This window comes from Rhinolophus sinicus, chromosome 5 (genome assembly GCF_057876585.1).
Source record: "Rhinolophus sinicus isolate RSI-liver-muscle chromosome 5, RSI-T2T, whole genome shotgun sequence".
Taxonomy (NCBI): domain Eukaryota; kingdom Metazoa; phylum Chordata; class Mammalia; order Chiroptera; family Rhinolophidae; genus Rhinolophus; species Rhinolophus sinicus.
The window spans coordinates 44,528,899-44,673,077 of NC_142505.1; the positions used below are offsets into that span (position 1 = coordinate 44,528,899).

The 144,179-nt window shown below is 44.6% G+C and overlaps 1 protein-coding gene across 1 annotated transcript; it reads right to left on the reverse strand.

Moving 5' to 3' along the window:
• Positions 1-43,736: 43,736 nt before the first annotated feature.
• On the reverse strand, positions 43,737-101,122 carry LMCD1 (LIM and cysteine rich domains 1). Its single transcript, XM_019748313.2, has 6 exons — positions 100,964-101,122; positions 73,690-73,778; positions 67,747-68,002; positions 60,862-61,191; positions 46,080-46,295; positions 43,737-44,395 (listed from the first exon to the last, which is right to left on the reverse strand). Exons 1-6 carry the CDS (start codon positions 101,003-101,005, stop codon positions 44,237-44,239), a joined length of 1,092 nt encoding a protein of 363 aa, XP_019603872.1. The 5' UTR covers positions 101,006-101,122; the 3' UTR covers positions 43,737-44,236.
• Positions 101,123-144,179: the final 43,057 nt, after the last annotated feature.

The window sequence follows — 144,179 nt, forward strand, 5'->3', positions numbered from 1 at the left end:
CTGGGTTGTGAGTGCCAGAAGCCCCGCTCACCCTGGCTGATATACTTCGTTGGCATGCAGAACTGACTCCTGGGGCCTGGGTTCTGCCCAGAGGTTCAAACAGTCTTTGGGAACATGTTTCTCTCCACCTCTTGTCTTATTGGTGGCAAGCTGTCCACCTTAGGTCCAGGCTTACCCAGATTCTCTCAGCCACTCCTATAGCCAAGAGGACACAGCTTTCCTGGTTGCTCCAGAAAAGGTTCCAGAACTGAGACTCACTGGGCCAAATGGTCTGCCCTGAGCCAGCCTAGAGCCAGTCCTCATGGCCTGGGTGATGAAATGGGATCCAGGGAATGAGATCAGCCTCATGAAAACCCCCTGGATCCAGAAGGGGAGAAGGCTGGTTCCCTTAGGAAAATCTGGGTTCCACTCCCAGAAGGGAAGGGGGACCTAGGCAGCAAAACAACTAAGGACCAGGGCAGCATTTGTGTGTATTCTGGACACGGGACATCCTGCAACCAGCCTCTTTCACCGTGAGACAGTAAGCTTGGACCTGTCTGGTCTCATACATGAACTTGAGAAACACTGGGTGGGATGTTTCCTCTGAGGATGCAGGGGCTGGGCTGGAGACTCTCTGTCTACACTGGCTTGAGTTCAGTCTGGAGCTGGGCAGGGACGTCAGGCTCCTAACTTTCCTTCTTTCCTGCAGCCCACACTCTCCACTGATAATTGCCCTGCCTCAAAGCAGAGAGATGGTTCTGGAAGACAAAAGGCCAATTGCTTCAGGTGGTGCAGAATGTAGCCTCTTCCCTTAGAGAAAGTGAATGAAGACTGGCCGGGCTGCAGAAGGCAGCGTGGTCTGGCTCTGGGCAGTGACAGGCAGAGGTGGGCAGCAGGCTGTGAGTCTGTGGTTGTTGCGGAGCACAAGGGAATCTAGACTCTTGCAGGGGAACAGACCAGATCTGATTATCCAAACACAAAACCCCTCCTGGTTAGAAGCATCTGCTTGTTTTTCTCATTCCCCTGGCTTGACTCAGACAGAGTATTCTCAAAGAGAAATCTACTCAGTGGCTGCTCATACAGCTGAGGAAAAGCCTCCTTAGCCTTGCCCTGGAGCATGTAGCTGTCAATGCAGCAAATGATCCATGAAGAGATGGAGTTTGTATTGACAGACACATGTTTATCCGGATCAATTAGGGGGAAATATATATATATATATTTTTTTTCTTTCTTTTTTTTTTTCTTTCTTTCTTTGCAACACTCCCCAAACAAGGCTTTGCAGCTAATAATTAATTTGATCTGTGCAACACAAATGACAAAATGTGAAATGAGATGAGAAAATGATTTGTCAGATTTCCTCTCAGGGAGGGCACTGTATGGTCTGTTGGGAGGAAATGCTGTGATGACCCCTTGCAACACAGGGCAGAATGCTATCTAAATTGCTCCGCATAATTAAGGAGGGAGAAATTGGAAGATGGGGAAGTAGTGACTGGTTTTCAAAGGCTGACCACATGCGGAGGAGCTCAGGAGAGAAGGAAAAGAATAACCCTGCTGAGAAAGCCTAAGGAGTGCTGACATGTCAGGTGGGGAATTTGTCCAGGGAAATTCAGGGTGCTAGGTGATGTGGAACTTCCCTATAAATGTACGCATTTATTGTCTGTGGAAATTATTAAGAAATCCCAAGATGCATGGTGGGCTGAATCTCTTCTATTTGTTTCACTAACCCTGGGAGGCTATCCTGCAAGGGCTCTCTCTCTTTTTAAACATTTTTATTAAAAATATAGCTAACATACGATATTATATTAGTTTCAGGGGTACACCATAATTATTCAACATTTATATACCTAAAGAAGTGATCACTATGGTAAGTCCAGTAACCACCTGACACCGTACCACGCTGTCACAATATTATTGACTATATTCCCTATGTTGTATATTACGTCACCATGACTTATTTGTTTTATACCTGGAAATTTGGACCTATTTTTCCCCTGTACATTTCCCCATGGCCTAGGTGATGAAATGAGCTGAGTAGCAGGCCTGGATCCAGGGAATGGTACCAGCTCTATGAAATCCTCCTGGACCCAGAAGGGGAGAGGCTGGTTTTTCACTTTCAATTACAGTTGACATTCAATATTATTTTATATTGATTTCAGGTATACATCGTAGTAGTTAGACATTTACATAATTTAAGAATTGATCCCCCTGACTAGTACCCACCTTGCACTACACATAGTTATTACCATATCATTGACTATATTCCTTATGCTTTACTTTAATCCCCATGACTACTTTGTAACAACCAATTTGTACTACTGAATCCATTCCCCTTTTTTCACCCATTTCCAATGCCTCTCCCATCTAGTAACCATTAAAATGTTCTCTGTATCTATGAGTTTGTTTCTGTTTTGTTTGTTTGTTTATTTTGTTCTTTAGATTCCACATACAAGCGAAACCACATTGCATCTGTCTTTCTCTCTCTGACACTCCACTCAGCGCAACACCCTCCAGGCCCATCCATGCTGCTGCAGATGGCAAGAACCCATTCCCTTCCCTGGCTGAGCAATATTCTGTTGTATATATGTACCACCTCCTCTTTATCCATTCTTCCATCGACGGACACCCAGGCTGCCTCCACATCTTGACTTTTGTAAACAATACTGCAATGAACGTATAGATACAGAGGTCCTCTGGAAGTAGTATTTTCGATATCCTTGGATAAATACCCAGAAGTGGGATTACTGGGTTCTTCTTTGTCTCTTGTTATTGCTTTTGTTTTAAAGTCTATTTTGTCTGGTATAGTATTGCTACCCCAGCTTTTTCTTGTGTGTTTTGTTGTTGTTGTTGTTTGTTTTCATTTTATGAAGTAACTTTTTTCATCCCTTTACTTTCCATCTGTGTGTCTTTCAATCTGAAGTGAGTCTCTTGTAGATAGCATATGAAGGGTTTTGTTTTCTTATCCATTTATCTCTCCTATGTCTTTTGATTGGAACATTTAATCCATTTACATTGAAAGTAATTATTGTTAGATATGTAGCTATTGCCATTTTATTATTCATAATTTTTATTTTCTTTTTCCGTCTAAAAAAGACCCTGTAACATTCCTTTTACTACTGGTTTGGTGATGATAAACTCCTTTAGCTTTTTCTTGTCTGGGAAGGTCTTTATCTGTCCTTTGATTCTAAATAATATCTTTGCTGGATAGGGCAATCTTGATTGTAGGTCCTTGCTTTTTATCATGTTGAATATTTTGTGCCAATCCCTTCTGTCCTGCAAAGTTTCTGTTGAGAAATCAGCTAAGAGTCATATGGGAAAACCCTTATAAGTTACTAGTTGTCTTTCTCTTGCTGCTTTTAGAGTTCTCGCTTTGTCTTTAATCTTTGCCATTTTAATTATAATGTGTCTTGGTGTGGGCCTTTTTGGTTCATCTTTTTTAGGACTCTCTGTGCTTCCTGCACTTGTATGTCTATTTCCTTTGCCAGGTTAAGACAGTTTTCAGTCATTATTTATTCAAATAGGTTCCGAATCCCTTGCTTTCTCTCTTCTCCTTCTGGTTACCCTTATAATGCGAATGCTGTTACATTTGATGTTGTCCCAGAGGTGTCTTAAACTATCCTCATTTGTTTTTGGATTCTATTTTCTTTTTGCGGCTCTGTTTAGGTGTTTTCTGCTACCTTGTCGTCCAATTGATTCGATCCTCTGCTTCATCTAGTCTGCTGGTGATTCGTTCTAGTACATTCTTCATTTCAGTTATTGAATTCTTCTCTTCTGACTGGTTTTCTTTTCTTTTCTTTTTTTTTTTTTTTTTTGGTTTCTATGTCCTTTTTTATGCTCGCTGTCTCTGTGTTGAAGTTCTCACTAAGTTCTTTGTCCAGGTGGGACAAGCTGGACATTGTTTTGAACAATGTCCATTGTTTTGAACTCACTAAGTTCCTTGGGCAATCTTATAACCATCGTCTCCATTTCATTTAATTCTTTTTCTGGGCTTTTCTCCTGTTATTTCATTCGGAACATATTTCTTTGTTTCCTTATTTTGGCTGTCTCTCTGTTTCTATGTATTATTAGGTAGGGCTGCTATGTCTCTCAGTCTTGGCCTGGTGGCCTTATGTAGTAGGTGTCCGGTTGGGCCCTGGCACAGTCTCCCTGGTCACCTGCTCCAGGTGCTCCAGGAGTGTCCCTTGTGTGGGTGGTGTGTGCCCTCCTGTTATAATTGAGCCTTGATTGCTATTCAAGGGTGTCGTGTCAGTGGGTGGGATTGACTCTCGGTATTTGGCTGTGGGGTTTGGCCACATCCATAGTTTATAGGCTGCTGTGTGGGGGGCTTATCCCACTGAATGGGATTCACCCCAGTGGTCTCTGGTGCCTCTTGAGACTGCCCTTTGGGTGGGTTGCTTGTGGGGCTCATTTGGCGGTGCTTTGCTGTGATCTGAAGCCCACCTCCAAGTACATTGATTCTGGGGCCTCTTGGGAGGGGCTCCAGTGCAGACCCAGGTCACCCATTGCCTGTTTCCAGCCGGGGACTACCTGGTAGGAGCTATAAAGTTGCCCATGTTTGTTTGCTGCCTTTGGGAGAGGCCACACTGCTACCTGGGCACAGCTGCCACCAATACTGGGCCTGGGGTAGCTCTGCAAAAAACCAGGAGACACGATGCCTACTGCCACCTGCTGGCTCTCTTAAGGTTCAGCCATGAAAACGTTGTGTGGTACACAAATCAGGTGAATCAGAGTCTCAGGAAATCACTAGAGAGGGAAGACTTGTGGTCACCGAGTTAATGTAGACTTTGGTTTGGTGCCAGTGCTGAGTCTGGAGCTACTCAGCAAATGTCTCAGAGCACACAGAGGCCAGTCACTGCCCACCTGGGGCTTGCGGACTCTGATAGTTTTCCAAGAAAGAGTGCAATGCCGGCTGGCGGGCCCGGGTTCTCGCGAGAAAATGCCTCCAGCACTGGGGGAGTTGTGTGGGGTGGGGTCACAGCTGAGTCAGCAGGGTGGAGCAGCAGAGCTCACCAGCCAATCAGACTCAGATTTGTCTGTGTGGGGGTGGGCTCAACACAAGAAAGATGGAGCCCATCTGATGGCTGCAAGGGAGGAGGACTTCTCATAGGGAAAATGGTGACTGTCCCCCAGCCCCGACCCCCGAATGCCTCCGACGCCTCCTGAGTCACTGTTCCTCCTCTGGAGCCCAGGGTGAGTGACTGGGGGTGAGAGTGTCTGTGCACAGGCTGTTTAAGAGGATGTCTGGGTTTCTGGCAGCTTGTCCCACCTGGATGGTCAGAATTCCCACTACTGTTTTCACAGCCAGATGTTATGGGGGCTCCTCTCCCTGGCACCAGTACTGTGGGCTGGGGAGGCTGGTGTGGGACTGAGGTCCCTCTCTCCTCTGAGGGAAACCTCCATGCCTGAGATACCCCTCACAGTCCAGAACCCCACAAAGAGGTGTGGAGACAGCCTGCTTCTTGTCTCCACTCCTCCTACCAGTCTTTATATCTTTAGTTATAAAACTTCTGTTCAGCCAGACTTCAGATGGTTCTCCAAGTGGATTGTGCCACAATTTAGTTGTAATTTTAATATGTTCATGAAAGGAAGCAGCCACAGTGTTTATCTACTCTGCCCTCTTGGATCTTTGTCCTGCAGGGGCTCTCTTGCCTTCTGGCTTCCATTGAGTTTGGCCAATGGGGAGCTTAATTTGGGTTTGGCCAACAAAGAGCTTTGGATTTGGCTAATGAGGAGCTTCCCTTTGGACTTGGCAAACAGGGAGCTTTGGGTTTAGCCAATGAGGAGCTTTCATTTCTGTCTGGTCAGGGCATCAGAGGAAAGAAAAGAGTGATGTTGGGGATATTCATTTCCCTGCTTCTCACTTCCGCCTTGCCTTGGCTTGGCTGTTGGTAGTTCTGTGGAACCACATGACCCTTTGTGGGTTCTTTACACACTGCTCATACCTTTGTAAAATTTCCTCTATTAAACACCTCTTAAATGATCCTAATTTGAGTGTGCCATTTCCTGCCAGGACTTTGGCTGATCTGATTGGTGTGAGTGCATTCTCATGCAAACCTATAAAGGGGTGAGGTTCTGTCTCCTGGGTGAGGATTGAAGCAGCAGTTCACACAGACAAAGGAAGAGCTGCCTTCCAATTACAGCACACGCATTCAGGAGCTCTCTAGGGATCTCCTGGAAGCCTGGCTGCTCCTTGCAGCCACAGTCAGTTGGAAGTGAAAAAATTTCAGTCTCAAAGTATCAGACTGCTCTAGGAACTCACCCAGGCTGGGGCCCATTGGGCCATCAGAGAGCATTGCTACTATGACTGAGGCCGGGAGCAACCAGAATCTTGAGACATACAGGATGGGGAACTGAGAATTGCTGGATGTGACCATTTCACTGATGTGGAAACTGAGGCTGCCAGAGGTTCAAGTCACATGTCAGGTAGATAGCAGCATTGAGAATGCTGTAGGAAAGTGAAAACACGGCTTGGTCTAAGAACAGATATCATGTCAACCAGAGGAGATGTCAGACAAATAAACACAGAATTGGCGTTGGCTGATGGCAGGGCATTTACAGAGCACTCTAGGCAAGTCAGCTGGGAGGGTTCTGTGGTGCTGAGGTTGAAAAGCTTCTCCTCCATTTTTCTGATTATAAAAGCAATTCAGATTAATTAAAGAACACTTGAAAACCATGGCATAAAGTAGAAATCACCCAGGATCTTACAATTTAGACTAACTCAGTTACTACTTTAGTATTTTTCTTTCCAGGGTTTTCTCTTCAATATTGCTGTAGTCCTTCAGTTCTTATAATTTTGTATTCTACTTCTTGGCATTGTGAGTCAACATTATGAATAAACATGATATTTTACACTTTCTATGTTTCCTATCATATAGATTGCTATAATTTGTTTATATAACTATTCCCACAATAATAGACATTTAATATTTTTCTTTTATAATTTTTGTTTTGTGTTGTAGCTAATAGTACATATGCAGAGGGTGCCAAAAACTGTATATATGTTTTAAGAAAGGAAAATACTGTATTAAAATTGTAATGCTCAGTATGTACCGATAACAAAAGATGAATACAAGTCATGTGTGTACATTTTTTTGGCATCCCCGGGCGTATAATGATATATATTATATTAATGTTATATATATACATAATCTTGTACACAGACTTTATGGTCTCATTTTTGTGTTTATCTCTCATTATTTCCTTTATTCAGAATTTAAAAAGTGGAATTATCAAAGGACATGAACATTTTAAAAACTTTTGGTACATAAATTGCCTTCCAGAGAAGTACCAGTCCCATTTCTCTTGCCAGTCACCTAAGAGAGTGCAAATCTCAAAGCAGCTTTTCCTTTATGGAGTTTGGTAGGGCCTCACTTCAAGGCCTGGCCCTGCCCTCCAGGTTATGGCTCCGCCCCCAGATGCTGGCCCTGCTCCCAGGTCCCACCTGCATGTGTCTTAAAGGTGAATCCAATGCCTGTTAGTGAACACGTGCAGTGGGTGAGGGTTGCTCTGGTTCCAAGAATAATATGTATCTGTTTTCGACTTTCCAGATGTTTCTTCCCTCTGGGGCCAGTTCCATGGCTCCCTGGAAAGTGATATGATGACCTTGGGCTTGAGTCCAAAGAGCATGGGAGATTTTTGGCAGGTTGATGGTTGGTTGGTGCCAACCCACTTACAGCAAAAACACTGTATGTTGGACTCACATAGAAGAACGTGTGTGCATCTGCCTCCAATGGGCTCAGAAGCACCACGGCCTCCCCCAGGAGACTGCCCGGGCAGCTGGATCCCTTTGGAGCAAAAGTAGGAAGGATGTGTTTTAGAAAGGATGTGTGTATGGGGAGGTGATGGGAGAGGAGGTACACATTAGGTATGGAATCAGGAGATCTGAGCCTATAGAGACCATCGGTACAAAAGCAACAGCAGTGTGAAAAGTGGGATATTTACCCTGACTCTCAGTTTCCTCATCTGTGTGGGTTAGTGTTGGGAAGTTTTCTAGGGCCTTTTTCAATGAGTGTACATACCCTCATGTGTGCACACACTCACCGATAGATGTCCAAAATATATGTTCTATTGGTTAATCCACTTGCTGGATGGTGGATAAATTCCAACTCTGATCCAATCTTAATTTTCAACTTCCTCTTGCTTACCCTGATGCCGGGAATGCATTTAGTGGATTATTAGTAGTAACTATTGAAACCCAGGGCCATTTTCCCCCCAAACAATGACCTCTTCCTGTCATTACCCGTAGGTCCCCACCACTTCCTGTGACTGAGTCAAATTCATTTTAATATTAACTCAAAAAACATGATTAAGAAAGTCGACCTACAGAGCTTGTATTTGGACTTATTCAGTGTTTATGCAATCACCCTGCATCACTATTCTCCCTGAGTACAGGAAACTTTGAATTGCTGGATGTGACCATCTTACAGATGTGGAAACTGAGGCTGAGAGAGGGGGCATGTTTAGCCCAAGAACACCGACCTGGTGAGTGGTGGAGCCAGGAGCTAGAATGCAAATCTCCAGATTCCAGGCTGGTGCTTTATTTATTTTACCAGTGGTTTTTAAAACGTAGAACCCCTTAAAAATGAGTCTTACGTGTATCCTCTCAACTCAAAAACCAGAAAGATGGAATTAGTAGGAAGAGGTTATGTGTGGCCCAGACCCTTATCCACTAGGGGCTTCTGAAGCAATTCCATGGATCTGTATACTTCTGCTTAGAAACTGCTGATGTTCACCAAGGAGCCTGACCCATTCATTCACTTACTCTGTTATTCAATTTTCTCTTCAGCAAACACATGATGAATACTTATTATATCCTAGGCTCCATCCTTAGCTTAAGTGAGCTACCTAGTGTTCTTCCAATAAATTCTCTGCCCTTGCCTTTTCCCCTTTCTTAAACTATTCAGAGTCATTTCTGTTGCTTTCCATCAAGGAGCCTTAACACTGGTAGGTGCAAAGAGTTTATACTAACTATCTTGGTGATGGAGCCCCTTTGGGAGGATTTGAGCAGGGGAGTCTCTGGGACAGATTTGAGTGTGAGATTGATCATGCTGGTGGCTGAGGAAAGGATGGTTTGGTTCCCATGGGAGTTGGGGCTTGGGGGAGATAAGCAGGGAAATTGGTTAGGTAGTACTGAAGACCAGGAAAGAAATCACTGGCCTAAGCTCGGTCAGTGATTGCAACAAAGGCAGGGAAGTGCAGTGATTAAGAGCTTGGACTCTGCTCACAGATCTGGGCTTGAGTCCTGCCTCTGCCACTTACTTGGTATGTAAACATGAGCAAGTCTCTTAATCTCTCCAAGTCTATTTCGTTATCTGTAAGATAGGCTGGATAAAAATATCTCTGCTTGTGGGGGTGTTGGGAGGATTCACTGCGGTAACTAAAGTGGAGGCTAAGCACGGTGCCTGGCTCGCAAGAAGCAGTCAATAAATGCTGTTATCCACTGATGATGATGGTAGTGACGAGGATGATAAGGATGGTGATGATGATGGTGATAGTGATGATGGTGGTGATATGATGGTGATAGTGGTGATGATGAGGAGGGTGATGATAGCGATAGCGACGATGATAACAGTGATCGTGGTGATGATGGTGATGGTGGTGATGATGGTCCTGGTGGTGATGATGGTGATGGTGGGGATGATGGTGATGGTGGGGATGATGGTCATGGTGGTGATGATGGTCATGGTGGGGATGATGGTGATGGTGCTAACTGTCAGGGATGGAAATGATGAGTGGGATTTGAAGGAAAAGTCAGGGATGACTCCTGACGTTCTAGGCCAGGTGACAGAGGGAGTCCTTTTTAAGAAAAAACCAAAAAAATACACATATATTCATAGGGTTCTATGCTTTTTGTAGAATTTGAAAAGTTGAATATTGGATATCCGAACCTCAGTTGGTTAAGATCACCTTCTCTCCTGACTCTGCCCCCGCTCCTGCGTGCCGTGCGGTCTCTTATGTCAGGTGGTGCTGGGGCCACTTCAGGGAGGACATGTGCCAACTTCATTAGCTCTGTGTAAAGTCTGTCTGTTTACTCACAGTTTGCGGAACACCTGAACTATATTTACTAACATTTCTTTACAATGTCTTATGGGAGGACACAGGAAGCTAGCATCATTTCCATAAATGAAAAATGGCTACAGATTCAAATACAATGAAAATTAAAGTTATTCAGTTTTAGCCAGATGACCTAACGGTGGCCTGCAAAGACTCCAAACCTGAGGCTTGCTGTCTTTTTATTCAAAAGAGATTTTAACTAGCACTAGAAAGGTGTGGAAGACGTGGCTCCAAACTGAGACTCTCCTTGCAGTAACCAGCAAGATTTGAAGAGAACTGCTGGTGGAACGTGGCAAATTTCTCACTGTGTGAGTCCATGTTATTTAATGCTGGGTCTGTGGACCACCCAAAGCCATGTCCCAAACTTCCAGTGGAACTCACCCTACACCGTGGATAGTCCTGCCCCAAAGATAGGCTGTCATAGCACCATGCCATGTGGCTGCACTATTCAGGACCTGTGGAAATTGACATCGACAGGTGGAAACAGGTAAAAATTAGCTCAGGATTAATCAGCTTGGCCTCTCAGCCTGGCTTCCTCAGGCAGGCAGAAAGGAGGCATCACCACACAAGGCTTCTATTTAGAGAAGGCATCTGAGCAACTGGGTTTGGGATGGGCCAGGCTCTGCAGAGGGGTTGCTTCAGACTCCAAAGCAGGCTTGCTGGTGGCATCACTGGAGCCAGGGCACAGCTGAGAGACCACCATGAAGCAATTAAAGGGACAAGAACCCCCCCCCCCACACACACACACACACCGTCTAGGAGTTTCCACAGAGATGCCTCTTTTCACAAAAGAGGCGGAAACCAGCAAATTCGTCCCCTGCCAATGAGAAGTGAGGATGAGCAACTTTTCTGATATGTTTTAATGAGTGCGCTTTTCTCAATCCCTGCCTTGCTCAATAGCAATTTGCTCAGATGACTTCCAGAAAGACTAAAAACCACTAACGTAATCATGGACACCGAAATTGACCTTTGCAAAATATTAGCATCCTTTTAAAATTCTGTTTCTAGGCTGTGACATTAGCCACAATGTTCAAAATATTGGCAACATCTCCATTTTAAATCTTTAATTACAGAAAATGTCAAACATACACAAGAGTGCAGAGAATAGTTAAGAATAATGAGCCCCTTGTACCCAGCACCCAGTTTTAGCAGTTATTAACTCATGGCCAGTCTTATTTCACCTATTACCACCTCCCTCTTCTATTACCTAGTGAGGTTATTTTGAAGAAATCCTGGAATCATGTGACTTCATCCCCGGTTGCATACTCTGTAGACAACTGCTGATAAACACATGTTTATTTCAAGGGGGTTTATTTGGCTGAGGATTCAGTACAGTCCACCCATTTTTGGAGCATCTTCCTGCTCCTTCTCCTCCCTCCATGTGTCTCCATCTTTCTTCTCATATCCCCCATGTTTATAGTCATCCCCAAAGGGGAATTTGGGAAGAAGGTAAATCTGTTTTCAGAACTTCCAAGCTCTTCTGGGGGTTGTCTGCTCTCTGGGGTTCCCGTTGACCTCCTCTAGGCACTCGGAGATTGTATATTTTCTACTTATTGAGGAATTTTTATTCTGAACAAATTCTGGTTCCCTGAAAAAAAAAAAAAAAAAGGTTTCCATGAAAGGACCCATGGGAAAAAGCCAGTATATTGGAGAGTGGAAGGGGGCTCCTTGGTGCATCTGTGCCAGTGGGGCTGACATTTTTGTTTAAGAATGAACTGAGGCCTGGTCACTGCTTTGTGGCCCTGGCCAAATCACTCGACCTCTCTGGGCTCCCATTTCTTCGTGTGCCACACAAGAGAATGTTTGTTCACTTATAATTCCTTTTCTTTCCCACCGTTGGAATTGAGTGTTCCCTATTATTGCTGTAGCAAAATGCCTAGCATGTAGCAAGCGCTCATCCGTCTGCTGAGTGCGTGGATGAAATACTCTCAGGAGCCCCTTCGGCTCTGAAGCCCCGCTGTTCCAAGACTCACTGGTCTTCCTCACCTCGAGGTGTCTCACTTCCTCCTCCTGGCTGGGGGGTCATCTCCCATCCCCGACTGTGTTTGGCTGACTGAGAAGAAACCGACTGCAGACACCCATGGAGGGAGAAGTGGACAGGGAGGTTGGAGGCCACTTCCGCAGTGTCCTTGACTGAATGTTCTCTTCCTGGGTGACAGCCTGGGTCCCAGTGCTCAGCTCTATTTCAGTTGCCATTTGGCATGTGTCACCTTGCAGAGGCCCGGGCCCTCAGGGACAAAAGGCCAAAATCTGCTACAAGAATGGTAATTTGAGGAAACTTGGCTCCCTGCCCCTGGGGCTTCGGTGTTCTTTGGGACAAGTGGAGTGATGATATCATGGACGTAATTACTTTCTGGACTATGTAGGGTCCTTGTGTCTGGGCTCCAGCCGGTGTGAGGCCCCAGGGAGCCTAATTTAGGAAAAGGAATCAGCAGGATGACAGCTGTTGAAAGTGCTTGGCTCCACCTTCAGCCAGAGAATTTAAGAAAAAGGCCCTTAGAAACACCTAACTCTGAAGGTAGGTCTTTCCTTCTGATGACTCTCAGGAAAAGGCCTAGTTCTTGGGGATGAAAGGGCCCACAGAGGTCATCTTGGCCAGCAAATACCCTTCCCAACACCCCTAAGAGGCGGTGTGCTTGATTACCTCCAGTGATTCTGTGTGATTCTGGCTGTGCTTGATTACCTCCAGTGATGGTGAGCTCAGCCTCTCTGGAGACAACCTGTTTCATTATTGGAGAACTGTAACTGCTAGACTGTGCTCCAACGCGACTTCTCCATTACCCCCAAATGTATTGATGCCACTTCCATTGCCCTGGTTTCACCCTTGGAGCCACATAGAACATGTTTAAATTCCTCTTCCTTGTGACAGCCCTTCAGATATTTGAAAGCAGCTCTTATGTCCCCCCTGGAGCGTCTTCTCCAGGCTAAACATAGCTCTTGCAGCCATTGCTCATATGACATGGCTTCAGTTCGCACCACTGTCCTCATCATTTTCCACTGGATGGATACCAGCTTTTCACTGTCCTTCTTAAAATGTGGGGCCCTGGAGGCGCTGAGCGAGCGGAGTCCGACACTCACTTTATTCCTACCCTCACACGTCTACTATCATAGCGCTGTTTGGCACACACCCCATACTGTACACCGCAAAGTCCCCTCCGTCGTTCTCACAGAAGCTGCTGCTAAGCCGCATTACCCTCTCTGGGATTTGGGCAGCTGTGCTTTAGGGCCCAGGCACAGGCCTTCCAACCATCTGTCCCTATTGCAGTTTCGCTCTGTAGGATTCATACAATTGTTCCAGGCTGTCTGGATATTTTAGGGTCCTAGTTCTCTCATTTGACACTTGAAGCCCCTCTCCGCTCTGCACTGCCTGTGTTTGCCTGCTCACTGAAACACGACCTATGGGACTGGGCAAACACGTCCCTTTCAGGCTCATGTGCTCTTCTGGGGGTGGTCATTCAACACACTACATGTAGCTCCCGTTTCTTCACCTGCTCACAGGGTGCCTGGGGAAGCCGGGTTGCAATCCAGATATTCTGTGTCTACACACAATCCCTCTGTACTGATAAAGGCAGTGAGGTGGGTCTGCGGGGTCCCATACCGTTAGCCCAGGCTGCTCCTGCTGACCTCTGCTCTCTCTTTGGAGGGCCACCCAGTCTCCAGATTGCCCTGGGAACCAGGGGGACGCATGCCCTGAGGCAGGAATTTGGCAGGGCAATGCCTGCTGGAGTCCTGGGGGCTGATCCCCAGTGGTGAAGACTCTAGGTTTCTGGTTAAAGTTGATAGGAAGAGCTGGGCCCTGGGTGACAGATGCAGGCTAAAGAAAACCCCCTACCTTGTCCAGGTCCACTCACCTGCGGAACCTTTTCCAGAGGCGGGACTCAGTGGTTGTATAACTGAATGACTGTATCTCTCACTTTTCTCTGACTTCTTTTCCTTCCTCCTTTCCACTTTCCCTTTCTTCCTTTCTTTTTCTCCTTCCTTTCACAGGTGTCTTTTATTTGCTACTTGAGCACTGTCTGTCTCTGTACTCACTATTGTTTAGGGTGCCTCTGTCCTCCAGGTCACAGGCCACTGGGTGAGACACCTGTCAATCACCAACATCCATGCCTGCCCATGGTGAGAGGCGGGCCCAAGGTGCACCCAGAGCAGGTATGCTATGGGAATAGGAGTTTCTGGATAGTCCCAAGGCCTGAGGTTCTACCTTGTGGTCTTCATAAGCCATTGAATGATCCCTGAAATAATCACACTTGAGTGTCCAAATGACAACTTCTCAGATTGACTTTCCCACCTGAAGGAGATAAAATTCTTTTGTTAAACTCTGGACTTGTTTTTTGGTCTAGAAAATATGTCCCCATAATAAGTGACATTCAAGTTAGCCCAGGTCATTTTAGGATTTAGAATGCTACTAAATTTGGGGACAAATCCCAAAAGGGAGCTGCTATTCATAGGTCAGTATGATATACTGGACCAGGGCCATTTATGGGCCAGGAACCTGAGGTGGCCAGCAACTCTTAGGACCTTCTGGAGATAGTGTGGACTCCGACATTAGTTTTGGGTTTGTAAAGTGGCTCTTTCTTTCTCTGGCTGTGTGACCTTTAGCATCCTAACCTCTCTGGACCTCAGTTTTCCACATCTGTAAAATGGGGGTAATACTTTGCTGATCATTGTGAAGATTTATTGAACTAGTACAGTTCCTGGTACATAGCAGACATTGTATTTATTACTTCACAGCTCTGCCTCTAATAGCATTATGAGCTCTTTTTAAAAATCTGTGACTCTTCTAAAACAGGAAAAGAATGGTGGAGAACATGAATAATGTAGATTCCATAGGATGCTTGAATTAGTTTCAAAATAATTTCTAATTTGTGTTTTCTTCGCTTTTCTTCTGTTAGGTTTTGTTAGAAAATCTTTTCAGAGGAGAAAGTGCAGTTACATTTCAAAGGTGAAAACCTCCCAGGCCTTGCAGGGCTCCACAGTCTAGGAGTTTGTCCTGTTGAACAATGACAGGTGGGCCAGCGCCTGTCTTGCCCTGTGCAGAGAAATGCGGTGTAAATCAGGGAGCCCCCAGGGTGCTGAGCTGGAAGTGCTTTTGTATGCCAGGACAAGAGGATGGGACCGTGCCATGGAGAGCCCACAGGAGGCATAGGAGGCTTTGACCCTCACTTCTCCTGGGTTCCTGGCCAGGATTGGGGATAGAAGAATATCCAAGTATTCCTTGTGCTCCTGTGACCTTCACCTCCCCTCTCCCATTTTCGAGGCCAAGATCTGAGTTCCAGGTTTTCCATCCCTGACACTGTCCCCACCTAGCTACTGGCAGGACTCTGACCAGCCTGGCTGCCAACTCCCTGCAGGTCAAGCTGACCCTTGTCTGATGATCATTTCTCTCCTGGACTTGTCTCCCACCTTCACCTTCCTCCTGAGTCCCAGAAGTGCACCATTTCATTAGGATTTCCCAACTCCAAATCCTGTGATATGGCCAGCACATGCCATTTGCACTAAGTCCGCAGATTTCATTCTATTTATAGGATGGTGTGGCAATTCTGACCTGGCGCCTTGTCTGTCGTCCTGGAAGCCACAATAGACTTTGTTTTCTTTGCTCTTTTTTCTTTATTCTCTAAATTTTAAAGATAATTATTCTCACAATAATATGCAAACATATTCTTGCTGGAAGAGATCTTAAAAATAGAGAAATATAGAAAGAACACAAAGAGAAAAATGTTTAGGTGCCACTTCCATTCTATTCTGTTAACATTTTGGTATGTTTCCTTCCAGTATTTCTTCTATGCATTTACATGCTTATCCATGTAAATACAAATGCAAATATATGTGTGTGTGCCATAGAGAGTTTAACCTTGCCCCAAAGGAGTCTGGCCTTTGCTCTAGGCACCTGGGAGGTGATCTTTGTTTGCCTGGGGGCCTTGGGCTAGCCAGATGGCAACAAGGTGATTGAAGGTAGGGCTGGTCAAGCCAGAAAGACCAACAATGTGACTTAGGGTGGTGGCTTTGGGTCAGGCGATATCAGTTGACTAGACCAACCGTATGGGCAATCGATCAGTCAATCAATCAATCAAGCAGATGTAACGGCACCCCAGTAAACGCCCTGAACACTGGGCTCTGGTGAGCTTCCCTTGTTAGTGACGCTCTGTGCGTGTTGTCACACAGCCAGGCCAGGAGGGTAACCTGTCCGTGACCCCAGGGGGAGAAGACAACGGAAGCTCCATGTTTGGCACTTCTCATGGACTCCACCCTGCCCACCTCTACTCTTGGCTGATTTTAGTCTGGGTCTTTACCCTGTAACAAACCATAACTGTGACTATAAGGGCTTTCACTAGTTCTGTGGGTCCTTCCAACAAATTATTGAAATTGAGAGTTTTGGGAACCCTCCTTAACTTGCAGTTGGTATGAGAAATGAAGGTGGTCTTAGGGAGAGTGCCCTCTAACTTTGTAGTTGGCCTGAACTCATAATTGTGTGTGAATGTGTGTGTGTGTGTGTGTGTGTGTGTGTATTAAAATATTGCATAATTGGGAATTACATTCATGGCTCTGGGAATTGAATTATTTCACCTTTCATAGGCTTGGAGACCTTCTTTAAAGCTTCTGTGCCTCAGTTTACTTATGTGTAAAATGGGGTTAATAACAACATCTGCGTCCATAGAGCTGTTAAGAGGAGTAAATGGATGATATTTGTAAAGCTTTTAGGACAGCACCTGCCATGAGGTTAGGGCTCCATAAGAGATGATGATGATGATGATTTCCAGACCATTGAAGTCTAGCTTATTGCTTTCAGTAGCTGATTAATGGATATTAATTACTTCTATTAGTTCTCTCTGGGTTTCTAACAAAGAGAATTGCTGGCTGGAGTGCTTTATGAGAAATGATTCTTTTGCTGAACTACAAGGTCAGGTGAATTAGCCAACTGGTCTAGAATAAGTATTTATTGAGCACCAACTATTTATTGTACAAACATTAATTTTGCACAGACTATGTGCAGGGGCCCTGTCCTGATAGCTGTGGGATTATAGAGACAAGTGTATTAGGGGAAGAAAAAGAAGGGAATCCATTAGACTGTCTACTAAGTGTCAGACACTGTGAATTTGTTATTTCAGTTAATCCGCATGGCACCCCTCGGAGGAAAATATTATGACCCCATTTTCCAGAAAAGAAAACAGAGACTCAGTTTATGAAAATGCCCAACTTGACATGGACAGAATGTGTTGGGAATAAGATTGAAGTCCAGTTGTGCCTCATTTCAAAGCCTGTTCATTTTGAGCTGCGTGTCACTGCTGGACAAGACAGGAAACTTGCCCTGGGAGAGCTCATTGTTTCTTTGGAGAAGGGATGGTAGAGGTGGTGCATATGAGACATAGGACAACTGAAGAAAGCTCGGACTCTTATACACACTTCCCCATTTCTTAAGTTGCTTTGTCGCTCGACATGTCATTGGACTTTTCAGAACAACTCTGATGTAGGCAGGCATCATTATTCCCATTTACAGATGAGAAAACTGAGGCTCAGAGGGGCTAAGCACTTTGTCCAGCTTAAGCATCTAATAAGGGGCAGACCTTGTAGTTGAATCTGCATGCTTCAGTGAGTGAGTGACCTCCATTGTGACCAGGAAAGTCTCACTCCTGTTGGCAGCCTCAAGACCTCTCCACCAGTCCCTGGAAGGTGGGCTGCATTTTCTTTGACACCCAGATTCTTTTTCTTCTGGTCTAGCTGCCCAAGTCCTTGGGACACTGTAAGCATATTCCTTTGGGCTCTTGGCAATGGAGCATTTCAAAACCGAACCTAAATTAAAACGAAAAGCTTTAATCAGTTTTCTTTGCAGCTTTATCTGCAAACAAATTGATGGCTGCCTCTGGAAGGTTCTCTCCATTTTTTCCAGGCATGATTCATCATCAGATACATGCTTCCTTCAGGATCCAGTGGAAAACTAATGAGAACTTAATCTCTGATGAGCAGCGCAGGAAAAACCCAAGTTGAGTACAAGTTGAGTACAGGAATGGTCACAGGGCAGTCAGCGAGTGACTTAGAATGCTTTTCTTTATGACCTCAGTGTGGGCTTCAAAAGACAGGCTGAGCTCTGAGCTACCAAAACAAGGTCATGAATAAAATTTATTTTTTTGCATAAAGTTCAGTTTCTGAGACACCCCGTGGATGATGCCCTCCCCATGGAGGGGGCTATGTGGGCAGAACCTGGCAGCCTTTGCAAAGACACCAGCCATTCCTCTCTCTGGCACAGCTGCTATGGCCTAATGGTGTCCCTATCTTTCCTGGAACTCGGGATCGTTTTCTTTTTGGAATCATAAATAAACTTGGGACAAATATTGTGACCATCCTCTCAGGCTCTTGTTCTGAGGCCCACAGGATTGCTGGGATTTGGGGGAATTATTCAGGAAACTTCTGCTCTGACAAACCTTTGCTCAGTGGAAGCAATAGCTATTAATTTGCCCATTCATCCAGCTAGTTTTAATTGAGCCCCTACTATGTCAATGTACTAGGAACTGGAGGGACCATAAGGAATGGACAAGATGTGGATTCCCCAGGAAGCTTGAATACTCTTTAATCACGATAAAGTGTTTTCACAGCCACAGCTGCAGCTGGTGCCCACAGCAAATATGTAGGGAGGGCAGGAGCTGGTTATACCCATCTTCCAGATGAGGAAACTGAGGTTGGAGAAGATAAAGTGAATTGCTGATAATCCACAAACCAGTGATTTTTTGAGGAACCAGGTCTTCAAAATCACAGCTTTTTTTTGTTTGTTTGTTTAAACCTTGGACTTCAAAACACATAAACTGTGCATATTTTGGGGGGGAAGTGACTTAATATTTAGAGCCTCTGTTTCACCTCCTATAAGATGAAGGTAAGAGAAACTGTTCAGCAGAGTTGCCAAAATTGTTGAGTTAGACAATGTAGATGGATATTAATTGATAGATGTCTATTTGTAGAAAAAGACAAAATAGATAATAATATGATTAAAGCACCTGATATATTGCCAAGAACATAAGAATAATCACCATGACAATAATAAATTGGCTAATACATACCGAGTCCTTACTATGTTCCAGACAAGTTCTATTATTATCTCCATTTTACAGCTGAGAAAATCTCAGCATGAGGAAGGGAGGTAACTCACACAGTTTATTGATAAAAACGATAAAGTGAGTATTCAAAGCTTATAATATACAGGTATGTATTTTATATGACTATCGTCCATGTCCCCCTTTTATTTCATCAGGGGAAAGAAACGGAGATTATTATTTTCGTTTAATTTTTTTATAGTTTTGCAATGGCAATTGACATATAATATCATATTAGTTTCAGGTGTACACCATAGTGATTAGACATTTATATAACTTACAGAGTGATCACCCCAATAAGTCTAGTACCCATCTGACACCATACATAGTTATTACAATATAATTGACTACAGTCCCTATGCTGTACTTTACATCCTCATGACTAATTTTATAACTGGCAATTTGTACTTCTTAATTCCTTCATCTTTTTCACTCATCTCTCCAACTCCCATACCATTTGGTGACCATCAATTTGTTCTCTGTATCTATGAGTTTGTTTCTGTTTTGTGTGCTCATTTATTTTGTTTTTTAGATTCCACATGTAAGTGAAATCATATGGCATTTGTCTTTCTATAATTTATTTCACTTAGCATAATACCCTCTAGTTCCATCCATGTTGTTGTAAATGGTGGTATTTCATTCTTTTTTATGGCTGAGTAATATTCCATTGTATATATGTACCACTTTTTTGTCCATTCATTTTATCAATGGACACATATGTTGCTTCCATATCTTGGCCATTGTAAATAATGCTGCAGTGAACATAGGGGTTTATATATCTTTTCGAATTAGTGTTTTGGATTTCTTAGGATAAATACCCAGGAATGGAATTGCTGAGTCATATGGTAGTTCTATTTTTAATTTTTTGAGGAACCTCTACTCTGTTTTTCATAGTGGCTGCTCCAATTTACAATCCCCGACAGTGCATGAAGTTTCCCTTTTCACCACATCTTTGCCAGCACTGTTGTTTATTGATTTATTGATGATGGCCATTCTGACAAGTGTAGGTGATATCTCATTGTAGTTTTAATTTTCATTTCCTTGATGATTAATGATGTTGAGCATCTTTTCATATGTCCTCTTTGTTCATCTGTATGTCCTCTTTGGAGAAATGTCCATTCAGGTCCTCTCTCTAGTTTTTAAATTGGATTGTTTGTTTGTTTTGTGTTGAGCTGTATGAGTTCCTTATATATTTTGGATATTAACCCCTAATCAGATGTATCATTGGTGAATATCTTCTCTCATTCAGTAGGTTGTCCTTTGTTTTGTTGATGGTTTTCTTTGCTGGGCAAACACTTTTTCGTTTGATGTAGTCCCTTTGTCTTTGTTTGTTTGTTTGTTTCCCTTGCCTGAGGAGACATATACAAAAAAAATTACTAAGAGCAATGTCAAAGAGTTTACTGCCGATGTTTTCTTCTAGAAGTTTTATGGTTTCAGGTTGTACACTTAAGTCTTTAATCCATTTCGAGTTTCTTCCTGTGTATGGTATAAGAAAGTGGCCTAGTTACAATCCCATTTACGATTGCATCAAAAATAATAAAATACCTTGGAATAAACTTAATGAAGGAGGTAAAAGACCTGTGCTTGGAAAACTATAAGACACTGAAGAAATAAATTGAAAAAGATACAAATACATGGAAGGATATACCATGCTCATGAACAGGAAGAATTAACATTGTTAAAATGTTCCTACTTACACAAAGCAATCTACTGATTCGATGCAATCTCTATCAAAATACCAAGGCATTTTTCATGGAACTAGAATAAATAATTCTTCAATTTATATGGAACCACAAAAGGCCCTGAATATTCAAAGCAATCTTGAGAAAGAAGAACAAAGTTGGAGATATCACGCTACCTGATATGAAACTATACTACAAGGCTACAGTAATCAAAACAGCATGGTACTGGCATAAAAAGAGACACATGGATCAATGGAATAGAATAGAAATATACCCATGTATATATGGTCAATTAATCTATGACAAAGGAGGCAACAATATACAATGGGACAATGGGGGGAAAGACAGTCTATTTAATAAACGGTGCTGGGAAAAGTGGACCTATACATGCAAAGGGCAATTATTTTTGAATTATCAGAGGAAAGGATGACTCATAATAAACAGACTTTTCAGCTATTATGCTGTGTGTAGCCTCCTGAAGGAAGCCTCAGTTGTCTCACTTTTTCAATGGGGATTACTATATTTCTCTCAAGGTTGTTGTGAATATTGAATGAAAAGAGTCTGAAATGCTTTTTAAAACCTGAAGTACTTTCCACCATAATATATGCTTATTCTTGTATGTTAAACTCATAGGGCCATAGCATTCTGTTCTCTAAGTGTATAATGATGACATTTGACACAATGATAAATCAGGCGTCTAAGTCTACAGCCCAAAAGATGGCATTTTATTGGGGCAAAAAGACACCCAGGTGGCCATTTTGGAAATTTCAAGTATACTATTTAAATTATCGTGTTTCCCTGAAAATAAGACCTAGCCAGACCATCAGCTCGAATGTGTCTTTTGGAGCAAAAATTAATACAAGACCCAGTATCATATTACATTATACCTGGTCTTATATTAAAATAAGACTGGTTCTTATGTTAATTTTTGCTCCAAAAGACGCATTCGAGCTGATGGTCCAACTACAGTGTTTTCCCCAACATAAGACCTAGCCGGACAATCAGCTCTAATGCATCTTTTGGAGCAAAAATTAGTATAAGACCCGGTCTTATTTTGCTATAATGTAAGACCGGGTCTTTATAACGTAACATAACATAACATAACATAACATAACATAACATAACATAACATAACAATATAACATAATATAATGGTATGGTATAGTATAGTATAATAGAATAGAATATGTAATATAATATAATATAATTGTATAGTATAATATAATATAATATAATATAATATAATATAATATAATATAATATAATACTGGGTCTTATATTAATTTTTGCTCCAAAAGACACATTAGAGCTGATTGTCCGGCTAGGTCTTATTTTCAGGGCAACACGGTAGGTCTTATTTTTTGGGGAAACACGGTATATGCCTGGGTATTGATGACCCACTTTTCAAACTGAAAAGCTGACTGTAATCTCATTTTTAAAGGACTTGTTCAGAAGCTGTTTTCTCTTTTTCATTTTGCCTTTAATAACCTGTCTCTTGTCTTAAAATTATGCCTGGTATCATTGTGTTGAGGTTCATAATTCAAAGGAAAAAAGAAAACAACCAAAAATTAAAATTTCTTGTTTCTCAGGAAACAAGAAAAACAGAAATTCCCTCTACTACTCCACCAAATTTCAGATATGAGAGAGAAGAAACTTCAGGTAATAGTTTTTTTTATAGATTGAAAAAAAGTTATTCTTTTAAATTGTGGAAAAATACATGCAATATAACAAAATTTACCATTTTAACTATTTTTAAGTTTACAGTTCTGTGACCTTAAGTACGTTCACAGTGTTGTACAATCACTACTACTCTCCATTTCCAGAACTTTTTCATCTTCCCAAACTGAAAGGCTGTCCCCATTAAACATTAACTTTCCACCCACCCCACAGCCCTTTTTAACCTCTATTCTACTTTCTGTCTCTATGAATTTGACTACTTTAGGTAAATCATGTAAGTGGAATCACATAATATTTGTCCTTTTGTGTCTGGATTATTTGCTTAACTTAGAGTTTTCAAGGTTCATCCATGTTGTAGCAGGTTATAAGCTGAATTGTGTCCCCCCAATTAAAATTCATATGTTGGGAGTGTCTGGTTAGCTCAGTTGGTTGGAGCATGGTGCAGATGGCACTAAGGTTGCTGGTTCGATCCCCGCATGGGCTACGGTGAGCTGCTCCCTTCTTAAAAAAAAATTTCAAAAAATTCATATGTTGAAGTCCTGAACCCCAGTACCATAGAATATAACCACATTGAGAGATCAGGTTTTTACAGAGATAATTAAGTTAAAATGAGATCATTAAGGTGGACCCTAATCTAATATGACTAGTATTCTCATACGAAGAGAAAATTTGGACCTACATGTACAGAGGGAAGACCATGTAAAGACACAGGGAGAAGATGACCATCTAAAAGCCAAGAAGAAGGGCCTAGAACAGATCCTTCCCTCACAGCCCTCAGAAGGAACCAACCCTGAAGAGACCTTACCTTGGACTTCTAGCCTCCAGAACTATAGAAAATAAATTGTTGTTGTTTTGTGTTAAGCCATCTGGTCTGCGGTAGTTTGTTATGACACCCCTAGCAAAAAACCACATGTACCAGAAATACCTCCCTTTTTATGGCTGAAAAACATTCTATGGTATGTACAGACCACGTTTTGTGTATCTATTCATCTGTTGTTGGAGACCTGGGTTATTTTCACCTATTGCTATTGTGAATAATGCTGCTGCTTTGATTATCGGTGTAAACGTATCTGCTTGAGTCTCTGCTTTTGATTCTCTTGGGTGTATTCCCAGAAAGAGAATTGCTGGATCATATGGTCATTCTATGCTGAACTTTTTGAAGAACTGCCAAACTGTTTTCCACAGTGACTGCACCATTTTACATTCCTACCAGCTAAGCACAAGTGTTCCAATTTCTCCACGTCAATGACAACACTTATTATTTTCCTATTTTCCTTTTTTTTGGGCGGGGGAGGGGTAGGGATATGTTTGTTTTTTCATCCTTTTTCACCTGGAGGTATTAAAATGAACAACAAAGAGTTCCACTTCTGGGATGGCAATGTAGGCTCCTAACAGGCGAATCTTTCCTCAGAGAACAGCTGTAAACTCTGGATGAAATACAAAAACCAGTACCTGAAGGCTCTGGAAAGTGCATAAAGGGAGCAGATTTTGAAAAGGGCCAAAACTTGAAAGAAGGGACCAACACGGAATAGTTTCCAGTTTTTATGGTTTTAGCTTGAAGGCAGGGTACAGCCACGGTGAAATGAATAGCCATTAAAACTCCAATAGTAATTCCACCATCTTTCTGGCCTGGGAACCAGAGCTACATTCTGTGGGGCTTCTGTGACCATAGGAGAATGGACAGTGGAGCCCTGGACAGGAGAGAGCTGGAGAAGGGGAACTTCTCCATACTCTTCACATTCTTTCTCCCAAATGCTTCTGATTGAACACTGAAAACACATGTGCAGGTCAGATGTAAGCAACTTCCAGCTGTGGCTAAACAACATCAATTGTGTTTTTATATGTTAGCTGTAAACAACTGGAAAATGACATTTTTAGAAATTACAGTACCAACGACAAATTAGGAATAAATTTAACCAAAGCTACTCAAGACTTTTACAAGGGCAGACATCTGTAAGACTTTTACAGTGGAAGATCTTATCGGCAGTAAGAGAAAAGAAAGAAGACCCAAATAAATGGAATGATATGCCACAATCAGAGATTGGAAGACTCAAACTTGTTGTGATGACAATTCATCTCAAATTGATGTATAAATTCAACACAATCCCAGTCAAAATCCAAGCAGGCACTTTTGTAGAAATTGACGAGCTGAGTCTAAAGTTTATGTGCAAATGCAAATGACCTCTTTATGTGCAAATTGCAAATGCAAATGAATCAACCAAAACAATTTTGGAAAAGAACAAATTTGGAAGAGTTAGACTTACCCTACCTTGTCTCAAGACATACTATAAAGTCACTGTGACCAAGGCATTGTGGTATTGGCAAAGCGTATACATACGTATATATAGATCAGTGGAACACAAGAAAGTCCAAAATAGACTCACACACACACATATGGTCAACTGTTTTCCAACAAAGGTGCCAAAGCAATTCGATGGGGAAAGAATAATTTTTACATTCTATTAGCCAAAGCAGGCTGTAAGACTAGTCCAGATTCAAGGAATAGGGAAATAGATTCAACTTTTGAGGGGAAGGTCAGCAAAGTCACATTGCAAAGGGCATGCTGACAGGAAGATGTGATGGACTGGATCCATTTTGGAGTCTATCACCCTAGGGAACATGGATGAGCCTTTGGGACCACTCATCAGACAACCCTACTTGTCTGCCCTGTTCTCAGCTCAACGGAGGTCTCACCTCCTCTGAGAAGCCTTCCCAAATTGCCCTCCCTCAAGGTGACTCACAATTACCATTTATCACACTGGGCTGTTTAGCTCCTTCGTAGCTCCTCTAGAATCTTGTTCAGTCATTTCTTCATTTGTTCATTGTCTGTTTTCCCCTTTAGGATGTGATGATAATTTAAGGTGGCTTTGAAATAAGTGAAAAGAATGAGACTGGGAAGGTACCCAGAGGTCAGGCCATGAAGGGGGGGAAGGCCCCAGTAAGGAGTTTAGACATTAATTTACGGAGAAACAAAGAATCAGAAGTTTAGAGCAAGGGGGTGACCTGATAAAATCGATATTTTTCTAACAAGATTCCTGTGGCAAGGGCAGTAGTAGTGAATTCCTTGGGAGGCAGTGTGAAGGGAGAATTGGAGGGGGTGAGAACAGGGACACCTGAGGGTGGCTTTGATGGTCTGAGCGAGAGTCGGCCTGCGCGAAGGGTCAGTGGGGATCGAGAGGCAGGTCCATCAAGGATTATACTGCTTGACTTCTCAACAGAGTATGGGAATTTAGATGCGTTATGTGGAATCTCAACGATTTTTCATTGTTGGCAGCTAATAAAAATGTTTAAACTATGTTGGGGGTGAGCTGTGGCCTGAGCCCCACTGGACAGCCTCTTTGCCAAGCATAACATAATCATGATTTCACAGGCGTAATTGTAGCATAACTTGAGCGCCTGGAATCCAGGTTATTGCTCTGAATGGCTTGTGTGTGCAACCTAAGATATAGCACCCAGGAGACAGGGTCAAGAGGTGGGAGGGCAAGGAGCGGGAGGGAGCTGTGAGCCCCGTGGGGAGACAGAGGCCAGCTCTCTGCCGTCACTTGGGGGAACCGGGGGTTCTGATTCATGGGGAAGACTCGAGGTGTAGCTCTGCTAATTCTGCACTTCAGTTGCCTCCTCTGCAAAGTGGGAATATCAATTCTTACTCCTCAGAGCTGGTGGGTGGAGAAAAGAGCATGTAATTGCTTATGTGGTAATGACCGTGAACCACACGAGTCCGGGACATGTTGCCTAAATTAATTCACTTAACATTCACAGCAACTCTGTGAGGTCATTATTACATATTCTTTTTTCCTATGGGGACACTGAGGCACAGAGAAGTTCCATAACTTGTCCAAGTCTACATAGCTAGAAAGTGACAGAACAAGATTCAACCCAGGCTTCAGAATCTATGCTCCCGCCCACCTCTCACGCTATGCTTTACTCCCAGATGTGAAAGTTTCTGGCAGATTTTAGGCGCTCAGTGCAGTTCTTAATGTATTCCATTGGTGGTTATTCCTGTGTACGGGACTGTGTGCTAGGCTTTGGAGGTGCAGTGGCAGGCAAGACAGTCACGGCTCCTGCCTGCATTTGATCTTTGTGGAGTATTTGCTGAGTGCAAGGCTGTGTTCGGGGGGAGGAAACTGAATTGAATTAAAATGTAGGTTTTTTTATTATTCATGTATGATGAGGCTGACAGACCAGGAGAGACTGCCATTGAGAAGACAAGTTTGTTACAGACAGTTCTCAGCAGGAGGGAGTAAGCCACACCCTGGGGGGCCACCCAGGGAAGCATCCCAGTTAGTCAGGAGGCAGGAGAAGCAAGAGGAATGTGTGGGCAGGAAACTGCATTGTGTTTTTCTTGGGAAGGAACGGGGAGGCAATATAAGCAGGCTGAGGGTTTTAGGATTGGAGAGTCTGAATGATTTGTGGGCCTCTGGGCTACAGGGGTGGTCCCTAGTTGTCCATTACAGGATGGGCTTTGGGGTGATTTCTGGCAGGAGGATAGTGTACCTGAGCTGTAGGAGCCTAAAGGAAAGGGCAAGGGGGCAGGATTGTTTGGTTTGCATATCAAAGGTGTGCTCCAGGCAAACTGTTTGCTATCGCTTAGAACTGGCTAGCCCCGGAGAGGGGCAGCCCCTCTTCAGGCAGTGAGGCCCTAGAAGCCAGAGCATCAGAATACAGGACAATAACAAAATACAGTTAATACAGGGACACAGTCTCTGGCATGAAACAGACAAGGTTTAGCCCTAGAGGAATTTACAGGCCAGGATGGGTGACCAACCATGCAGGTAATAAACCGTGGCAAACTCAGATGCAGGAATTCTCTGCTTCTTCATTCCTTTGTCAAGCATTTATTCGTTCATTTGGTCGTACTTACTGAGTGCCTGCTATGTGCCAGACACTGGTCCGAATACTGGGGAATAAAGCATAGACATGGCCCCAGCTCCATGAAGTTTACATTCTAGCTGTGGAGGCAATAAGTAAACAAAAACATAAACAGAGGTACTCCTATCGTGATATGTTGTACAAAGAAAGTGAACTATAGGGATTATTAAAGAATAAGAAATATGTATCGGTCTCTGTGCCTGCTTCCTGAAAACAGAGTTCCCCAAACTCTTGTAAATAGGTATGCTAGGAGCATCTTTTGTTCTAATGAGGGGACTCTTGGTGGGCTTCAGGATGGGGGCTGGTCGCTAGAAACATCAAACCATGATTCGAAGCTTGGACTTTTTAGCCCCGTCTCCCATTTTCCAGAGAGGGGAGAGGAGCTGGAGACTGAGTTAATAATCAATCATGACCATGTGATGAAGTCTCCATAAAAGTTGCTAAAATATGGGATTCAGAGAGCTTCCAGGCTGGTGAACACATCCGTGTGCCAGGAAAGTGGTGCACCCCAACTCCATGGGGACAGAAACTCTAGTACTTGGGACCCTTCCAGAACTCGCCCTATGTACCACTTTATCTTGCTGTTCATCTGTATCCTTTATGTCTCTTATAGTAAACCAGTAAACGTAAATGTTCCCCTGACTTCTGTGAGGCATTCTAGCAAATTATCAAACCCACGGAGGAGGTTTTGAGAACCCTGATTTATATCTGGTTGGTCAGAAGTATAGGTGACAACCTGGGACGTGAGATTGGTGTTTGAAGTAGGGGCAGTCTTGTGGGACTGAGCCCTTAACCTGTGGCATTTGCGTGAACTCTAGATAGTGTCAGAAATGAGTTAAATTGTAGGACACCCAGCTGGTGTGGGAGAATTGGTTGGTGTGGGAAAAAAGCCACACATCTGGTCAAGATGTGTTCTGTGAGTACTGAGTGTATTGAGCCGGAAAAACCAGACTTTTCTGTTAGTTGGTGTAGAGGAGTTTTTCTCTCATAGAGATGTAACATAGAATGACTGAGGACCGGCCTTTCAGGTAAGGTGATGAGGGATGGCCTCCGTGAAGGGTGATGTCTGAATTGATGCTGGAGCTAACCATGTGATGGGGAGAAGGAAGGAGCATCCCTTTGCATAGCAAGCGCAAAGGTCCTGAGGCTGGAGCAGGCTTTGTGTATTATACCTTAGGCACCTTGAAAAGTGAGGGAGGGAGTGGTGGAAGGTGACGTTAGAGAGGTTGATATCACCATGCTATGCCACAGGCCATGATAAAGAGACTTGATTTTATTCTAGGGGGAGATTTCACAGGCTATAAATGAGAAGTGACATAAGCTGCTGCATGTCAAAGTCAGCATGTGAGGAATGGGTCACAGAGGACACGAGTGGAGACCATTTGGGAGACAAGTGAAGTCCACCTGATGAGTGATGACACGTGCCTCCTGAGCGCCAGGTGCCACACAGAGCAATGGAGACACCACAGTCCAGTCCCCAGGGGCTCACAGTGTAGTAGAAAGCAGACTATGAGGGAACAGACCATTACAAATGTGGGACAAAGACGAGCAGCTCATCCCCACCACCTGCCTTTCCATCGGGGTCAGCTTGGTGAACCTCGTCACCCTAACTGGGCCATAGGGTTCTCAAAGTGTCCAACTTTCTCTCCAGAATTGCTCTCCTGCTGGGAGAAGCCAGCAAAACCTCTAGTACGGTGGCCCCTGCAGAGCGTCTGAAGGACTTGCAAAGCCCAGCTCTGCCTTGGAGTGCTAGGGCCACCTCTTCCTGAAAGAGCTCGTGATGGAATGTTCTGGGCGAACTGTGAGCAGGGCTTCAGGACCTTCAGCATATGCATTGAATCTGGGCCGGGATCATGGGCTGTTTTTCTGCTGCTTCCTGTTATGCTTTCTGGTTGGAGTATATGGCTCAGAACGATTTCCCCCGGCTAGTCAGGATTTTAGTGTGGATTCTGGGAGAAGGGAGGTTACATTTCTCTGTCATCATTCATGGAACCACAGTGAAACTCTGGCTAACATAGAGATCTTATCAGCCAGCAGGGACTAGACTCAGTGTGGATGAAACTCATTGGGGTAGTGGGATTCTGTTTGTTCTTAAACTGAGAGCCAGGAATAAATTGCTTTGCAGGGAGAGTCTAAGTGAAAAATTAGAATAAAACAAGAAAAACGTGTTTTGCTGGATATCTGGTAATCTACGGTGATGCAGTCAAAGAAACAAAACCTCCTTTGCTTTCCTACCCAATTAAATTCTCTGAACTTTGGTCAAAAATGAGAAAAACAACAACAAAAATAGTGATAATAACATTATTAATAGTTGCTACTTGTCTCATTGGTTGCTTCCATAATTTAAAAAAGTTTTTTGAGATGTAATTGACATATAACTTTTGTAATTTTAAGGTGTACAACATGTTGATTTGATACATTTATATATTGCAATACGACTGCCCCTGCAGCATTAGCTGATGCGGCCGTCAGGTCACATAATACCATTTCTTTTCTGTATGAAAACAAGACTGCAGTTATTATTCCTGCATCTGCCGATTCTCAATGGCCGTTAGCTCCAAATAATCCATATGGCAAAGAAGCATATTTATTCTAGTATCCTTCACTAATCTAGGCTTAAATTCTTAAACCACCGTTCTTAAGAAGGATCTTGAGACCAGGAACCAGGAAAACCGGGTTTCAGTCCCAGATCTGCTACCTCCTAGCCATGTGGTCTTGAGAAGTCACGTTTTCCCAGGGCCTTGGTTTCCTGCAACACATTTTACCATCTGTGAAATGCTGTGACACCTATCCTGGTTTGCCTGCTACCAGCCAAGGGACCCTGAGTTTGTTCCATAACTTTCCTGAGCCAGAGTTTCCTCATTTGCAAAAAGGAGATGAATAACACCTACTTCCACGTAGGCAAAACACGGGTCCACGGTAGGACGCCCCAGCACATGCTTACTAGGTTGTATTACTGACATATTTGCCTGCTTACTTGAACGGTCCTGATGTTTTCCCTGCCATAATTTTACTCCACTCCATGCTGGATATCTGGTAATCTACGATGTTGCAGTCAAGGAAACAAACACCATTGTCTTGAACTTGTTTACCCAAGTGCTATGGGGTCTGTCAGTTTTTGGGGAAAAACAGGACTGAGCAAGTGTTCACCAGTAACGTGAGGCCAGGAGCTGCGTTTGTGTTTCATGTATAAGGTCGGTGTCTCCCGATGTCAGACAGAAGGGGACACCCCTGGGTTCCCTCCGGACCCTTTATAAAGTGGTTCCCTTCCTCCCATCAGCATCTTGTCTGGGATAATGGCTCCAGTCCTTTTCCTGGAAGACCTTGAACTCTGGTCTGGCCACTGGCAGCTCAAGGGCCAAAATGCTGCTCCAACTGGTTGGTTAGTTAAGAAAAAGAAATGTGGGGGACATTTCCTTTACTTCTCCTCTTATTTATCACCATGTGGGCTGCTTGGACAAAGTTTGGGTGATGGTTTTCACTTATAGCATGTGTGAGGCTGTGATGCAGGCTGAGCTAGATAGGACTCGAAGGGGCATTATTAAATGTGCTCTTTACAACCTTTGCCCAAATTTCCAGCCTCATCTCCAGCCATTGGGCTTTTCGCAGTCCTCTCCTCTCAATGACACCCCCTTTCCTGCTCTGCTGATTTTGAACCATGCACTCAAACTATCTGCTGTGCCTTCTCTTCCCTCTTAATGTCCCTCCTTAAGGAACTTCCAGCCTGGAAGGACACAGGGGATTTCTATTCCTGCCTCTTTAGTTAGGTGGCCACTAGCCAGGGATGAGAACCTCATGATGAGATCTGGTGTAGAATTTTTCTCCTGGTTCCTGGGAATCTGAGGTCTGTAGGGCAAACTCATCTGTTGCCATCAGTTTGAAGCATAAGCTGATTGGACGGGTCTCTAGCTGCCTTCCTCCTGCTGTTTCTTGCAGCCCTACCTTCATTTATTTCATATATGAGGTGATTGTATAAAATTTCATTAACATAAACCGTTCAAAACATCTTTGAACATGCCCAAATTGGCCGATTAGGTGCTACTACAAGAATGTTCATCTTAAACCAGATTAAGAGAAAGCTGATATTTCTTCTGGGAATATCAAATAAGGAGGCCATATGCACATAGGGCTCATTCTAATTTACACAAGCCTTTCCTATCTGCTCTCCTATTTGATTTGCTGCCATCCTCAGATGTGGGCAGGATGGATGGTGTCTCCCCAATATACAGGTAAATATTGAGGTTTAGCAAGGTTTTTATAGCTTGTCCGAAGTAGAAAGCTCAGATCTGAGTTTAGGCTTTCTGTCTTCTAGGCCAGTGTTCCTTTTTTTTTTTTTTTTTTTTGGCAAAAGAGTGTTTAGTCTATAGAAAAGTTTTATAAGAATTTATTTGAGCCAAAATTATAAGGACATGCCAGAAGCAAAATCTCAATGGGTTGAGAAAATGCTCCAGAGAATGGCAGTTTTGCAGCTTATTTTAGACATTAGAATAAAATGAGGAGAGATAAGGAGGGTTACATGAAATCCCTTGGTGGTAGATTAAGGGGGCAGAAGAAAGCAAAGTGGAGAAATCTCTTGGATTGGATAAAAAGTAAAATGGAGAGACACATGCTCCTTTTTCATTGGTGGGCACAGGATAGTTAATAGTTAACATTTACAGCACAGAGAGATGGTATGTGGAGAACAAGATAAAAAAAGAGGGGCTCTGAGGTCTTGTGCTCTGGAGCATGTGGTTGTAACTTTGAGGGGTCTAGAAAAAAAATTATGCTGAAATTTCAAAGGTATGTTATCCTAGATGCACAAGAACAATGGACAGAGATCATTTAAGGTAAAGACTGACCATTGCTAAGGAAGCTGCAGGCCTGGGCCATAACTAACCTCCATGGCCTGTCCAGTTAGGAATTTATGATCAGAACGTCCTGTGTGGTCTCTGAGTTTGTGAGGCCTGCCATGTGAGCCCTGCCTGAGCTTGTCAGGTTTAATATCTGGCCCCTTTTTCATTCATAGTTTCATATCTAGAACCCCCTAAGAAGAACTGGGGAGCCCTGGGTTGGCTGAAAGAGGACCTTGGCTAGAAAAAGCCTAAACTAATAAAGGGTACCAGCATACACCACCCCAAAATGAATTAAAGGTCATTGAGAACCAGCAGCTGCAGGAAAAGCTGTTAAAACAGGGCACAAATGGAAATTTCTATTTATAAAGTTGTCTCCCTGACTGGTAAAAGAAAGAAAGGACTCTTACTCTTATCAATGAAGAAAGTTCAGGCTTGAATCTCCCTAACTAACCTTACTAAACAACCCTCGTTTGCTGTACTTTTCCTGGTCACCTTCCCCTAACTTGCCTCCCATCCCGAAAACCCTAAGACCCTTTTTCTTTGTTTAGACTAAGATGGTCTCTAAGCCTCATTCATCTGGCCACCTCCTTGAGCCACATTTTTTTTTTTTTTTTTTTTTTTTTTGTGAACTGCAAATTATATAATAGGCACTTAGTTAAAACTATTTTTTTTCCTCTTTTTTAAATCCATCTTTTATGAGTTTGATTCTCAGGCCCCAGTCAATGAATCTAAGATGTGTAGAGGGGAAAATTTTTTTCCCTTTCCTTTGCTAGTCTGCAGCAGTGCCCAGATACCAGAACAACAATGGCACGGGTGCAGCAAGCGCAGTCAAAATAGTGGCCTAGTCCTCAGAAAGTTCCTCTCGCTAAGTGACAACTGGGGTTGCCTCCTTGGATGGGTAATTTGGTGCTGGGGTTTTGTGTCTGCCATTTGTCCTCTTCCTAAATTCTTCCCTGCAACACAGCAATTACAGTGTTTGCAGAGAACAGCCAGATGTCTGGCCCCAAGTGTATGGGGGGTGGAAACCCCTCTTCTTCTCAGTAGAAAGGAAGCCTGATGCTGTATGCTTCTCTAAGGTGCTCATTAGAATAACCATTCAGACTGCTGTCCAGTTGCCTGCATTTGACTTCACGTTTGGGAAACAGCCCTCACTGGAGAAGAGCTCTGATTCTGCAAGGAACAGACAAAATCCACATTCGCTCGTTTCTTATTACTCTTTTCCTTTTGGATAGTGCCCTAGCAGGGAGAGTGTCAGATTGTGTCATAAAACCTTTGTCTGGATCTGGGTTTGCCTTTAAACTTGGGATAGAAAGAAGTTTCTTAGAGTGAACAGTGCCCTGACCCCAGAGTAAAATTGATCCCCAAACTCTCCATATGAAACCAGTGGCCCATAAATAGGGCCATGTGTGCATTTTCACGAGGGGAATCCCATTGCAAGATAATAAAAAAGCAATCACAACTTGGGCAAAATACTTCACTCTAACTAGCAGATTGACAGCCTAACAAAACATGAACCAAAACAAATAAGAGTATCCCCCAGAAAGCACTTGTGACTGAATATGAAAGAAAAAATAAAATTCAAAAGAACAGCTGTCCTCCTTAGGCCAGCAGTGGACTGCCAGGTATTTTCTGACTTGAATGATTCAGCTTCTCACTAGTTCAAAGAAGTGTCTCTGGAGCCATTGAAACTGTTGTGTAGTCATTCCAAAATCAGGTATTTTCATTTTAGGCTGTGGGTGTTTCATCTAGACTAGTTGGCATTTTCTTCCAGGCCCCTGTGTTAGTAACTCTCTGATGTACAAAAATGCTTTATTTGAAAAATGTGTATATAGATAGAGTCATGGCTCATTCTTTCAGACCCGCACACTAATTTGGAAGTTGTGATAATTCAGCCACTACTGAACTGATTTCCTTTAGTGAAGTTACACTGTACATATATGGTGTGAACACCACTTGTGGGGGAGTGGGGTGTGTGTGTGTGGTGGGTGGTGGGTGGTGAGAGAGAGAAGTTTAACTCCTGAAAGGAAATGGCAAATTTCAAACTCTGGTTTGAGATGAATCCAGTGCATTTACCATATCAAGCCATGAGTTTCTCCTAGATGGAAAAGTATAGGTTGCCCTGCCTTAGAAATTCAACTTGTCATACCCTGTCACTAGGAACCGAGGAGCCAAACAACTTGTGTCTTTAACCAGCTCCCTCCCTGAGGAGGATTTCTTTACAGGAGTTGTTTCCAACAGACCTGATGTCACCTTATCTGTGGATTTTAGCATCCCATCCATACCATCCACTTCAGTAATGCCTTTGTAGGGGCCGGAGGAGGAAACTCTAGCACATCATTAAATGTACATTTTTAACTCTAAGATGAATCCCCGTTTTAGGAATGTGGTTTTCCATGTAATGTGTCCTTCGGAGCTGTGGAAACAAGACAGTGAGCGCCTGTCCTCCATGTCTGCAAACTCACAGATGACATGACTAACGTGGAAAGACACAAGCGGCAGTTTTAAAATACTGTTTTATAAGTCACGGTTTGTACAAATAGAGACCACCCCTCCCTGCAACCCCTGTTTGTCTAACCAACTAAGGCAGGATTAGCAAACTATGGCCCACTGGCCAGATCGGGCCCAGCTCCTGATTTTGTAAATAAAGTTTTATTGGAACTCAGCCATGCTTATCTGTTTACATACTGTCTGTGGCTGCTTTCCCACTACAACAGCAGAGCTGAGTTGTTGCAGCAGAGGACACATGGCCTACAAAGCCTAAAATATTTACTATTTGGCTCTTCACAGAAGAAGTTTGCTGAACCCTGGTCTAAGGTTATCAGGGAGGCAAACTGGCTGCCGGCAGACCAGTCATAGCCTATAGTTATGTTTTGCTGGGGTTTTAAAAAGAGAAGTAAAAAGCAGCCATACACGTAGATTGGCTCCTGCTGTTGGCAACTGGACCACTTCATGCATTTACCTCACTGCCTGGATCTTGTAGGCTCTGGACTTCCACCCCTGGTTGGCAGAGCCAGGAAGGGTGTTGGCTTGGAAGTCAGGAGACCTCGGGTGTGGTCGTGGCTCCTCTACCTTGCGCTTGCTTTGTGACCCTGATAAAACTACTCTCTGGCCTCAGTTTCCCCACTTCTCAGGCAAGGGGTTGGGTTACCTGGCCTCTAATCAACCTTTGCAACTCTAACCCGCTGAAGTCTTGCTACTCCCCGTGTGGTCCTCAGATCAGCACCATCAGTGCCCAGAGCTTGTTAAAAATGCAGAGTCCCAGGCCCCCCACCCAGACCTACAGAACCGGAACCCACATTTTAACAAGCTCCCCAGGTGATTGTTACAAATACGAGGTCTGAGAAGCACTTCTCTAGAATATCACCTTCCTGATGTGATATTCATAGCAAATGTTTATCTCCACTTTCCAAGTTGAAGGCCTTTGGGGATTTCAATTTCTGAGTTGTTTTTACTCCTAGGGTGAGTTAGGTGAGACATAAAATGTATGGTCTTATTCGTATAATGTTTTCTCAGCCTCCTCCCACGTACTCTTTTAAGACTTTGTGGGACCCACTTTGAGTCTAAAGGTCACTCATCATTCTTAATACATACACAGCATGAATACAAGACAGACAACGCCTGGCTTTGAAATGGCAGGTAGATCTGTAAAGAAAGTGTATTGTGGGGGCAGAAAAATAATATTCCTCCCACCTTTCTAAATTCTTCTGGCTGGACTAATAGTCAAATTAACATGAGACAGATTAACAGGAGAAAATGTTTTTATTGTGTATGTACATACGGGCATTCCATAAGAATGTGAGACCTGAGGATACATTGAGCAGAAAGGCTTATAAGCCATTTTGGACTAAAGAGAGGGAGTCAAGGGTCTGGGAATTCACAGTGAAAGTAGGCAATTCACAGGTAGATGAGAAAAAGCAAATATATGGTAAAGAAATTCTTGCTTGGCTTCCCAGAAGCAATGGGACACAGAGGGGAGTCTAACCAACAGACTTGCTTGGATCCTTCCGGCCTGCCCCACTTAATTCACATATGCTAAAGTGAATATGCTAAGTTTCCCTTCCTGAAGCAGGCTTTTCTGTCTGAATTTGTTCAGGCAGGTCAAAACAAAGCAAAACTCTTATTGAGTTTGTTGGACTTTTCCTTTCAGCGTAAAATAGCTTGCATGCCAGGGGGGCACGTTCTGGGGAGACTCATTTTGAACCCCTACGGTACCTACATTCACAACTGTGTATGTGGGTGTGTATCAGGATGCTGAAATGTCTCTCTCAGTGGACATTGATGCTTGGGCATTTATAGAAGGTCTCAGAGATTAGAAAGAAGGAAAGGAAGTTTGCTGATGGACTTTAAAGAAACACATTTTTTCCTTTTAAACCACAGTCTCCAAGAGTAGAGGAGACTGCAATTAAGCCCTCTTCTTCCATGGTTTGCCGTTGGGTAATACAAATAACAATAATAATGATAAAAGCCGGTACTCATTGAATACTTACTATGTGTCAGGAGCTGTTTTAAATCTTTAAACATACATAAATCCATTTAATCCTCAAAACAGCCCTATAAGGGAAATACTATTACTATCTACATTTTATAATGGAGGAACCGGAGAACAAAGTGAAATGGCTTCTCCAAGGTGCCAGTAGAGTCAGGCTTAGAGTTGAGGCCCCTCGCTCCAAAGCCCACTCCGTGCATAGCAGTGTTGCATGGCCGGATGTGTTGGCTGTGTCTGGTGAGCCCATGGGAAAGATCATGACTGCTAGTAACCTGTTTGCTAGGAAGCTGGGGTGGGGGAAGTTGGGGAGGGGGGCGGATCCTGGGAAGGAGCACAGCTGGGATTCTGCTGGAATTCAGTCAGGTCTGAGTAGATAATTCTGTTATTCCTTGCTCTCGTCTGATAGATTGTAACTCCTTTAGCACAAGAATGTATCCTTTCTCCACCATTGTATGTCTAATACGTAGCACGTGTAGTAGGTGCTGAGTAAGTGCATGGTAAGTGAACGAGTAAAAGCATGAACTATGGAGTGAGTGAGTGAGTGAGTGGCCTGTTGCTTGGAAGACAAACCATGGAGTCTGACATAAGTACAATCTGGTCAAGGGCTAAATCAATTACATAATCGGTTGAGTCTCTGAGCATCTGGAGGAATCAGCAAGGGCTTCCTGGAAGAGAGAGCATTTGTGCCAAGAACCTGGAAGCAGAGGTGGCAAAAGTGTGGCCTTTCCGGAGGGGACAAGCACCAAAACTCAGTTTGCAAGCCCTGGCCCAAGATGTCACAGACACCTCCCCTGCAGAGGTGGACCACACAGGCAATGTATTGAGCTGACAAATACCTTCCTACTTGGCCTTCCATCCAGCTTTGGCACAAATGGTCCCTTGTGTTGGCCAAGGATGCCCGCCTGTCTGCTCCTGCTCCCTCTCCCCTTATCAGCCGAAGATGAACTCCACAGAGGTCTCCTGTCAACCTAAGCCCAAGTCATTCCCTTGTAGGGCAAAGGCTTGTGATTCTTTGCAACCATATTTCATAACGCAGCAGCCTGCATAACCTAACATATTGGGATCATTAGCAGCTTGTGTCACTCTTCTATTTTAAAACTTTCCATATTTGAACTCATGGAAGTACATCCTTCACATTTATTAAACTTTTCCCATAAAAGCAATTTTAGTACGTCCCCATCAAATTTAGTAAGTCCCCATCATGAATTAAACAGAAAAGGCCACAGTAAAACCTTTTAGACATTTCCTTTAGGGAATACCATTTTATTTAGGCCTCTAAAAACATTTGTCTTTTCTTGCCAGTAATTAAAAAAATATCAAGACAAATGAGATTTTTAGTCGCATGATAATTACTTCAAGATGAAGTTTGTGACTTGGCTTCTATGCTCGCTCTTCATTGCAGCTCCTCCCAGGTCTCTCAGGAGCCTCCATTTCCCAATCCTGGGACACTCTTAGTTGCCTAGATTCCTTGGGTGAGTTCTCGTCCAGTTTCTTTAACTGCTGCTTTGCTCCTGTAGTGTTAGCCACCCTCTCTCTTTGGTGAGCTGGGCCAGCTCCACGTTGCCCAGAAGGCTTTTCCTTGCCACCTCCAGCTCTAACAGGGCTTCTCTTTTTCACAAGGGGCCTGTTTCATGTGATTTGGGTGTGGCTGTCTTTTTGCATCCTTTCTCCTCCCCGTCAGAAGTTGGCTGGTTGGCGTTGTGCTCGAGGCACTGCCAACCATAGTACTCCTGCCACCTGGGCACAGTAGTTGGTGAAGAGATAGGCACGTGACCCACATTGGGACAATCAAAGTCATTCCCAGAAAGCCCCAAAATAGACTCTTCCTTTTCATTGGGGTCACTTGCTCTAAGGACAAAAGTATCCCTAACTGCTGCTGGTGGTGGCCATGTCTGCTACAGTCTGGGTGAGCCTGCCTGAGGATAACAGAGGTGAAAGATGGAGAGAGGAAGCAGATTCTTAACTTCATAATTTGAACTACTGGGTCCAGTTGTTCCTGAAGGTGGTGCTTCTTTTGAACTTTCTCACTAGAAAGTAAATTCTATAATGTGGATACCTTCCAATTTGGGGGCAGCGTTAAATGAGCTTGAATTGGACTTCCCTTACTTGTCGCAAGGGAGTCCTGCATATTATTTCTTCTGTCTGCAAGTCCAAATCCTTTCTGCTGCTCAAAAACCAATGTTGTCCAAAACTTAGACAAAAGAAACTCTTGATGCTGATGCCTGCAGTTTTTATTACCATAGAATAGAATCAAACCAAGGGATCATTTTGCTTCAAACTAGTAGAATCAGACTGAATGCAAATAACAGTTGAGAAAAAAGAGCAAACACAATTCTGTCAACAGCATCATCTCTAATCTTGGCTTGTCAAAGGCAGAGGCATGTAAATGGCCACCATTTCGCGTAACTTTCTCGTATTTTAAGCCAAATATCTGGAGCCAAAATCTGATAACCCAGTGAGTCAAATATTCATGCCATTATCATTTGCGTCCCCATGGGACAGACTTGATTAAAACTGCAAATGAACTGGGAGTGTTATGGCCTCAGAAATGTGTAATTCACCCAAGCTGAAATGAGAAACATTTAGGCATCAGTCACATTGTTTTTGACTACAATTAACAAGATCCCCACTAATGAGAAACTCTATGAGGAGGAAATATATTACACAATGAGGAAATGTATCACCCTGCCTAAAGAGTAAGGAAATAATTGTCTCATGTAACAAGAAGCCTAGAGGTGAGTTCACTGGCTCGATGACATACGAGGGACCTACGCTCTGTTTATCTCTCATCTCTATCGTCCTCGGCTTATTGGCTCGGTTTACTTGTCTCTCCAAGGTTCTAAGATGGCACCAGGAATTTCAAGTCCAGAGCACACAGTTGAAGAAGAGGGAACTCCTTGAGAACTGGCTGATTCCAAAGCTGGGGGAAAGAAAATAAAAGACAAGCCAGGAACGCCTTCTGGTGACAGGATGTAAAATTGTATTTAAAGAATGATGGGACGTGTCAAAAGGACACAGCCAACTGGAAAGAGCTTTTTTGACCAAATTTGGAACAATTTGAGCATTAAAATAAACGATAGTAGTAGATGATAAACAATTTGACAAAATAGAAATCTGAAACTCCAAACTGATATAAATAAATGAATCAATCAAAATAGGGAGAAGAGAGAGCTTTTCCTTATAGTAGAATGCAAATTAAGAAACATTGAATGAATTATTGAATTCGAGAAATCAACATTTGGCAACTATCAGAGTAATAATTCAGTCAAGAGACATCAATGTATGTTAAGAACCAGGAGGTAGAATTTTGATGAGGAACAGGATAGTAACATAGTCTCAAAAGTACCTTCCTGCAAAATGCTCATTAAATACAAACGGAAAAAGAGTAACAACATTGGGAAAATCTTGCATAATCAAGTGTTTAAAATTAATGTCAACACTAATGAAACAAATTAAAATTTGTATCATCTGATATGGTACAATGAAAACAGGATCACTTCTGTGCCATTCCTACCCAAAATGCATAACTTGAATCTAATTATGAAAGAATATCAGACAAACCCAATTTGATGGACATTCTACTCAATAAGTGGCCTTTAATCTTCTAAGATATCAAGATCATAAATGTCAAAGAAAGAGCGAGAAACACTTCCAAACTACACTAAAGACAACACTAAAGAGAATACTAAAGAGAAAATATAACTAAATGAAATATATAATTCTGGACCAGATCTTTCTGTTATACAAAGCCTTATTGGGTCAATTGGTAAAACTTGAATTAGAGCTGAGGATTAGCTGATAAAGGGTTCATTCCTGATTTTAATGGTTGTTTGTGGTGATGTAGGAAAATGTTCTTGTTTGTAGGAATTACACACTGAAATATTCAGGCGTGATGAGGCACTGTGCCAGCCACACCCTCAAATGGTTCAAGAAGAAAACTTCTTTGTTTTCTTCTTGTAACTTTTTTTTGGGTAAGTTTAAAATTATATCAAAAGAAAAAGAAAGAAGGGCTATTTTCTCCAGAGCATCTCTTTTCATTAAGATAGAAAACTTTTCTAAGCATCTCCCCAATGGAAAAGCCCCTTTGGCTGGGACTGGGTCACATGTCCTTTCTCCAGCTGCAAAGGAGTCTGGGAAAGTGGGTTTATAGAATGGAACGTGGGCTCTTCCCACAAGGAAGAAGGAAGTGGGGGTGGAGAATGGCAACATGTAGGCAGTCAACAGAGCCTGCCTCAGTCTGAAGTTTTGATATTTGCTTTAGGCCATTTTGGAATACAGTGCCATTAGCAACAGTGACTCATCCAAGAGCCCTCGGCTGTTTGCTCTTTCCTTTAGTTGCTAGACATTGTACTAGGATTGGAGAGGCAAAAACAATGAGACTATCCTCTCAAGAAGTTCCTAGGGGAGCCTTTCACAAACTAATAATTTTAGCACAATAGAATCAATGCAATGATCGCTGTAAGTCAGGGTTATTGCTACAGCACAGGTGAACCTAAAATCCCCCAGAGGGGAGGGTAAGGCCAGGGAAGTGTTCGTAGAGGATGGAAGTGATGGGAATGGTGACTCCTCTGCTGACAAGAGGGCTGAATCACGAACCGGTTAATAGTGTAACATTTTAAAGCGTACATTGTTCCGATTCTGGCACAGAATCCCACCCAGCTCTGGGGGCCCCATGGAAGAGGCCGCAGTTGAGCACAGTATGGGGAGCTCCAGGAGGAGGGAGCAGCCTGAGCAATGGCACAGAGGTAGGAAAGGCGTGGGGTGCATGCAGGGACCTGTAACCTGTCCATTGGGCTTCTGAAAGGGGAGCAGGAAGCAAGGTGAACTGGAGCCAGGAAAATTAAGAAATCTGAATGCAAGGCAAAGAAGTTTCAACTTGTGTGCGTTCAATAGGGAACCCCTGAGTGTTCTGAGAGGAGAGTGCATGATCAGGCTGTGATTCTGAGCAGTTCACCTGAGCAGTGTGTGGAGAGGGTGAGTTCGTGCCAGGGAGACTCACTAGGAGACTGTGGTCAGTCTGGGCAGAAACCGTTTGAGGTGAAATATGACCTTGGAGCTGGAGGGAGAGAAAGGACTGTACTGAGTCACCCGTCAGGTGGGAAGAGGGAGTGTCAGCAACGATTTGTGTGTTCCAAACGCAAGGATGGGGTTGTCATTAGTAGATACAGGAAGGCAGGAGCACGCTCCGGGTGGTGTCCAATGGGGTCTGTTGTGGGTCATCACTCCCACCCACAATGGTGTGGACAAAGCCATCAGGACAAAGGCAATTAGGCATCATGCTGGGGTTTCAGCAGAGGAGACATCATGTATTTGATAATCTCCCTGTCTAGCCATCACCAACCCCTGCTTTTTAAAAACTCTTGGAAGGCTCCCCACTGCTTCTAGAACAGAAACCAGTCTTTTCTGTCACTCACAAAGGTGGAGTACCTCGAATGTCTCATCAAACGCCCCATCGCTCTTGGTGCTCCGGCTCCACCCATCTTCTTTGAGTCCCATGCGTGGGCCACTGTCACCACTGTATCTCCAACACCAGTCAATAGGTGTTGAATAAACTGGTGCTGCTTCAGCCTCAAGGCCTGGTACATGTCGTCCTCATATACGTCTTTAACCATCGTCCTTTTCCTCCTTGCGCACTCAGGGGCACTCATACGTTAGATATTAGTGTCACTATCCTAACACCCCTCACTAGGTCTAATATCTTTCATATACTTGATAGCAACATGTACCTCCCCTCTACAGCATCCACAGTAGCTGTAATTTTACATTGACTGTGGGAGTATTTGACTAGGGCCCATCTCCCCTACAGACTGTAAAATCCAGGGGGCAGGGGGCACTGTTTTTTCTTTGTGTGCTGTACCCCTGTACTGAACATGGGAATTGGAACTCTGTAGTGCTCAGTGAAGATCTGTGGAATGAATGAATGAGTGAGTAAATGAGTGACTATTCCATTGGTGTTTCTGGGGGGCGGGGCGTTGATCGAAGGGAGTTTCTGAACGTCTAGGAGAAATTCGGAAGTATTAGGTTGGTGCAAAAGTAAACTCGGTTTTTGCAATTATTTTTAACTTTTTAAACCGCAGTATTTGTGCACCAATCTAATAGAAGTCTAGAGAAATAATGGGTCCTCAGACCAGAAAGACAACTAAACCAAGTTTTGGAAGGATTCAGATGTCAGGGTGAGAACGTGGTTCTTAATTGTGTCAGTGAGGAGCCATGAAGGTTAGGTGAGGAAGACGACACAGACACAGCTTCCCGTTGAGAAGACAGACACGACACAACAGGGAAACTGAGTGTGGCTGCAGAGTGGGCTGGCACCTTAGAAGGATATTGCAGTCACTTTGGTCAAACTTGCAAAGCACATGAATGAGGATATTGCAGGTAAGAGATGATGGCGGAATTTGTGTGGTAACACATAAGAGACTTGGCAACACATGGGAAGTTTAAGAAGGAAAGAAGCCCCGTGGTGATGAGACTGTGAGTCCGTAGGACTCGTGTCTTTTTTATCCTTATAGCCACAGTAGAAAAAGAGACGTCTTTTCTTAGAAATTGTGGAAAGGAAACTAATTTGGGGGCTGCAAATGCTCAGAGAGGCGATAAAAAGAGAGATCTTGCCCAAAGACCTATTCTATTTGGTTCATTCCATGTTCAGTTGGCAACATTTAAAGGAGAGATTTCGCATAAAATTCCCGTATTCTTAGGATCTGTCCACACTGGTCACCACGTCCCACGTGGCACCAACCACTGGTTGAGCTTAGGTGGCTCTGTTTGGCTGCTTACCTGCCTGGGATCTGAGGGCAGCTGAGTTGGGTCCCTGCTCTTCAAGCTGCTCATCGGTTCCTAGAAGGCTGCTCTTTGGTACGTCATGACACATTGCATGTATGTTCCCATCAGTGATCTGGGGGTGCCTGACACTGGGATGGGGGTTCTGCTCCCAGGACCTACACTCCCCAAAGAACTCTGGTGAGACGAACAGGCACAGCAGCACTTACAGTGCCTTCTGCCAGCACCAGCATTCAGGGTCACAGGGCTAAATGGATGCTGTGAAATCACTCTCCCGGTGTAAATAATTAGATAAAGGCATATGTGGACTGCATAAAATGTTTATTGATATGTTTATCATGCCAAAAAAAGGTTTTTATTTAACATTCAAATTCCATTTGAAAGGAGGCAACAAACAATCATTGGGATCCCAGCCTGCTCCTGGAGGAGCTCCCACGCTCACAAAAAAGCACGCACATTCTATAGCTATGTGATTTGATCACTCAGAATTGCATTCTGGGAAACTCCTCCTAGAGATCCCTTGCAAGATGCCAATTGTGTCTTTCGTTGGTAGCTGGGAAACAACAGCAACAAAAACAAAATAACTCCATCCTACGACTTCTCAGAACATTTCTGGCTTTGAAACTATTGACTCTCACCACCACCCCACCTAGAATATATGTGTGTATATATTCCCACTGAAAAAATAAATCATTGTTTTTGTTGCTTGCCGGCTGTTGGGTCAGACCCTTAGGATGGCCTCAGTGCACCTGGCTTTCCTTCTCGGTGGGCTCCCGTGGATTCCGGTCATGGGCAGGCAGCCTTTCAGGAGCGTTTGGACTTGCTACAAGTTGGGCACAGAAGCTGACCCTTGGTGACGATGTACGCCCGGCCACTCAGCAGCTGCTCGCAGCCCTCACAGACAAAGTGCTTTCGGTGCCAGGCCAGGTCTTCCACGCGCTGGTAGTCCTCTGAGAATATTATCTGGGGAGGAGAGCAGAAGAAATGAACCTAGTAGAGACAGTGTATTGAGGGCAAGTTGTAGGATGGTGGTTTATCCTACCCTATTCTTGTTTTGACCCTTAAATACTTCAGTGGAGAAATCTGACATCTTGGTGAAGGTTGTGGTTGCATCTTAGCTTCTTGGATGGAAAAAAAAGTCCCCCACCATTAGCAGGTATGATTTATCTAGTCTCTGAGATACTCTTTGGGTCAAATGCAAAGCCCAGTTTTCTTCTGAGACAGGATTACATGCCCCAGTGAGGACAGCTTAATGATATTAGCTAAGTTACCAATGGCCAGCCTTCAAGAGCAAGAACACACAGGGTCACTCACCTTGGAATAAAGTGACACTTTGCAATATATATGGTGAGAAACCTCCGAGGCTCAGAAAGAGAAGAATAGCATACTGGTTAACTGTGCCTTTGCATTTTGGGGTCAAACAGGAACCAGGGATGAGGTTTCACTTAAATACTAAACAGCTTCGTGACTAGGGGCAAATTGCTTAATCTCCCTGCATCTCAGTTTCTACATCTGTAGAATGGGGATATAAATGCTATCCCTGGTTCCCATAGGGTTTTATGAGCTACTACACATGAAGTGCTTGGTATAGTGGTGGATACAAAGTCACTGCTGTATGACTATCATTGACCTCTCTGAGCTGCACTTTTCTCACATGTAAAATGGGGATAATGATTCTCTCCCCCTAAAGGATTGTTGGGAGATATCAGGGCACATCACACATAAAGTATGTAGCAAATTACTGACCCATTTGTAAGCTCTTAATAAAGGATAGAGTGTTATTACAGTGAGTATATTGTTGTGCTCACAAAAATGAGGTTGTGGGCCAGGCCTGCTGACCATCCTTTTCTTTCCTAAAATTGCTTGATGACAAAGTTATTAGGTGAGAGGGCTTAACTTCGCATGGAGACCAATGGTGGAAGGTGGTAGAGGCAGATATTGGCTTAAAGCGAAGAAGACCCTCACGTGTGCCAAAGATGAAGGTAGTGAGTTTCCTGTCACCAGATGCATGCAGATAGTAGCTATTATCCTCCTAATTATTATTGTTATTATTAATAGACCTTAGAATTCCTCTAGTGTTAACCCATATTGGAGAGTTGAACCCCTTTATAGCACGTCTAACTACTGTATTGCATCGTGTTACGTTAATGTTGTATTATATCACGTGTGGTATCCTCAGACTAACAGCAGCTCCCACTCAGTAGTCACTTGGTCAGGCCCATGCCAAGCATTTTCATGCAGTATCTCATTTATCTGCATAGCAGCCCCATGGGATGGGCACTGTTATTCTTCCCATTTTACAAGTAATAAAACTGAGGCACAGGAGTTAGGTAACCACACGACTAATAGTTGCAGAGTGAGGTTGGAATGTGGGTAACCCTGCCTCCTGGTGCATGTCCCCATGTTCTTCTGAGCACTTACTAAGTGCCAAGGCACTCTGTGTCTGGTACCCTGTGTCTCCTGGGGGGGCAACTATCGGCTCCATTTTGCAGATGAGAAAACAGAGGCTGAGAGCATGAAGTGAGACCCGAGTCTCAGTTTTCCCATCTGTGGATCACGTCATCAATGAAGCCTTACTCCCCTTGGCCTATGCGTCTTCTCCCACAGTAGAGGTGTCATCCCACCATCCAGCTCCACCAGCTCTTACCTCATCACAGCCGGAGCACCGGGGCCGGACACTCTCACAGTAATGGCGGCCACACCAGGGCGCACCGTCCTTCCAGAAGTAGATGAGGTCCACCAGAGGCTCGGAGCACTTGAAGCACACAAAGCAGGCAGGATGCCACTGCTTGTCGTAGCCTGCCCTGTCTGAGTAGACCACGGGGCTGTCGGCAGGGGCCACTTCCTTGCACAGCTCACAGACCTAGAAGGGTGAAGGAAGACCCCAAAGATACAAGGTAGTCAGGAAGGCGTGGTGACACAGGTTTGGGTTTTGACTCCAGTCTCTTTACTTCTTTAGTGACCTTGAGCAAGTTACTATATCTCTCTGTTCCTCCGTTTTCTCATCTGCAAAGTGGGATAATAATATTGCCTACCTAGTAGGTTGTTGTGAAGACTAAATGAAGTACTTGTTTAGCTCAGTGATTCTCAAACATTTTGTTCTCAGGACACTTTATACTGTTAAAAATTATTAAGAACCATAAAGAGTTTTTGTTCATATGGGTAATAGCTATTGATATTTCCCATAAGAGAAATTGAAACTGAGAAAAAATAACTAATTATGTATTAATTCACTTAAAAATAATAAACTGATAACATGTTAACATAAATATTTGTAATGAAACATAATTCTAGTTTCCAAAACAGAAAAAATTAGTGAGAAGAATCGCATTGTTTTACATTTTTGCAACCTCTTTAATGACTGGCTCAATAGAGAACTGCTGGGTTCTTGTAACTGCTTTTGCTTTTCACTTTTTGCATTATGTTGTCTTCTTTGAAATATATGAAGACAATCTGGCCTCACACTGATATGAAGTTGGAAAAGGAAGGGAGGAGCATTTTAATAGCCTTTCCCGATAACTGTAGCTAGTTTTGTTTGGTTCTATGTCAAAATTCAAGTGGTAGTTTCTGAAAAGTTAATGCAGAATTTGAAACCATATCAATCAACCTCTCACCCTTGTTACACGAAAACTCATTGGTCCGCCTTGCACTTTGAATGGATTTTTACCCGTGTATGAGTATTTTGCAATAAACTTTAGTTTAGAACACAAAAATTGTGAAGATAGTAGAGTTCTCATGTATCCCATACCCAGTTTTCTCTGTTCTTAGCGTCTTACATTAACGTGGTATATTTGACACAATTAAAAGTACTATACCATGTTTCTCCGAAAATAAGACCTACCCCGAAAATAAGCCCCAGTTAAGATTGTCAGCCAGATGGATACATTTACGTTATGACGATGTTCCAGAAGAAGATGACATGCCTGTATTTGAATAGATGTAGACTGTTGTACATGAAAAAAATAAGACATCCCCTGAAAATATGCCCCAATGCGTCTTTTGGAGAAAAAATTAATATAAGACCCGGTCTTATTTTGGGGGAAACACGGTACATATGTTATTATTCACTAAAGTCTAAACTTTATTCAGATGTTTTTGCATTTACCTAATGTCCTTTTATTGTTCTAGGATTCCATCCAGGAAACCACATTACATTTAGTTGTCATGTCTCCTTAGGCTCCTCTTGGCTATGACAGTTTCTCAGACTTTCCCTGTTTTTGATGACTGACAGTTTGGAGGCGTGCGGGTCAGATATTTTGTAGAATATCCCTCAATTGGGATTTGTATGATGTTATCATCATGATTAAATTGGGAGGAAACCACAGAGAGGTAAATTGTTATCCTCATCACCTCCTCCTCAGAGTACATACTCGGTCCCTAAAATCTTTTGAGTTGTTTTGGTGTTATCTCCTCCTCAAAACTCTGATGGTGATGACAATGATACCAGCTGTCATTTCCTTAGGGCAGGTCTACGTCTAGCACTCTGCTCAGAATCTTGCACTCATTTCTAATCCCCCTTACCAAAATCCTAGGGAGTTACTTTCCCTTCTAGTTATTTCCCTTTTGGAATCATTATTTCCCCCAAGATATGGCAAAACTGAGGTTCCGAGAGAGTCAGAGACTGCTTGGTAATGTACAGCTGATAGGAGGCAAAGCTGAGATTTGAACACTGACCAAGCCTACCCCAAAGCTAAGGTTCATTCTACTATACCATGTGGCCTTTCAATCAGGTGTTGGCAAACTATGGTTGTGGCCAAATACCGCCATGGCCGGTTCTTGTAGAACCCCCCAGTTAAGAATGGACTTGATGTTTGAATTCCAATTCAGTGAAATATTTTCTGCCCCAAAATAATTCTGTTTTTCTCATTAGCAGACCTGTGGTATGCACTAAATCGTGTGTCCCCCAAATTCCTATGTTGAGGCCCTAACCCTAATGTGACTGTATTTAAAGATGGGGCCTTTCTGGAGGTAACTAAGGTTAAACAAGGTGGTAAAGGCGGGGCCCTAATCAGACAGAACTGGCGTCCCTATAAGAAGAGAGACCAGAGATTAAGCAAGTTTCTTTCTTTCTCTCTCTCCCTGCATGCTCACAGAGGAAAGGCCGTGTGAGGACACAGTGAGAAGGCAGCCATCTGAAATACAGGAAGAGAGGCCTCACCAAAACCCAACCCTGCCAGCACCTTGATCTTGGACTCCAGCCTCCAGAACTGTGAGAAAATAAATTTCTGTTGTTTAAGCCACCTGGTCTATGGTATTCTCAGTTCCTAGTTATGGCAGCCCAAACTGACTAATACAACCTGTATCACAAAAACTTGTGTTTGCTTATATTTTTATACAGTTGACCCTTGAACAACATGGGTTTAAACTGTGGGGGATCCATGCAGTTTAAACCTGTGGTGTTCAAGGGTCAGCTCTATTTTGAATATAATAAAAATAAAACATAAAAAATTAAAAATTAAAAAGTTGTGAAAATTTGTTTTCTCTCTTGTTACATAAAGTACCAATATGATATCACTGATTTTGGCTCTTGGCCCACAACCCCTGAAATACTGACTACCTGGCTTTCCACAGCAAATGTTTGCTGACTCTGTCTTTAGATGAGAACTCCATCTTACTAAGCACCACTTACCAATTATGTGTCAGCCCAAATCAAAACAGTTATTGGTTAGCCATGTAAAGATCAGTAGGCATATGTTAAGAGCCTAAACATGTAGTTGTCTTAATTTAAATACTTTAATTACGTATTTGGTATACTCCTGTATATGAAGAGGGAATAAAAAGTAAGATGGTCAAAACTGGGGCAAGAAAACCAAGTGACAAAGAATGCCATGTACTGATAGCAGTCCCTAAGCATAGTGGCTGCTGAATGAATGTCTAAAGAATGTATTTGGTTAATTGATCCTGAATGCCTGATGATGTTCCTTAGAACGTGCCCAATTTGTGGTTTCAGTTATGCCCACAAGAGCGACTGGTGTGAAAATCCCATGCCTCTGCACATGGCTGAGTCCCTGGAATCCATCAGAGAGTCTGAACCGAAAAGTAAGTGATGAGTCAGCATTCATTCCCCCCACCCCCACCCCCATCTCTTTAGCATACCTTGTTCACGTGAACTATTTGGCAAGGGCTGTTTGAGTACCAAGCGAGCTTTCTGTCTGTCTGTCTTTCTAAATTTTACGGAATGAAATTTCCAGTCCTTTCCTCCCACACAGAGGGACTTACTGTCGATCCACCCCAGCTGGTCAGTTATCACCATGGTATATCAGTGGGGCTCCTGACTCCACATTTCCAGATGTTTGCTTAACATGCAAGTAGGAAAGAGAGAGGGGTAGAAATGTGTCTGGGTATCTCTGGGGGCAGGCACCCTCGACCCATCGGAGAAACTACAGGGATATGAGGTCAGAAAGGCAGTTTTGGGTGATCATGGGTGGCTTTGAATCCAGGCTAGAGGTGAGGCTTGCCTTCCGGAGGTCACAGGGAGCCATTAGTGGTTCTGGAGGTGAAGAGAGTAGCGTCCTGGCTTGCACTGTAGGGAGATAATTTCGGCGGCTGCATGGCGGGTGGAAGAGATTTGAGCTCACAGAGCTTGGTCTCGATTTCTCAGCTATCTGAAAGTCCTTTGTCAAGGGCCTCTCTGAGGCGTGTCTCTTCCCTCATTGTTTCCCCAGAATTCCTGGCTCTTGGCCTGTTACTACCAGTAGCCAACCCTTTTAAGTAAACAGTGTCACTGCCATTTTATGAAAACAAGATGTCTGGGTAATAAGCCCTGTCAACATGTGTCAGAAACTAATTTCCTCTTCTTGCCTCTGAGCTGTTTTCTGTGCCCCTTTCCCTGTCATCTCAAAGAATGATAGATCTGACAGTATCCTGGCTCTGTCAGCCTGGTGGCCTCTCAGCCATGAGGGCCAGGCTGGCAACCAGGAGGCAGAATGCCTAGCCTGCTTGGGTCCAATGATCCTGGCCCGGCTTTTCTCTGCACAAACTTATTTCCTCCAATCCTTGGTACTGAGGTTTACAATTTCAAAATTGCAGTGGGTTGTTGAGAGTGGGGCTAGCTGTGTGACCTTAGGTTAGTTACCCACTCTCTCTGTGCCTTAGTTTTCATGACCCATCAAATGGGGCTACTAATACCGTGCTTTCCCGAAAATAAGACCTAGCCAGACAAGCAGCTCTAATGTGTCTTTTGGAGCAAAAATTAATATAAGAGCTGGTATTATATTATATTATATTATATTATATTATATTATATTATATTATATATTATACCTGGTCTTATATCATATTATATAAGACCCGGTCTTATAGTAAAATAAGACCGGGTCTTATATTAATTTTTGCTCCAAACGACGCATTAGAACTGATTGTCCAGCTAGGTCTTATTTTTGGGGAAACATGGTAATAATACCAACAACATTATAGGGTTGTTGCATAGATTAAATGAGATAATAGAGTTAATGGCCTTTGTAAGGGCTCAGTAATATTAGCTAAAGTCTCCTGTTATTCCCTACCCAGCCCTCCTTATACATGAGAAACCTGAGGCTCAGAGGAGTTAAACTACTTTCACAAGATGACAAAGACATGTTAGAGGCAGGATTTGTATTTGGTTTGGAGGCCCGGGGTTCCTTTCTGTAACACTGGGACCGGGTAGGTTGGCCATGAGTTATGCAAGTTTTATCGTCTGTCACTACCCCAGACGCAGCTACAATCGCTGCCTGGCTCGGCGGTCCTGCTCCTCTCCCTCTCCAATCCCACTCCCTCTAAGACAGTGACTCTCAGACTTGATTCTGCCCCAGCATCCCCTAAAACCGACTGCTGGGCCCCAGCCCCAGAATGTCTGGTTCAGTAGGTCTGGGATGGGGCACGGGAATTTGCAAGTTCCCACGGGATACTTACTGGTGTGGCCAGGAAAGCACACTTTGAGAACCAAAGCATACGGTGTTTAAAAATGACCTTATATACAAGTGCAGCAACAATGATATCACCAATTTGATTTGGTTACAGCCGAAGCCAGTTGGAATTCCTGGGATGCTTACATTCTAAACTATTTAAAAGAAAGCCCCGTGTGGTCATTCTTAGGCTACTTCGCCTGTGAAGGAGAAAATGTGGTTAAGTAGAAGACCTTTGGGAAACTCATAGACACAGACAATAGTTTAGTGGTTACCAGAGGGTAAGGGGGGAGGGAGGTGGTAGATGAGGGTAAAGGGGATCAAATATATGGTGATGGAAGAACTGACTCTGGGAGGTGAACACACAATGTGATTTCTAGATGATGTATTACAGAATTGTACACCTGAAATTTATGCAACTTTACTAACAATTGTCACCCCAATAAACTTTAATTAAAAAAAAAAGGCATAGAGAAGAACATTGATCATCAGCATATTGGTTGGTTCTTATTCATACTTACAACTATCTAAATTCAGAACTTGGTCATGAGATTCTTTCCAGCATTTGCCATATAACTTAGTTTATAGACTATTTCCCCCTGGGGGAAGGAGGTGAGGCCAAGACCTGTCATCGGTAGAATAAAGTTGAAGCTTCTCCCTGTGCCACTGAAGTTTGGCCCTCTCCTTGTTCAAATGGTCAGAGATTCTTAATGAAAAGGGTCTAAATGAAAGAGTTGGGGAATTCTGTACTTTGGGCCTTTGTAATCTATGAAAACGCTTGCTTGGAGAAAGCTGAGGAACGTTTTAGATTCAGGGGTCTCAGGCGCTAAAACCCTGCAGCGTTGGAGTTCCCTCAGTGTGTGGAAATGATGTTGCAAAGTTTTGGACCCTTCTCCAACCAGTGAGGTATCTAAGTGCCTTCCTTTGAATGGGATCCCACCTTAATGGCTTGCTTCTATCGAATGGAAGGTTTGCTACAGATCCTCGAGGAAGGTCATAAAAGGCTACACAACCTCCACAGGGCTCCCTCTCTCAGTACACACACCCTGGCCCTGGGCAGGCAGGCAAGAAGTCCTGAGGCCTCTATGCTAGGGCAACCGAGTGCAGAAAACACAGAGAAGCTCCTGCTGGTCCCGCCCCAGGCCGTCTATGTCTTCCCAGCAATAAGGCCAGACGTGCGAGGGAAGGAGCTTCAGAAGGTTCCAGCCCCCAGCCTGTAAGCTGCTCCAAATGATGCCACATGGACAGAGATAAGATATCCCCACAGAGCCCTGCCCAAATTGCTGATTTGTGAGCAAAACAGATGTTACTGCTTTAAGTCTCTACATCTTGGGGTGGTTTGATAGACAGCATTAGGTAACTGGAACATCAAATGTGGGTACGTGGAACTACTAAGACTTCTGAAATGGAAGTCATCAAGACATGAAGTGTTTTAGGCAATGGTAAATTAAGGACAGTGGCCAAGGGTTACACAGCCAAAGAGCTGTCTCTAAGGACTGTGTTGGCCTTCAGAGAGGGATCAGCAGATATGGAGAACCCTCTAAACCAGCAATAATCTCTCCTTCAGGGTTGCCAGCAGTTCTGTTCCAATCCTGTTGTCTCTTCTGGAAGGCTCTTATCCAAAGGCCTACCCAGTCTAAACCCAGAGTGCCTTGTGAAAATCTCACTATTACAATACAGTAAATATTAACACAAGGGCCTTGAATTAAGGCGCTGAGTTCTTTCCAATACAAATACTGAACAATATATTTATAAACAGCATCTCTTCATTTCCTCTTATGGTGATTATTCACCATCTTTGCTTTGCAGCCTTAGGTATCCCAGAGTTTTTTTCTTTCTTTTTTTTTTTCCCTTTTCTGGCCCAGTGTCATTTCTGGCATCCTCCACCTCTTGAGTTCTCTTCCCCCACACCATCACCTTCCTGAGGCTCCTGATGGTGCAGGATGGGCAGTCTGGGCCAATGTTAGGTCCATGGCCTCTGGAAGGAGGGCTATACCACGGCTTCCTCACTGGTCAGACAAGTACCCACCTCTCTGAGCCTCAGTTTCCTCATCTGAAACATGTGGCAGGTCCCCGCTTGTGGGAAATGCTTTACATGCGGAGGTCACTGTTGCTGGCCAACCACTTCACCTCATGCTTCTTCTTGGGGCAAGCTATCTAATATGGGGCTCTCCGTCATGCAAGGTAAAACGCTAAGCCTTTCTAACTGAATCTTCCTCAGTGGGTATCTGGTGCAGGGGGGAGGTGGAGACAGGAAGTGTTCATAAATGCTATGCTTGTAAGAGAGAACGCCAACCTGGGGTGTTCTCGAATCCAGCTTTGTGTAGGATGTGGGCAACGAGCGACTTTCTGCAAAAGGAGGCTGTTGAGTAGGGAAAAGCCTTACATCTGGGCATGGCTGGGCAGCGGCCTCACATGGGGCCTCCAGCAAGGGGCTCTGGCAATGGGAGCGTCTATTATTTGGAGGCTTTGTGGGGCTCGGGGCGAGACAGGCCTGAGTCCCAGTTCTGGCTTACTCGCTCACCAGCTAGCTGACTAGACAATGGCCTTAAGTCTGTTTTCTCAAATTTTTTTTTTTTTTGCTGTGACTCAGAGCAGGAAATACATTTTATGACCTGACCTAGCATATAGACACACAGTACACATACACAGTTTCCAGAAGAATATTTACTACCCTTGAAGCACTGTTTGTTTTCTTTTTAAATTAAAAAGGAATTCTCATTGTAATTCACTAAAAGGATTTACTGTCCACTGAAAGGTTGTGACCTGAAGTTTGAAAACAATGTCTAACTTTGCTAAAAACTTCTCTTAATGTCCTAGCCTTTAAAAGGGGGGATAATATATGAGGTATGATAATTAAGTTCGCGAACTAATCCTAGAAAAAGTGCTACATACCTCATTGCTGAATATCACTATGGTCACCTTTGAAGTACTCCCCTTGGGAAGCTATGCACTGACTCCAGCACCTAGTCCACCCTTCGAAGCAATTTTGGAACTCTTTTTCTGGAATGGCCATCAGAGCTGTCGTCGTATTACCCCTTGATGTCCTGAATGTCATCCAAATGTCTTCCTTTCAGTATTTCCTTCATCTTCAGGTAGAGAGAGAAGTCATTGAGGGCCAGATCAGGTGAGTAGGGAGGGTGTTCCAGTACAGTTATTTGTTTACTGGCTAAAAACTCCCTCACAGACAGTGCCCTGTGAGCTGGTGCATTGTCGTGATGCAAGAGCCATGAATTGTTGGCGAAAAGTTCAGGTCGTCTAACTTTTTCACGCAGCCTTTTCAGCACTTCCAAATAGTAAACTTGGTTAACTGTTTGTCCAGTTGGGACAAATTCATAATGAATAATCCCTCTGAGATCAAAAAAAGGTTAGCAACATCGTTGCAACAAGTTTGCGAACATAATTGTCAGACCTCATACCTTAGAGTATAAATCTTAGAATTAAATTAAATGACAGTATGAAGCTTCTGGCTAATGCCTGGCACAACCTAGGTGATCACTGAATAGCAGATGACATCATCATCATCCCCATCATTCATTAACCCATAATAGCAAAATAAAATTGGGTAAAACCAAAGTAATTCATAAAAAGCTAAAACTATTTTTTATGGTTCTTCTAGTCCTGGGGTCAGCAAACTACATCCATGGGCTAAATCCAGCCCACTGCCTGTGTCTGCAAATAAAGTTTTATTGGAACACAGCCATGGTCATCTGTTTAGATGCTGTCTGTGGCTGCGTTAGTGCTACAAGGACAGAGGCGAGTGGTTATAACAGACCGTATGGCTGCAAGGTCTAAACGTATTTGCTCTCTTCCTTTTACAGTAAAAGTTTGCCAATCCCTGTTTTAGTCAATGGAATATTATGCAGTCTATTTCAGAAAGAAAAAAAAACAAAAAAACATGCTTGTGAGGCCTATGTGGCAACGTGGAAAAGTATTTATAGTGTAAAAAGTGGGATAAAGGGAATTTTCTGTGGAAAAAAAAAAAAAATCTCCTTTCATGTTATTAAAATATTTCCACCAGAAAGAAGGAGGGAGGCAGATGCAAGAAGCCTGGTAACCGTGGTGATTTTTCAGGGCTGCTTCTCAGAGCCTCTTACCCTCCTGTCCCCGAGCTCAGATGGGCACAAGGCATGGGGGTGAGGCAGTGGTTTCAAATTCCCAGAGAAGGGCTGGCAGGAAAGCCAGCCTGCCGAGCCCACAAGCCAAACATCTGCTCAGACAAAGGTTTGGAAGTCCCTTGCCCACAAATATGTCTCTTGTTGGGGCTGGAGTGGGGCTGAGCCGCCAGCTGCTGTAAGTTTCCATCTGAGAGGCAGACCTCAGTGGTTGGGTGGGGACCCAGGCCTCCAGTCCCCACTCTGTGCATTCTTATGGGGAGAGGGGACCAGATTGACAAATCTTTGATTCAAGGAATGTCATCACTTCTGTTGATCTATTCTCCTACTCATTCTCTTTGGTGCCATCTCTTGACCTGACAAAGGGGATGGTGTGTGGACGAGGCTGGCCAGGGGGTTCCGGCACGGGTGATCAATACTAAAGGGTGGAGACTCCATTCAATGGTATGTTCTGGCGTGCTTTCCCCTTTCTTCAGTTACAAGTTTGGGATGTAGGGGAGGGCGGAAATGCCTGGGCAAAATGACCATGACCAGGAAATCTGTATATTCAGTTTCTGAGAGAATATCCAGGACGCTCTCTTAATGCAGGGAAATGGTTTGGTGGAGCTGTTCACAATCAGAGCACTAAGGGCATTGCCCCAGGGATGCAGGTGCCCATAGGTTCCACCCAGGGGGGAGAGGTGGGGAGCGGAGGGCCTGGAAGGTGGGTCTAGGCCTTCACCATTCTGGTGTGAAAGGGTCCAGGTTGCTGGAGTTGGCAGCTCCCTGGCCACAGAAACTTTTGAAGCCCCCAAGGCCCATGGTGGATGGGATTGGGGTGGGGCAGGCAAATTCTTCTGTTGTTCTTGGCACGAAGACCAGAGGCCCCCCAAATTCTCCACTGTGCTGTGCTGTGAATTACTCCAAACATGGCCATTCACCACAGCAAACCTAAATATATACCCCCTTGCATGGCTGTACCCACTCTGCTGGGTCCCACCCAGAACTGCTCAGATTCCACAAAACCATGACACAGAAGGACCTGGGATGGAATCCCAGCGCTCCCTCATCAGCAAGTTAACCTCCCTGTGCCTCAGGCTTTGCATCTGTGAAATGGACATATTTCTCTTGCCCATCCTCGCTGGCTGGGTGTTTGTGGGATTCAAAGAGATGAATGGGTCTGCTGTGCAGTAACAGTTCCCTCCCCTCCACGCACACACAGTGAGACAAGTGAGGGCAAGAGAGGGAGGCTAAATATTTTGGGTTTTTAATTGGCCTCACTGACTTAAAGGGCATGCTTTGGGAGGGACAGGGGGTGAGTTCGTGCCTGGGATTTTTCTGCCATGGTGTTCCCTCATGAAGAAGGATTCTGCTGTAGGCATTACACGTGGTGTCCTGCCTCTCCTAACCTCAGTGGAATCATAACACTTTCAGAGGACTGAAAGTCGGTGTGGGCAGTCAGCGTGGGCAGCCACAGCTCTTGGGTTCATTCTCAGATGTGCCACAGCTAATTTTAGGTCTCCCTGTCCTGTCGGGGGTGGGGGAGGGGCTGTGTAAAGGCCTAGGAGCTGAAAGCTGGGGGTAGGGTGCAGATCTGCTAACTATGCTCGGATCCGCATAACTAGACAGCCCTCGCCCCTAGGAGGGGTCGTGTTCAGACGGCACTCTTCCCCCCGCCCTCCCACAAACTGGCTGGCTGGCTGGCTGTTATCTGGCTTCTCTCAGAACTCAGCCTGTGGGTGGGAATTCCACACAGGCGAGTTGGAAAAGACTTTTGGCAATAATGTTCCTCTGGTCTGGATAACCCTTTCCTCTGAGGACAGTTTGGTGGAAGGGTCTGGGGAGGGCTCGGCAGCCTGACCCTACTTGCCCCAGGCTGAGCCCCTCCCAAGGTCTCTGGAGACGGACATGACTGCAACAGGCTGAGCTGCAGCACAATGTGGCCAAGTGAGCTCACAGGAGAACTGCCCTCCAGTGCAGGCTGAGCACAGCATAGAGGAAAGTGGGAGCTCGTGGTCTCAGATACCCGTGTGTCCAAGACATGGGTAGCGGGGGCTGGGCATAAAGCGATGTGTTAGAGTCTGTGCCTGTGTTTCCAGAACTCAAAGAATGTGCTGTGCAGCGTTCTCAAAGGTGGACCCCTAAGCCAGGAGGCCAAATAAACCTAGAAAATGCCTGGGTTATCATCTTCTGGACCCTCACCAGAAACCAAATCGGTGATATCATTTTTGCTGAGCTTATATGTAAGGTAATTTTTAACATTCTTTACTGTTGGTTCTCAAAGTGTGGCCCCCAGGCCAGTATCAGCATCAACCTGAGTACCTATTAGAAATGCAGTCTCTCAGCTCCTACCTGTACCTTCTAAATAGGGAACTCCAAATTTGAACAAGCCTTTCAGGAGATACTAGTTTGAGAACCACTGCTTTAGCCTACTAAAAGCTCTGAGAAGCCCCGCTGTAAAGAAACCCATTTTGTTCACTCTAATGTCTCCTAAACTTACATGGCCACATGACCCTTTTATGGCTTAATATCCATTAGCTTTGTGAGGAATAAGCTTTGGGAAACAGAGAAGACGGCCTAGAGGTCTGACAGAGGTTGGTTCAAATCCCACAGCCTTTTCTCACGTCTCTGGGTAGTTAGGAGCTTGGGATCAGATGCTGCAGAGCTTAGCACTGCCCTCGGCCCACAGCAACACACACTAACTTGTAGCTGCTGTGAAGAAGAACCATCACTAGTAGAGTGATAAACCCTAACATACGAGGTGTTACCAGTATCGTTCCAGTGTAATAATTTCACCTGTCTTTCGTTATGCCTCCATTTTATTCATAAATCTCTGTTTGGATTGGAGGTGTCAGGGGGAGTCCTACAACTTCCTCCCCACACCAGGGTTCTCAAGTGGGATGCCCTCACCACTTCTAGCAAAGTTCATTGCCCTCATCGGGGGAGCAAAAATCAGAGTTCGCGCCTGACTCTTGGCTCTGGTAACTGTCCTACACGGCCCTTTTATGAGCATCAAGAAGAGCCCAGCACGCAGGATGGCCAGCACCCCCATCCACGCACTGGGGTACGGCCGAGCAGTTCAGGGAGTATATAGCCTGTGTCTGCACCTCATAGGTCTGTGGCCTGGCAGGCTATCCAGCTACCTTTACAGGATTTGCTCCCCGGCTCCAAGGAGACAAAGAAGGAGTTAAATAAGAGCATCCAGTCTCCTTTCTTCCTGAAACAGACAACAAGCAGGGCTTTGTAACTCTAGAAAGAGTACTGGATCCATGTTTTTCTGCTTAGAAACTGTGCAACCTCAGACATGTTACCTATCACCTATGAATCTCTGATTCCTTATTTGTCAAGAGGGGTTGGTGGAATTCACCCCACCAGACCACTGTGAATTAAGAAAAAGACCCTGAAAGGGTAAGCACACTATTTGGCACAGAGCACGTGCTTAGTAAATTGACCTTGAGATCTTATCATCCTCCTAGGCAAAATGGCCGTCCAAATTGTCCCCATCGTTCCAGGTGCAATTTGTTTGAACATTCATTTATTCATTCATTCATGGACCACATATTTATTGAGCACCTACTATCTCTATCGAAGGCACATGCTGCAGATACAGAGATGAGCAAGACAAGACCTCAGCATCTACAGAGGGTGACAGATATGAAGCCACTAGTTACATAATCACTGACCAAGTTTAGATTGGGGTTCAGGTAAGGAAGGAGAAGGCTATCTTCCCCAGCTAGCCCCAGGCCAATCAATATTGTCTTCCTTTGGCGTCTTTACCTTATTTTCTGACTATGGAATTTGCCATTGACTGTCTGGTCTTGTTTAAATGCTTCCTAAGTGCCAGCACTATTTCCTAAAATTGACTGTAGGCAGGGCTGTGGGACCTCAGGCCACCTTTGTCCCACTTCCACACTGAACAAAATGTGGGGCTGAGTCGAGGATAAAATACGTTCTCAGATCAGCATCTCTCTCTTGGGAATGGCAACTGGGAAATGTCACAACGACTTAAAGAAGTCGCTTTCCCACTTGGAATTACACAGCCTTTGTGCTTTAAGGACAGACAGCTATTTGAGGGTGGACAGAAGGCAGGGCTGGGGAGGAGATGAGTTTATAAAACACGGTCACTGGATCTCATTTTTTAAAAAGTCCTCGGGCATGTATTCTTCCTGAGAAATGGGTCTTTTCAACATCATGGCCAACTTTGTGGTAGAGAAAATAAGTTTTGTTCTTTTGTGTTAGAGGTCTCAGATAAACAGTGTGAGGCCCTAGTTCACTGGATGTCACAATCCCAAATGGGGGTTGGAAATGCAGGATGTGAATTTGGGATCCCAAGTTTAAGTCACCGCAGGGAAGAAAGAGGCCAGCTTCCTCTGGATGTAGTGACAGCATTGTTTGGGCTGGCATTCCCCTGGGATGTCTGGCTCAGCCTGTTCTCAGCAAGGCAGGTAATTTGCTTGAGGGCCTTAGGTATTGGGAGCTCTATCTCCAAATGTCAAATAGAAGCATGAGGCCACTTGGCTGATGGGGAGTGGGGTGGGGCAGCCAAAGGTAGATGTGAGGCTGGGGAACATGAAACTTAGCAAACAGTACCCCATGGGGCACCAACCTCAAGCTAGTGCTTTTACCTCCTGGGAATAGAATAAGACAAACCCACCCCTGAGGCTTTCACTGCTCAGACCCTGGGCCCTCCTTTGTGTTTCCCCCCACAGCACATGGTCCATACTCCCACTAGAGGAAGCCTTTGGAAGCACAGCTCAGATCCCGTGCTACTTCCCACAGAAAGCCTGCCATAGCTCCTATGGCCCTCAGCGGAAAGCCCTGAGGGCCACGGCCGTCTCCAATGTGAGGACAGTGTCCCTGTTTGAGTCCCTGGGCTTGCCAGACAGTGCAGGCTGGTCAATACTTGAGTAATGAATGGATGGATGACCTGACTCTTCAGGAAGCATGCCCCTGCTCACCTTGCCGGTCTCGTGTCCTGCCTCCCCTCAGCTCACCATGCTTTCGGTCACATAGGACTTCACTGCATTGTCTGACTACACCATGCTCTCCGGAACTCAGGGCTTTCCCACTCGTGCTCATTTCTTTAGGGTGGCACAGGTCTTCCCCTCAAAGCCCGAAGGCTGGGGTGACTCCTAGTTCTTCTGAAGCCAGCTTGGGCCTCAGCTCCCAATCCAAGCCTACCCACACCCCAAGCGACCTTAGATGCACTTTCTCTAAGCTACGACCGTTTGGTTGTCTGTGACCTCCACTGGATGATGACCCCTTGAGGGCAGTGGCCTTGTATTATTTTCCATGGGCAGTGTCTGGCACAGAGTCAATGAGCACCAAATAGATGTAGAGGCACGAATGAGTGAGGGCATGAATGAGGGGAAGAAGCCTGGAGCTGGGGCACTGGCCGCACAGCCCTGGCCTGGGCGGTTGCAGCAGCCCTGGGGGCCTGGGAGAGACTTACATATTCTTTGGCTGGGTCACCGATGCTGCCATTGGTGGTTGGGGCGGCGGGCTCTGTGCCGTCTGGCTTTTCCTGCTGCTTCCCCTCCTCCTTGGGCAAGCCACCCTGCCCAGGGAGAGCCACTTCTCCCACGCCGAGGGCCTCGCTCTTGTATTGCTTGACAAATTCTTCCATGAGTTTCAGCTCGTTCTCCAACAGTCCGCGGCAGCGAGAGGGGTCCTGGTCGTAGATGGGGAGCTGGTGCATGAGCTGGCGGCGGCGGTAATAGGCACCCTCAGTGCCTGTCACCGGTTGCTTCTCCTTCGGGATGAGCTCCATGTACTGCAGGCCCTGGGCAGGAGGAGAGAAACCAATCGTGATTCTTAAGCCCCCAGGCAGAGATCTGAGAATTGGCTCGATCTGGAATAGGTGAACAGTTTCCAGCTTCTTCAGGTTTTTGCGGACCCCAAGGATTCTTGAGGAAGAGATGTGAATTTTGGTAACACCCAAGAGAGGCTGAAAGAAGCGTTCACGCTCCCCCAAGTTGTAGTTACAGATCACGTTCTTGATGAGAATGGTGTAATTTAAGTAGATGTTCATTTTGGCTTTGCTGGTTTTGCAACATGGATTTTGTTTCCTTCAACACTAAATATTTTTACTTCACTTACCTCCATGGCAAGGCTCCCAATTGAAAAAAAAAGTCAATCGAGTTTAAAATGGCTTTTCTTTGAAAAACATAATTAAATCATTACGGGTGTAAGGTTTTTCATGGTTTATTAATTGAAAAATACGCAAAGGCACCTTCTAATAGAATTGGCAGGGTCTCAAGTCAATAACATTTCCATGTCGATATGAATGGTAACCATCTGAATATTAATATGTTCATAGATAACTGTCCAATTTGGCCTTTTTTAAAATAAATGAACAGAAATCTTATACTTGGTGGGTCCTAGGGATGGGGAGAAAGGGGGAAATAAAGGTCAAGGCCACACAGCTTGAGAAACTGTGACAGGAACTGTGAGAGGCCATTGTTTATCTTTTACACCTGTTCTCCATTTCTATGTCAGACCCTGACCTAGAACCTGACACACCCACCAGGTTGGCTGATTCCCCCTGCCCAGGTGGCTGCTGCCAGATTTTCCCTCTTAGAACTTGCCTGCCCCATATCGCATCACTGGGGCTGGGCTCATCTTGGGATTGTGTTAATCAACTTGAAAATTCTTACTGCAATTCATCACAAGCAGTCCAGTTGTTGCCTGATTTTAAGGAGTGGTGAGGAACCTGGAGGGGTATACTAGTTCAGAGCCTGATATTAGCTGAGTTTCATCATAAATGAATTCTGGATAAGAGTGTTTTTAGGAAAGGGAGAGGAGGTGACCTGGTTCCTGCAGGACTCAGCAATTGAGGGGTGGCTGTGGATGGCCCCTTGGTGGCGCTGCCCTAGTTCCCCGGGACACCTGGCTGAGATGCCTTCTGGCACTAGGGGCTCACAGCATACCCTGTTAATCCCTGTTCATTTGCACAGTCCCTAATACACTTCAAGGTGCTTTCCCAGACCCAGGAGAGGGCCTGGAAGGTGGACAGAGTCCTGGGGTGTCAGGACATTTGGATTTCTAGTTCCAACCCTGCTGCTGCTTTCTGTGTGAGACTGAGAAAGGACCCAGCCCCTCTGGGCCTCAGTTTCCTCATCTGCAATGCTTAGGGGAGGCTGCATGATTGTTGGGGTCTTGACCATTGTAAGAAGTCTGTAGTGACCTCATTTGACCCTCACCACAACTAAGAGAAATTGGCAGTAGCAATAACCCAAGTTTACAGCCCAGGAAAGGGGACACGGAGGTGATGGATATTCTGGTTGGCCAAAGAGGCCAAGGTTCTTCACCCAACACTTGGCAGAACAAGAATCCCACACGGCTGATGAGGGCTTTTCCTTGACTCTGTCTTAGGAAGACCAGAGCCACCCGTGATTTCAGTCTTGATCACGATGACATTGCTGGTGGCTTTCCAGCACAAACACACCAGACAGATAGGTCTGAGGAACCCAGTCTCCAACTTCACGCTGCATGAGAATCACTTGGAGATCTTGTGAAAAGCGTCCTGGGCCCATCCAAAGACTGATTTAGGAGACTGGAGGGGACTAGAAGTGAGCCCTTTTACAGGTCCCCCTGTGTGCATCTGAAGCAGGACATCCAAGGGTTAGGACCTCTCTGGGGATAGTGGGTGGGGGGAGTGACTGTGACTATCAGAGCACAGGCAAGCAGTAGCCCAACAAGCCAAGAGGCTGGGGCAGGGCCCAGGGCCTGGGGGGTGGTTAGGGACAGCTGTTGAGGGTCAAGCACCCACACCAGCTCTTCCCATTTCTTGCCTGGGGCTTGCCCTGCTCCCAGGATCTAAGGAAGGATTCTGGAGAAGTGGAAATGAGAGCTTGGCTCACTCTGCCGGAATGTGTTGAAGCAGTCCCAGTTACACGGCTGGTTCAACTTAAGGGAGAGTAACGTCTTCAGTGAAGGCTGCCTACTCTGTCAGGTTGAGGAGCTTGAGGGATAATAGAAATAAGTAACACTTATGTGCTGCTTACTATGTTACAGGCATTCCTCTAAGTGCTTTACGTATGTTAACCCATTTAATTCTCACAAACCCCTACGAGAAAGGTACTCACATTACTTCTTGGGAAACTGAGGCACAGAGAAGTTAAGTACTGCCCCAAGGTTGCACAGCTAGTATGTGGGAGAGACAGCTTTGAACTCAGTAGCTTGGGTCTCAAACTCTTCTATTCTGCCTGTCTAGAAGACGGATGATTTGCAAAGAGAAAAAGGAAATGTCCCCCAGTTGCTGGGGGATTTCCCTTTGCCATCACGTCAGGGTGAGTGGACTGGGTACGTATCACCTGGGGCCAGGTTCCCCAGTCCCTGGATATGTCTGTGGCCCTGCACCCCTCCCTGCTTAGCTGGACAGATAAACTCTGTGGTAGACACTCTGGAGAGTGGCCGTGCCAGACAGCCTCTTGTTGATCCCTGCATTCACAGTGTCCTTTCATGGCTCCGTCCTGGCTGTGGGTGTCTGTGGCCTGCAGAGCTCATGGGTTCCTGGCTGGGGCCCTGGAGACAGAGCGTTTCCTTCCCAGGAACCCAGTGTTCTTGTTGCAGCTCCAAGCCCCAGCTGGGTCCCGGCTCCCTGCCTTTGCACTGTTCAGGCCATAGCATATAGCTGCCACTGGAGTGCGTTTTGTGTTGGCTGGCCTTGCCTGGCTGGCCTGACACTCTTGCCTATGCTTCCTACTCACACATTACAGACATCACTAATCAACCCTGATGAGGGTCTCAGAATCCACCTCAACACAGCCCTTCAGGCAATCACTGTTGATGATGTGCACTTGGGGAGCAGATGCTGGGGAGAGAGGGTTGCATCTGAGTCAGCGGCCTGTGCCACTCAGAGCCTATAAGGTCTCTCTCTAGGAAGCCAAAACCTTTAGCAAGAGGTCTTTTCTCAGACCTGTTGGAAAGATTGGTTTAGGTTTTCAGTTTTTCATGAGGACCTTCCTGAGTCATTTGGTGCTTTGCTGTCTAGCTGGGACATCTTGGGTGAAGAGGTTCCCGGAATTAGGCTTTATCAAGAGAGAAATAAAAAACGCAGAGAGGAAAGTGGGAGGGAAAGAGGCTCTTTTCTCAGGGTTGGGCAGTAGAACACACATGAACTCTGGCATCAGAAGACCCAGTCCTGATTCTGCTTATCCTGATTCTTCTCCAGCCGTCAGGTGAGGACAGTAACTGGGCTTCACTTCACAATGTCAATGCTAGTCAATCATGGCCTTTGGAGTGCTGTGTTGAGAAGGATTCTGAGGCCCAATGAGGGCACAGTGGGAGACAGTGCTCTGACTGCTCAGCAATGTCTCCCATGGGTATGGGAGTAGAGGGTGAGGTACGAGTGAGTGCCACCCCGTGTAGGCTCCTCACAAGCCTCTGTTTGCTCCCCTGTAAAATGGGGCTGTAATGGACTCTGCACATAGCGAGTGGTGAGGTGTTAATATTATATACAAAATGCTCAATGAAAGCTGGTTCCCTCCATCTGCTCCATCTTGCCTCCCTCAAAGCCTGGATAGTTTTCAAAGACCCATTCAAGCCCCTCCCTGTTCTTGGAAGCCTTCCCTAGAAATGTTAACCCAAGATACTTGCCTCCCCTACTTACTACCTGCCCAGTTTGCCTGGCCTGTCCTTGTAGGGAACAGCCCAAGCTTTGGAGTCAGGGAGGACTGACTTGAAGACCTGTCTCTGCCATTTAAGTCAGCTGTGGGACATCTGTCTAGCTGTGTCAGCTCTCTGAGCCTTAGCTCCCTTTCTGTAGCTGAGGGTAAAAATAGCACAACCCTAACAGCTAGAAAATTAGGTGAGATTGTACTCGTATAGCTCTTAGTACAGTGTCTGGCACATAGTAAGTACTTAATAAATACTAACAATTAGGTTTATTGTGTCCAGTTTTGAAAGGCTTAAGAATGTCTCTGGCTTTCATTCTGGTTGGGAAGGATGACAGGTAGCATGATTCAGTCCAATTTCCAAAATATAATCAGTTCCGATCACTTGGTAATTAAAAAAAGAGTCGGAAGGTGGGTAGGAAGGGAGAATTGTCCAATCTCAGAAATGTGACTTGCTCAGCAGGCCAGATGCAAGGCAGACAGAGGCGCCTTTATCCTGTGTGGTTTTAGGAGCCAGCATTCATCATGGCCGGATGATGCCATCCTCTGATTAGTCTGGGGCCCAAGCATTTGGGGTTTTCACCAGCCAGATCCTGATGCCCAGAGCCAACTCTTTTACGAGCTGCTTGCTTTAGTTTCCACCGACATCTCAGGGACCCACTTGATGTCTTACCCAGATCTGGGCACTGCAGGCAGACCCGTGTTTGGAACCAGCCAGCCTTTTCCTGCGCTGCTGTTGTTCCGTGCCACCCTCTGTGGCCTGAGATCTGCCCCTGACTAGCCCCCCGAACGGCGAAGGCCAGTGAATCATTCTGTGTTTCCTTCTGTGTAAAATAATTCCTAATTCACAGGGTAGCTGAGCTCAGAAATGCTGAAGTGTTCTTTTTAAAAGATGCTTTTCCAAAAATACAGCTTTAAAAAATAAATCTTTGCCTCTATTCATTTTATCTACACGGGATTTCCTCCCCTCACCCCCACCCCACCGCAAGCTATAGATTAGAATTGTGTTGCTCAAACTCTCTATGGTGAGGGATCAGGATTATTTGGTTAGTTTTACTGCCTATTGCAGAGTGATTTGCGGGCTCACTGCATGTGATGAGAATGTAACACATGCCACGTGAGATTCCCATGTGAGTCTGACCACAAGGGAATTCTATTCAATGAGAGGAGTTCTCTGAGCACATGTTTGAATATCAATTGTTACAAAATTTTCCCAACATTTAGTCTCCACTTCTTGTTGTGGACCAGTCTCAAAGATTTTGTGAAGCGGTGCCATTCCACAGACCACACAGGACAGTGCACAGGACAGCATGGTATCTGCCCTCATGGACCTCACTTCACTCTAGTGTGGGAGAGAGAGGACCACTAAGCAAACACATGCATGAGACAACTACAGCTCACTTCTAAAAGGTTCTAAAGAAACAATGGAGAACTGAGAAAGAGAGTAGGAGGATGGCCGGCATCTCCTGTAGTTTGGGTAGTCAGAGACCTGACTGTCAAAAGGACCCCGCCATGCTAGAGGAGGGAAAGGAGGTTTCAAGTAAGGGAAGAGCAAGTGCAAAGTCCCTGAGGAGCATGACAGCTTAGTGTGTTCTTAGCAGGAAGAAGGAAGGCCCGTAAAGTATTAAGTGAGGGAGGCGTAGAGAAGCTGTGGCGGAGCCTGTGTGGATGGGACTACACACAACTCCAAAGGCTCTCCTTTCCTCCCAGGACAGATGTAACTAAGTGTCAAGCTTGTATCTCGAAAATCGAAAATCGTAGGACCTCTTTTAGCTCATTAACTTGCAGAAATCATCTAGGCTCTTGCTAGTTCAGAGAACCAGCAGCAGCAGCATAGCCTGCGAGCTTGTCAGGAGTGCAGCATTTCAGGACTGGCCCAACCTTACCGGATGCATTTCTGCAAGCTCCCCAAATGATTTATATGCTTATTGAAATTTGAGGAGCACCAGTCTGGTCCACTCGGCTTGAATGTGGCTGCATGTGGCATTACCTGGGGCGTCATTTACACGCTCGCATCTGGTGATTCTGATCCTGAAATCTGGAGCTTCTGATTTAATGGTCTGGGGCAAGGTCTGTGCACGGAGACTTTTTATGGGTCCCCAGGAGATTCCAGGGGGCAGCCAGGGTGTGACCTTGTATAAATCACCTGTTTTCTGTGGGCCTATCCTTTCTACTCTCCTCAGAGTCTCTCCAAGCTTTAGCCTAAGCCTTCTCTAGGTGCTTCTTCCAAACTGTTGTGAAAAGCCAGTTTGGTTCTCCCTTCTCAGAGCAAGGGACCTCAACTGTTGGGGAGAAGCAAGGACTGTTTCTCTGTTCTCCTAGAGGCTTACAAATGGCACAGCCCAGGCCACTTTGAGGGGATATGAACATCTCACAGGTGAAGACAAGCACTTGGAGGGTTCTAGGAGGGTTCTAGATGATAAGCCATCCTCTGTTTCGAAGTGAGGAGCCCAAAGGGAGCCATGAGTGACCCTGTACTAGAGCTAGAAGGGCTCTTAGAGATCATATGAACAACTCTACCCATTTAATAGATGAGGAAAACTGAGGCCCAGGCAGTCTTTACTACAAGATCACATTGTGAAGCAGGAACAGAAATGAAGCCACAGCCCTCTGTAACCGTGCCCTATTCTTATCTTGTCTTTGAAATTCAGGAACCCATGGCATGGCTAACATTTATAAACGCAAGAAAACAACCACTTGGTTGGAAGAAGCTATCTTACCAGTTTCTGGGTGACTCCGGGGGGAGCCCACTCATAGGTGATGGTGTCAAAGGTGGGATCTTTCCCAGTGGCAATGGGATTAGTCATGATCATCCGGTTCCTCTTGTAAATCCGGATGCCGTCCCCACCTTTCACCCGGGCCGTGAGGGTAGAATACTTGGAGTCCATCAGCAAGCGGCCGATTTTTCGATCGTCTTCCAGGTCGGAGCTCAGGCAGTGGTCCTCTTGGCTGCATTTGCATGACTTGCATATTTTCCTGGGGCGGGGTTGAGATGGGGACAAGTGAGATCAACCTCTAGAAAAGAGGGGCAGAGTTCCCTGCTGGCAGCATCTGCCCTTTTGAAAGCAAGCTCAAAGTTTAACTTTAGTAACTTGGAAAGGTTAGCAGCAGACAAATGGTAACCTGAGACCAAAGGGCCTTTAAGATGGGGACTGCATTTGGAAGACTCCAGTCTTTCTATCAGTCTGTCTACCTGTGGGGAATGTGGGATATGACTTTTGCTGGAAAAAAAGCAGCCGTTTTTCCTCATGGTCGTTGTGGTGGCAAAGGCTGGTTCATTTATTAGAGATGCTCTAAAGCAGGAATCTTCATGGTCTGTGGGCAGAACATAGCCCACAATCTGGCCCACAAACTGTAAATAAAGTTTTATTGGAACACAGCCATGACCATTCTCTTGCATATCGCCTGTGGCTGCTTTGAGACTACAGTGGCAGCTTGAGTAGTTGCAATAGGGAGCATATGGCCTTCAAAACCTAGAATATCTACTATCTGGACCTTTACAAAAAGAGTTGTGGACCTCTGTTCAAAGAATTATGAAATTGTCTCCCAAGATTAATGAGCCTCCCAGCTTCAGCAACTTTCAAACTCTTGAGCACTCAGTTAGGAAGTTAGAATACAGCTGGAAATTTTCTTCAAGAAACTGGTGGACAGGACCCAAGGGGAAGCTTAGAAAACCCCTTGGGCTGGAGGGATTGGTGTTCACAGGCAAGGTTTGGTCATGAGGCTGGGAGAAGGAAAAGCATCCTGGGGAAGCCTCAGATTCCCTGGAAAGCCTGACACCTCTCTCTGACAATTAAAAGCAAAAGTGTTTGGCTGCTTTGTGGCATGCTGCTACGGTTTAGAAATCCAGAGAGTTCCACAGTGTGAGAGGAAAAATTTCCCCCTCCCTTTCGGGCCTGTCACCATAGGTGTGTTGTGTCCCAGATATGCTACGCATGTGATTTAAGAGCTTGTTAGGTAAAGTGAGCTCTGTCAAGATGTACAACAGGGATAGGGCGGTCGAGGCACAAGAGATGTCCCTGCAATGCAGGAGCACTTCCCAGCCAGGCATGCCTGAAAGAACCCACCTTTGCTCTTCTAAACTCAGGAAACCAATATATTTAATCCTATATCATAAATAGTGACTATGGCGCTAGCAGAGGCATGCCTTGATGGTCTAGATCAATGGTTCCCAACCAAGGTCAGTTCTGTCCCTCAGGGAGATTTGGCAATACCTGGACACATTTGATTGTCACAATGGGGTGCTACCAGCTTCTATGGGGTAGAGGGTAGGGACGCTGCTCAACATCCTAGAATTCACAGGACAGCCCCTCCACAGCAAAGAGTTACTGGGTCCCAAATGTCAATAATGCTGAGGTTGAGGAACCCTCATCTAGTATGATGAAAAAGAGGCCCCGTCATAGCCTTCAAGGAGCCTACAGTTGGGGTGGGAGAGGGAGAAACAATAACGTAAAGTAGAATCAGGTTGGGCCATATGAGAGCAACATATGCTCTGGGTAGTTCTGCTGGCCAGGACCAGTTCCCCAGGTATGTGGAAAAGGGCTCAGTGGTGATGACTTTGGAAAACAGTGCGTTACTGAAGGTTAAACACATTTCTTTCGTGTGAGGCTGCTTCTTGCTTGTAATGCACTGATGTGCAGCGTGACTTAAAGTGGGGGGAGAACACAGCATTTCCAATATAATTTTAGGAGAAGCTTGCAGTCCAAGTTCACCTTCGGTGGGCTGCAATGGAAGAAAAGTGAAAATTGACCATTTCAAGGATAATTCTAGCACTACAAAAGAGAATACGGTCTTAAAGGCGATGCAGGGCAAAAATGAGAGGTCTTTTTTGTTGTTCTCTTAAGAAGAGGATGCTTGTTTTGTGGAATTGAGGCATTTTATTTATGATCGGTAATATTCTCCTGCCTCTCCCTTTTACGAGGCATGAAGGAGACTGATTCTCTAAGAAGACAGGTGATAGTACCATTGGTTTCACACAGGCGGTGACAGCAGGCAGTGGAAGGAGGAGGAAGAGGAAGGAAGAGGAGAAAGTCTAGTGTCCCATGGGTCCTCTGACTTCCCCAATACTGCCCGTACCTGGGTGAGGAAGCTGCCCTTGGCTTATTTTGCTTAATACAGACTCTCAGGTTGCTATTAGAGATGTGGGAATGCAAACACTTTGAAATGGAAGATGTTGATGCATGTGAGATGTGCTTTGAGATTGTGTCAACATTATTTTTCTCCTTTCTTTGTGCTTTTCCTGTTGCCAGGCATATTTCTGGCACTTTATAGAGAGTCCACCCCTCTCTTTCCAGGCACCTGGATTGTAGAGGACACAGGTACACTACAAAGATCCTCAATGGGGTTAAAATGGCCATTTCTGCCATTTGTCGTAGGCATCCTGGAATTGTGGAAAAGACACAGCCTTGGCATCTAACCCGTCTGCACACTGGCCCACCTTAGGTCCATGGTCAAGTTCCTTATCTGTGAAATGAGAGGGTCGGTCTGCATCAGGGCTGGCAAACCACAGCCCGTAGGTCAAATCTTATTTTTGTATAGCCCGTGAACTAAGAATAGTTTTTACATTTTTAAATGGGTAAACATTTTGAATATCTATAGCCTTAAATCAATTAATGCTTTCATGCTACAAGGACCAAGATGAATAGGTATGACAGAGACCATACGGCCTGCAAAGCCTAAAACGATGACTGTCTGGCCCTTTATAGAAAATTTGCTGACCCCTGATCTACTTGATGAGTTTTCAAACTTTGCTGCACTTCCAAGTCACCTGGGGAGCTGGGTAAACTTAGACAGGCTCCGCTCTGGGCCCTGCTAGTCAGATCCATGGGTCCGGAGTGGGATCCAGACGTGGGTACTTGTGACCCTGTCCCTGAAGTGATTCTCATGCACATCAAAGTGCCAGAGCTGCTAGTGGGTTCCTTTCAGGAAGTTAAGCAGCTCAGGTTGACTTTCTCTGCACTGTCTCTGGAAAAGCACAGGAAGCCCAGCTATTACATTATGGAAGGATTATTTATGAAGAACCCTGCCCTGGTGAGAAGAGGTGGAATTAACACTACAGTGCCCGGGGCAGCTGCTAAAGCTGGCCAGAAGACAGGACCTCATGAGAAGGGGCGCCACCATAAGGAGGCTGGGAGAGTCTATCAAGAGCGACCCCTAAAGAATGCAAACTTTTGTAATTTGAAGAGACAGTTTTCATATTATGTTCCCTTTTTCCCCTCAAATTGCGGTTTCATCTCTACCTACTGAAGTCAGTGTACATTCAAAAAATAAAGCTAATTAGAATTATATATCTCTATCTATCTATCTATCTATCTATCTATCTATCTATCTATCTATCTATCTATCTATCTACCTATCTATCTACTATCTATCTGCATGCAAGGAAGAGACCTTGCGTTGGGCTCCCTCTGAAACCCCTGGAGTCCTGGAGGAGTGTTTTCCTCTACCTTGAAGGGAAATTCAGCATCCTGTGAGGTTGGCCAGACAGGCAGGGAGCCTGGCATGGCATTTGGAAAGTGGGATGTTAAAGGTTTCCAGGGAAATGCTTCCTTATGTTAGTCCTGAAAGTCTGCTCTTGTACCCTCCTCTCTAAGTAATTCTATTCTGTACTCCTAATGCTAATTCCATTCTAATTCTACTAACCATGGGAATCATTCATTCGATTGCAATCCAATTTGCCTGAAACTATGGAAATGTAAAGCGAGAAGGGGATCCAACAGTGCATTAGCTCCAACATCCCTCATTTTTGGATGGGAAATCTGAGACTCAGAGAAGGGAAGCATCTTGTCCAAGCAGAGTCAGCATGTGAATTCTGTCCTGTGATTCTCCGCCGAGGGCCTTTCCCACAAAACCAGGCTGGCTGCCACTTTGATCATTTAAATCTCTTTCAAACTATTGAGAGTATGAGAATTGGAGCATAAAAATGCTGTCATGGTTTCCCTCCTAAGGGTCTTGGGCCTCACTGCTCCAATATGGCTTGAGTTTAGGTCCCTGTTAAGGTTGTTCAAACCAAAGATGACACTTGATATGTCAAAGATGACCTACATGTTGCAATCTGTGTTTCTCAAGGATAAATTCACTTCATGTTCAAATCATTTGTAGGATTATGAGGAAATGTAGGGATTAAAATAATGCTGAATGGCTTCTGCCTCCAGCCAGGAGGGACAAGGTCCAGAATTGCCCTCCTTCCGTAAACAACTAGAAAAGCAGACAAAACATATTAAACGACTATTCTCAGATGTCAGACAATAGGAAGCGTGGGACTGTGATCCTTGAGAGAAGGGAAATGTGATGGAACTGCCTCGGTGTGTGCATTTAGGGAACATTAATCCCCTGCCCCAAGAACTCTAAAAGGAGGCCTCCTAAAAACTCTAAAAACAGGCCTCCTGTTTTAAGGATCCGAAGCTGATGAGGAGTCAGCATTTTTCTACCACACCCTGATGGCAGATTCAGGACGAATGGGGTGGCATGATAGGGACACTGAGTCTCCTCTAGGCCAGAAAGAGCTCAAGTGGTCAAAATAAGTGGTCAAAATAGAGGTGTGGGGGTTTCCCATCCTGGGAATGTTTTAGCTGTGGGAGGAATTTGTGCAGGGGACAGGAGCCGGGATTGGATGACCTTGAAGGTCCTTGCTTCCAGAGACCACGCGAGGTACTCTGTGGTAAGGACTGTCGGCATGAAGACAAGGAATAGTCGTGTGCTTCTAGAGCGCAGGGCACACAATATTACAGGATGGTTGAGAGTATGGGATGGCGTTTCCTGCAGATCCGAGTTTGAATCCTGCCATTTAGTAGCATCTCCGTGTTACCCACCCCTCAGTTTCCTGATCTGCAAAATGGAGATACTAATACCTACTGTTTTGGGTCATTTCAACATTCAAATACAAAAGATTCAGCTCAGTACAATAAATGTTTTTGTCATTGCCTTCTCTCAGTGGAAGTCAACATCTCTGAGACAACACCTTCCAAATTTTGTTCCTCCACTGAGTGCCCAAGGCAATGCTCTGGCAGTGGGACAAAAGCTCCGTCTTTGCTATTGTGGCCTCTAGAACTTACCCTCTCTCACACAGTCACACAGGCTGTGCCCCACACAACTCCTGGGGGTGCCATCCACATAGATGCTGATGTGAATAGTGCCAGGAGTTGTGCAAAGTGGCAGCCCTACCTCTAGTTTTCAGAGTCCTCAATTAACAAAAAGAAAGAAAGCAAAGTCCAGCTGGATCTTATGGCCTTCCTGAATAGACATGAATCCCAGGTCCTGGTTTGTAAGTACTGTGGATACAATGACTTATTTCTGCCCCGGGGCACTCCCAGATCAAAACTCACCAACAGAGATGACAGTGCAGGAGGAGATCAAACCCATATACCCAATCCCAGGAGAGACAGTTCTACCCAGAGTGGACCAGGCATCAGCTAACAACTGGCCACACTTTCTCAGCGGAGTCCTTGCTGGGCTGAGCCTGGCAGCCTCCACCTTGAAATGGTTTATGGAGCGCTAAACTCCTTCTTCATCTGGGCTCCCACGGGCTTTTCTGGCACTCCTTTGGAGCCACTCCTCCCCACAACATGCATCTTAAGCAGTCCCAGCAGAGAATGACCAGGGTTCCCCGAAAGGACAGCCAAGAAGTGAAGGCAGGCAGGGCCTCCCTTGACAAACTCTGTTACCTCCACGAATGTGGCTCGAAGCCTGAACACGTCCCCTTGCATCTCAAACAAGGCACACCTCTCGCTGATTGCTGCTGGCCCAGGGACATCTGGAAAATAAGCAGAAAAGAGGGTGTTTTCCTTCTAAATGTCTTGGACCGGGGATGCTTGACCTCTGAAAGACTTGGCATGCCCGCAAAGGGACTGTGTGGGGTTCAAAGGGCTTGAGACGAATACAGCATCCCTGTTTACCGGGAGCACTTACTGTTTACCATCACTTACTGTTTACCGGAAGACCAGCTGGGAAAGTCGCCATGGGGCAGGCAAGTATGGAAGGGTGGGGCCCTTCCCGAGACACATGCAATGGGGGCTCATTCCCTGCCTCCCGTGCTGTCTCCAGAAACCAAGGCTGCTCTGAGGGACCCTCTGCTCTTCCTCCCACCCTACCCACTCTCCTGATCCACTTGTTGCTGGAATGGGACCCTCCAGGGAGTGCCTCCTCTCCTTCATTTATTGATAAGGTGTGATTAAACCAAAGCGCAAACAAATGTTCATGCGGCCAAATGTTTATAGCTCAAAGCATAACTTAATTTTGCTAAAACATGAAAACTCAGGAGCATTTGAAGTCTGGTCACCCTTTGGAAGGAGACCAACATACGAGTCAGGTTTTATTATTTGTTACCAGCCAAAGGTAACAAAGGTGCAATGGCTGCTGACGATGATAGGTTTAGACCCAAATGGCTCTCGAATGGGGTCTTTGAACCAGCAGCATTACTGGAAGCTCGCCAGAAATGCAGACCCTTAGGTCTCACTCCAGCCCTTTTGAATCAGAATATGGACTTTAACAAAATTCAAGAGACTTGTATTACATTAAAATTGGAGAAGCAGTGGGTTAGTATATGGGTCTGCTAGCTGAGAAACCTACCTGATTCTCCACTGGGAGTGGGGGGTGTGTATAGATGAGTCGGTACAGGTATGTACATGCATTATTGTTTTATCAAAAGCAAGGCTCTGTCAATTAGTAAGATAAAGGGATAAGCTCCTCATCCAACAAACTATTGATTCATGTAACCATTTATTCAGCATCTACTATATGCCAGGCACAGGGATACATCATAAAATTCAGGTATTCCCTAGAAGAAGTCACAGTCTCGGGGGAGATGGAGGGCGAAAAACATACTTATCACTTGCTTCTAGAAGGGGTAAGTTTGAGGCAAGGAAACTGCCTCGTGTGTAGTAGAAAAGGCAAAGAGTTCAGAGCGTGAGAGACCTGGATTCCAAACCCAGCTTCACAACTTAACAGCCACATTGACCTTGCCCAACTGAGCCTCAGTTTTCTTAAACCTGGTTATGGGTACAGAGATAATGTATGTAAAGTGCCTGACTGTATTAGCTACTAAAAATGGTAGCTGCTATTTTCACACAGACTTGAGGAGCACAGAGTAAGATGTCAGTAAATCCATATGGGAAATCCAGGGAGGCTTCTTAGAGGAGGTGGCTCTGGGTCAGGGCTATGAAAATGAGCCAGCAGAAAATGAGAAGGGGATTCCTGGAAGAAGAAAGAGAATGTACAAGGGCAAAAAGATACAAAAGGGCTTGATGGGGAAGGTGTCAAAATCTGAGCATGCTCTTTGGAACATGTCAGCTCTCTTTGTTCTAACACACATTCACAGCCTTGGTGAGTAAGAGCCATGTTACACATATGTGAAGGGAAGTGTGTTCATGTTTGCGCCTGCTTACTATTAAAATTGAAAAACAAGATGGTGTTCACAACCAACTCATCATCCTAAGCTGGGAGCTTTCATTTGCAGGCAGAGCTTTGCTCCCGAAAGCCACTGGCATATGAAACCTTGCAAACTCCCGCCTCTTATTCTTGACACCTTGGATTCTACTGGTTGAAATACAGTGATCCTTTCACAGTTACTATTTGAATGATTCAAAGGTTGCTTTGGAAGGTGTACAATTTATGAATAAGGCTTCATCGTTGGATTGTTTTAAATAGACCCAGAGGAGTAAGGCTTGGAAACAGAAGAGCTATGTGGAAGCATTTTGAAAGTGGCCAAGCACCCTGCATGCTTGAGCATTATTGTTCTAATGAGTGGCTGATTTAACAGTCATCCTACAAGAGGATTAGTCCCGATGCTTGGCCGGGAGAGTGGAGCTGCTAGTCCAGGGTTTGGTTCAGAAACGGTGATGTCAGGTAGCGCAGCACAGCAGAGTCCTGGCCTGCGGGATGGAGGCTGGCCCTACGTGCCAACTGTGACACGTTAGCTGCGCAGCTAGAGGCAACTCATTTCTTTCCTCGCCCACCCAAAGTTGCTCCTCTGTTAAATTACAAAACTGGCTTGCATTGGGGTTGCCCAAATCTTGTTCTGCAGCATCCTAGTTCTGTGAGATGATACAAAGTGGTTCATGGCTGAGGGTGGGAAACATTATATGATCAAATAAAAATGATGGTCACTGGATACAAAATGGCTTCTAGAACCTGTGGTAGCCTACATTGGAAGCGAGAAGAGTGGGGAAGAGCAGGCAGCTATTTATGTTAAGAGGTCCAGGATTTGGGCTCAGATGGTCAGGGTTTTAGTCCCAATGTTTGTGCCTTCCTTCTGCTGGACTTGGGCCAGTGACTGGACTTGTGGTGTCTCAGTCTCTTCATCTGTGCTGTGGGGATAATAGGCACCAACCCGCCTCATGGAGTTACTGTGATGGTTAATTGGGTTGCTACACAAAAGGGCTGAACCTGCATTTATTATGTACGGAGTATTTGTTGCTGTCATTACAACTTGTGTAAGCAGTCTGAGAGACCCTGACACAATTTTCCCCCCACTTCAGAATTCTAGGGAACTTCAGAGGAACTACTTTTCTAACTGCACACCGCAGGTACTTTCTTACTCTCTCCTTTGTTTCATGTGTATAAGAGTTGGCTTCTCTGACTAGGTGTAAGGAGCAGAGGGTGGGCCCTTGTCTTCTTCCTGCTAGTGGGACAGTTTCCATGGCGAAAGAAGTCAGTGGGAGAGAAGACTAAATGTCCTTGTGAGGAAGAAATAGATTTGGGCCATCAGGCCATACTTGCAGCCAATTTCCTGGCAGACTGTTTAGCAATAAATAGTCATTTGTCCACTGCATGCCATTCATCCAGGAGCCAGCCAGACCCAGCTGTCTCCGACACAGAAAATGACGATCCCGTTTATTGAGGAGGGGAAAAAATCAACCTGTGTTTCAAGCGAAGTATTCCCATTTATAAACAGTGGGCTTTTCTGCTGTGGACTTTGTCACAGATGAAAGAAGGCACAGTGGCCCATAGTAGCTGAGAAGAGCCTACAAGGACCTGTCACTGAAACAAATGAGTTCTTGGAATGCAGCATGTATTCTGCTATTCTGCCTTTTTTTTTTCTTTCTTTTTTTTAGGGAAGAATAAAATGTTTTGACAATTTTCTTTGGCTCAAGATAGTAGGATGTGGTTCATCTAATGTGGAACTTAATTGTGTCAAGGACTTAAAAGGAATTAGATCAGGAGTCCTCTTGGGCCTGAGAGGGCAAGGGCAGCAGAGGACTCCCTCCTCCTTTGAACATTTACCTTCAAGTGCACCCCAAGGGAAATCTTAAAGGGGGGCACTGTCACCAAGAACAATGTAGGATTGCGATGGAGAGGAACTGAAAAGGGGAAATGCAATACGGAGTTTAGGGGTGAGCACGGGACCTGGAATTAGAAATGGGGGTTTTCCTCCCAGCTCAGCTTGTCTCGCTTTGTGTAACTCCGTTTCCTCCTCTGAAAAATGGGGTTTTCCCTGCCCTTTTTGTCTCAATAAGGCTGTTGTAAACGTCATGTAAGATTAAAAGGTTGTTTGTAAAGTGAAATAAGTAATTATCACTGTTAAAAAAAAGTCATCCAAAACTTGAACATAAGGCAGAGAGATGGGTGGCACTGCCTTTCAATATCATATGGTGGCTATATGACATTGGCCTCTGCCTCTGAGCCCCCGAGGATTGTCCAGAAAAATGTACTTTGCTCTACTCCAAGACTTGGTGTTACATGTTAACTTGTAGATTTTTCTCTAGTTGAGATACAAATATAAATCATTTTTGTCTTTTTGAAAAAGATAGCCCTAAAGTTTTACTGTCCTGTAGGATATTAGCTAGTTATGTACCTAACCAGTTTTGTCCTAACATTAAATACCTAGCTCCTCAGATGTTTTTTGAACTGGTCTAAATCTCTGATGACTCCTTTTAATTAATGAGTTGACTAACATCTTTGCCAAGTTTCATTTTATATTTGCACAAGAGTCATGATTTTAACTTTTTGAAAAGGCTATCTAACACTATCACACGCCCTCTCCCCTACGGGGTCCCAGGAGAGAAGGAGGAGTGAGGGTGGAGGTGGTTGGCGTGGGGTGGAGTTATGAGACGGTCCAGAGAAGAACTGAAATCATATACAGAAAAATGATCCCAGAACTTCCCTACCACCGTCAACAAGCCCCAAATAATAACAACTTGAGAGTCCACAGAGTGATTTTGCTTACTTATGCATCATTCGCTCCCTTAACAATTATGACAAGCCTGTGAGGTTTAATCATTACTCCTGGTCAACTGGTGATGCAGGACAGTGAGTCTGAGGCAGGAGAAGCAACTTGTCCGTTCAGAATGCTCTGACTGCAGTTTCTCTGGGGGAGGGCACCTTCTAAGTCTATAATTATCTGTACTGGCCTTTAAGCAGAAATGTTTTATCTTTCTTACTGTTTATGACTGTAGCTAACATTTATTGAGTACGCCTTATGTGCCGGGCAAATGCCAAGCATTTTCATAATATTTAACTGAGGCTTCTTCATGAACCTACTTTTAGTAACATCATGTTCAGATGAGAAAACAGGCCCAGAGAGGTTAAGAGCCAATAGCTGGTAAGTGGTAGAGTCAGGAAGTGAAATCAGACAGGTCTTCCGAACTATGCTCTCATTCAATCTGCGCTGGCACTTTCCACCAAACACTTCACAGCTTACAAAGTATATTCATATCAGCCCTAGGCTGTAGATATGCTTGTGTGGCTCATGAGAAAAGCAAGCTCATAGGACGGAAGAGAACTGCTGCCCAGGACGTGACTCACACTCACGTCTTTGGAATCCAGACCCTGTGACTTCCTACCACACCAGGAGTCTCCAGACTCCAGACACCCTCCTACAAGTCTGGCCTGGACTCTGAGCATCAGGCCAGTTGGGTCCAAAGGGCAGGCCTAGTGTGTCTGTTGGGTGGGAAGTCCTAGAAGGGTCATGGTTGGGAGGAGTAGGACAAGGTCATGATCACCTCGGTCCCAGGAGTTCTACCATTCAACCCTGTTCTGCTAGATAAAGTGTAGAAGTTCAAGGCAACGGACAGGCCTCAAGGGCAGTTGGAGAGGACGTAGTCAGAGGAGCAAGTGAATCAGAACCAGTGTCATGGAAGAAAAGTGCCACGGTCCTGGCTTCACCTAGTTTACCTGCATTAATGACTACAGGTCATATATGCTTAGTATCAGCCCAGGGAGCTGGAATACACACTGGGACCCAAGTTCTGGAGCTGGGTCACAGTGTTTCCTAGAAGCTGTTTTCACTTGAAAAAACAAAACCCAAAACCAAACCAAACCATAATAACCAACTTGTGAGTCCTTTCTGGATTTATTCCCAACTCTTAAGTTCGTTTATATTGAGGATCCTAGCACCCACCTCATTTTGAAGTTATGCTAAACCACTTTCAAAGGCATAAGCGTTGTTGAATGTTAGACGTCACAGGGCTCCCACGATGTGGCCCACCTCACCTGTCCAAACTCATCCATTTCTACTTCCATATCATCTACTGTTTCTACCCAGATTCTTTTCCCAATCACCCGAGCCTCTTGCAGTTCTCCTAAATATACACTCAGCGTTTTTGCTCACGGTCATGTAAACTTCAGAGAGCTTCAACCACTCTTTAGAGACCAGCTGAAGTCCCATGTTTTCCATAATAGAAAGAATTAATAGCAGCTGTAACAAGTACTAGGCTTTGTGGTTTTCCCAGTCACTGTGCTAAGCCTGAGCTCATGAAAATCTTGCACCGCCTGTATGAGATAAGTCATCTTGCACTGTTCTCAATGTGTGGTCCCATGCAGCGTCTGGGAACTTGTGAGCCGTGCAGGTAGATCCTCACTACTGACCCCAGACCTGCTGAATCAGGCTTGTTGCTGCCCGCCCCTTCCCCCCTCCCCATGATTGTTCAAACCCTCCAGGTAATTTGGATGCACAACTAATGCAGGAGAGACACTGATCTTTGCTGGTATCCTCAGGTTGCACATGAGTTAACTGAAAGGTAACTGCTTATTTTGGCTGACTCAGTGCCTGGATGAAACACTGTCAGTGATAAAACCAGGAACGCAAACCAGGACGAGTTGGGCTCCCTTATTCAGGGGATTCAAGAGATCAAATTAAAGTACTAGAGCTTGGATTTGAATCCAGGTCTCTCTAAATCCCGAATCTCCATTTTAATTTAACCAATGAACTGCAGGTGATGCCAAGAAGCCTTTTCCAGATGTTTTGGGGGCCCTTTCACTTATTTCTCAAATAACTCACAAAAATGTAGAATTACACATGTGGTCAGTGCCAGGGAGGAGAAAAAGCATGATTCTCAAATTCACCTGACCCTCCGATTAGCATAAAGATCACCTGGGATGTAGCTAACATGCAGGTTCTGCTCTAGCGAGTGTGGGCTGAGCCAACGCTGCTGATCCAGTGACCACAGTTGAGTTGTGAGGGGCTATATCAGTGGGTCCCAAACTTGTCTGCACTTAAAATCCTGAGGATCTTTTAACACTTCCAAAGCCCAGGCCACATCCCAGAACAACTTCGTCACCATCTCCGGGGACAGGGCACAGGCTGCAGTCATTTTGGAAGTTTCCCAGGGGATTCCGATATGCAGACAAGTTTGGGAGCAACCAGGTGGCATTGTTGTGCCCTCAGCTGCTCCAACTTGGGTTTTAACGTCTTTAACATCATTGGCTTAACGTTCCCCCCCACCCCATACTCAGCTTGCAGACCACCACTCCTACAAGGGGAGCTTTCATGGCGTGCCTGACTTTTGTGATTGTCATTTCATTTTGGTCACCTCTGCCCTGACACAAGCCTGCCCTGCAGGCTTTCATGCCAAATGCAGTAACTCTAAACAGCCGGATGGAAGGGAAACTACACCCTTTGTCTTCTTCTGTCACTGGCTGGCTGACTCCCCTTGGGGGCTCTCTTGGATGTTGAGACCCTCTGCTAACCCTGAGGTCAGGGGTGGCCCTCCTCAACCTGTGGGGCCACAGGAGGGATTGAGAGATCCTACCTGACAAAGGAGTCCAAGCTGGGAATACCTAAGGCCCAAATGGATACCAGCGGCATCATGGAGAGTTTGTTTTTCTTTGTTTCCTTAAAAAGTATGATCCTTTTGGGGAGTGGCCTGGCTGGGAGGTATAAAGGGAGGCTTGCACGTCACTTTCCTGCTCAAGAACCCCAGGATCTTGCTAGAGGTCTGGATTTCTTCCACTTTTTGAAACTCCCCAACGATTGAAAACATGAGTTACCAAAAAAGGGTTACAAAATATTAACAGAGTCATGAAATCAATGTACTCACCAGTACAATAACTGCCTGTTCATAACTTCAGGTCTCCATTTGCCACCCCTTCCTGACCATAAACCCTCCCAGTGACATGTTCTGTCACCAGAGATGGAGGCTGGGGCCTGGAAACCCAGGGATGCTGGAGGAAGGCCAACAACAAGGCTCTTTCCAGCCTGTTTGCTCGTACATTAGGGTGACTTTTGCCATGCTATTCATATATATACATATATGTTCTGTTATAAAATGAATGCTCCCTGTCCTCTCCAGTCCTGAGCAGAACTGTTGCTCTGTATTTGTCCTCTGGCTCCCTCACCTCCCCACTGAATCTCCTCTGGTTGGGGAGGCCTCAACCTAGGGCTACAGTTTGTGGCCAAGAGAACTTTTCCCTAAATATGAGATGAAAGAGTGGGACGTGTAGCCCAAATCCTGGAGGGTTCTGTTTTTTATCCCATCCAGCCTGAAGACAACTAGCTTAGAATATGGTAGCAAGAAGCCTAAGAGTGTGCAGAACTGGCTGCTGGCAATCTTTCTCCTTGTGCGAGTTTCCACTCTGCGCCGTCCCACCTACGTTCTCTATGATAACGTGCAAACCAGCCATGGAAACAACTTTGGATGACGCACCTCCTAAAACCACAGCGACGCTCCCACAGATAGCCACAAGGTCCTCGTCTACATTAGAGGTGATATCTGGGGGCAGAGATGCTCTTCAGGAGGCTGTGTGTGTGTGTGTGTGTGTGTGCATGTGTGGCTGTGTGTCCAAATCTACCTTTCTCCCCAGGTTGTCCCTTGGCCATTTCTACTCCTCTGTCTGGACAAGCACAGATGTCAAGAAATCTCTTCAGGCTAGATACCCTTTTTTCCCCGAATTGTGTAATGAGGATAAAAATGCACAGACTAAACAAATTGAGATTAACCCAACTGATCTAGTACTAGACTTCTATGGATAGAAAATTTTTCTTTTTGGTTTTAAAGACCAATCCTATTTAAAGCAACAGAATAGGAAAACAGTTGGTGAGTGATGAGCTGACTACAGAAGTGCCTGCGTCCTTAGCATTTCGCAGTGCAGATTCAATGACTTTCCTATTAAATGGTTTGTGTTCAATTTATCGCATGGACTGGCTGTGGTAGGAAGGGGTTCGTGTGATGGATTTAGCTGGTGATGTTAGGAGTGTCTGATGTCCCCAATAAAATTTTAAACAAATGCCCAACAGACGGATACTTTTTTCCTCTCTATAAGAAATGGTGTTTTGTTTTGTTTTCGTCTGTCAAGATAGTTTGTCCAGGTCCAACTCTAGGAGAATTTGGGGTTGGGGCCAAATATACCACGTTCTCCTTCCTGTCCTCCCTCTCTCAACACGTCATGGTTAACAGGTAAAATTAAGTTCAAATCTGGTGGCCAGCAAGGAGCGCTGAATTCACAGAAGCCTGACACGGTGCTCCAGAGTGTGTGAAAGGTCAGCGGGAGGTGTGGTGGTCCCGGGCACTTGGGGGTGGTGAAAGGGGGTCTGCTGCTCCTGTGTCTCCCACACCAGCTGTCCCCAGAGTGTATCCTAATCATCTGTTCAGGCTTCTTGATGGACACGCCAGAGGGGAAGTTGTAGAAAGTAGCATCCGAGTCTTCTTTTTGCTCCCTCAGGGAGGACCTTGATTTTCCCAGACTAAGTACCCCCTTGCATTCCCCCATAAGAACCTAACCACCATGTATGACCCTTTATGGAGCATTTCTATAGTTGTAATCACTTATTTAGTTCTGTCTTCCCCTCTAGGGGAGGAAATTATCAGAGATCCTCAAGGTTCACATCATGTGTGAACAAAAAGGGTTAATCTGGCTATGAAAATCGAGTAGAAAAGCAAATCCATATGTGGAAAGGGAAATATAAAATGAAAGGTTTCTCTGTTTAAGACCCTGCTTTTGCCTCCCCCTCCCCTCCCCCTCTGGTCAGCCAAGCCTCACTGATTCCAGCTGGTTCTAGAAAAGCAGGAAGGCCCAGACCCAAGGCCATGAGAGGAGTAAGCTCATGTAGCCTGCCTTTGGGGTGCCTGGCTCTAAAACCTCACCCCACCCCAACAGTGACCCCATCCTTAACTGTCTGTATTCAGGAAGTCTCCTCCTGATTAAAAACAAATTATTACAAGCACAGTTCCCTCCGCTCTCTGGCCTGGTCGGCTAAAGGACTCTGTTAGTAATGCCACCTCTTACCACGTTATCACTTGGCACAACGGAGCAGTAGACACTGGGTCCTCCACCAGCCAAGACAGGGGATTATCTGCCCGTTTCTCTCCCTTCTTTCTGTCTGCCTTTTGGGTAATTTCCCTCTTTGGTATTTTTAGCACTTTCATTAAAAAAATAGGCAAAGAGGGGATAAGACTCAAATCGGTACATTTTTTCAAGGGTTTGCAGCTCTTGGAATGGCCTGACAGGAGGGACGTTTGGAGGGAAGAGCTTTAGCAATGCTAGGAAACAGGGCACATGGCTGGGCTCCCTCGCCCTGTTGAAAGTGGGCAGCCTCGAAACAGTCTTCGCAGACTTCCTCTTTTATCTTTCAAAGGGATGGGGCTGGGTCACTTGGAAAAGAGTAAGAAACAAGGCAAGAAGTTCCAAATCCTAAATTGAGCGATTGATGGCTGGATGATCAGATCTGGGTGCCAGGCCAAAGACAATCTAGGAAGTTGTCAGTCCCGCCCAGGGTCCAGGACTGACTCTTTTGATGTTCCTTTGGCAATGGATGGAGGCAGAAGAGAAGCCAGCCTCTTCTCTGCCTGCTTCTTGCTGATAGCTGATGTTTACACGTGGCTGTATCCAAAACAGGTCCACAAATCTTACGTCTAAGAGACCCTGTTGACTGAAGTGATAGGATTTTAAAGACTGAACAAATACAGTCTTTGACACCTGCTTCCTTTAAACTAGCTGCACACGTGCACAGTGAGTTGTACCAACAGGCTGACAACACCCGCTGAGGGGGCAAAACCATTCTCTTCTGTTTTTGAGACCTTCCCAAGTTTCTAGAAAAGTAAACCCATTATTTGAGGGGCCCGCTGCTTAATTGAAATAGTCCTAGGGAGTAGGGTTCTCCTGCCTTCCCCACTTCCAGATTATTTTTTTTTTTTGACCTTTTGAGACCATCCAGCCTCCTAGGGGGTGGGCTTTGTGTTCCTTGACTATGAAAGGAATCCCCACCAGGCAACAGCTGTCCGGGCATTTCTTGTCAAATTAAGTGAGTTTAGAGACTCCAATGCAATCATTTTGTCTTGAACTGTCCTTTTTCTTTGTTGGACAGGCCCTGCCAGCTTTTTGGAAGATGTGAGTAAAGCCACCAGCCTCATCACGAGCCAGAAGTTATCCACATCCCCCTGGGGAATCTTATCTAGAGATTTACCAAGTAGCTTCAGGGATGTCAAGACAAAAGGAAATAAAGTCCCTGTAGGGACTGCCTACTCCCCCATCCCCACTTTCTAAATGAGAGCAAGTTGTTGGTGTCCCCAGACCTAATATCTTTAGATTACACTTGCAATTAAAAATCTAATTGGGCTTCATAGTTCTTAGGTTTCGGCTCTTAATACTTCTCAAGTGGAAAACTGTAAGTTTGAGGCCAGCAATACTTCCTGACCATACCTCCCCCATTTTATAAGATTCTCGTTATTTCAGTGGCCTGATGTCTTAAGAACATCATCCTTTAACGATGTAATTTGTTGTGTGTGTGTGTGTGTGTGTGTGCATGCGTGCATACATGTCTGCTTTTTTAAAAAAATTCTTGCAGCATTACTGATTTTTCCAAAGATAACACACTTTATTGGAATACTTTTGGAAATGGGAGATACTTAGCAAACCAAGTTGGAGAATTTTTAATCTTGCCGATTTGAATCTTAATATCTCAAAAGGAAATGTGCTGTATAAATGTACAGCGCTGTTATTACAAGTCTGAAGGCTTTACTTATGCAAATGATTCCTGCTGGGAATCTCTGGCCCAGATTCTTAGGTTAACTTATACAACAATGGAAGCATTCACACACACACACACACACACACACACACACACACACACACACACTTCCTTCATCCAACATTGGTGCCTTGATGTTAAAAAAACACTTGTGTTTTAGTGTAATGCCTTTAACAAGATTTCCCCCTCCCTTTGGTTTAAAACAAGCATCCTTTTTATAAATGATTTCCCTCGTCTCGCCTTTTTGCTATCACGTGTTTTTAAAATTAACATTAAATGTGCTTTCAAACATTTCATCTTTTCCTTTATTTTCCCCCTACATATGCACTAGTTGTACGTATTTTATATAGTTGAATTCTGCATTTAAGAAACATCTAACACAGGAAAATCACAGCTTCTTAGGAATTAAAACATCTTAAAAAGTATTGAGGCCAAGTTCTTCTAAGCCCAGTTTTATGAAGTGGAAATTAGCAGACGGTCCTTCCCTTTGCAAATGATTCACTTTCTTGGTCTCACCTTGGAAGCTCATGTAACACAATGAAAATATAAACTCAGAACTATAGAAGCCACGTTCCTTTACTGGAAATTCTCTCAAGTAAATTTAGAATTATTCATTTAACAACACGCCCCAGAAAAAATGCCACATTCTTATACACCTCTGAGCCTGCCCACGTGCCGTTGCCTCTGCTTGGACCATTTCTCTCTGCCTTCACCTGACAAACTCGTATTCATCCTTCAGATACCTGTATCATATGATCTTAGAAAACCCTGTATCTTGTACATCTTAGTCGTATCTATCATGAACGTTATTATTCAATTGCGGATTTAACTTTTTAATGTCATTCTTTTCTGCTAGACTATAAATTCTAGGGGGGCAGGGTCTCTGCGTATCTAGTTCATTGTGCTGTCACCAGTGCCTAAAGTAATGCCTTGCACATAGTAGGTCCTCAATAATCATTTGTTTCAATAGCTTATTTTATAACTTCCTTTTTATGCCTTTGATCAATGCTTCAGGCGTGTTAAAAGCTAACACATGCTAGATAGCCTACATCTAAGGCTGATGTCTGCACGAGGGGTTGGAAGAAAAAAGAACCATGCTGGTTTCCAAGATTCTAGCCTTCCCTGGTCACTTAACCCCTAGAGCCAACCCTTCGCTGCCCCCCTCAATGGTTCCCCTCTCCCTTCCAAGGTTCTAGCCCTGGCTCTTATCTCCTCTTCATTCTCAACATGCTTTTCTCTTATGTTTGAATTTACTCAAATGGCTTCAACCATTCCTTCCAGATCTCAGCTTTATGTTCAGGAGTGTTTTCAGCTCCCGGAATCTCTTCATGTATAGATTGATGGAACTGCCAATCACCTTCTTTGGCACCCGGACCCACTGGTTCTCTCATGTTTATGGTATCCCTGCCCATGAAGTCACCTGGCCCTGTGGTCTGAATCCCAGTCAACTGCTCAAGGCAAGCAGACTTGGAAAGAAAACTCTTCTTAGTGACCGTAACCCAACTCTTCCTCCTCTGTGTCATCCCTTCTATGGTGTACCCCAGAAGGTAGGAGATGATCCTCTGATGAGAGAGCCAGTTTCGGAACCTTCTGGAAAGCGGCTTGCTAGAGAGAAAAAATCAGACTTCTCCAGAGAAATTCAGAATGTAGCAACCGCAGGCTTTCCATGAAACAGAATATATACAAGCACTAGGAAATTGTGAAAATTCAGGCCAATTCCTGAGAGTCATTAAGTTCTGTAGAATTTCCATGGCATTTCTGGTCTTGGCTCCTTGCTTTGGAATATGCTTTTATCCACTCCTGCCCTTGACAGAGTTTGCTGGCAGAGTTTTGGGGGAGCACTGCTCATGTTGGAGCTTGAGGACCGGCACCTGAGCCCAGGCTACTTTTTTCACCACCTGTGTGACTCCAGCAAGCAGTTTCTGTTCTCTGAACCTTGAGTTTTTTCATCTTTAAAATGGGTCATAATGCCATATTTCCCCGAAAATAAGACCTAGCCGGACCATCAGCTCTAATGCGTCTTTTGGAGCAAAAGTTAATGTAAGACCTGGTCTTATTTTGCTGTAAGACCGGGTCTAATATAATATGATATGATATGCTATGATATGATATGATATAATATAATTAATATAATTAATATAATATAATATATACCAGGTCTTATATTAATTTTTGCTCCAAAAGATGCATTAGAGCTGATGGTCCGGCTAGGTCTTATTTTCGGGGAAACGTGGTACCTACGAGCTTCCTGGGGTTGTTGTGAAAATCAAATATGATGACGCATATGAGACGCTTTGCAAACTGTCAAGTGCTGTAGAGATCAATGATTATGAAATATTAGATATTTAGGGGACTCCATGTTCCACCTTCATTAATTTTACCCTAAATATGCTATCTGTGTGATTATTTACTTATAATTTTTCTTTAAACAAATTATTTAAAAGAAAACCTTATTTCTTGAAAAAACAAAACAAAAACACTTTATCCCTAAAATGTTTTAAAAGTAGAAGGTAACCATAAAAAAACACAGTAAATATGAATCAACATTATTAAATTCTGGCTAACACAATTGCCTTCTAAAAGCTCTGAGCCTGAGGACCACTCTCCGTCTGCTTAAAACGAAGTTGGCTAAGTGTTGGAGGCATTAAAAACATCTTAGCACCAGGTGAAGACTTTCTCCTTGACATACTCAGAAGGATGGAAGAAATGGAAAGGGAGAAAGACTCTATTGTGGTTCAGTGTTGTTAGCGCATGTCTATGTACCAACTAAATTCATCTTGTGACCAACATGTTCATGGCTCATCCTTCTGAAACCCTGTAAACACGTTTGGTATAGCTGGGAAATGGCATGCAGTGACGAGTGTGCAGCTGTGAACTGAATTTCCTACATTTAATTCACATTCATCACATTAGTTATGCCACCAAGGCAATTTACTTAATCCCTCTGAACCTTAGTTTACTGATCTGTAAAATGGGACTGGTGTAAACACTAGGAAAAAGCGATGTAGAACAATGCCTGCACATGGCCCATACTTGATAAGTGCAACTACTATGCCTACTGCAAGAGCAAGGCTTCTAGTTTTGCCCCTCCTATCAAGGGGAGAACATCATTGAAGTTTCTATTGTTTTGGTTCTGAGAGGTATGGAATGACTAATAAAACTGAGGAGAAAATGTGGGGCCATTTCTCTACTGGCCAAGTAAAGAGCAGAATTAAAGTGATTAATTGAACCATTATGATTTGTAAAAGATGGGAAAACCTATCGACCAACAAAGCAATTTCCCCCCGCAAAACTTTGCATAGACTTACCATCCACTCTTTCAAAAGAGTGTTCACGGTCAGCTCAGTGTCAAGGGCTTGGCTAAAACTATAAAGCACTGAGAGGTGTTGATATTAAGTGTTTTCTAAAAAGGAGTGCCAACTCTAGGATAAGAAGAAATATGATGGGTCCAGGGCCTTCTCAGAATTTCTTGCACTTCAAAGACCATGTACTTGGCAATGGTTCCACCACTTTCCTGAGTTTGGTCAACGTGGCTGAGGAAAGGCAAAACTCTTCAAATCCACACAGATGGAACTTTTCCACTCGCCCTATTTTGGTATAAATATTAATCAAGGACTAGAAACTTAAAGTAGATATCGGGCTGAGCTATAAGTGGTTTGGACTAAATTGCATCCAATTTTCAGTCGTCTTGCTGGCTCTTGTCTCTCAGGAGGGCCACCTCTCCTGAGAAGTGGCTGCTGTTGTCTAGAGATCTGAGCCAACTGCCTCCCCAGACCATGGAAACCAATGGAGTCTTTTCTCAAGAGACTTCCAGCCAGAAACAGGGGCCTCAAGGTTCACATGAAAGTTTGAGTTAGTTGTTTGAAGGAAGGAAACAAGATAAGGCTTGGCTCACCCACCATCCTAAAGTCAATCCTTTTGTAGACAAGCTTGAAGTAGGATAATACACTTGGAACCAGATATTAAAAATTCAGGGTCTGGTTTGGAATGGTGCCTTCCCCACCCTCTCACTTTCATTTCCTTTTCATCTCAAGATCCTTCCTAAAATCCACCAAAGAGAATCCCTTCCACTCTTCTTGCCCCAGTCCTATCTTGCCAGTTCCGATTGTGGTCCATGAATCAGAGGGTTTTAGATTAAGCAACGTGTGTGGGGCACTGGAGGAGGTTAATGGTCTCACCTATCCTGTCCCACACGTGTATATTCAGCAGTCATGGTCTGTCTCCCCCTTTCTGTCCCTGAAGGATTCCCCATCTCAGTCAGGAAGGAGAACCAAGTGGCTCTTACTTTCGATAACTTTCCTTCTCTCCTTATTTCATTCCATTTCTTTTTCTACCCATTAACATTGTGGAGACCTTAAAGCAGGACAGGCTTTCGGGGGTGGGAAGCACACAAAGGAGACTAAGGCATGTTCCCTGCCCTCGAGGAGCTTATAAATGGGGAATTTTTAGGGTGCGGGAGTTAAGTGGACAAAACACGAACTGCACATGTTCCAGGGCCATTCAGAAAACAAAACACCCATTCAGTAGGAGAGTAAATCCATGCTAGGAGTTCAGATGAGAGAGAACTTGGTCTGCACTGACAGCTTCCTGGTGGAGGGGACTGAGGAATGGATAGGATTTTGTCCCCTTGAGAGAAGAAGGCCTTTCAGTATGCATGTGAGGAGGAAAACCTATGGTCAGGGAATGAGTGACAGATCAGTGCCCAGGAAGCAGAATGTTGTAGTGAGAGACCAGGATGAAAAGGGACCCATCACACAGAGACTTGAATGCCTGACTAGAGTCAATGGAAAGATTAGAAAGAGTCCTGGGGGCAGGTCTCTAAGACAAAGCTGTCCACGAACATGATACGTCCATAGGTTGCAGCAATAACTCAGCCCTCAACCCCATCTCCACATCCTTCTGCTGCTTGGAGCCATACTTTCCAGTTGTTTACCAAATACTGTCTTTTTCACTTTTTTACTTTTTCACATTGAACAGTACTTCAAGGAAAATTTGCATGTAGTAAAATTTCACAAATCTCAAGTATTCCGTTGATTACTGTACATACCCTGTGACAACCATCCAGATAAAGACATAAAACCCTTCCTGTGCCCCAGAAAGTTCCCTCATGCCCCTTTCTCATCAATAACAATCTCTTCTTATAAAGCTTCTCATTACTCTGACTTTTAGCACCATGGATTGGTTTTGCCTGTTTTTGAGTATCACATAAGTAGAATTATACAGCTTATAGTCTCTTACGTCTGGCTTCTTCTGTCAAGATTACCCTTGCTGCAAAAATAATTTTTACTACTAATTAGTTTTCTGTTGTAGAAATCTAAAATGTTTTGTTTATCCATTCTCCTGTTGATGGACGTTTGAATTATTTCCAGTGTCTGACTATTATGAATAAAACTGCTGCAAATATTTACATCCAAGGTTTTTTTGGACACCTGTGCTCCTTTCTCTTGGTGACATACCTAGAACTAAAACTGCTGGACAACAGGGTAGGTATACACTTAACTTTACTGGAAGCTACCAAAAGTTTTCCAAAGTGTTTTTATCGCTTTACATTCTTCTTGGAAATGTATCTGAGTTCCAGTTGCTCCACATTCTTGCCAACATTTGCTATTGTCATTATTTAATTTTACCATTCTGCTGGGTAGAATAATGCTATCTCATTGTGCTTTTAATCTGTATTTCTCTGATGAGTAATAAGGTATCTTTTCCTACACTTATTAGTCATTTAGATATCTTCTTTTGTGACATGCCTGTTCAAGTCATCACTTACTTTTAAAAAAAAATTGGATTGCTTTTTAAAAATTATTGATTTATATATTCTGGATACAATCTTTTGTCAGATTATATGTACTATGGATATTTTCTCTCTGTGGATTGTCTTTCACTCTCTTCGTGGTATCTTTCAATGGAAGTAAGTTAATTTTGATGACCAAGCTTTCATATTTATTCATGAGCATTCCCTCCAGATGGAAAAGTCACAAGGATATAAAACTTAGATTACTTTCTTAGTGTTCTAGCATTCCATATAGTAGTAAGCTATAACATTGCAAATAATTTTTAAAAGCTTTTAAAAGATATTACCTCTATTTACCAAAGTTTTCATCTTTTCCTCCATAACTTTCTGATTTTATAGTACTCTTTCTTCCTTTTTATAAATTAGGAGTACCTAATTTATGCATGTAGAGGAGTGCTGAATTTTCATGAGTATTTATGACATGGGTTTGGAGTACTTTTCTTAATGCTTTAAATTTTCCTATTCCCTTCTCTCTTGGCAAGTTTTTCCACTTTAAAAACGCTCTTCCAAGAAACAAGATAGTTTGGTGGCACAGAAGTGGGTGAGGATGGAAGGAGAGGGAAACAACCTGTCTAGATGGAGGAGGTGGCACAAGTCACAAAACTTATGCCAAACAAAAATGGGGGGCTGTCCAGTGGCCATCTCACTCAGCTAAAAGCAGATGTTAGGGCTCCCAGAAGAAGTAACCCCCCAAAATAGATGCTCTGACCTTAATCCTGACCAATATGTAAGAGTTGCTTGGCGAACCAGACTAGAACATTAAAAAGTGGCCACTGTATCTTGAACTAAGGAAACAGGGAGAAGTTCGAGAGGGACAGGAAGAAAGAGACGGAGAGAGAGACACCCTGAATTCTAATCCTAGCTCTTCTACTAATAAGTTCTGTGATTGGGAGCAAGTCACTTAACCTGCTAGATCTGTTTTCCTTGTCTGTTAAAAAAGGAAGTTGACCTAGAGAAACTCTAAGGCCCATTCCACCTCTTAAAAATTAATTCTAAGTGCTGCAACGTACAGTACAAGCTTATTCAAGTAGGTAAATGATAATTTCCCTTGTGATGGTCCCAGCCTGGGCTGGGTCCAAGGAAAGGTACAGAGTGGATGACAACAGCCATCCTAATTACCGTGGATCTTCTTAGAGGGTGTGTTCTCCTCACAGGCTGTTTGAGCCTGTTGGCTGCGTAGGACGTAAGACTTGAGGAAACACAGCTTTTCCATCAAAGTTCACCTCTTCTTCAGGTCCTTGTAAATACAGGGATGATCCCCATAATTTCATTTTTCCAGTTAACTGGAAGGGAATTGTCTGGGATGTTTTTTTCTCTTTTTAACGTACCATATGCAACTGACAAAAATCAAGAACAATCATCCCAGTGGCATTTCGATCTCCAAACCATGTACTTTTCATTTTGATGCATCATCTGCTCTAAAACATGGCACAGAAGGACCCACATTTACAGACCAAGTCAGAAATCTGAAGTCAGAACAGTGCAAAAGGAATTGTTTTGCTGCAAGATTCTGGATCTTATTAATCAAGTTCTCCTATTTCAAAGGCCAGTTTTCTTCCTCACAGTTCACTGATGAATCCTACTTGGGATTGCTCTTCCTCGAATGATCATTTACATGGTGTAAGAGTTTAAACAGTGACTGTACTTTGAAATGTTTTCTTGTTCTGCTCACACGGGCAGTGTGCTGAATCTCACTGGTGTGTGTGTGTGTGTGTGTGTGTGTGTGTGTGCCTTGCTTTCCATATGTATTGCACATCCTCAGTTATCTTTGATTTTCTTCTGTCACAAACATGAATTTACATCTTCCTGCAAAAATTCGAACTCAGTGGGGCTAGGATTGCTGGCACTCCATTGCTGGGCTTAGGAAAGTCTCAAGAAACCACCATGAGAAGTTTTCTGTGTGCCAGCTTGGCAGGCCTTCCTATCCTACCACCCCAAAGGGTTTCGGTTGAGAGGCAAGAGGAAAAGTTTTCAGATCAGAAAATAACAGATGAGCATCATGGATGGATACAGAGGAAGGTATTTCTCCACAGTTTAAGATGAACGGTATTCCCCAAATTAGAAGTTACATAGGATCGAATATCTGGGTGTCAGATTTGGAAGGCATCAAACTGGATGGTGACCCGATCCTAATAGCTCATTCACCCTTGTCTTTCAACATGCAGCTCAAATGTCTCCTCTTTAGTAAGCCTTCCCTGACCTCGCCAGGTAAGGTTAAGTACTTCCTCTGCTGATCTCCCTCAGTCCCATGTTCATACCTCTAATCGAGGTCTTTTAGACACTGCTGTGGTCTCTGATGGCTGAACCAGCTGTTCCTTTTCTGAAACCATCAGCCTCTGGGATTCTTTTCCTTTTACTTCTCCACTTCCCAGCTCAGTCCCTGGCATATAATAATTGCATAATATATGTCTGCACAGAATAAATTCTTAAAGTTGGCAAATCAGAGGCAGGTATAAGTTTCATCAAAATAATGTTTTTGTTCTCTTTACCATTTCACTCTCATTAGCTCTTTTAATAGTGATGATAACTCATGTTTAACACACACTCATTCTTTGTCAAGTATTGTGTTAAGAACTTAATAGATTATTGTTGTGAGGACAACAACTTTTAGGCCCATTTTATTGATGAAGAAACTGAGGCTCAGGGCTAATGTGACTTGTCCCAAGGTAACAGAAAATGTGGCAGAGCTGGGCTTTGAACCCAGTTTGTCTACACCAAGAACCTCAGATTCAATTCATTATAGTTGTATGTGTGTGTGTATTTATAAATGCATACATGTCCATATTTGTGTGTGTGTGTATGTGTGTGGAGAACACCGTTAAAGCTTTATTTCAATGGCAGTCTTAATATATTTGGGCTCTTTTGGCTGTTTGACATGAAAGCATCCCTTCTCAGAACAATGTTTTAAATGCATATAACAAAATATGTAGGATCACAAAGGAAACCAATATTACTGAAATAGTGTCAGTACATAAAAACAAATCTGTGATTTAGTAACATATGTGCCTGTATTAAGTTTATTAGCACGATTTAGCGATGGATCTAATTACTGCTATTTTAGAACAGGGATGAGTGTAAGTGGTGCACGGGGCATCCACCACAGCTGAAATAGGTTATGCACATATCATATTTCCATTGGTATCAAGACACAGGGCCTGCACCTAGTTATCTTTCCAATGTGAATATCATGTACAGTAGCCTTATTTGATTTTTTGAAAAAAGGCACAGGGGCTGCTAAACTCCCAGGGCTTTTGTCTTCATGCATAATTGAACGACATGCTAAACTTCAATTAGAGATTAGGGTTCTAAAGATGCAATGTTTTTCTTCATTTACATTCCTTGATAACTTCAATTTTATCCACAGATCTCTGGTTAGAAACCTTTCCTCTACCCACTAACAAGATTTTAGAAAACATCTCCCTCCCAGACTTCCTCTAAAGGAAGAAGCGCAAGTGCTGCCCCTCCCACTCTTAGGGTCAGGCCCCCACCCACAGCGCCAGGACTAGGTGGGGAGCAGAGGGGTAGGTGGGTGGCTCTCCTCCAGCATGAGGACAGGGTTGGGCTCCACTTCCCTTCCACCTCTTCCAGCCAACGGGTGAACGGGGTCAGGGACCTCCGTGGTCAGCGTCAGGACAACGCCGCTTAGTCACACAGCCCCACACATACTGTCTTCTTAAGGCAGGTTTCTTCTGGAGGCATTAGTCAGCCAAGAGCCCTTTCCTCAGGCTCCGGCCCCTTGGTGCCCCTGACACCAACACCGTGAAGGACAGAACTTCTGAAGACATAGACTCAACACAGACAACTTGTTTACCACCACAGGTCTGCTAGCAGTCTGAAGGGGCCACAGCTGAGGCCAGTGACTGGTTGCCTCCTCAGGCAAGAAGAGGGCTGCTGTTTTGAAGTGTAGCCACCAGACACCCAGGCCAAATTCTTGCCATTGTCATGATTTTGTATAGGATGTGCCCTGAGTATATTTATGACTAGGTCTAAGTTTAGCTCTAAAGAGAACATCTTGCAATCTGATATCTTAGAACCACATGAGACGTAGGTAAACTGACCTTGGTCTTCCATGTTCCAGCACTTAACTACCTATGGGATTCCTGCACCCGTGCTGATGAGAGAGGATACCAATAACAGCAGGAGGAAATAGTTTTTGAGCACTTACTATGTCCCCAGGCACTTTGCTATGGTTTAAATGTAGAACTATTGCTAACTCTTCTTTCTCAAACCAGGAGCCAGAAATCCAGATACACGATGTGGCAAAGGTTGCAGACATAGCAGATGGCAGAACTATGAGCCACATCTAGATGCCCGTACATGTGATTAACCATTCCTCACGATGGCCTCTGAACCTTGTGGCCAAAGTTAAGTTCGTGGCCAAAATGTTCACTTGACCTTCTGAAGTTTGAGGTTACATAGTGGACATGGAATCAGAATATTCTGAGCATTGAAGTGACAAATATAGATGCTACCCTTTTCTCCTTCATTCATAAATGATGCTGTGAGTCAATGTACCTCTCAGTTATGTCACATGTAACTTTTGGATATGCCATTTCTTCCCCATGTCCCATCGATCACACAAAGGGATTGGCTCAGCAGATCACTAAATTCTGCTCAGCTCTTTTATGTAATATCTCATTTGCATTTTCTCCAAAGATTGATTTTTACAAAGAAGGCAATGTTTGAACACAGGAGAAGGTTACAAAAAATTCGGGAACAAATTATGTGGATTTGCAAAAGCCACCATAGGATGGACCCCAGGGCTTCTTTGTCCTTCCAGAGTGACTTGCCACATGGAGCCTTTGGTTTCTGCACCCTCAGCAATCTTATTTCCTTTTCAAATATGTCCTGGTAGGGGCTTGGGCAGTGTTTTGCTTGGTCCTGATTCATGCTGTTGGGTAGACCATGAGTCAGCCTGACCAGGCATGGTGAGGTACACAAACTTATCCCCAGGCTAGAATTTCCTGGAAGCTCTGGGCCTGGGATCTCTAGGATTTTTTTTTTTTTTCTTTTTGTCAAGTGTTACTGCTTCTTCAGTAATTTCAGGATAATATTGTATGACTCTTAGATTGTCTATCAGCCTCTTCCCTAGAGAGTTCTACCAGTCTTCTAGAAAACCAGAAACCAGGAGAAATCTAGAAAGCCCTTGTTCTGTACCTGGGAAATGGCTTTGACTTGGTGTGGGGGGCAATATACACCTGGTCGTGACCAAGAGATATCAAAGACATACAGATGCCTGGTACCATTTGGCAAATGTTGGGCAATCCTGAATTGAACTATCACTGTATAGGGAGAGCTTGATTTCTGTGAAGCTCACGGTAATAGGTCACCAGATTTCTGCTTGTGATGAAAGCCTTCTTGTTTTTTCTTGTTGTGGAAAGAGCTTAAGTTTTGGAATCAGAGAAGACTGGGTTTGTATTCCTAACCTGCCATCATATGGTCTTAGGCGAGTCATTTAAACCCTTAGTCTTAATGTACTCATGTGTAAAAAGGACATTAATATTTTTGCATGGTAGCCCTTAAGGCAAAATGAGATCAGATGTGAGAAAATGTCAAGCACCCAGTGTGTATTCAAGAAACTATCTTTTCTTTCTCTCTTTTGTCTTCCCTCAAACTTGTCTGTCCTACTTGTAGAACTGTTGTAGAGCAGGTGAGGAGAAGGTATTGGAGCTGAGATGGTTTAGATGAAAGCCCAGGGATGCTCTGATTATTAAGCTTTTTCCTGCCTCCCACCACCACAGGTGTCAGACACACTAGTGAAAGTCAGTCATTAGCCCCCAACCCCACATATTCAGGCACAATATGACAAGCACGTGCAATTTACAAAGTAATGGTTTTAGCATCTGTTTTTGGACATCCTTTAAGGAGGATTCGGATAACTTCTTTTTCTTTCTTTATTTTTTTTCTCCTTTTTTTTCCCTTTTAATAGGCTCTCTTTTGGGCCAAGTTGCTTATACACCTATGGGCATGTCTCCAATGCCTTGACTATTAAAGTCTTTAAGTGACAGCTTAATATATTTTTAAGATTGAGGGAGCCAACGACAATTCTCGAGGAGCCGTGTTTACGTTGGCTCAGCTCTCCTAGGCGACGTGCCAGCAGTTTTGCAAGCTGCAGGAACTGGAGGTGAAAGCAGGAAGGGCTGAGTACAGAGGGGAGGAGAAAGCTGAAGGACAGGAAAGCCAAGAGGGATATGATGTGGAAAGGGTGGAGGGAGACGCCCAGCTGAACCTGGCAATGCACTTAGAAGAACCATCATTTAATGCTCCTCTGACATTGTGCTGAGGGGTGAAAAATAGAACCCTTTGGAGCCAGTCCATTGGCACACGCTCAGTCAACAGTGAACATGCTCTTAGATCTCTTTGTTCTGTTCCTTTCTAAATTCCTGCAAATGGCTCGTTGGCAGCCAAAAGGCCTGTATTCTTGCAGGCTTTGGCACACCTTCTCAGCAATCTCTGATAAGAAGTGTGACCCCCTCTGGGCCTCAGTTTCTTTATTTAAAAAGTGTAAAGGCTCCATGTCCCCTTCCAGGCCTAAAATTCAATGGCTCCAGAATAAAATGCTCAGTGACGGGTAATCTCAGTTCTGTGTAAGCAGATTTTATATCTGTTGGGTTAGAATAAAGACAGGTGGTCATTGTCCTAACTTATCAAGGCTGAGCAGTGGGCTTTGGTTCAGCTGAATGAAAATTAATTGCTCTTCAGATGAGATAGTCTAAAGAAAAGTGTGTCCTTCACTCAGCAAAAGGCTCTTTTCATCATTCACACACTGCTCGGCGAGCATCTGCAGCACCCACAAAAATAATGGCGACCTCTAGTTGAGCGCTCATGTGCTGAGCCCCGTCACATGCATCGTCTCACTGGACAATCACAGCCACCTTGGGAGCTTGATGCCGCTACTGTCTCCCCAATGATCAGGTGAAGACACAGACTTCCAAGTTCATTCACTTGCCCAAGAGCACACAGCTAGGAAGTGGTAGTGCGGGGGTTTGAACCCAGATCTGGTTACAAGAATACTAGTAACCAGTGTTCTTACATACACTTAAGGAATCCACAATAATGGTTGATTCCAAGAGAAATGGCATTTGGCCTTCAAAACCCTTTGTTCCCAAGGCATGTTGGCTATTTCATCATTCACAGGGAACTCTCTGTGTTAGGAAACCTTCTCTTTCCTAGGAGAAACACAAGCAACTCAAGAGTATCCGTTCAATGGGCGCATTTGACTTAGCACAGATGAGAGGACGCAGGGAACTGTCTCTAAGCTCTTCTACTAACTATGTATGTGACCCATGGTGAGTCCCTCAGTCTGTCTGGGACTGGTTAGATGACCTCTAAGACTATTCCAGTTTTCAGATTTTATATTTGCTTTTGAAGACCTTTTAATGATTTTCCAGCTGCTGGGGATTCCCCGCACCCCCACTCCCTGGGGGCAGGGCAGTGGAGACAGCTCGTATGCCATTTAAAACCATTTCTCATTTTGTAAATAGGTCCCTTGCAGCTCTAAGAGTCTATAAAATTGTTTCAAAATGCCTAAGTGTGATTATGCATCCTGAAGCCAAATGTTATAAAACCCCCCACTGGTGCGGATTTAAAAACGTAAATATGCAATAAAAGCTTTTCAGCATGCTGTTGGTATGACACAGTATTTAATCACGGCTGTACTGCTCAGCAAGAAGAGCTACCCCACTCTCTTCCCTTCCCTCAGCTTTTTTGAGTGGAAGACATTGGTTAAGCTACAAAGCGGTGGTGATCTTCCTGCTGGTTGTCACAATCCCAAGAGGTAAAAAAAAAAATATCTCCCCTTTCATCTCTACCCACCACATTCTTTCTCTAAGCCTGTAACTGGATCTAAATGAAAAATAAACCCTTTGCAGGCCAAGGAAGTTGGCACGAGGGGGGACAAAGAGGAGAACATGTTCCACCTCTAACCCAGATAATCACACTCTCTTATGCAAAGAGAAATAAAAACAAGATAGGGAATATAGTCAAGAAGATCGCAAATATTTGTACGGTGACAGGTGGTTACTAGACGTATCATGGAGGTATACAAATGTCAAATCACTATGTTGTACACCTGAAACTAATATTTTATGTCAACTGTACTCTAAAAAAAAAGAAAAAAGAATAATTATAAAAACAAATGAAATAAAAGAAAACAAGGCTTCCTCTAGGTGGTGGCCTCGGCCTTCAGTGAGGAGAGGTGTGTCTGTGTACCCGGTCTCATGTCCCACATAACCATCAGCCAGCTTGTGCTAAAACCACTTCAAATCGTCTGACTTTCCAGAGGACTGTGGAACTCTGCCTCTTTATCCCTGAACTTTTCACTTCGACTGAATTTGGGGGAGGCTGTTTAGATACAAATATCCTGGTGCTACAACAAATTTTAAAAGAACAATGCACAAAATGTACTTGTCCGTGAACATTCTGATCTTAGCTTGGTGGATAGTCAGAGATTCACTGGTGGTTTATTAAGTCCCACTGCGTATGGCATGCTATTTTGGAACAGAGATGAGCAAGAAAGGTTTGCCCTCAAGAAGTTTAGAAAGATATGTAGAGAAATAAGAGCTGTGCATGCCTGACTCACTACTAGGTAGAAATTAATAGGTATTTTACCATGGTCTAAAGTTTATGAGAATGCCATAGAAGGAGAGATGACTTGATTCTGCAAATAGTCTGGCAAAAGCAAGGGACATGGTACATTCCAGAGAGATGTCCTGATGAAATCTGACTTAGTGTACACACTCCGAAGGGTCTGCTGGATTTTGTGTGGGAGTTTGGGGAAGGTCAGCTGTGTCATGGTGCAGCTATAAATCAGATGCACGAATGTTGTGCCTCTAAGTGGCTGGCTTGCATTTTATTTTGATTCTGACATAGTTTCTCTCTTCTTTTCCCTCTTGTTCTACCCCACAGGTATTGGCAGATGTCTAAGGAGCACTTTGCCCTGCAAGACCAAATCCCCTGAAATCAGAGTTTAAACACGATTGGTTTGGAACTTTTTGGAGCACCTCTCTGTTTAGGAGAAAGGATGCTGCTCGATTCACGAATACTTCAATAAAGCCAATTAGATCTTTAAAAAAAAAAAAGACTGGTTTAGGAGATTAACCCAGAAAAGTGACTTGCTCAATATGTATGGTGCAGCAAAGAAGTGTCAGGGCCAAGGTTTCAATGCTTAAGGCTTTCCTTACGCTGTGCTGCCTGCTGGAACCAACGCTCTGTGACCCTGGGCCTCAGTTTCTGCATTGGCCTAGGCTATTTCTCTGCTCCCTTCCAGCTCACATGACCTCTAAGCTTCTGGCATGTACCATCTCCCAGCTGCATACAGGTAAGTAACTAGTGGGTGTTGGAGCTGCAGGCACCCCCTGCAGTAATTCACCGGTGACCTTCTGGGTTCCTGGCCAGCCCTTCTTGAAAGGGAAACGTGCAGATCTTAGGGACAAAAATTAGTTCCCCAGTGCTGGGACTGCTGCCATTGCCAACATCAGCAACTAAAGAAACGTGTGTGTGTGTGTGTGTGTGTGTGTGTGTGTGTAATACAAAACACAAGGATGACGGCAAAAGGGGAAGATTTCTTGTGAGTAAATATTACATCCCCCCCCCACCTTCAGCCAGCCACCCCAACCTTCACCTTAATCACAGGAGGGGGAAAGGAGAGGGGACGGTAGCGTTTTTTCTCCCCTACAGAGGATAGTATTACCATATAGAAGAGGTTTTACCTTATTTAAATTTCAATTAGCATCACCAAAGAATTAAGATCCTTTGCAAATACTTTACACAAGGGCTTTTAAGAGTAAATTTTGGGAGGTGTGCCTATTGGCTCAAACAAGTATTCCCAACTATTTTGTTCTCTGTGAAGTCTTGGAATTTAATAAGGTTCCCACTTACTTCTAGGTAAGTCTCCGCGAACACATGGGTGAGGGAAACAGAGGGAAAAAAAAAAGATCTGGGTAAGTACAGACAGATCGCAGCTCACCTTCTGAACTCCTGGGTTTAGGTCCTTGGCCACCTTTGCCATCTTCTTCGGGGCTGGAAAAACAGCGCCTGGCTTCTCAGGCGGAGGCGCGAGGGCGCGCAGTGGGGACAGCGGTGGCTGAATGGCCAGATTCGCGGGCCTAGGGGGAGCTCTGAGCACAGCGGGGCGCGGCGGGGCCCTTTAATTGGAGAGTGGGACTCCCTCTAAAACCTCGCCAGCCAATCCGCGCAGGCGCTCGCACTTGGCCAACCAATCCCAGCGCGCGGCTCCCCCCTCCCTTTGGGCGGCCGCGGCCAGGCGGGAGGCTGCAGCTGAGCGAGCGCTACCCTGACGTCAGTGCGACCGCGGCCCCTGCCTGCCTGGGCGTCTCTCGTCTGTCCCTCGAGCGGCAGGAATCTGTCCCCACGCCCTTCTCCTTTAAAGGACTACGGGCAGAGGGTGGGGCGGGCCGCTGGGCCCCGAGATTCATTCAGGTCAAAAGGGAGAGTGATCAAACAGGAAGGCCGAAGTATTTTTAGTGAGCTGGGTCCAAAAATAAATGCTGAGCTGTATTCCCCTTCCCACCCTTTCTGCCTTGTCGTAAGGGGGTGCAAGTGGAGGGGGGCAGGCAGGTGGTATGCAGCAGCATTAATTTGGCTGACTAACTTTCCCCAAACCTGGGCAAGTTCTCCAATCACCAGAGAGGAGGTAAGAGTCCAGGGAGCTTATGATTTTTTTAAAAAACTAATGTTTGTATTCATCTGCCTTTCATAACCTGCTCTAGTTTAAATCCTCCTGATTCAGTGAGAAAGAGAAGAGGAGCCTGATTTTATAAATGCCAAGATAAACATCTTCACTCCTTTTGCCATCTTATTGTGTCTTTGTAATCAGGTATTATTACGGTGGTGATGATGGCGATGACAACGGCCCTAATCATTCCCATTTGACAGGTGAAGAAATAGGATCAGAGTGGGTAACTGAGCTAAAGTTGAACTCTTCAGCCAGGCTTTAACCTGAGAGAGTGGCACTTACGGGGGAGAAGAAGGGGCACGGGATTACAAGCCATAATCTAGGAAATCTGTGCTGCAGCAACTAACATAACAATTCCTCTAAACCGACAATGGCCAGGTCTTCCCTCCCTACGCCATATTGTCTGCCTATAAATCCACATCTCTCTTGAGATAGTTGCACAACCTTGGTTCCCAGAGGTATTTTCCCTGCCTGGACAGAGGACTAAACACAAGCCCTTTTTCACCCCTGGGGGAGAAAAACTGCTGTCTGTCATGAGGATTTTGTCCTATAACCCACACTGGCAGTGCCCCCTGCCACAAACCGGGCTCAAATGGGCTAAAATAAAACCGGGTTGCAGGGTGACTGAAGTGTAGTTTCAAAGTACATCACGTGGGAATGACATGGAGATGGGGGGGCGGAGGGGGGCTGCAGGTCACATTTTAGGACTTCCTTTCTTATTGGAGTCACTTTCCTCCTTAAAGCCTCCTCCTGTTGGTTCTTCACACACCATCTCCAGCAATCCCAAATCTTGACCAAGATCCCGAATTGTGACTCCTTTTTCATATTCCTGGAAAGGGCTTTCTGTTTGTGACTCCCCTTTTCCAAGACAAGAGATGGCCTTTTCCTTCTTTCATGGATTTTTGCTCTGATTAATGTTTGTCTTGCTCCCAGCTATAGCCCCAACACCAGCTCATGATAATCACTCAGAACACACTTGTTGAATGAACAGAGGTGGGAGTCTGGCTTTTAATCAGCAGTGAGCAGGCAAGGTGGGGGTAGGCAGAGATGGCGCAATGCTACACCTAGTCTGGTTGGTCCAAAGTTCCAAGGTGGGCTGCATGTTAAACCAGTGTGTAAATAATTAATTGGTGGCCAACAGTAGCCTGGCCTGGGAGAGGTTTCCACATGAATAGGCCTTTCAGTAGCAAATCCTAGGCACAGTAGTGCTGGACCGGGATGGCATGCCTGAAGCCCTTATATTGCAGAGGTATGGGAACAGAAGCCAGGAGAATAACAAAGACAAGCTTTATCCCTTGCAAACTAGGCAGAAGCCTTCCCAGTGAAGTCATTTCCCACTCCCTTCCCAGCCATCCTTCTTGCCCTATCTTGAGAAATCATTGTTCCGTGGAATAATTCTAATTTTGTTAATGTTAACACTGTTAGCCAAACACAAGTCCCCCTTCTCCTCTCATTTTTACCCTTGGTCTCAGTTTCAAGTAAGGAGGCAGATATTGTGGCTGTTTCTTAGAATGTGAGAATCAGGAGCTGCTGCCCAAGGTGGCCCAATGTCTCCTTTCTGGAAAATAACCTTTTGTGGGCAGAAAGGTGATCCCGGCTTCCTGCTAGAACTTGCTCTCTCCCAGCTGAGGATGCTGACTCTGACACTTTAAACCCTAACCTCGAGCCAAAGTTTCTAGGGGACCCATAGTGAGAATCTTGGCTGGAAACCTGGACAGACTACTCTAATTTGGGGCTGTTCTGGAAAATGGAGGCAATGTGGCCATAACCCTTCAGCCTCACTCCAGCTCTGAGGTCCTTTTGCTTTTCTTTGGCAGAAAATGGGGTCTCTTTTCCAGGTTGGAACAGAGAGAAATCAGACTTCCCCAAGGTTCATTGCTTTGTGGCACTAGGGCTTATTAGAAGTTTCATTCATCCATCAAGCAGTTTTGGGGGACCTGACTTAAGCCAAGCCCTGTGCTTGGTGCTGGGGACACCCAGATAAATAAAAGCATCTCTCCCTTTCAAGAACGTCTTGGTCTAATAAATATCCCTGGGGCTCTCTAGTTGACAAAGCTGTATCTTACTTGAGCTTCAAGACAGCCACTCTGGGAGAAAACAGAGATTTGGGACAGTCAAAGGCTCTGTCCAAGGTCACATAGCCAGTCAATGGCAGAACTGAAATTCGAACTCAGGGCTTCTAACTCCAGAGTATGTCCTGTCAATTATACCGCACTGCCTCCCATGATTGTCAAAGTTGATTACAGGGAAAGGAGTAAGCACCTGGGGTAAGATGGTGGTGTCCTCATCATTTTCACTGGGTTTATCCTGACTGGGATTTTTGACTCTGAGTCTCATGCTCTTTCCACTGTTTGTTTGCTCGTTCATTCATTCATTCAACAAACATTAAGCTGAGAACTACAGTGGATTAGGCCCTGAGTTGTGGATATGACAGACCAGTGAATAAGACAGGAAAGGTTCCTGCCCTCACATAGCTTCCATTATAGTGGGGGGGACAGACATTGAGCAGGTGAACAGATAATTAGATAAGGTAACTAAGAATGGCAATGAATGCCTCAGAGGAAACTAATAGAGGAAAGATTCATTGAATATGTGATCCCTTCAGATCAGGTGGTCTAGGAAGGCCTAATGGAGGAGGTGACATGTGAGCTGAGACCTGAAGAAGGAGCATGAGTCAGCTATGAGTAGAGTGGCCCTGGAAAGAACATTCCAGAAGGATGGAGTCATGAGTACAAAGACCCTAAGGTAAGCATGGTCTTGCTATGTCTGAGGCGTCATAATGTCAGTGTGGCTGGAGGGTAAGGAGGGATGGGAAGAAAACGAGAGGACCTGAGAGAGGTAGGCAGGGATTCCATTGTGTTGGGCCCTGTAGGCCACACTAAAGGGCTTTCGTTTTTTTCTGAGAACAGTGGGAAGCTATATTAGCGTTTCCAATGGAGACAGAATGTGCACCACATATGTCATTTTAAAATTTCTAGTAGCCACATTAAAAAAAAAAAGTAAAAAGAAACGGGTGAACTATTTGTAATATATTTTATTTAAGCCAGTATATCCCAAATGTTGTCATTTCCACCTGTGATTGATATAGAACACTGTTGAGGTATTTTACATTCTTTCTTTCATGCTACATCTTTGAAATTTGGTGTGTGTTCTATACTTACAGGGCATCTCCAACCCTGATCTTTTGGTTTCATGCCAGACACTTAACGGAAATCCCCGATAACCCTAGCTCACAGTGACGATGTTTCTATTGTTACAGTGTAGTAAGCATGGCTTAGTTGAGTGATGGCTTCTCTTTGGTTATGATTTTAAAAAACATATTATGTTCATTAAAAACACTCTACACTTAAACGTAGGTAGATATAAATAATCCATGAACCACAGTATATTTTAATATGTACTAATTGATATAAATATACCATGAGTCACATAATTTAATTTGTATCAAATTGGACCTTCATTTGTACCGTATATATGTGGATTGCTCACAACTTAAAATTTTTGATTTCTTTCCTGCCATCCTTATAGTAACTTTAATATTAGAATAACTAAAATTCAATTTTAGAATAAGATTCTACTCATAGATAATGGATAAAATCACGCCTGCTCAACCCATCAGAAAATCTCTAATTAGTAAAGGGTGGGGGGGAGCATCATGGCACCCCTGTTTGTCAAGAGAACTTAAGAGACAGGGAAGAGATAATAATCAGTATAAAGTCCTCATTGACATCTTTTCTCAGTATCACATTTTCCATTCTGTTTGCCCTGTTGGCATTTTATTTTTCTAAAGGCTCATCAACCTGTGTTACCTGGTAACATCTCCCCATGGAACATTGAAATCCTCCTATACTCTGGAAAAAAATGGTGAAGATGTTTCTGTATGTTACCTTTGGGGGCAAAGTTGACCTAAGTGTTTTGGTCAGGTTGAACTGTCCAGAGTCCTATGTATCATTTGTGATTTGAGACCAATTCTGCAGCTTAGGCTCAAGGCCAAAATTGGACTGAATTGTGAAGGAGGTGATGTCTGCCTTGACCCATGTCTTCTCTGTTTCTTGCCTTGCCTCAATGACTAAATTGACCTGTCTGAGCATCCCATTCTGACCTACTTCCTTGTGTCTTATTCTATGCTGCAGCCTTATTATTCTTTTTCCCACCCATCAAAATTGACCTGTCCTAAGTACCATTCTCTCAGTGTGCCACTCAGCCTCTACCTCACTGGGTTTGGCAGCGTTCCACTGAGACAACAGTGAGGTTTTGAAGTCTGGCATGTCTGACTTTGAACCCTGGTTCTACCACTTATTAGCTATGTGACCATAGATAAGTTAACCTCTCTTAGCTTGTTCGAGCTGTCAAATGGAAATGACCAGCACTACCTCAAGAAGGGGGTACCAGCTTTAGTGAGGGAACGTGTATAAAGCACCCAACATTTCTTGGCACACAATAATACTCACAGTTGGCACACAGTAATACTCACAGTTGCTTTCCTCTCACAAGATTCCTCTCCCTTCTAATGTCTAGCCAATTATTCCTTGTTTATCACAAGTAGGTTCAGAATAACAGTTCCCCGTTATTGCGTCCTCTAGCCTCAAGGAGATGAAACTGTCATGTTGGACTGATTCTGCATAGAGAGTTTTACATACTTGTCTCTGGCAGATAGTGGTTGGGTGCAGGCAAGGGGGAATGAACTTTCTTAACTGATTAGTGAGCACCTAACCAAAGCAAACTGGTACTGGGAGTTGGACAAGACCTCACAGGTATCTCACCCTCACCGCTGTGTCACCCAGCAAGATATTTCCTGCCCTCTGCTTGGATGCCTTCCATGTCCAAGAGCTCATTCTGTCACTGGACAGTTCCAGCAGTTTTGGACAGCTCTCATTGTTAGAAGACACTTCATTACTTTGGGCTGACACCTCTCTTTCCTAGAGCTGTCACCCATCTGTTCTTTCCAGCCTTTGGAACCTATTTGAGGGGTTCTCCCTTTCTCTCATCATGACAGTTGAGCTGTTAGAAAACTTTGGTTATGTGTTCATGAGGTCTTCTCTCCATTCTTTCCTCTAGATTTTAGCCACCATTTTTTCCTGCCTAAGTTTTATTCCGTTATTCTATTCCCTCCGATCTCAGGGGCTATGGTGCAACCTGTGGAGGGGGTAGGAGCATCAGCTTTAAAGTCAGACAGACTTGCTTCAAATCCCTGTGCAGGCATCTGCTGGGAACCTCAGTTTATCTGTCCATGAAATGGAAGTAATAATACCAATCTCAGTACTGCCATGCAGATGAAATGTACTGATGTATAGAAAGCATGCAGTCTAGTGCCTGGCATGGAGCGGATATGTGATACCTGGCAGCTATGTAATTATTATTTGCTAATTGTCAGGTAGGTAGTCATCATGCTTGGTTCTTTTAGAAAATCTTCCGAGTGACCTTTAAGGTTTTGGTCAGCCTGGATTTGGGGAGTTTTCACCTCTATTACACCAGGAAAATGCCATTAAATAACTGTTTCACTTAGTTCATTAAAATCACAGATTCATAGGAGGAGGGTAGGGTAGTCAAAATACTACTGTTCAACGGCCATTTTAAGTATGTTCATTTGAGACAGGTTAGAATTTAAAACCAATTTACGTCTTCTATGTCTAACCATGTCCATCCTAAGAGGGCCTCTGAGAATGCAGCACAATGTCCAGACATCCATGGGCAGAATTCCAGAGCTTCTGAAAAATGTGCTTGTCCTGCGGCTGACGAATAAGGTATGAAGACACCAAATCCCCCTGATGAAGTCCAGCACTGCCTCGCCACTGACCAGCCTTTCTGGAAAGACGGGATGAGCTTACCAGAAGAAAGGGGTGGGCAGGAGATTTCAGGAAAGATTCCTAGTTATCAGAAATGAGGCAGGAAAGCCTTCCTGTTGATTCCCTCAGTTCTCACAGACCAAGACACATGGTTTGGCCATGATGTCATCTGACATGGGTAGACACGCTGAGGCCAGAAGCTGTCAAGCAGATCCTGGATTCTGATGGAAGTTGGGAAGATTTTGTAATGTGAGGGCCATGTGAGTGTGGAGTAACATTTCCCGGTAGGGTATTATCACATATTCCATCATTGGGGGGAGGGGAAGAATTGAACTCTAAGATATTCAGAAGCTGTTATTATATATCCCCCCCAAAGACCCTACTTTTCTAAGGTAAAATCCTGTATATAGTGGTCTTATCTTTTGTCATGCTAGGGAAACATTTTCTTATCAACCAGTTGAATTTAGATGACCTATTTAATCATTAATTAATTAATTCATTCAGTCACTCATTTGGTCATCTAGTCACTTAGCCTTTGGTTCAGTCAGCCATTCAATCTGTCATTCCATTGATTCACTGGTTATTCAGCCTTTCAGTCATTCAACGAATAACTGTTTCACATCTCTTTCCAAACGGAGACCTCTGCTGGGTGTTGTGCCTGCAGCAATGAAAAAAGATTCCCAGTATCTACTCTCCTGGGGAAGACAGATCTTAAACAAGCAATTACAACAAAAGGTGATAAATAGGGAGCATTATGACAAGAAAAGCACAGGCCCTGAGGTGCAATTTCAGTTTGGCTGGAGGTTACAGTTTTTTATTACCTAAAGCATCTGATTCCAGTGGCTTAATGTCTGGGGTATCTGAATAAATAATTTCAAATACTCCTCCGTTAGAAAGAATAAGAACTAACATTTGTGGAGCTCTTGCCACAAAGCCAGGCACTGAGTCAAGTCCTTTGCAGATATAATCACACTTAATCCTCCCAATAATCCTCAGTTAGGAACTCACTAAGTATGACCATTTCACAGATGGGGAAGCTGAGGCTCCAAGAGGATAAGCCATTTGTCTGTAGTCTTGTAGAGTAAAATGGCAGAGCCAGTAGAGCCAGAACCCTGGTCTGTCTGATTCCATAGGTCATGGTAATAACCATGAATGCTTTTGCCCCACCTCATGCCCAGGAACAGGAAAACCTGTAACAAAAGGCACTGAGAAGTCAGGGCAAAGAAAGCCTCTCAACCTTCCTAGTGTACTTCCAAAGAGCTAAGAGCTCTGCAGTGATGCTCACAGCCCATGGGAACTAGAGCAAGAACCTGGGGTGGCCAGGTCAGAGAGCATTTTGGGGCGGGTGACTGTCCTGCATCCCAGAAGGCATGAGAAAGCTTTGCGAGAAGTTATTTGTAATGGTAGAAAGACCTTAGGCAATCCAACCGAGAAACAATCAATCTTGTGCTCGCATGTGCATTTTAAATGTAGCTGGAATAATATAAACTGAGTTAGAAAGCCTCATGTCCACATGACATCTTTATTTGGTTGTAAAGCAATCCATTACACACACTCTCTTTCCTTTTCAGTGATCAGAAAAATAAAATGAGTCAGTCATTTTTGCAAAAATAGATCCTATATTTCAAAAGAACATAGTTTTCTTAGTGAACATAGCCTTCCTTCTATTTTTTTCTCTTTCCTTATGTCCCCTCCTCTAACTCAGTAATGTATTATCTCTTGTCCAGATGTTAGATCATTTTGAGCTAATTTGGAAATCTTCATGCTTAATTTAGAAATGATTCATCTACAAATTGAGTAGTACCTAAATTTGGCCAGGGATGGGGGTAGTTACTAGCGATGGTGGTGATTCAGGCTCGCCAGTGAGTGATCCATCTTCTGTCGCTTGAGATGTTACTGAATTGCTATGATGACTCAGCTTGAGTCCGTACAACCATGAATACAAGCTGAGCTCCCTCAGCAGCTTCTCCTGGTGTCCCTGCGCGTGCTCTGAGATGAGTCTGTGCTCCTGGGCACTGCTGAGTTTGTGCCGTGGATTCTCAATGAAGGCATGAGTGAGTCATGTTTTCATGTGTTTCCCAGTCAGTTCTATTTGGGATTCTGCAGTTACTACAGGATTAGTTCATACATCATCTCCTTTCCCAATGGGATTCTTTTACCCAATATCTCATGATCATTAAAGACGTCTCCTTTCTTTCCAGACTCAAGAACAATGAGCCTCAGACTCTAACTAATCTGTCTAGACCCGGTATAACTACATGGTACTGCCTCTTCTCAGCAACAACTAGTACACTCTACTAGTGCAATACTGCAATGACCGCTACCACCACCACTGCCACATCACCACCACCATCACCACCACCGTCACCACCACCACGACTGACCTACCACCACCACCACCACCATCACTATCACCACCAGTTCTCTTACTACTAGTAGGAAATATTTTCTAACACTAACAATGTTACAGACACTGGTTGTATATGGTGTATCTCAGTTAATCCTTATACCAGTCACATGCGATAGATACTATTTGGATCCCGATTTTGCTTGGGAAGAAAAAACTAAGGCTCAGTAAGCAAAGCAACTCACCTAACGCCTTACCATTAGCCAATGGCCGAGGCATTATCTAAATCCAACTTCTCTGACACTATGTTTTTTAACCGCGACATCAGTATTTCCTGCCTTCATGATCTTTTCCACCACCCAATAGCATATCCCCTCTGTGCTGTTACTGACATAATACTGGCTGCCTGGTGCTCGCCACTCTCACATACACAAGGCTGTAAGAGCAGACCAGCCGTTTTCAGCATGCGGTACTTTTAACCTACTGATACATTGACCACAGCCTGCATCAGCCATCAAAGTAAATCCGTGAAGGGAAACAGAAACCCTGTGCCAGCATGGACTCAGAAGGATGGGTTTTCAGCTCCTAGTCTCCCCTCTGTGGCAGAACCTTTTCTTACCCATCTCCATGCAAGAGCGCCGTTCTCTAATGCGTTCCTCTTCTGCTTCATCACTTCTTTTCCCTACTCTACTATAATTTCATTTATTCTAGAGAGGACCTTAGTTAGTGCTTTCTGGGAATAGTCGGAGGGCATCTATAAGGTTTGGGGCAAACTTTATTTCTCCAGGTGGAACAACTCTAATCTTTGCCCAGGAGGACCTGGTGGCATTTTTGGAAATTGAAAATTATCTCATGGTTTCTAATTTTAAGGGGCCTCCAGTGAATGGTGGCTCCCAGCATTGTCTTTAGACTCAGTGGCTCCTGTCCTAGGGACCACACTCTGGCCCTCTGGTCATCCTTCCAGGCCAGACTTAGGTTCCCTGGACCCCAGAATTCCCTGTTTGAAGGGACCTCATCCCACTTCTAGAGCAGAGTGGGCTTCTTTCCTAGGGCTATTCTTCTCCAGGGATGGACCCTAGATCCTGAGGGTTGGGGGAAGCCAAGAGGTGGCTGTTTATGGGGTGTGGATGGAGTTTGAGTATCTACACTTATGTGAGAAAGACGCCTTGTGGGGTGGGACAGAGCTAGGAGTGGGAAGAGAAGGTAGAGACAGACCAGAAGCCAGAGGGACGTGCCAGAGATCAGAGTTCAAACCTCGCCTTCCAGGAGGTTTTGAAGACATTTATTATGGTAGGAGGATGGAACATATTTTTATTTAGGAGTGTTTCAGCTTGATTTATAACTTCTATATATTTAGACATACACTACAGACACCTCTACTTACACCTTGTGTCCTGGGTCACTCAAGCATCAGGGTTAGGCGGTTAGCTACCATGAGGGCAGTCGGTCATTCCAGTTTACCTGAGACTAAGGGGTCCCCATGGATGCAGGATTTAAACTACTAATGGAGAAAGCCCCAGGCATACTGAAACAAGGCAAGTTGATCACTCTAGACCACCCACCATCTAAAATACAGTGACAGTTATTGATTTGTATAACTATACAGAACTCAGACTCTTTCTTTCTGGAGCAAGAAAGAACTTCTGTTTACCTTTTCATCATAATAGCGCACTGGAAATTCCGTTTAATGATAGACCTGCTTTCAGAGTCAGGAGATAATTAAAGGTCATTTAACCATAGGCAGGATGCAGCCATTAGCAGTCGCCTTTGTAAAATTGCCCCCCAAATCAACAGTGAGCATTCATTGGCCACGAGAAGAAGAAACATTGAAATTATTGCTGGAAGTCAAAATAGCTTTCTATACCTAGGACTGTCTTATGTCTCCAAGAGCACAGAGGCAGGGGATGATTCTGTGTGACATTTTCCTGTCAATATCCAGTTCCAGCGTGGCCACTAAAACAGCTTTCCAGAGAGCCTACAGGTAACTAAGATCTGTGGGTACTTGGAGGTGTGTGGCAGCTGCAAAAAGAGCAGGTGGAAGCACCTTTAGCCAAACAACTTCTAGGCAAAATTGAGAAGTAGGTGAAGTTAATTTCTACCCGTGCTGATACTTCGTTTTTCCCACCGTCTTGTTTCCTGAGTTCTTGGGAATATGACGTTCATTTATTCACTCAGCAAATGAGGTCAAGAATAGTAGCATAGAGCAAAAGGAGCTGCCAGAGCGAAGGCCCTGTGGCAGGAACGTACTTGAAGATGTAAAAGCAGAATAGAGAGGTGGGCTGTGAGAGGCCGAAAGGGGGGTGAGATGGGGTCTGAGATGGGGGAGGGGCCAGGTCCCAGGGGACCTTAAGGGTCATCCATGATCAAGACTTCGGATTTTATCAAGTGCACTGGAAAGGCAGTGTGACAGGCTGAAGAGTGATCCCCAAAAGATAGCCACACTCTCTCCCCGGAACCTGAAATTTGATATCGGTTATGACAAAAACAGACTTTGCAGATGTGTTTAAGTCAAGGATCTTGAGATGGGAGATTATCCTGAATAATGCAGGTGAGCCCTAAATGCCGTCACATATATCTCCATAAAGAGGGAGGCAGAGGGAGAGTTGATACAGACAGAAGGGGAGGAGGCAATGTGACCACAGTCAGAGATTGGAGTGGTGCAGCCACAAGCCCAGCAATGCTGGCAGCTTCCAGCAGCTGGAAGAGGCAAGGAGCGTTTTCCTCCGAGCCTGCAGAGCAAGCACAGCCTGGCTGACGTGTGGATTTCAACCTGGTAATACTGAGTTTGGACTTCTGGCCTCCAGAACTGGGAGACAATAAATGTTTGTTGCTTCAAGCTACCATGTTTGTGGTCATTTGTTGCGGCAGCCAAAGCATCCTGATACAGGCTGTTCTTAGCTTTAGGCTGGATTGAGTTCTGTATGGGGCAGAGATCGGAGGGGCACAGGAGTCGGAGCAGAGAGACCAGCTGGGAAGTGCTTGGCAGGCATGAGACGTGATACAGCAGTGGGGCTGGAGAGAAGGAGAACATTTAAGATGTTCTTAGGAGGTAAAATGACAAGACTTGCCAACAGATTTCCATCAGGGAAAGGAGGCCCTGAAAAGTCATCAACAAACTAGTCTGAATGTGAATGTGCTTTTTCTTTCGAGGAAAACCTGTAATTGAAAAAAAAAAGAAGTAAGAGGATAACCCAGTAGTGGGATTTTAGGCTCTGTAATACCCCCAAGTGTCGAGAAAGGTACTTAGTGGGTTTTGGGCTTGTAGAGTTTTCCTTTAATCTACTCTGTTGTGCTGCTTTGCTGACCACCTGCTCTGTTGAAAAGCTGTCACACGTCCTTTTTTAGACGTAGATGGGCTACAAATCCACCGATGATATTGTCCATGCCATTTCTAAGAGAATTTTTGTGGCACTCCCGGGTGGGGGAGGCATCTGAAAGATGAAATTTGAATGAATGCCACCATATTGACGTCCTCAGGACATGTCACAGGTTTTCTGCGCTGGTTCTCAAAGTTCGGCATGTATCCAGTTCACCTGGGGCGTTTCCTATGTCAAGCCGATTCAGAATTGTAGCTCCAGGGATTCTGATCCAGGTGAAAGCCTGCTCTGGGACAGCACTTCTCTGGCTTTAAGGATTCTCATTCAGCTGGTCTGGTGGAACCTGTGATTGTGCGTTTATGACGAGTCTCCAGGTGATGCCGCCCCTGCTGGCCTCTGGACAATTTTTGGAGTAGTGAGCTGCCCACAGCTCATTTCCAGAGCTTTAAGCCCCCATGTGCCCAGGATGAGCCAGTTTGGATGCAACACCGCATGTGTCAGAAACAAAGGTAGCCCAGGCTCCCTGCCAAAGCCTTCTGTGCGATGGCCCAGCTGTGATCTTGTGCGGCAGATCCTTTTCCTCTCTAAACCGGGGACACTCTGCATTCTCTCCTGCTGAGCTCATGAGTGCCGCTCTGCCAAACCCAACAGGGGCCAGCTTCCCAGACTGGGTTACGAGGCTGAGGTTGGCTAGGCTTGTTTCTTCCGGGAGTGCTGGAGGCCAGACGACTTCCTCAGCCCAGCCGTTGTCTGTCGTGCGTGGGGCCCCACGAAGGTTGGCACACCACAGACAGCATGCTGTTTCTAACACACAGTCTTGGCCATGTTCTTCCCCCACTTCACCCCCTGCCTTGTCCCTGGTCAAGCTCATTGGCACAAAGCTCTCTTCCATCTCCAGCCTTCACAATCTACACACTACCTACATGGAGCCACCATTTGTTCCTTGTTTCATATGCTTGCTTTGTCTTCTCCCAGGCCTGAGGAGTCACATTTTAACTCGGAAACATTTTCAGACGATGGGGAGGGATGCATATGGAGAAGAGAGAGAGGAGCACGACTGAGGCTTAAAGAGAGGCAGTGCAAACTGGTGGTTAGGAGCGTGGGCTTTAGCGTCAGTCCCAGCGTGGTCGGACCTCAGCTGTGTGGCCTTGGATGTCTCTGGGCCTCAGTTTTCTCAGCTATTAAACAGGAAAAATAAATTCTTCCTCTCAGGCTGTCCAAGGGTGCAATGAGTGAATGCACTTAAGAGGCTGTGGGGACAGAGCCCCAGAAAGTAGTTTCCAGGATCTCGGCCTCACATAGATAGACAGGTGCCTGGCTCAGGTAGTAAATGGCCATCAACTGTGATTGCATGGCCATCAGCTGTGGCTAGTTGGCCGTCAGCTGTAACCAGTGAGCCATTGGCCACTAATATAACTGCTGTGGCTATGCTAGCAGAGAAGGAGAGGAAGAACGGGGGCTAGCAAGAAGATGGCGGCTGGGCTGGCAAGTGTGGATGGCGGTTTGCGGACAGTGTGGATCCAGCCTCCAGTGAGAGTATAGTGCCGCCAGAGAGAATATAGTGGTATGACTCCCCTACCTATGGCTCCGTGGGTGTTCCTTTTTGGCCTCACCATATCCTGCGTTCTTGTGTGGGGAGCGGGAGCAGAGGCCCCGCAGGCCGCCCTGCACGACAAATGGCGCAGCGAGCAGGGTACGGTGCCAGCCAAAGCTCTCCAAAGGACGGTGGAGCAGTTTGTGTGTATGAACACTCAGTCTGAGGAAGACCAGGAGGAGCAGCTGCCGGAGAGCTGGACCCCCGTGGAGGAGTGGGAGGACGTGGACGGTTCTCCCACCAGCACAGGAAAAGCCATGCAGCTGCTGGAGAGATGGAGCTCCGTGGAGAGGTGGAAAGATGTGGACGGTTCCCCAACCAGCACAGGCCGGAGAAAGCGAAGGTCATTGCAGCCCTGTGGGCCGGGAAGTTCCTGCTCAGGCAGCCCGGATGCAGGACTTATAGTCCCAGGAGATAACGCTTGCTGAGTCCTCCTTGGGAGATGCGGGTGAGGTCAAGGTCGTCCCTCACCCCCAGGACAGCCCTGGCGAATGACTATGGACTATGGGGAATTGCCTTCCATCCCTAATTTAATGGACAGCTTGACTGTTTGTTTGGGAACTTACCACCTTGTAGTGGAACTGGGGGATATTTGCTTTTGTGTCTTGACTGGCCGCCATTGAGAATATGTAAGCACCTTGATTGTGAGTCGCTATTGTTCCAGCAGGGTACCCTGAGAGGCACAGAGAGAGTGGCAGTGCCCTGAGAGCCCTGGCTGTGCCCAGGAAGTCGGGCTGTATCCCAGAGAGAGTGGCAGTGCCCTGAGAGCCCTGGCCGAGCCCAGGAAGTGTGGCTGTGCCCACAGAGAGTGGCAGTGCCTTGAGAGCCCTGGCTGAGTCCAGGAAGTCTGGCTGTGCCCTGAAGTTGCCCTGGCTGTGCCCAGGAAGTCGGGCTGTTCCCAGAGAGAGTGGCAGTGCCCTGAGAGCCCTGGCTGAGTCCAGGAAGTCTGGCTGTGCCCTGAAGATGCCCTGGCTGTGCCCAGGAAGTCGGGCTGTTCCCAGAGAGAGTGGCAGTGCCCTGAGAAACCCTGGCTGTGTCCGGGAAGACAGGTGGTACCCTAAGAAGTCCAGGAAGTCTGGCCGTGCCCAGAAGCACTGGTGGTGCCCTGAGAAACCCTGGCTGTGTCCGGGAAGACAGGTGGTACCCTAAGAAGTCCAGGAAGTCTGGCCGTGCCCAGAAGTACTGGTGGTGCCCTGAGAAACCCTGGCTGTGCCCAGAGAGCCTAGTTGTGTCCAGGATATTGCATTCACCTCCAGGCTCCTCGCACAGGGCCCCTCGCAGAAGACACTTGTCGCGTAAATTGTGAGGCGAGAGCCTGTAGGGGTGGAGTGTGGGGGCAGAGCCCAAGAAAGTAGTTTCCAGGCTCTCGGCCTCACATAGACAGGTGCCTGGCTCAGGTAGTAAATGGCCATCAACTGTGATTGCATGGCCATCAGCTGTGGCTAGTTGGCCGTCAGCTGTAACCAGTGAGCCATTGGCCACTAATATAACTGCTGTGGCTACGCTAGCAGAGAGGAGAAGAAGGAGAGAAAGAATGGGGGCTAGCAAGAAGATGGCGGCTGGGCTGGCAAGTGTGGATGGCGGTTTGCGGACAGTGTGGATCCAGCCTCCAGTGAGAGTATAGTGCCGCCGCCAGAGAGAATATAGTGATATGACTCCCCTACCTATGGCTCCGTGGGTGTTCCTTTTTGGCCTCACCATATCCTGCGTTCTTGGGTGGGGAGCGGGAGCAGAGACCCCGCAGACCTCCCTGCACGACAAATGGCGCAATGAGCAGGGTCTCCCGCACGACAGAGGCTTAATTTTGGAGCAGGCCCATACTAAGTGTGGAGATCAGCAGGTCAGATCAGCTGTTTCTGCCTGGCACCCTCTTCCTTCCCAGCCTTCCCTTCTTCTCCCCTCTTTCCTTGCTTTTACTCTCAGGATCTCGGGGCCTTCCTAGAGGTACCATTCTTGACATTTCCTCTAGATGACATTCCACAGGGGTAGACCATTGATTATATTCCAGACACTGGATTTGATAATTGACAATAGGAATAGTTTGGCACCGTTCAAGTGGCTCCATTATCAGTAACACTTTAAAAGGAAATGAATGGAAATGCTCATTATTCTGGCCATTAGTCCAAACTTAGAGCAAACAGGAATCTCGAGGTCCAAACATTTCCCCTGTACAGCTTTGTTTATGTTGGAGACCAACGTCAACGCAATTAGTTTTCAATATCAACAACGTGGGAAGGTTTGAAGTCCAGGGCAGCGGAAGCCTTTTACACAGCCGGCGTCAGAGGCCACAATTAACACCTTCCTCTCTAGATTCAGAGTACCGTGTTTCCCCGAAAATAAGACCTAGCCGGACCATCAGCTCTAATGCGTCTTTTGGAGCAAAAATTAGTATAAGACCCGGTATTATATTATATTATATTATATTATATTATATTATATTATATTATATTATGATATAAGACCAAGTCTTATATTAATTTTTGCTCCAAAAGACACATTAGAGCTGATGGTCTGGCTAGGTCTTATTTTCGGGGAAACATGATAGGGGGACATTTCAGGGTTGCTTCATCAGATGAAATAATCAGGAACTGATATTAGATTCCAGGAGTGGTTATATCTAGAATTATGGGGGGAGGGAGGTCGGGGGGGACTCTTTGAATCTGGGTAGATAAAGTCCAAAGATAAGCATTTGCTGGGGCCCAGGCCTCTCCACTGTCAGCCGGATGAGGCATCATTTATCTTTGGGTCACCTATGGAAGGAAATAGAGGCTTTGGCTGCGGTTCATTCATCCACATTCACCAACAAATGTTTCCCAAGCGCCTAGGAATTGACAGCCACTGTTTTAGACACTGGTGGTGCCTCAGTGAAGCAAACCACAGAAATTCTTGCCTCCCGGGAGCCCACATTCCAGTTAGGGAACAGCTTTAAGTCATAAAATATCTACTTGCCCCAGCCTGACTTCGGAGACAGAAAGGATTCTAAGTCCTGGGGCTTGGGGGTGCGGCAGGGACGGGGAGAAGCCTTAAAGGTCATCTGGTCTGTTGGTTCATTATCTTTCTTAGGCTCACAGTCATCTTGGTGAATATTACAGGAGCTGCAAACCCACACTGGAGTTACGCAAATTTCTGCCCCCAGTTTCAGACAGCTTGGGTCTCACCCTCCCTACTTCCCTATCTTCAAGCTTCTGATCTTGTTCTACCACCTTGAGAACAATCCTCAGCATCCTTGCTAAGAGGGGCTTACCACAAGGTAGGGTTTTTGTTTTGGGAGATGAAGCACTTGCCACCTCCCCGGGCCTCCCATTCCATCCCAGAGCTCCATAGACTGCAAGCTCGACCAATTTTTTTTCAGACCCAGTTCCCTGCCTCTGAGCCCTGAGACGGGGATCGGGCACAGATATGTCCGGCACCCTCTTCACTGGTGTTTTCGTTTCTTTCTTGAAGGTGTAATGAGAAGTGCCTAGGCCTACCATCCCCTGGGTTTGGGGCCAGTATGGGCGTGGCTGCTATTCTTTTCCCTGAAAGGGAAGGACTCCAGTAATGTTTCTTCTCCTAGTTTCTCTATAAAGAGATTGGCCTAAGATAGGCCTCCTTAATCTCCTCCATCCCCTGTTTACCGTCTTATCTGAAAATATGACTGGATTTGCAAATTAGCCAAAGGAAACAGAGACATGTTTTTAAGGCTGGCGACTTGCGTTTTGAGCCTGCCGGTATTTATAAGGCTTAAAGGACTTCTCTGTTCTTTGTGTTGTGTGGGAGGAAAAAGAAAACTCTCAACGACAGGCAGGCGGGAGAACAGTGTCCACAGGTGCTCGCCCACCCCCACCCCCATCCCCTTCCTGCTGAAAGCCCGTTTTTCTTTTAACCCAAAGTCCAGGCCAGGCGAAATCTCTCACAAGGACAGGGCCAGAGACCCAACTATGACAGTTCCTGCTGAAGAAAAGGTGGTGCAGACAGGTCACACCACTTTAAAGAGATTACTATTCAAAAAAAGGTTAGGGGGAGGGGGTGATAGATGAGGGTAAAGGGGATCAAATATACGGTGATGGAAGGAGACATGACTCTGGGTGGTGAACACACAATGGGATTTATAGATGATGTAATACAGAATTGTTCACCTGAAATCTATGTAACTTTACTAACCATTGTCACCCCAATAAACTTTAATTAAAAAAAAAAAAAGTTTAGATTTTGGAAATAAGTGGGTCTAGTCATTATATTTACCAGACGATAGCTGTGTGATCTTTAAACCACGAGGCCCAAGAGAGCCAAGAGGTTATAGTGATTCGCAAAATCCGTGGAGCCATAAGACAGAGGGAGGAGAAGCAAAAGGACGTGCGTTTTCTTTAGTTCCCTTCAAGCTGTTTTTGAGCCACATGTACGTGTAACCCAGAGCTGGCTGCCTGGGAGCTGGGCCACATGGCATCCCTGCCAAGCAGGAATCTCCGTTGGCATTGTCATTGGTCTTCAGCTTCACAGAACTAAATTCATAATGACTCTGGGTTCATGACACCACTCAGAACTACATAGTTGAAGAATGCAGTCAACGCTCACGACCTGCACTTTCCAAACCAACGCTTTGACGTTGACACTAACTCACAGCTAAGACCACGGCTCCCTCCCCCACCCCATCAGAGGTAGCCATGGTCTTGAACCCCGTGTCCACCACCCTCTGCATTTCCTCTGTATACAATTGTGTGCATCTATATACATTCGTAAATATATGTGAGACTATTTCATTTCAGTTGTTTTCACTTTATAGAAAAGGCTACCACACTTTACCTAATTTTAGGGACTTGGTTTTTCCATGTAATGCTTTGCTAAGATCCATCCATATTATGTACTTCCCTGTAGTTCATCTATAGTAATAGCTGTAGGTGATTACACTGTGGGAATATCCTGCAGTTTATTCACTCACTTGTCTCAGGAGCTTTTGTGTGATCACCAGGCAATGTGGTCTTTGAACATTCTTGTGTGTCTCGGTTTTCCAAAATGGTTGCACAAATTTACGCACCGGCAACGTATCAAAGAGCTTTCTGATTACATTCAGTGTAGTGTTTGGAATTGTCAGATTTGAAATTTTTTTCCAAACTAGTAGACACAAAAAAAGTGGTCTCCCATTGTGGTTTTGATTTGCATTCCCTTGAGCACTAGTGATATTGAACATCAATTCACATATATGTATATATACACACACACACGTATGTATATATCTCTATGTTTCTTCTTTTGTGAATCATCTGTTTCTTTTTCCCACTTTTCCTGTCATAGTGGTTGTATTTTACTTATTTTTTTTGAGAGTTTTCACATGTTCTTGTACTAATTCAAATGACATAATATCTACATTTTATCAATGGAGAAACCAAGTGTCCTAGAAGTTAAGCGACTTGCTCAAGATAACGTAGCTATCCACATAGGGCCCGATTGGCCCAGTGTATACCCAGGACACTAGGGCCACGCTGTCTTTCGGCTGAAAAGTCTGTGCACCTGCCCCTGAGGTACCACTAGAAGGCTGAGGGCACGGGATTGGTCCCCTATGTCTGGGCTTCAGTTCCTCATCTATGCAATGAAGACGTCACTTCCAGCAAAGCTCTGGGAACCTATCTCTAACTTTTTTGTTTCTTATTGCTTTTAAGTACCGGTGCGGCTGCTGCTTTGAGGAAGGAATGTCCCCCACCAGCCCCTACACCATCTTGTCCAGTCCACAGCATGGTGTGCTGGTCTTGGAAAATTGTCTGGACTGCTCCAAGGATTTTCCTTGCTTTGGGCTTTGGAGGGCCTTGAATGAACAAGGATAGTACTAATGCCTTTCTTATTCTTCCGTGATTATCATTTACCATCTCCCTGTTTCCGGAAGACATTGATTAAACATAGCCCCAGGGTTAATGAAGGACAATCATCATGATAGCTTTTGCTTATCTTGCCCATCTAACAGGTATTAAGCACATAGAGTGAGCCTGGCACACTGGACAGGTAGTGTGCTCACATGTCGGACAGACTTGAAGGTTTTTTTTTCACACTTTATTTATTATAACATTCAATATTATTTTATATTAATTTCAGGTGTACAGCATAGTGGTTAGACATTTATATAATTTAAGAAGTTGTCCCCCTGACTAGTCTACTACCCACCTGACACTGTACGTAGTTATTACCATATCATTGACTATATTCCCTGTGCTTTACTTTTACATTGACTTTATCCCCATGACTACTTTGTAACAACCGATTTCTACTTCTTACTCCTTTCCCCTTCTTTCATCCACACCCCCAACCCTCCTCCCATCTGGCAACGATCAAAGTGTTCTCTGTATCTATGAGTTTGTTTGTTTATTTTGTTCTTTAGATTCCACATATAAGCGAAATCCCATTGCATCTGTCTTTCTCTGTCTGACACACTCCACTCAACACAGTACTTCCCAGGCCCATCCATGCTGCCACAGATGGCAAGAGCCCATTCCCTCCCTGGCCAAGCAATATTCCATTGCGTATATGTATCAGCTCCCCTTTATCCATTCTTCCATCAACTGACACCCAGGCTGCCTCCACATCTTGGCCATTGTAAACAATGCTGCAATGAACATATGAATGCATACATCCCTTCACAGTAGCATTTTGGGTTTCTTCGGGTAAATACCCAGAAGTGGGATTACAGGGTCCTTCTTTGTCACTTGTTATAGCCTTTGTTTAAAGTCTATTTTCTCTGGTATAAGTATTGCTACCCCAGATTTTTTGTTGTTGTTGTTTTTTTCATTTCCATCGTCATGAAATATCTTTTTCCATCCCCTTACTTTCATTCCGTGTGTGTCTTTCAATCGGAAGTGATTCTCTTGTAGGCAGCGTATGTAAGGGTTTTGTTTTCTTATCCATTCAGCCACCCTATGTTTTTGATTAGAACATTTAATACACTTACATTGAAAACAATTGTTTATAGATATGTAGTGATTGCCATTTTATTATTCATATTTTTTATCTTTTTTTCTTTCTGTTTCAAAGAAATCCCTCTAACATTTATTGTAATATTGGTTTGGTGGTGATGAACTTCTTTAGCTTTTCATTGTCTGAAAAGCTCTTTATCTGTCCTTAGAGCCTAAATGGTAGCTTTGCTGGGTAGAGTAGTCTTGGTTTTAGGTCTTTGCTTTTCATCATGTTGAATATTTTGTGCCAGTCCCTTCTAGCCTGCAAAATTTCTTTTTGCAGAGAGAAATCAGCTGATAGTCTTATGGGGCTCCTCTGTAGGTAAGTGACTGCTTTTCTCCTGGTGCTTTTAAGATTTTCTCTTTGTCTTTAATCTTGCATTTTAATTATGATGTATCTGGATGTTGGCCTGTTTGGGTTCATCTTGTTTGGGACTCTCTGCACTTCCTGGGCTTGTATGTCCATTTCCTTCATCAGGTTAGGGGAGGTTTTCATCATTATTTCTTGAAACAGTTTTTCAATTCCTTGCTCTTTCTTCTCCTTTTGGTATCCCTATGATGTTGTCCCAGAGACCCCTTAAACTCTCCTCATTTTATGGGATTCTTTTTTCTTTTTGCTGTTCTGATTGGATGTTTCTTGCTATCTTATCTTCTAAATTGCTGCTTTGATCCTCTGCTGCATCTAATCTACTGTTGATTCCCTGTAATGCATTCATTTCAGTTATTGTATTTTTCATTTCTGACTGGTTCTTTTTTATGTTTTCTATTTCCATTTCTATTTTTCCTATCTTTTGTTGAAGTTCTCCCTGAAATCACTGAGCATCCTTATAATTAGTGTTTGGACCTCTGTGTCTGGTAGATTGCTTGTCTCCATTTGGTTTAGTTCTTTTTCTAGAGCTTTGTTCTGTTCCTTTATTTGGGACATGTTTCTTTGTCTCCCTATTTTTGCTGCCTCCCTGTGTTTGTTTCTATGTATTAGGTAGGGCTGCTATGTCTCCTGGTCTTTGTAGAGTGGCCTTATATAGCAGGTGTCCTATGAGACTCAGTGGTGCAGTCTCCCTGTCACGAGAGCTGGGTGCTCCAGATGTGTCCCTTGTTGTAGTTGAGCCTTGGTAGCTGTTTGCATGTCAGTTGGAGTGTTGGACCCTCAGGTTGATTGCTTGTGAGGACTGGCCATGACTACAATGGAGGAGCTGTGGTGCAGGGGCTGATCCTACAGAGCAGGGTTCACTGCTGGGGCTCTGGTGCCTGCCCAGCCTGCCCTTTGGATATATCATCCTTGGAGGCAGCAGGATGATACTCCAGCTTGGTCTGAAGCTGGCCACCATGTGTGCCAGCCCCAGGGCCTCCTGGGAGGGGACGTGCTGCAGGCCAAGTTTAGCCACAGTCTGTGCCCTGCCCACGGCCACCTGGCATGAGCCATAAAACAATCTGCAGATTGTCTCTATTCACACTGGCCTTGGATTGGGGCCTCGAACTGAGGCCAGCTCTTGCTAGTGCTGGATTTGGGGCTGCTCAGTCAGAGGTATGGGACACACTGAAGCCAGATGCGACTTGTTTGGGTTTTGTGAACCTTTGAGAGATTTTATGAAGGTCTGTAGCATGAGCTAAGACAGGTTGTTTGTATAGAAAAGCTACCAGAAGTGGCTTGGTTGTACCCAAAATTTGGGTGGGACAGGGTCTGATGGAATCACTAGGGTGGAGCAGACAATGGTGGTAGCCAGTTTGATAGAGACTCAGATATGATATCTGCCTGTGTCTGCATGCAGGGCGGGGGAGGGCTCAGCAAAGAAACAATGTCTTCCTCCAGCTCCTCCATCTGGGAGAAAGCTGCCCCTCCAGCCCTCACCCTGAAGCTCAACAGTTCAATTCCTCCCCATATGTCCCTGGTACCTTTCGAGCTGCTGTCCCAGCACTGGAGCTCAGAGTAAGTGAGTCCATCAGCAAATAAGTTCATGTGTGGGCCCTTTAAGAGGAGCACCTGGGCATACAGACATCCTCTAGCTCACTCAGGCACTATCTCCGCTGGTTTTCACAACCAGAAATTATGCGAACTTCTCTCCCCAGCACTGAAACCCTGGGCTGGGGAGCCTGGTGTGGGGCTGGGGCCCCTTGTTCCTCTTGGGGGGGGACCTCTACAGCCAAGCTATCTCTCCTGATTTTTAATGGTCACACGTGGGTGTGGGACAGCCCTTTCTGTATCGCTGTCCCTCCTACCAGTCTTGAGGTGGCTTCTTCTGTATGTATGTAGTTGTAGGGCTTTGGTTCAGCTAGACTTCAGGTGATTCTCAATGATGGTCATCTGTGGCTTAGTTGTAGTTGATGTGGTTCTGAGAGGAGGTGAGCACAGCATTTGCCTACTCTGCCATCTTGACTGGAAATCCAGACAGACTTGAGTTTAATGCCTTTTGCTAGTTGTGGAAACATTTGGGTTGTTTCCACATTTTGGCTATTATGAATAAAACTGCTATGAACATTGGTGAGTACTTTTTAAAAGTGGAATATTGGGGGCGTAAAATGAGGTAAGATATGCCTCAGCAAATAATAATAACTCAATAAATAGCAGTGATGATGAAGGTGGATTTTACCAAGGGGAGGAAATGTCAGTAAGAAAGTGCCAGAAGACTGCACAGAAGAGGTCATCTAACTACATGCACACTTGAAGTCACACAGATTGTAAGAAATGCGTCTTGACTCAGTCAGAACGTTTTGTTTAGGGCTAGAAATGGAGATTGAGACTGAAGTTAATAGTGCTAAACATTTATACAGCACTTTACCATGTGCCAAACTCTGTCCTAACTGCTTTAAACACATTAACTCATTCAATGCACACAAGAACTTGATGAGATAGGTGACAACTAGAAATCCTATTTTACAGATGGGGAAACTGAGGTACAGGGAGTTGAATTCACTCATCCCAGGTCACACACTAGTAAGTGTTTAAGCCAAGGGTGTAATCCTGACCAAATGGCTTGACAGTACCATTACAAAGTGAGGAAAGCCAAATTCTTGTCCTTGGAAAGTTGATGTGTCCTAGGACAGACAAACATTTCAGTGTAGTGTGATCAAAAGCATCTGGATGATTCACACAGAGTATTGATGATGTTTACTTCTGGAGAGAGCTACAGGGTTGAAAGAGAGAATTTTCTCACTCCATGTTTTATTAGGATTACATTGAATATGTCACACTTTTGTAATAAAAGAAATCACCACATGTCAGATACAAAACAAGGAAGTATGACAGAGGTGATAACAGAGTTGTAGGCTGTGTCTGTGGGAGCCAAGATGCGGCAGTGCCTAACTCTGGAGGAGGATATGGTGGAGGGTTTTGCAGGATGAGTAGGAGTCCTCTGGATGGAAATGAACAGAGAGATTATTCCAGAAAGAAGGGATCCTTGGGTAGAAGCAAATATAGTTGCCTTCAAAGTAAGTGTTGTCCCAGGGTGTGGGACAGAAGGGGTGCTCAATTAATGTTAGATTTCTAATCTAGCACCTCAGGATATAGGGGGTGGCTGTTTGTATGTTTCTCTGGGATTATACTTATTAATATTATGTTAGTTACAATTTTTTGTCACCATTGATAGAGAACCAAACTTTGCATTTGTCACAGTATAAGCCTGGCCACCCAGGGAAAGTGAAGTTTCCTCCTGTTCATTTGGCAATAAAGCCTCAAATAGTCAGGAGTCAGTCTCCCCACCTATGTCTCAGCTTTCCCCTCTGGCAGGGACCCTGCCATCATACTCCTCATGCAGGTGCAAGCACAGGCAGGAAAGGAGTGCTACTCTTCCTGATGTTTCCCCCAGAAGCCTCAGGCTCCTTCTTAGGGTCCCAGGTGGAACTGTGAGCTGGTCCTGAACCAATCACTGTGGCCAGGCAAACAGATATGCCAATTGGTGAGACCTGGGTACCTCAGGTGCCCTTGGCACTGGGAGGAGAGCTCTCCTTTCCCAACCCCGCTGAACACAAATGGGAGGTGGTAGTATTCCTCCAGGAAAATTAGAATGATGCTTCCGTAAAAAGAGAGAATAGATGCTAGGCAGACAAAACCAAACCAAACAGAAAAAGCAGATTTTTAGAAATAAAAAATGATTTTATTATGATATGAGCTCATGTAGGGAGCCCCTGATAAGTCCACATGGAAACTCCTTGTATGTCACTCTGAGCTCATGAAGATTTTGGATGAACGAAGAGAAAACTATCATAGAACATGGCTCTTTTCTGTTTCTTCTAACTTATCTCTCTTATCTCCATTTTTGGATATTTTCAGGCTGGGAAAATGTGATCCTTTGGAATACGTTTTTAATAATGTTTCTCATCCAAGAAGTGACTTACTTTTATAGACATTCATTCAAATCCACTGTTGTCATTGTTTTCATTCTTGGTGTTTCCAAAGGTGAGCTCCAAAGGCTGGGTCAGGGCAGCTGCGTGAGGGGGTAAAGTTCATTGCCAAGGTATTTTTGAAGCATCAGCGTTGCCATAAACATAGACATTAGCGAGGTCCTGTATCTCTAATAGGTCTGTGTATCTATTGTGACTTTGAGAAAGCTATGTTCTTTAGAGAGCTCTTTTCCAGACTGGTACCCACTTCTCAGCTGGTATGATTGGACCATAATGTATAGACACCTACAACCTAAGGAATGGAACCTTATTAGGGATTCAGACTTGTGTTCAAATCCTGCCTCTACCACTTATTAGCTGTGTAATCTTAGGCAAGTTACTTAACCTCTCTGAGTTTTAGTTTTTCATCTGTAAAATGAGGATAACATTGGCATTGAGAGGACTAGATGTGATAATGAGTGTAAAATTTAGCCCAGGGAGAGGGCAGACCCAGTCTTTGTTCTCAACGAGTTAATAGTAAAATGACTATTAATAAAATAGGCAAGCCCCTCTAGTGTGTTATAGCAAGAACGCAAACGATGTCTTCTGGTTATCTGGATTCCAACTCTGGCTGTCCACTTAACAACTGTGGGCTTACTATTCTTTTCTGTGTGATGAGTATAAGGATACTACCTCTCAGAGTTAGGAGGCAAGTTAAGGCAACGCACTTGTGTATGAACCACTTCGCACAATGCCTGGCACAAAGCCCAAGCGCAGCCAATGGTACTATCCTCCACTTGCCTTTCTTCCTGAGAAGCTGGGGCCGGTCCGCATCCCTGCGCTCCAGGCGGGGTGGCTGCTATTGGTATGGCACAAGCCGGTTGAATTCACAGGGGTGGAGCGAGAGTATTTCACAACGTATCTCAAACCCCGTTATTTCAGTACTGAAAGCTGCCAAATCCCCACTTCTGGGTACCCAGAAAGTGCTTATTAAATTCCCCTTGGAACAGGATTTAGCTTGTAGGACAGTGCCTCTGCTATGCCCAGAGCAAGCGTCGTTTGCCACACAGGGAAGCCAGGCGCCACGACCAGGGGTGACCTCAGTTTTCCTTTGTGGCCAGGGTTGTACTGTGGTGGCTGCCTATCTCACCATCTAAGTCACCAGGCAGCTCTGAGTATGAAGTCTGTGTGGCATTTCACTGCCGTGACCCCACGGAAGAGAGCACGTCGGCAACAATTAATTGCAATGTTGGAATCTGGGTGGGAGTGCTTGGCTTCCAGAGTGAATCATTCACTCCATACAAACAGTCCCCAGCCACCTCCCACTGATGGGATGCTGCTTTCATCCTTGCACTGCTGCAGCTCGGGGCTGGCTAAATTTAAGAGGCAGTGGCAGGGTAACATGGCCAGAAGCGGGATTAAATGAAGGTGGGTTTGCCTAGAGCTGAGACACTTGCAAATCCCCTTTGGGGGCCATCAGCAGTGGGAGATAGTGACGATACAACATGACACTTGTCGCTGGTGATGTTTTTCTCATCCTAACCTGTTGTCCGTTTTGCATTCAAAACCATTCTTATCTCTCCATCCTATTTTTTTCCTACCCTGTCCTCTGTGTCTTTCTCATTGTCTGACTCCGTAGTGTCTCACGGCATCCCTGCTCCCAGGTGGCTTGAGAGACATGGAGAGCGCTCATCCCCCAAACTGGTCCTCCTTAAAATATGCTTCTCATTGTCTCCTTGCAGGGGCCTGAAAGTCCACCATGCCATAAGACATTAGGATTTCAGGAGGCTCATGCTATAGGGGAACAGATCACCCAGACTAGCACCCAAATCCACAGATGCCCGATGTATTCGTCAGCTATTGCTAGATAACAAAGCAGCCCATGATTGTGGGGTACACAATTTTGCTTGTAGGTCTGTGCGTTGGCTTCTGTGGCTGGGTTGGCTCAGCTGCACATGTGTTCATTCTGGGTCCAAGCTGAAGGGGAAGTGAGTTCTTGGAGGACCCATTTCATGGGGATGGCAGACCTATCAGAGGGTAAGCTCAACTGCACAAGCACATTTCAAGCCCCAAGGAAAGGATGGGGTCCTGCAATTTGCCTTTTGTGAAAGAACTGCATGGCCTCATGGCAAAGTGTACCAGTTACAGAAAGGGTTGAAAAATTGGGGTCAATAATACAATCTATGATAGCCATTAACACCTGAGTATGAATTAGGGGGCTTAGACCAGGGAGAGAGTAGTGATGAGAAGGCCTGGCAGCTAGGATTCATACAATTCCACGAGGGGAGGGAAGAAGAATAAAGTCTACTTATTTTCTAGATGGAGCAGCGATTTGGACACCTCGAAGACAACGTGAGGGCACTGGTACCCAAGAGCAGTGGTTCTCAAACTAAATGCATCAGAATCTCCTGGAGGGCTTGTTAGCACAGAAGGCTGGGCCCCACGTCCAGAGTTTCTGATGCAGTAGGTCTGAGGTGGGGCCCGAGCATTTGTATTTTCAATGAATTTCTAAGTAATGCTGATGCTTTTCCTACAGGAACCACACTTTGACAACCACTTCTCAAGGGACCTGGTTATTGCTGATGGCAAGCTGATATTCATTAGTGACGTCTGGCCTCAGCTTGGTTTAGCCCTCTCCCCTCTGATTTCATGCCAGTCCTGTTCCAACACCTTTTGTCCCTCAATCCCATCCATGTCCTTCTTGATTCTACAACCCGTTTTTTCTTCCCAGAGAGCTCCTTCGCCCTGCTCCTGCTCCTTAGCACCTTGACACGTGTTCCCCTTCTCCTGGCTCCTAGAAGGTGATGGAACCCAGAGGGTGGTTGGAGTGTCCCTGACAAACACCCCAGCAAAGCCAGGCAGATGAGTCATAACCTCCAGGAAGAAAGCACTCCCTGTCCTGGATGGAGATCGCCAGGTGATGTGAAGATAATATCCTAGGAAGTTGATGGGTCCCTCGGCTCTATTTTTGATGGTTTATGTTTTGCATCTGTGCTACATCTTTGTACTTTCACTTCCAAAATTTGTTTGGTGCCTGGTGGCAACCATCTCAAGGCACTGCCTTTAATGACTTGTGAGGGATGAAGATAGTCCCCGAGGGACCATAACAAGTGTGTCGTGAAGCTTACCCAGGAGTTTGGGAAGTGCTTGTTCAGAATTCAGCCCAGCGCGGGTGCTGTCTAGTCACCATGTCACTCCCTGGGAGCCCAGCTCAACTAGTGGACTGAAGCGCCAGGGAGACCAAGAGTGTGTGTTCTCCGGCATTCCCTTAAGCTCCTTCCCCGAGCAAGGCAGTGATCTGAAGATGTTTATAGCTGTTCCCAGAGAGAGGTCAAGAGGGACGAAAGAGAGGGTAAGCTACTGCACTGGGGCCCACCAGTGACCCTTTCTTGCCAAGCCCCCCTTTATATTTGGAGGCCACGTTGTGCACAACAAAATGTTTTCTTTCTTCCCTTTCTCACAGACCCCAGAGTCTCAGTCGGCTATGTTCTATTTTCAGTAGCTGCCACTACATACACCATCCCTTGGGACTTTCTTCCCCAAGGCCTGGCTGGAGAGCACAGCAAATCTCCCTGACTTTTCCCCTGCTTTCCAGAAGACAAATCCACAGGGACATTTCATTAATTTAATGCCAACTACCAGGGGACATCATAACCATATTGGCCATTGGTTAATACACTTTATCTCTGAAATGGTAAATAAAAGCCTCACAATCTTCATTTTTTGATGGCAGGCTCTATAAATTCTAGTTGCTTTTGACTTGGCCTTACTGCAGACATCTTTAGTGAAGGGGCCTTTTTTTCTGTAAATGAGTGAATGAATGACTTTAATTTCCTCTGTATTTGTTTTCTATTGTTGTGTGACAATTTACCACAAGTTCAGTGGCTTAAAACAACACAAATGTTACTTACTTCACAGTTTCTGTGGGTTTGGAGTCCAGCCCCAGCTGAGCTGGGCCCCCTGCTCAGAGAATTACCAACCTGCCATCAGGTGTCAGGCAGGACTGTGGTTTCATCAGAGTCTTGACTGTGGAAAGAACCACTGTGAGCTCCGTCAGGTGGGCAGAAGGCATTTACCGTGGTTGTAGGACTGAGGTCCCCGTTTTCTCTCTGGTTGCCATCTGGGGGTCACTCTCATATCCTAGAGGCCACCTGCAGTTTCTTGCCACATGTCCCTCTCATAACATGGCAGCCAGCAATAGAGAGAGTGTCTCTCTCACTCCAGTCTGCTAAGATGGAGTCTTATGTGATGCAACGCACTCATGGCAGTGAGAAGACTCCATCACCTTTGCCATATTTAGCCCGTTAGAAGCCAGTCACAGGTCCTGCCACATTTACACAAAGGCCTGACAAGCTGGAGGGTCTGTCTGTTACCCTCTCCTTCCAATCTGAATATGTAGAGCAGGCAGAATGACAGGTACCTCTGAGTCTCACAAATCACTTTGCTTTTCTGAGGACTTCCAGCTGGATGTCGCTCAGTTCTGGAGACCTCTTCCTCTATTCAGAAATGATACCCCACAGCAGTTCCACAACAACCCTGCTATTTGGAAGAAGAGCTCCAAGACTGTCAGACATTGAGTGGATATCATTACCATTGTATATTTCATTTTTCATCACTTATTGTTAGTTCATTCAACAAATACTGACTGCACACCTGTCGGGTACTGGGCACTGTTTCAGGCACTGGGGAGATAGTTGTGAACTTGACAAAGTCTCTGCTCTCATGCAATTTATATTTATAATTCTTAGGGGAGAGAGACAATAACACCTAACCAAAGGGATGCATAAGCAAGTGACAGGTGCTCTGAAGGAAATAAAATATGGATAGAACATGCTAGAGGAGTGCTTTAAATGGGGGTGATCAAAGACGGCTCCCTGAGGATGTGGTATTTGAAGTGAGCCTTGAATGATGACAAGGAGCCAGCCATCTTACCATTTGGGAAAAACAAATGGAAGGTAGCGAATTGCAAGTGCAAAGGCCCTGTGGTTAAAAGGAAGTTGGTCTGTTGGAGGAACTGAAAAAAAGCCCATTGGCTGGAGCTGAGAGAGATGAGAGAGCTGGTGGGAGATGAGGTTAGGATATTGGTTGAGGGCTGATCTCTCAGGATCTTCCATCACACAAGTTTGGATTTGATTCTTGTGAGATGGGAAGCCACTGAAGGGCTTCTGTAGGGATGTTATGTAATGTAGTTTATACTTTGAGTCTCACTGTTTGCTTTATGGAAAACAGAGTTTAAGGCATCAGGAGTGGAAGCCAGGAGACCTATCTAAAGTCTCCAACAGTGTTCCTGGCAGTGACACCATCCACTGGGGCTAAGGTTGCAGCAGTGGACTTGGGGAGAAGTGATTGGAATTGGAATATATTTGCACTTGCCTCATTTACCTCCTAAATGGGTAAGTTGACAACTGTCTACTTGTTCATTAGGTAAAAAGATCAGTCCTCAAATTGAAAATGACCAATATCTTTAGTTTTGTGAATGCTTGCAAATTTCTGTAATAAAAAGTTAGGAAGGCGATATAGATCTTTCCCACGCACCACCTCAGGCTGTGCTCTGAGGCTCCAGCCCTCAACTCTCAGTAACACGAAGCTTTGCTTCAAAGGGAGGCTCGTGAAATCATAAGAATTTCGCTGATTGAAGAAGTCCACATGCTAGGCCCTTGTACAAACTGACTTCTGCCCCTGCAGTGCGATTGTGGGGCATCTATAAATATTTTCTCTGTGGTTCAAGGAATAAAAAAAAAAAAAAATTGCTACTACGTTCCCAGGGCAAAGGAGTGGGGCAGATTTTGTGCTAAAGCTTGAAGTAAACTCTTCTTGTTAATGTAGAGGCACCATCTAGCATCATGGCTGAGAACACAGATTCTGGAGTTAGAGATTCTGGGATGGATCTCTGCTCTGCTGAACAGAGTTGCTTAGCTTCTCTCTGCCTCAGTTACCTCATCTACAAAGTGGGACAACAGTAAAAAGACCTCACAGACCGTTACTAGGATTTAATGAATTAACACTTGTGAAGCTCTAGAGAGTAAAACTAAATGCTATAAAGGTGTTTGGTAAATTAGAAACTAAGTCATAAAAATTAAATCATACATTTTGATTCTCTTGAAGACCCTCGTGATATTTAAGGAAACAATTAAAAATGCAAGTTGCTTCCTCTTTCTTTACTTTAAATGTCAGAACATGTATTGTGGAAAAAACCATGGGATTTGGTGTCAAGCAGATTTGATTTAACCCTCAACTCTGCCATTTACTGGCTGTGTGACCTTGGGTAAGTCACTTAACCTCTCCAGATGCATCATTTTCTCCATGGGTAAAAATAGAAAGAATAATTAAAGTGGTGTGCTGGTAAATAGTTGATAACAAGCTCTCTAAAAATAAAAAAACCCTCATTTGTAGTGATTTCTGATTTCCGTGATGTAAATACGTCCACTATAGCTGATTTCAAGCTATGTACGTGATGTCACTAAGTGCTGAGTTGGGAAGAAATGCACACAATCTGCTCTCAGGAGCCAGCATACTTGCCCCAGCATGTTCATGGATGAGAGCAATAGCTACCACTTACTCAACACTCACTGTGCATACAGTTCCAAGCTCATCTAAGTGAAATAGAATATTTCACTTAATCTTCAAAGCAACCCTATGACGATGATGTCATTATTATCCTATTCTGCAGTAGATGCCATTGAGGCATAGAGAAGTGAGTTGTCCAAGGTCACACTGCCAACAGAGATCCCTCAGCTCAGTGCCTGCCTCCTGGAAGACACTCAAGAAGAGACAGGCGTTGATATTATTGCTTTTGCAATAGGAGGAGAAATAAATACTTCTTAATATTCAGTCATTTCTCGAAGGTTCCATTGGTTTTCATAAACTTCACCCCAAATTGTCGTACTTCTAAAGAAATTTAAAAATTTTGATCTTTCCATTAAAGTGGGGATGAGAGTATGAGGTTCAAAGAATCACTCTCTTAGTTATTTAGGTAAAAGTTGAGGATTTCACTCTGCTATAGACTTGGGAGAACGATTAGGGATGGAGAGAAGGTGTGGATGTTTATTGAATACCTACTATGTGCTAGGAGCTCCATATGCATTACATCACTTAGTCATCCCAGAGGTGGAAAGAATTGTCCTTACCCTGCTCCCCACTCAACAGAAGAAGATACAAAGGCTCAGAGAAATGCAGTGACTTGCCCAATTTTACATTGCGGGTAAGAGGCTATGCTGAGATTTGAACCCAAGAGCATGGGCAGAACTTTTTTTTTTTCGTTGTACCACGTTGCTCCTGCTTGTTGTTCCCCTGTGCTGTGAATGTCAACGAGGCTGTTTTCTAGAACTCACGTTGGAATTCTGTGAAATAAGCAGCATTACCAATCACAGAGCATCTCTTGGCAGCTGGCCCAGCCCTCCTCCCTCTGACCACCATCAGTCAGAGCAGTGGCACAGCCAATGTCACGATCAGTGGCCTAGAAAAACACTGGGGCCCTGCTGCGGGCCTCTGGTACTGTTTATATGAAGTTGCCGCTGGAATGCCCAAAGCCCTCGCCGGCATCCCATGTTGAGGGAAAATATCAGCCAGTGCTCCATTTCTGGTCACCATCTGCACACATTCCAAGAGACAAGCAGTCCATTTTAGTTCGTGACCAAGTTAACTCCGAGACTGCAGAGACCCAGCCCTACTTGTCAGTACTCACGTTCATCTTATTTGCCTTTGGTCCAGGGCCAGTGTCCAGAGCAATCCTGAGTTTAACTCACCTGCATGGCCAGAAGGCCTGAGTGGAGGAGATTACATGTGAACAGACCTTTGGGAACACGGCAAAGTATGACGACCGTGTTATCTGGGGTTTTCTGACCCAACTGACTGAATGGGAAGAATTGTCTTTTTCCTGCCTAACTGGGATAGCAAGTCGGTGTATTTTCTAAGCATTATAAGGAGCTCTAGAATATCCAAATGGAAAGGATCTTCATTGCACTTATTCATTTATTCATTCATTCACCAAATATGGCCCCTGTGTTTTGAGCATCTTCCATGTTCCAGAAATTGTTGGGTGTCCAGGTTAAAAGATGAGTTTGGCATAATTCTCACTAACAGGAAGCTTGTGGTCTAGTTGGAGAGGCAGCTTCATAAAACAACCCTATACCTACATCTAAAGTTGTAACTGTGAAAATATTATGAAAGGGAAGTACATGGTCCAATGAAAGCACTTAATTAAGGGGCCAGACCTACACTGGGTGGGGGGGTTCCTGGAGGCTTCCCCAGGAAGTGACATTTGAGCAGTGAGATGGAGAGGCAGCAGGTAGTAGAGCAAACCAGGTGGAAGGGACGGCATATACCGCCTGGGATGTGGAAGATAACATGCTTGTTTAAGAATGGAAATTGGTCAGAGTGGCTGGATCATTGAGATTAAGTGAAGGGGTGGGATGAGACGAGGTTGGGGAGGTGGCCAGGAATCGGGTCACGGAGGGACTTGCTGGCACGTTAGGGACATTGCTCAGTCTCCTGAGAACAATGAAGACATTGACGATTTCTCCACACCAGGGTAATATGATGGATGCTGTCCTTACAGATGGTGTAAAGGGAGGAAAATGCAGGTGGAGTGTGGGGCTGGGAAGTTCAGATACGTCATTTCAGCAGTCAAGGGAGAGATGCTGGTGGCCTGACCGGATATGGTGGTATTGCCGATGAAGAAAGAAATGGAGACATTCCATTAGCGGGAAATTTAAGAAGTGCACTGATGGAATGTATAGTTTTTTGGGGTGTGGGGGAGGGAAGAGAGAAGAGGCAGCAGAAACAAATTTCAGATTCATGGCTTATGTGGACATTAATCTGCTAAATATAAAAAAGTCAAGATTTGTGGAGTTCATTTGTCAGCTTAAGCTAAGTTATGCTGAGGTAACAAGTGATCCCCAAATCTCGGTGGCTTCCAAAAACAAAGGCTTATTTTTTGCTGTGCCATTTGAACACAGGGGCCAGCTGCATTTCCATTCCATATCATCTTTACTCTGGGACCCAGTGTGATGGAGCAGAGGCTGCTCAAAGGGCGGGGGTAAAGAACCACGTGCTGGTTATTGCAGCTTTGGAAATGATACACATCGCTTCTTACTTTTCATAGGACAAAGCAAGTCACATAGCCACGCCTGAACATATAAGCATGCTACAGGGAGGAGCCCCCCAGGGTCGGCAACACATTTTTTAAACAATAAACAAATCGACAGAAGGGAAATTTAAATTTCAACTTCACCATCTGTAAAATATGGATGATAATAGTGTCCGCATCATAGGATTCCTGTGATGACTGAAGGAGTGAATGCACGGAAAGTGCTGTCAGCATGCACACAATATATCCTGGGGCTCAGAAAGGAAAAGGAATCTGCCCAGTGATTTCTATTCATGTATGCACCCACTCCACCTCACTCTTGGGTGGGTGGTAAAAATAAAATTCTGTCTGACAAACATTTACTGGTACTTTTATACTGTCTACCAGGCACTGTGTTGAGATAAGATTCTGATAGGAAGACTTCCCCATTAAGGAATTTATGGTATAATAGGACCAACGGATGTGGCAACAAGTATGAAACCCAGGGGAGGTGTAACAGTGCTAAGTCAGAATGGTCAGCTTTGGACTTCCGTTTTTTCCCTTTGGTTGAGGAAATAAGTCTGAAATACCCACTGCTTCTCAGTAGTGATTCTGTTTTTTTAAAAAGATTTTTATTAAAATATAGCTAACATACAATATTATATTAATTTTAGGTGTACACCATAGTTATTCACATTTATATACCTAAGGAGTGATCACCATAAATCCAGCAACCATCTGACACCGTACCATGCTATCAGAATATTTTGACGATATTCCCTATGCTGTACATTATATCCCATGACTTCTTTGTTTTATACCTGGACATTTGGACCACTATTCCACTTCATATTTTTCACCCCTTTTTGATTTTTTACAATTACAGTTTGACATTCAATATTATTTTATATTAATTTCAGGTGTACAGCACAGTGGTTAGACATTTATATAATTTAAAAAATGATCCCCCTGACTAGTCTTGTACCCAGCTGGCACTACCCATAGTTATTACCATATTATTGACTATATTCCCTATGCTTTACTTTACATCCTCTTGACTATTTTGTAACTGTCAGTTTGTACTTCTTAATTCCTTCACTTTTTTCACCCTGTACCCCAACCCCTTCCCATCTCTACTCCGATAAATCTAGTACCAATATGACACCATACAATGTTATGGACTATATTCCTTGTGCTATAACCTACATTTCCATGACTACTATGTAACAAATGATTTGTACTTCTTAATCCTTTCCCCTTCTTTCACCCACACCCCCAACTCCCCTCCCATCTGGCAGCCATCAAAATGTTCTCTGTATCTATGAGTTTGTTTCGGTTTTGTTTGTTTGTTTACTTTATTCTTTAGATTCCACATATAAGTGAAATCACATTGCATCTGTGTTTCTCTGTCTGACATACTCCACTCAGCACAGTACCCTCCAGGTCCATCCATGCAACCGCAGATGGTGAAAACCTTCCATGACTGAGCAATATTCCATTGCGTATATGTACCACCTCCTCTTTATCCATTCTTCCATTGACGGACACCCAGGCTGCCTCCACATCTTGGCCATCGTAAACAATGCTTCAATGAACATATGGATGCACACGTCCCCTCAAAGTAGTATTTGGGTTTCTTCAGATAAATACCGTGAAATATGATACCTGGGTCCTTCTTTGTCTGTTGGTATAGCCTTTGTTTTAAAGCCTGTTTTGTCTAGTATAAGTATTGCTACCCCAGCTTTTTTTTTCTTTTCATTTTCATGAAATATATTTTCCCATCTGTTTACTTTCCATCTGTGTGTGTCTTTCAATCTGAAGTTAGTCTTGTAGACAACATATGTAAGGGTCTTGTTTTCTTATCCATTCAGCCCTTCTATGTCTTTTGATTCGAGCATTTAATCCATTTACATGGAAAGTAATTATTGATAGATACTTAGCTATTGCCGTTTTATGATTCATAATTTTGAGGGTTTTTTTTCCATCTTAAAGAAGTCCCTCAAACGTTCCTTGTAATACTGGTTTGGTGGTGATGAACTCCGTTAGCTTTTTCTTGTCTGGATAGAAGCTCTTTATCCTTAGATTCCAAATGATAGCTTTGCTGTGTAATCTTGATTATAGGTCCTTGCTTTTCATCACGTTGAATATTTTGTGCCAATCCCTTCTGGCCTGCAAAGTTTCTGTTGAGAAATGATCTGACAGTCTTATGGGCGCTCCCCTATAAGTTACTACTGTGTTTCCTCGAAAATAAGACTTAACTGGAAAATAAGCCCTAGCATGAGTTTTTCAGGATGACATCCCCTGAACATCAGCCCTGATGCGTTTTTTGGAGCAAAAATTAATATAAGACCCGGTCTTATTTTCGGGGAAATACCATAGTTGCCTTTTTCTTGCTGCTTTTAGGATTCTCTCTTTGTCTTTAACATTTGCCATTCTAATTATAATGTGTCTTGGTGTGGGCCTGTTTGGGTTCGTCTTATTTGGGACTCTGCACTTCTCTGTTATTTCCTTCACCAGGTTAGGAAAGTTTTCAGTCATTATTTCCTCAAATAGTTTCTCAATCCCTTGCTTTCTCACTTCTTTTTCTGGTACCCCTATCAAGTGAATGTTGTTATGCTTGATGTTGTCCCAGAGATCTCTGGTTTGGAGCCAGTGCTGAGTCTGGAGTGACTCAGCAAAAGTCGCAGAGCACATGCCACCTTCCTGGGGCCCGTGGACTTTGATAACTTTTTAAGAAAGATTGCAATGTGGGAAGGTCTGGCAGATCTTAGAGAAAGTGCCTCCAGTGTTGGGGGAGTTGGGTGGGATGGGGTCACAGTGAGTCAGCAGAGCGGAGCTCACCAGACCAATCAGATTTAGATTTGGCCTGTGGGGGCGGGCTCAACACAGGAAAGATGGCTCCCGCCTCTCCTGCCTGCTGGCTTCACAAGAGGAGAGCTCCTCATAGGGAAATGGCAACTGTCCTCCAGCCCGCAACACAACTCAGTTTGCCTCTCGTATGTCTCCGACACTCCCCGAGTTACTGTCCCTCCGCTGGAGCCTAAGGTGAGTGTCTGTTCGCAGGCCTTTTAAGAGAGCGCCTGGGTTTCCCGAAGCCTTTCATCCCACCTGGATGGTTGGGTGCTTCTCACAGCCCGGTGTGGGTGCTTCTCTTCCTGGCACCAGCACTCTGGGCTAGGAAGGTCGGTGTGGGACTTGGGTCCGTCACTTCTCTGGGGGGAACCTCCACAGCTGAGATATCCCTCCCGGTTCTCATCTGCCACACAGGGGTTTGGGGTTAGTCAGTTCCGCATCTTACCCTTCCTGCCAGTCTTGACGTAGCTTCTTCTTTATAGCCTTAGTTATAAAACTTCTGTTTAGCCAGGCTTTAGATGGTTCTCCAGGTGGGCTATTCTAGAATTTAGTTACAATTTTTATTTGTTCACAGATGTAAGCAGGCACTGTGTTTACCTACACCACCATCTTGAATCTCCTCCTGTACTAGTTGTCTCAGAAGTAGTGATTGTTTATTATTATTATTATTATTATTATTATTATTATTTTTATTAGTTTCAGGTGTACAAAACAATGTAATAGTTAGGCATTTATCATTTATATCCCTCACACAGTGATAATCCCCCTCCCCCATCTACTACCCCTCTGACATCGCACACAGCCATTACATTTCCACTGCCTCTATTCCTAATGCTGTACTCCGCTTCTTGTAACCATATATATATATACATATATATATAAAACCACATATATATAACCATATATATGTAACCATATATATATATATATATATATATATATATATATATATATATAAACTTGTAGTTGACATTCATTATTGTTCAGCTTCAGCTTCAGGTGTACAGTGCAGTGATCAGGCATCTACATCATCCCTGAAGTGGTCTCCCAAGTGTCCATCAGATACCCTACAAAATCTTTACAACATTGTTGATTACATTCCCCAAATTGATTTTCGTATCCCTGTGACAATTTTGTGGTTACCGATTGTGCTTTCTAATCCCCTCACCTTCACCCTTATCCCCACCTCCCCTCCCATCTAGCAACCCTCAGGTTTTCCTTTATGTCTCTGAAACTATTCCTGATTAGTTCATTCATTTATTCTTTTCTTTAGATTCCACATAGAAGTGAGGTCATATGGTATTTGTCTTTCTCTGTCTGGCTTATTTCACTTAACATAATGTTCTCTAGGTCCATCCATGTTTTTGCAAATGGTAAGATTTCTTTCTTCTTTATGGCTGCGTAATACTCCATTGTATAAATGTACCACAGTTTCTTAATCCAGTCGTCTACTGATGGGCATTTCGGTTGTTTCCATGTCTTGGCTATTGTGTATAGTGCTGCAATAAACATAGGAGTGCATAAAGTTTTTCGAATTAGAGTTTTGGATTTCTCTGGATAGATACCTAGAGAAGTAGTGATTCTTGACCTGGGTCTTGAAGCCTTAAATAGTTCATCAGATAGGTAGTGTCAGAAGGGCATTGCAGAAAGAGGGAACAGCATGTGCATCCATGGAGTTGGAGCTGCCTGAGGTATTTGTAAACTCTACACAGTGAATTGAGCCTCAGCACCCACCTCTACCCAACCTGGGACTCTTCAGGAACCTGTGGGCTAGCTTCCTGGCTCTTATTTTGTTCCCTGGCTATGAGAGCTAAGAGTGGGGTGAAGAGAAAGAGTTAACTTCAGTTAGAGAACAGTTTTTGCCTAGAAAGGGGAGAGATACACTTGACAGTTATCATGGGGAGGTACTTTGAGGAAATATTTTAAAATGAATAATGAAAGGATTTGGCCAAATGATGTACAATAGAATACCCTTCCGTTTTCTCTCTGTAGACCTTTAGTAAATTCTGCTTTACTGTCTGAATTCTATCGGAAGTGTATTTGAGTGTAAATGTATTTGTGTTTATGTGTGTGTAAGCATGTGTGTTATTGGCAGGATATGATATGCTGAACTTGTCTTTAATGACTTTAATTCAATGATAGGCTAGCTGTGAAAGTCCAGGTACATTTGGGTCCCAGATAAGCAGCACAGTATTGTTAGCATGTCAAGTAAAACGTAGGCAGTGCTAAGACATGAAAATTCAGAAGCAAGCTGGACCAATTGTGAAAATGGCCTTGAACATGAAGCTAAGAACTTGGAGTCGAGCACTCAAGCTTAATACCTGTTTGAAAGTATTTAGGATTAGTGGCATCATGAGGGACTAGAGAAAGAACTATAGTCCCTTGGTAAAGATGGCTAAGGCGTCCTCACATGCTCTCAAGAGAGCTTGCCAACACTGTTGTGATTGAGGAGTGAAAGAAAAAGGGGGAGAATTCCGTTCAGTTTCAAGATAAACAGTATTGCTTAAAAAAAGAAACCAAAACCTGCCGTATCTCTATGTGGTGTTGCTATGGAAAGAGCTATTTTCATCGGATATGAAAGCAGGAAGCCACATAAAACAGAGAGAAATGGCCAGAATGCAGGCTTGAAATATCCCTGGGCTGCCCTAACTTAGCCGCATTTTAAAGGAGGGCTGTTTCTTCATGTGTTTATATGACAGGAATGAGAAAAATGAACGATCTCAATGACCTATTCCTTCCGTTTTCCCATTGAATGAGAAAACATGCCTAAAATCCATGGAATGGAGGAGATAGTCCAAAGAAATGCCAACTTGCTGAATGAAGAAGGGTCTCCGATGGCACATCTGTGACCTCATGCCCATCACCTCCTGCCCCTCCCAACCCCACTATCATCTTTGAACGAGGTAGCAGACTTGTTGTCCTCCTGTTAAAAGTATGCACTGAAGCTATTTAATCAGTTGTGGTTGACTTTTTAAGGGGCATATTATGCTCTGCTGAAGTCTGAAAGACTGTGATGAGGACATACAGATCTTTCCAAGAAAAATATGTTTTAAAAAGAAGCATATTCATAATGTTGGAAAAAAGAAAGCATAGTTAGAACTTGGAATAAGATGCTGGAGCCACCTTAGGTGTCTGAGAAAAAGACTGGTGCCTGGGTGAGTGGTGAAGCTGTGGGTTGGGATAGGAATTTGCAGAGTCCTGGGGCTCTGTGAGCTGAAAGCTCCTGTAGAATGCACGAGAAACCAGGGAAGCAAATAATATTTTGCTAGCATGTCTGGCTCCTCTGTGGCCTTGTGGTCAGGATCTTAAAGTTGACACAGTGCCTGAGGCTTAAGAAGGGAAGGGCTGGCAATTTTAGGCAGCAAAGGGCTAGGCCATTAGGTCTTGTGTTTCCTGAACAATCTGGAGGTGGAGGGGGGAACAGACCTCTGCTTGAGAAGCGACTGTGAAGATGCATCCATTTCAGGGAGGGGTGAGAGGCTCAGATACCAACCAAATGTTATTTCCTGCTTGCTCTGTGCAGTTTCTCTTAGTAACCTCTTGATTGCTCACACTAATAAACATGAGTTAGAAGGGCAGAGGGCAGACTAGACGCTTGATTGAAAACAATTCTGTTTGGTGTGGGAATGCAGGGCATGGTTATTTTCTCATGGCTGGCAACATTTCTTCTTAAAGTTTTGCTTAAGACATGAGCCATATGGCTTTGCTTTCTCTAGATACCTGTAGGTCAAGGAGAAGGAGCACAGAAGCCACTCAAATGTCTGGGTCATGTTGGAATGGCATCCAGTATCATCCGACAAACATTTATTGAGCACCTCATAAGTTCAAGGCAAAATGTTAAGACATGAGGATACAAAGAGAAGCAGCCTGCTGTCCTTCTCCTGAAGAATTCACAAGCTTTCAGTACACACACATCCACAAGTAGCTGTGAGTAGTGCTGGAAGTCTAAAGCCATGGTGTGAAACACTGGGCTGGACATTGTCTATGTAGTTGATCTCGTTTCGTCCTCCCAGAAATTCTGTTAGTTGATGTTATTATGATCTCCATTTTTCAGATGAAGAAACAGAGGCCCGGAAAAGCTACACATGTTTCTGAGCACCCATAGCTAGGAAGCACTGGAGCCAAGAGTCAAATGTGGGCTGACTTTTAGTCTATGCTGTTTCCATCATGCTCTACCCTCCACCTACCCCAGTGAGATCAGAGAGAGACAGGAGCCTTGACTGGGCGGAATTGACACTATCCTGGGCTGATGTGCAGGTTGAGGCAGGCTGCGGACGGAAGGTGACATTGGCCGAGGCCCTGAAGAATGACTGGGGCTCATTGGGTTGTCCAGGGTATGAGAGTGGGGCGGGATGTGCTCTCCCAGTAGAAGGAACCGCTGATGCAAGGGTTTAGGGGCACCCAAGGACACAAGAACCAGGGGTCTGCTATGGCCCCTTTCTGGGTTCAGTACCAGGGGAAGGGGCCAGACATTAGCAGTCCATCTTTTCAACAAATACTTGAGTGCCAGTTGCCGGTGGAGGAACTAGTCATATACTGGTGACAAAGAATGGACCAGGGCTCTGCCCATATGGGGCCATCCTTGAGTCAGAATGTAAACGAGTCTATGGACATGCCAACAAACCGCATACATACTGTGTTTCCCCGAAAATTAGACCTAGTCAGACAATCAGCTCAAATGCGTCTTTTGAAGCAAAAATTAGTAAGACCTGGTCTTATTTTACTATAATGTAAGACCGGGTCTTATAATATAATGTAATGTAACGTAACGTAACGTAACGTAACGTAACGTAATGTAACGTGACATAATATAATATAATACAATATAATACCGGGTCTTACATTAATTTTTGCTCCAAAAGACTCATTAGAGCTGATTGTCCAGCTATGTCTTATTTTCAGGGAAACACGGTATCAGCTGGTGAGATGCTGAGAAATCACATAATGCCATGTGAAGTGTAATGTGTGGTTGGGCCTCTCCAACAAGGTAACATTTAAATAGATCTCTTCAGACCGAGTATGAGCCAGCTGCACAGGCATCACGGGGGAGGGGCATTCCAGTGAGGAGAACAGCAAGGGCAAAGGCCTAATGGTGGGAAAATTGGGCCAAAAAGTACATCCTATCGTACCGACATTGCAGTGTGTTCTTGTGTTTGTCATGTGATCACCCCAGTGGGCCGTGACGTTTGATGCCTCCTCCAGGCTCATGCAGCAGGGCCCCATCTTGGAAATCCTTCTGAAGTTAGTGCATTTATTGTTGGTTCTAAATTACATAAAACCTACTCAATGTGTTCAACCCAACTCTTTTCCCAAATGGACAGGCATCTTGGAATCTAACTTAGGCTGTACATTGTTAGAACCTGCCTACTGTGTTTGTTCCGCTCCGCCCCCCCCCCCCCCCAACCCTTTCCCATCTGAACAAATTAACCAGTGATTTAATTGCCACATTTTAACCAAATGGCACTAACGATGTTTCCCCCTTGATTTTCACGGTGGCCATGAAAAACACAAACTTCATTAATGATCTCTTGTGTTCTCTTGCTAAACCAAAGTGAAATGAGGTTTTTACCACTGAGATCATTTGAAGACTATCAGTTTCCATTCATTAGACATGAACTTCTTTCGCCATCTAACCATTCCTCTCTTGGTTTGAAATGATTCTTGGAAGTGCTTTTTGTTGTTTAGCAGGGAGGAGACTTTTGAAATGCACAGACTATTCAATTGTTTCCTACCTACCAGAGAAGAATCAGGTGGAAGATGTGAGGAAGCAATGGAAAGTGCCAGAAGGAGACAAGTCACATCCTTTTTCCAGCCTCTACCCCGTTCCTCATCCTGTGCCTGTTCTGCCTCCCTGGTCCCCTCTGCTCCTCCCTCTTCCCCTGCTGACGGCATGGTCATGTGACCCAGACCTGATGGATCTGTGACCCAGAACTGACCAGTCAGCCCCCTCAGGGCTGCAGGGACCGCTCTTGAGCATCAGATCAGGGACTTGTGCTGGAAGGTTGGGCAGAGAGCCACTTTTTTGGGGTTGTTGACTTGGGAGCACTGGGGCCTGCCCCTGCTGTTGACCATTTGGTGAAAAGCAGAGTCGGGAGACAAATTGAGGCAGGTTCCTGAAAAACCTGTTGGAATACCTGGGGTCAGCCCTGTCCTAAAGCCAGTACAATCTCAGACTTTTCAATTATATGAACCAATAAATAGAATTTATTCTTCTCTGAAACTAGTTTTGAATTGGGTATCTATTTCTTGAAACTCAAAGGGTTATGCTGAATACTTGGCCACAGCTGCT

Excerpts from the sequence above, each read along its gene's own strand:
- LMCD1 (XM_019748313.2), bottom strand. The coding sequence starts at position 101,005 with ATGGCAAAGGTGGCCAAGGACCTAAACCCAGGAGTTCAGAAG. Across the intron at positions 73,779-100,963 it reads TAAACCCAGGAGTTCAGAAG|ATGTCCCTGGGCCAGCAGCA; the intron begins GTGAGCTGCGAT and ends CTTATTTTCCAG. Across the intron at positions 68,003-73,689 it reads TTCGAGCCACATTCGTGGAG|GAAAATATGCAAGTCATGCA; the intron begins GTAACAGAGTTT and ends ACCCCGCCCCAG.